A 144,179-nucleotide genomic window follows, 5' to 3' on the forward strand; every position below is an offset into this window, starting at 1 on the left:
TATCCTTCTGAAGCAGTATTGTTGTTTTCCTCAAACAGGTTTTTATAACCTCCATAGTAACCTAATGTATCGTATTTCAAAACAAAAGCTGCTTCTGCCTGGAATAGCCAAATGGTACCATCCAAACAGTGCCCTCCTCAGATCGGAATAAAATTGCAACTGAATGACAAAACAAGTATACGTTTGTTAAAACTGAATGTGTGTAGGGTTGAAAGTTATGTAATATCTGCATTGTGACTGCACTGTACTGAATAGCACAGCAGTGCAATTAAGACTCCATTCACATTCATTTAATCACCAGCATTTTGTTTAAGTATTTAAGAAAATATCCTGCCTCTCTGAGCTAATATATATATATATATATATATATATATATATATATATATATATATATATATATATATAACAGAAACATTTATAGATTAGCACTTAAGCACTAAAGACTATATTATCTTTATATGATATTATCCATGCAGTAATACATACTGATTTATATAATATGTAACTGGCAGATTGTTATCAACTAACCTGGTCTCACTGCGGAAACGTTAGCACAGTAGCAGTTTGCCGAAGCTCTGAAACGTTACTTAGTTAACGTTTTGCTCAATTTAGAACCATGCTTTGCGGCTACGTTTACCACAGAACCGCATACGGTCTGATTACACTGGCGCGGTAGCAGAAAGCGGTAAACAGTGCGTCAAAAACAAACAAACAAAAAAAAAAAAACAATCTGTTGTTTTTAATCGGTGCAATTACACTGAGAGCGGAACGGAAATGCCGCACATCGGAAAAACCAGAGCGATTTTTTTTATAATACCACGCGGCAAATTTCCATCTAGACCAATCAACTGAAGTGTTGTTGCGTGACGTTATCTACGCTATGTACAGTGAGAGATGGCGAACGAAAGACTGGTTTTCAGGGTGCAAAAACGCCCTCAACTGTATGATACGCCCAGTCCAGATTATAAGGATACGATAAAGAAGCAAGACACCTGGGACACCATAGCGGCCAAACTAGACATGTTAAGTAAGAATATTTGCATTTGAAGAGAAACAGAAAACATACACTATATAGCGTACTGTATGCCATAGACCAAGCAAAACACTTGAAAGTTGAAAAAAGAGGTCTCAATAATGAAGGGCTTCTTGCAGTATTTCATGGAGGTTTTTTGTACAGGTTTTTAAATTATATTGTCACAAAGCTCTTGGATTCGCCATGCCAGGTTGCCTGAAAGAACTGCTACTTACATGTAACAATTAAGCATTGTTAAAACAAAATCACCCCTTGTGGCAAGAATGAGAACATTAATTATATGCAGTTTTTACTGAGGGAATGTGAAAAGGAGGTCAAACTTGAAAACTGTGTCTCGCTCTGAACATATACTATTTTCTGCTGGACCCGAAGACCGATAGTGAATGTAATCAGTTACACAGTAAACATTTTGTGCCAGGATTGCGTGAAATGCTGGAGCTGTAGTTCCAGAGCTGACATGAGAATGCTTTGGAAAATTAACTTATAACTGTGAAATGGAAAAAAAAGCTTCGGCTTTGCCACGCATCACCATGTCTGCTGGTTTAGTGAAAAAAGACCGACTTAGACCGGCGGTGGTTTGAAACAGAAGAGCAGCTGTTTCTGGAAGCAATACTACAGAAAGGTGGGAGTTTTCTGTATATTGCTTGTTGGGCACGTATAGGGAAAGGGAAATAAGCATCAAAACTTGCACATAAATAAATACATACGACAAGACGTTACATTAACGTTTGCCCAGTGAGACCAGGTTGTATCAACAGAAAAAGCTTGCAACATTTTACATACACAAGGTCAATAATCGAGTTGGAATTTCCACTATCATGCATCCATAAAATGTTTATTTTTTTATGTAATACATTTTTAAATTTTTTTTTATGGGTTTATAATGATATACATCATTTATACTGCATTTTACACATGTACGTGCCTCTTACACATTAACTTTCAGTACTTTAAACACCCTGATCTGCACACTTACACAAAAATGACCAGTTATAAAGCTGAGGTATGTGGTATCTGGTGACTGTTTAACTGGCCCTGTGCAGGTGCTACACAGCAAGTGTTGCTTGTGAAGTGAGGACATGCCACACTGTTAAGCTGTGCCCAGTTTTTATTTTTGTAGCAGATACAGAGGTTTTTGGGGAAGCGATGACATAAATATATTGTAAAACTAAAACAGTTTTAATCATGAAATGCTTTATTTCATGTAAGGTTGGATGTATGTACATGTAATAAGAGTACTTGTATTTTAATTAGCATGGTGGACAGTAACCTGAAACATAGCCTGTGATTTGGTTCCTGAAAAAGTATTAAGCGGAGCCAACCCTGAGCGTGAATATGCAGTTAGACTGTAACACGTGTTGCTACAATGCCTGGCAAAGATGTTTATTTTTCTGCTCACATTCTCACAATATGCTTTCTTATTTGTATGAGTGCATACTGTTGCTATTAATGAAAGCCGCTTTTCTGCAGAATTAAATCAACCAGGCGGTTGTTTCGTTTTCCATGCGATTACCTGGACGACCCAATTCAGCCCCTGGCCGTGTTTTTCTTAAGTCTGGGTTCCCCGCTGCTTGCACACTTGGAACTAGAACACTCTTGACGAACAAAAACATCTCCTGCTTTTGCAGGTACAGATATCACTCCAGCTGGGAAAGCTGGCAAAGTATTAATGACGGTGAGAGATTCTGAAAAAAGGAAATCCTTTTAAATGTAACCTTTACCATGGCCCCATTGATTCTGCTCGATCATGCTACCTTAAGTGCCCTTTACTATGGGATGTATATGGCACACAGTATTTCAGTGTATACAGCTCAATATATGTGTGAGCTCAAATGAAATACTATAAAAGGACGTTGTTTTTTTATTTTTAATTAATGTTAACATCAAATGCCTTATTCATTATTAACAGGCACCTCTCTGTTTCGAGCTGTTGCCTGAACGAACTGCTACTTACCTGTAACAAGTAAGCATTGTTAAAACAAAATCGCCCCTTGTGGCAAGAATGAGAACATTAATTATATGCAGTTTTTACTGAGGGGATGTGTAAAGAAGTCGTCAAACTTGAAAACTGTGTCTCGCTCTGAACATACACTATTTACTTCTGGAGCCGAAGACCGATGGTGAATGTAATCAGTTACACAGTAAACATTTTGTGCCAGGATTGCGTGAAATGCCGGAGCTGTAGTGCCAGAGCTGACATGAGAATGCTTTGGAAAATTAACTTATAACTGTGAAATTGAAAAAAGCTTCGCCTTTGCTACGCATCACCATGTCTGCTGGTTTAGTGAAAAAAGATCGACTTAGACCGGCGGCGGTTTGAAACAGAGGAGCAGCTGTTTCTGGAAGTAATACTACAGAAAGGTGGGGGTTTTCTGTATATTGCTTGTTGGGCACGTATAGGGAAAGGGAAATAAGCACCAAAACTTGCACACACACACACACACACACACACATATATATATATATATATATATATATATATATATATATATATATATATATATATATATATATATATATAGTAATCGCATCATTACAAAAGTTGTAATATTGTATTATAATTGTTTCTGAAATTGCAATATGTTATTTAGGGTTCAATGGGTACATAGATCTGCTGCTGTGTGTGGTTAACGTTGCTGTATAAATCTGAGTGATTGTATTTATTCTAAGTTTTCCATAAAGTCAAAGTGTTCTGCTGTGTTTGCTTAGTTCTGTATCTTTATCTGTACAGTAGCGCAGAACGAATCCTAGAGTGTTTGACGTGTCTGCAAAGTGTCCGCATCCGGACTGAAATACTGTACAATGCCAAATGTCCCGTTCAGCAGGCTGACCACCACATAGATTTGCAAAATCTCTGGTTTATGTTTCTGTATATTTTCTCTGTCTGTTGCCAGAGCTTTCAAAGTGGTCGCAAGAATTTGCACAAGGATGAATCAGCATCAATCTCATGGCGAATCGTCATATCTAACTCCTACCAGGTATTCACTGCAATTGCTTGTTTATTAGAAATGATCGTTTAATACTTTAACACAACCTGACTAATAATAATAAAAAGAACAACAACAACAACAACAACAACAACAACAACAACCGGCAAATAGTTAACACAGAAGTGAGTCATGAATCAATTCAATTGTATATTGCTTTATATGAAGCTCTTAGCCACTCATAGAACAGAGCTACTGTTCATTCATGATAAACCCTCAGGTAATAAACAGGAAAGCTCTAATCACAGCATCTACAGAACATTACAAGTGTGCTTACAGATGGCTAACAATTCCATTTGTAGTACTTTATTGAACATAATTATCTTTATAATTACAGATTATTGGTACTATATTCTTAACATTTCAATGTATTATCATTTATGAGGGTGCTTTTTCAAATACACTGACCTTCTCTACAAATATTGAATCTAATACACCTTTTTAACCAATGAATAATAATAATAATAAAAAAAGAGTCTGCTTTACTAAAAGATTGATTTGACCGACCTATACTCCTGTGAGGATAAGCTTCAGTTTTTGCTTTTTTTTTTTAGAACATTTTAAAGGACTGGGTAACCACCCTAAATTGAATTCTCCAACTAGACATCCCATCTCAATAGAGTGAATAAAAAAGGGTGTTGACTTTCAGTGTAAATGCAGTGGGTTGGTACTTAAAGGACAAGCTACAACAGGATGATTTGCATTCACAGTTTAAAATGTTCTTATGAGTTTACACAGGGGGTGTTTAATGCAACACAGAGTAAACACTCTGTGTAAATTGTTTTCCTTTACATGAATGACTTGTTATGGAATTCCTGCAATGTATTATGTCAAGTCAGTTTCAGTCGTGATGGGCAAGACAGCATATCTGACAGACTTTGATTAAAAAGGTAAGAGTAAGTACTTGGTTCCATAAGTTCAGAAGTTTGAGCCATAGTTCTGCTGTAGTTACCTACAACAAAGAAATGTATTTGTACCACCACTGACCCTTTTCCCAGCATTGGCGTCAAATGTCAGAAATTAAATAAACACCTATACGTTCCATAACATCGTATTACAATATTCTTATTAAAATGCCTTCGATTTATAAGTTTCAATTATAAAGCTGGCTGTGTCTAATCTGTTGCTAGGAAACAGTATCAACTGACAGTCTTCCAAAAAGTTCTTAAGGATAAAATTCCAATCGTAGTATGAGCCTGTCAAACTGACGGCTCCCTGACCAGGCACTTATATTAACTGGTTTTATTGGCAAGGCTCTTATGTTGATAAACTATCCATATTGTACTTCTAAATGGCAACATGTTTAATTTGTTGTCATGCAAAGGCTTCAAGAATTTGCAATGTATGCAATAAAAGAAAAATAGATTAAACAAATGACATGACAGGAGTCACAAAAAGGAAGTTGTTAAGCTTAGTAAGAAATGCCTTAACTGGGAATGGGAAACCATGCATGCACCATACAGCATTATTGAAATGGGCTTAGTGTCATTTTTGTTTTTCAAAATGTTGCTGCTCTTTTAATATCAGAATGAAAATTACCAGTAGTTGTAGCAGTTCCAGTATCCAGTATCATATTTTGGTTTAATTACAGAAAACAAACCGCTTTGAGGTTTAGCAACAACTTCAAAAATACATGTTTTACACAGTGGATTCTTCTATCCAGGCAAATAAATATGTTTCTTGTTCATTTTAGTTTTTTTTAAATAGGGAAAATATTTGCAAAATTAAGCCTATAAGAATTTATCTTGGATGTAAATTCAGCACTGTTCAGGTGTTTTCTGGTATACAGTAAGCTTCGTTGTGGTTTTGTTCACTATTAGGTTGGACATCAGGTTTTAGGGCTTTCATCCATTCACACTTGGGTACGTAACACCTAACCTAACTTCTTATCATGCAATTAGTTTTCTTGCAAGAACAGGCAGGGATTCCCGAAGCATGACCTCATTGAAAAAGTCCTAACCTCTCCCTTGTTGTGTCGAGATTAATGTTATTCTACACGAAAGGGCAATCCCGGTTTACAGTATTTATATTTCATGAATGTGTTGATTTTGGTCTTCCTAATCTTTTTATGAATTGCTTTTGTAATTTAAAACTCACAGGGTCAGGTTTGACAAGATTGTATGGTTCAATGCGATAGACTCATATCTTTGCTTTTATTTTGGTTAATCGGATCAATGTGTTGATGCAGGTTATGCAATATTAGAGCACTTAAGGCCACTGTTGTGTTAACAGATAAAGAACATTTGTAGACATCTGTAACATGGGGTCCTGTTTACCAATCTCTACAGGGTAGTTTTTACAGACTATTTTTAATTAGTATAGGATAGCTGATTACAGTCTATTATAATACTTTAAGTGATGCAAGAGTTATTTCTGCTAAGAAATAAATAATTGAAGTTATTTCTGCTAAGAAATAAATAATAATAATAATAATAATAAAAAATAATAATAATAATAATAAGAGTAATGATGGAACAATTTGTATCAAGGAACATGAGAGGTATAAAGATTTTGATATTCATGAACCTGTTCTACTTGTTAAAAAAAGCCAACCATTTCATGAATATCAAACTATTTTATTCATAAATACAGACACTGAAAAAATTAACATGCTGCAGCCTTCAGTCTTTGATTGTTGTAGAACCAAGTGCCTGAGAAAATGACAGATAAAAATAAAACAGATTTGACAATAAATGCATTGGAATATTACAGAATACAATTTAAAGGCATGTTTCAGATAGTGGTTGTAAATAATGTTAATTCTTGCTCATTAAGATGTCAGTGTGGTTAGATACAATAATATGTACTGCAACACCAGGCTTGCTATAACTAGAGATTATTTTACATGTAAAAATAAAAATATTAGAAACTTTATGGCAGTTTCAGATAGTGGACGGTAGTGTTCATACATTTAAGTTTATTTAAAGACTACATAGTCCAGTCAGAATGACAGGTAGAAAAACTGACTAGCCAGTACTCAACTACCAAGACAGAAAACTACTGTTCTTGCATTCACTGAGTAAGTGTACACTGACTATTAAGCGTACACTGGCACCAGTGTTCTTTATTGAGGAAATAAATTGCTGGCCGTCCACACAAAAAAAGCTTATGTTAGCAAAAGAGAAGGCTAGCTAACCTGATTTTAATGTGATTGTCTGTAGTGTTCCTGTGCTCGTTTTAGAGGAAAAGAGTAGAGATATCTTAACTTTTCACCGACATCAAAGAATGCCTCATTCTCCCTGTAATCCATAATGGAACAAAACAATGAAACCAAATCCGTTTTAAAAGAAATAAAATATTGCTTATTCAAAACTCTGCCATTGTTTACAAAGCTGCATTTACAGTACGTTTGTTGTTTTGAACCACTACAAGGATCGGGTGGGTCCCTGACCTGGCAAAAGCATGGCCACGAGATGCACAGGGGGAGTCATACAGGGAAGCACAGGTTCATGTCCTGTCTGAAGTCGCTGGTCTTCGCTTGGCATTCTGGAGGGTTAGGGTTAGGGAAGCAAAACTGCCAGGGACTGTTTCTCTTCATCGTGCCATAACAGACCCTACCAGCCAGGCACCCTTGAGCTCAGGCAGATGCCTGCAGGGCTGGCCTTTGTCCTCCAGTGCCGGTAGCTTGCTGGCATCCACTCAAGTTTCTGGATGTAAAAGAAAAAATTGGCTTGGTTGTGCGATCGGAGGACCCCCACTGAACCTTCAGTTCCCCTGAGCTGTGTGGGGAATTGCTGCAGTGAAGGGAACAAATAACTGGCCATTCTAAATTGGGGAGAAAATCAGGGGTGAAATAATTGAGCACTCTAAATAAATCTAGTACCAAGGGTCAGCAACTTGTCCGTACTTGGACATGCATGTCCGTGGCAGGAGTCCATGGCAGTGAATACGTCTAACACACACACACGGAATTGTATATAACTTCCATGTTTGTCCGTGGCCAAGATTTTTTTTTTTTTTTTTTTTTTTTTTTAAATGTCCATCACCACTTGACATGGTGCCGACCCATGCCTAGTACTATTGCAAACCCTAACAACCAACTACAAAAAAAAATCAAGTAGCCTTTGAATGGATATGTAAACCTCTGTTAGTCAGTCACCTTCAAACATGGTGAAGCTTGTGTAGTAATTTGCAACTGCCAGGCTGTTAGCTGTTTTCTTTGTGATATGTACAGATTCTTAAGGCCTTTGAAAATAAAATGTGTATTGGTGTATTGCTAGCATAGGCTTTTAGGCATTAGGCTTTTGTCAGACAAGTTTTCAAGTGCTGAGGGGATTTGAAATTACGGTATGCCATCAAGTGTAGACTATCACAAAACCAAAAAGAAAAAAAGAAAAAATAAATAAAAAAGTGTTGTCAAGTCATATAAAATGTTTGAAGTTCTTAAGAAATTCTGCTGTTCAAAATGGTATTTAATAGCACATAGCATATGTAAAGAATCTAACTACTGAAACACATATTTCTTCAACTTTGTGTACAATTTACTACATTTCAAATAAAATGGTAAATGGCATTTGAGTCCATAAACCAGGGCAAGAAGAAAGCCTTGTCTTTGGAACAAAAATATCTTTTACAAATGCAGTTCATGCTTTAATTTTGCATAGCTGTTTTGTCTAGGGAATACTGAGCCTTTTATGTTTTATGGAAAGTATGCCTTATGCGCCCCAGAAGTGAAAAACAGTCATTGTGGACAACCTTCAGAACTATGTGAATAATAGTTATTCTGTGTTAGAATGTAAATATAACAAAATGACCTTAAATCTCTTAGATGCTAATCACTGTAGTAGTTTTAACCTCAGATCCAATATTTCTTACATAATTTAGTTGGCAGCTTTTCTGCATGGTTTAATCAAGCTGTACCGCAGAAAACATGTGAAACGAGAAACTGGTATTTAACAAATCTAGCCACGGTAACGTCATCACTGTGACATTACTTTGTGAAAGCTTTTGAAGTACCACATGTAACTCCATAAATAAGCACCATAGGTGCCTAGGATTGTTTATGATATGGCTGCTACCAAGCCTCTAATTCTGGCCAGCACTGTCTAGACAGGTTTATTTACTGTACTCTTACTACTACCATTTACACCAGCTGTTGAGTGTTTTTATTATAACGCTGGTGTTAAGAGATACAATTGCACTTGAGGTCAGTAGATGAACAGACACTGAGAAAGACATGTCTACCATATACGGTAAGTAGATTTGTTTTTTCCATCTGACATCAAGTGATTATAATGGTACAGTATATGCCCATCTCTTTCTAAAAGTGGATATTATTGGAGTTTGTTATACCATATATTTTGAAACTTAAGAACTGCTACTGTTTGCATTAAAGTGAATTACAAAATGAAAACAACAACAAAAAATCCCAAGTAGCCCTGTGTAACAGCAAAGTACAATGTAAATGTTTAGCATTATGAAGCACAAAGTATATTACTTTCAAATGTGTCTTAAGATCCCACTGGTAAACAAATTCCCCATACCTGCTTATCTTTACAGCAGCATAAACCGTTAGACCATTATACTGTATTGCATAAGATTCAATATCGGAGCAGATAGCAGTGTCAGTGATAGTTACATCAGGATACGATTAAATGCAAAAGTACTACAGATTGAATAACACTTGTGGCAGATTACAGTACAGTACTTTGTAAAGTACAGGATTAAATGCAGTGAAAAAGGGAGCAGATAAGTGCAAGTAAAGCACATTAAGGAAGAGTGATAGTGTCCAGAGGGAAAAGAGGAGTTCTACAGGTGCTGTCTGAAGACCTGTCTAAAGGTTTATAAACCTAATGCTACATATTTTATTTATCATATTTATTGTTATGGGAGATACATGAGCCTGTAAAGCTATTAACTCTAGCATGTACAGTAATGTACTCTTATTATTGGAAAAACAAGAAATGAAGGAACGTGTCAGAGGCTTTTCGTATTTTGTAAAATTAACAGTTGTTTTTCTCCTTTCAGAAAATAGACTAAATTAAGGTTTTAGAATATGCCTAACAAGATCATATTAGTTTGGTTTTAACCCATAATTACTACGGTATCCATGGGTTCTGTGGACCCAGAGCACTTTTAAAATGCCCACTTGTCTTCTGCTATAGCACGTGCAGCCGTTCACTGTATGGTGGCATTCTTGCTGGGCTGTCTACTTTGTTTCTGTACAGGTGGGCATTTCGGTCCAGGGGACCCGTGGATAGTACTTGTGTGACATTTCTTGATCAAACATTTAAATTAGAATTAATATTTTTTGGAGCTACTAAGAGTTAGTTCTAGGCATATTAAATTGGTATGTTGCAAAAAGAAAGAATTGGTGAATAGTTGCTATGAGTTAATTCTTTCTTTCCACTCAAATGGAAAAGAAGTTAGAATTGCAGCAGGTTTCCTATGGCAAACACCTGCAACATGTTGAGTTTTATTAGCAGTATAGTGAAACCAGCAGCAAAATAACAGCAAGCAATCTAATTTTATTCCCCCAAGGGGTCAACAAGAGTTGGTGTGATTGAGATAAGATCACTCACTGTCAGTTCAAACCTAATACAAACCAAAATCACCATGAAGGCATCTCACTATTGCAGTAAGACATGGTGTTATAGATGTTGACCTTTGTGCCCCTTTACATATCACAAAATAATAGCATTCCTAGCATTTCCTTATTGTTTGTATTAAGTTATTGTTTTTTTTATTTTCTTTCCCTGGGACATACTTGTATTTTTGATGGGAAGATTTACATTCATTTTATAAATGTAATGTGTCCAAAACAAACCCCAAAAAACTGACTGCTCTGTTGGTATGATAAGGGCTTTCTTCTGCCTTTATGTTTATTCTGCCTGAGGTCTGTGCTGTGTAAATGCAGTACTAGATATCTTTAATCTGGCCTGGTTGGTAGTGACGTTTTCAAGGTGAAGAATTCCAGTGGCTGAGCATGGATACTAAATGAGGTTCTCTCTACGCACTTTCTTTAACACTGAGAGTGTGGGGTAGAACAGTAAATACCTTATTGCATACAAAATCTGTTGCTTTTGATCCTTACTAAACATGTACAGAAAAAACTGAAGGGTACAGTAGATTAACAAAAATACTTAAATTATGGAGTCACAGATTGTGGTGTGTTTCCCTTTCTACTACTTTTTTTTTGCCAAGGTACCATGTTCTAAGCACCTCTGTACTATTATGTACAACATTAAGAGACATATGATATTACAAAATGAGGCCCTGTTTGCCTGTCTGTATGAACTTTAACTGTTGCCAGGGTTGGTATAAGCTACCCCTGCATGCTGCTGACCATTAGCTCAAGTTCAACAGGCACACGTGATACATAAAGGTAGTTTTTGTTTGTGAGCATCATATTTATGTTCTCCATGTTGGTAATGCATTTCATACATTTTTATTTTCAAGCAAAATTATGCATATTAATTAAACTGATGAGTGGCTACAAGAAGATGTTCTAATTTGCAAAGCCGGTCATATATTCAGAATTTTCAGGTTTCACTTTGCATATAAAAATATCAGCTGGGGGATTGGAATGGTTGTGCCTCTAATTACTATATAAATAGCTTCTATTAACAATACCAGTGCTGAAACAGCAGCAAGAGACACTCCTTGCAAAGCCATTATCCGTCTTCATTTGAAAACATTTGGAGTATACAGTGCGTAGAGGGAAATCCTTCTGCAGTGTACAAGAGGTATCCTCTGGGTAGTTAGCCAGCAGAGGCTTGGTTAAGTGCAACAATGTTGATTAAAAAATGACTATAACAAACAACTGCATATACATATATACTTTAGCTGTGTTTGTGGAAGTGTGAAAAATACAAAGCTACAGAAAATTATTCTGTTTTTATTGGGCAGTCACAGACAGTTATGAATTATTTTTAAATTGTTATCCTGTCTTTTACCGACCTTGCTTCAGGGCCAACATGGCTAGTCATTCTCCATCAAAACTGCATTTACACAAAAGGTATACCATTTACTCATTTCATACTGCTTTCACAGTATACATATGCAGATAACATAGGATTTAAATAAATAACAGTTGTATTTAAAAAAATATATAATAACAAAATGACAAGTAAAATAAACTTACAGTAGTTTGAAAACATTTACTGTGCCTCAAGGTTTTAATATGAAACTTAGAAAATTAACATTGCCTTCACCAACCTATGAAAACAAAAAAAATACTGGATCACACTTTTAACTTGTACATTAGCTTTAGATGTCTAAAGATATTGGAAGCTGTATTTTATACTAAGTAAGTTAGGCCAAAAAGCAGAAAGTAAATGGTAAATATAGCTTCTGTTTTATGTTGGCAGTAGATGCTGTATGCATAATGGGGCTTTGTCGGAAAAGAAAAGAAACAGTGTTTGAAATAGGGTAAACAGCTCATTTGCTCACTTATTTGAAGTAAATGTTTACTTCAGTTGTTAAAATAGGTATATATTATAAAGATTTTGTAAAACTGGCAGCCAATGCTTGATATTCTAAATTTTCCTGTGATAAATTGGTTTACATGGCACTTAATGCACCTCATTTTTTTTCTAGTCCAGCAAACATGCAGATGTTGCAGATAGACATCTGGTAAAACATTAGGTCCTTATATATATGAAATGCTCTGCTGATGCAGTTTGCTAGTCAGTGTGCGACTGAATTGTACTGATGGATTCAGATCTTAAACTAGGTATTGCAACTTGGTGCCTCTGAAGACTCATTAAGAGAATTCAGTGATTTCATGGACATGAAGACTGAACTGTTTTCTTAACCCACATCCTGGGAAATAAATACATACAGCATTTTTGTTTAATTATTTGAAGAGGTTATTAAAACTTAAACTTACAGCTGTTTGTGAAAGTCTGAGACAGTAAACCCGAAGTGATGCTGTGGGGAAAACAAATTATATATATATATATATATATATATATATATATATATATATATATATATATATATATATATGAGAAAGTGGGAAAGGAAATGACATATTCTATGTAAGCCTGTAATGACATTCTTTAATTTCCACCCATACCACATGCTCTTCAAGGAGTAACAGCCTTTCCAGACCATTCCTAACCATTTACTCTCATTGACCTCAGTTTCAAACATTCCCAGCTGCTGCTGTGACTTTGCATTTCATGTGCCACAGGGGACCAACTCCCCCTCTCTCTAAATCACGGACAAGCCTGAGCAGCATACTCCTGCATTCAGTATAACCCTGAAATGTGTACTATAACTGTAAGCAAATGAAACATGTAATGTAAATCTGTATGTCCATCTGTAGCGTTATACTACTGAACAACCTTTTCAGAAGTATTAATTATCCATTGTCATCTGTTCTGACTGTGCATATGTGAGTGAAGAACACATGTGTTGTACAGTATGAAGCAGTGCAGCTGAAGTACCAATGGTATTGCTGGCCACCAAAGTTGTTCAATATATATATATTTTTTGTAAGGTAATACAAGGATGAGAAGAGGATAAAACAAGAGTAATAGTGGGTCAAGTTCCAGTATGATAAACTATATACAATTGAGTTAGAAATTACATTTTTGAATTGTTTGAACATTCATATTTACAAGGAAATATCTGGTTGGTAACACATGGTTTCTAATTGAATTTGAAATTGGCTATAGAGCTGACTGTTCCCTGCTTTTGAAAATTCCTTGTTTTATTTGTGAACCGAGGATGCAGATACAAAAAATTGTTAATAACATGCTTAAGATGTTAGATACAGTACTATAGGTAACCAAGGGACATAGAGTGATAGTAAACCTAAAATTATATTCCAAAACAATAAGCAATGCTGTATTTTGTTTTACCGTTGTCACGGATTTCACGATTTCTGTGCATGTAACTGCAGAGAAAAATGTTATTTTTTTTTACTTTAGCAGACACCTTTATCCAAGGTGACTTACAGAGACGAGTGTGTGCTGCAGAGTCACTTATAACAACGTCTCACCCGAAAAGACAAAGCACAAGGAGGTTAAGTGACTTGCTTAGGGTCACACAATGAATCAGTGGCTAAGCCAGGATTTGAATCAGGGACCTCTGGTTCAGGCCCTTTTTGTTAACCACTGGACCACACAGCCTCCTAGAATGTAACAGCGGTATTTTCTGCTTTAATAAATATTAGGTTTAATCGTGAAAAATCTATTTTTAGACCATGATGTGCTGTGAAAAAAATACAGCCCGGACAATAAGCTTCCACATTGTATTGTGCACTAATTGTTTTCCAAGATGCTGACAGCATGTTTTTCTTTGCTCTGAAAACAACACCTTCTATTACAAATCATGGAACGCTCAAGAGATCTGATGGGCTGATCTTGTGTTTGTTTGCTCTGATTGTTCTTGCTGTGTAGGAAACTCCTGTGACTCATTGTGCATTGACACTCAAGGTCAAAACTTCCTGCATTCAAACCATTGGAATCTAGCAGTTCTTTTCAATAGAAATGGGACCTTATCATACTCTAAGACCACATTGTGAACCAAGGAAGAGGGCTAAAGGGCAAAATACATTATTTTGAAAGACAGCTTCGCACTATTTCACAAAATAATGTTTTGCATACAAATGCTGATTAGAACACAACATTTAGTTTCATCTACATCCAGCTCAACTGCAACATTACTATTTCATGGAGCTCAAGTAGTGTCACAATTTATCTTGGCAGTGCGTACTTAGTTTTGGGGATCCACATACTGTGTATATGATTCAACTTGCCAATTGCCTCACTTAATATTTTAAACAAAAATACAGAACTTTTATCATGATTTAAAAATATATGTACTTTGCCATGCTCAACCATAGTTATGTTTTCTTTTATTTGACTATATTACTATGTATGTGATTCTTTCACTGTGGTTTACTACACTTCACATTGATTTGTTACTGTTATTTGCAATACCGTAGCATTCATCATAAGGATGTAGAGCTGGATAAAAAAATAATAATAAAAAAAAAAAACATACCTTAACACTAAGCATAGGATAAGATTCAGAATATATAATTTCATATTCACGTGCACAAAAGGGCAACTACATATAGGCGGCAAAGTCAGAACAATAGTTCAGTTTTACCCTTAAATAGAATCTGATTGTGTGTTATACTTGTCCATTTAGTACACACCACTTTAAAACCATATGGAGAAGTACACCTTTAAATGCATACTCTGTGCTCAATTGAAGGTCTAGTGTCAAAGGGGTTATTCCTCATAAACAAGGGCAAGTGAAAGCAAACTTTTGATCACTGTGCTGTTGACACTAACAACAGGGAGTTTAAAAAATATATATATTTGTTTATTTAAAAAAGGTATGGAGAGAGCATTGAGCTGTAAAAAAAACAACAACATGTATAGGTACTTTTGTTTGATCATCCCTCTATATTGCAGTTAGAATATGTAGTCATTTATTAATTGATCCATTATTTCTGAAGTATGAGTTATATATATATTGTAACACTGCCACCACTCACAGTCATACGTTGCCCCTTTAAAAATGAACCCAGGACACAGAAATGGAGTTTGAGCGCTGCTGAGCTATTTTTAATAAACAAAACAAAACTAAACAAAACACCTAGCTCAGTTTTGGAGTGCTGACTACACACGCCAGGAACCTTTTCTAATACACAGGGCAGCTAAGCTGTTTACCTGTTAAAAATAAACACACAGTTACCTTTCTTCGTATGATTGAGCACCTCTTCAATCAGACTCCTTCACACAGCAGCCATGAAAAGACTGTGGCTGTTTTCTTTAAATACCCTGCACCTGGCTCTAATTTACAATAATAGTCAGGAGCGGGTGAAAATTAACAATAAAATAAATAAAAACAATTAACACACATTTTTAGGCAGGGAGGATATTAACCACCTCCCTGCTATATATATATATATATATATATATATATATATATATATATATATATATATATATATATATATATATATATATATACACACTTTTTTTAAACAATCAAATATCTGAACATTTTGCATATAGGGAAATTACATTAGTACATGTAAGTACTTGTATTTTGACAGATATGATATGATTGTTAGTTTAAACCCCATTATGTGCTAAAATATACCCATACCAATGTACCCAGAAATATACGCATAGATTGCACCAATGAAGTGCTGTTTAAACAGCCATAGGGAGACAGAAACACAGAAATATATTACAGAAATAAACAATGTCAAAATTTCAAAATGCCAATCACATATAGGTAAAGGAAATGACATGCAATTTCAAAACAGTATTTTGTATTGTATTATAACAGTAATATTGTGGCTGTTAGGTGCAGACTAGTACAAAGCTAGGCAGTGAATGCTACTGCCTGGCTCTGACAGGCTCTGTTTAATGTCATCACCTGCATCCTGGTGTTTAATGAAAAGCAGATTGCCAGGAAAAATATCAGAGTGGGTTATACTGTATGTTGTTGTGTCGTGTAGCTTGTCAACCTCAGCTTAGATTTGTCCGTTGAAAAGAGGTGATTTTGCCAGACAGCTGGCACTGATTGACAGTTTTCCTGGACAGGAAATGTGTGTTTACAAAAGTGAAGTGAAATGGGAAAGAAAACAGTGATAAAAATACATTTGTAAAGTGAAAATAGAAATCATGTAAACAGGGAAAAATCTTTTGGCTGAATGAAAATTCTCATTTGCTACAGTTTTCTTAACTATTTTCTTAACCTGAACTGTAACAGATACATTGAAGGCACTTTTCTGTCTGGAAACTCCTCAGTAGTGTCTTATGACAGTTAGTATTTTAAAGGAGTGCTATTGTGTTACCTCTTTTTAGCTGCATTACCATTACTTCTGGTCTCCCTTCTGTTGTGCTGAGAATATTGTTCTAATATCTATATATATATATATATATATATATATATATATATATATATATATATATATATATATACAGTTGTAGTCAAAGGTTTACATACCCCAATGGAAATTTGTCATTTCTAGAAATTTCTCAAAAACAGAGAAGTATAGGAAAAATCTTTTGTAGCAAAAGTTTTGCTTTTGTGGATGAGGAAAAAAAGTTACAATAAATAGATGTCTACAATTATTTATTTCAGCAATTGTTTTGCAAAACTCCAAAAACGCTAATTCAAAAGTATTCATACCCTGACAAGGAAAAAGAGCAGGTCAGAGCAGGTCATGAGGCCAGGTTACAGGGATATAAATACTATAGACAGATTTACTGACATCACATGCAAGGTGGAGCCTTGAGATGATTCAGTTTAGCACATGGGAAACTAGCACTTTGTCTCTATTGAAAGAAAATATCTAATGAAAAAGTACCCCAACTGAAAGGAATAGAAAGGTAAGAAAATATCAAATCACAAAGCAAAGGGTATTTACAATAAGAACTTGTATGGAATACAATCAGATTGCATTGGTTAGATCAGTTTGATCATTATTAACTACTCATGTGTTACAATGTGTTTTATTTTTTTAGACCTGGTGCCAGCTGCCCTTCTGGGTAAATACATACTGTGTTATCCTACATCCAGATCCTTCTTGTGTAGTTTTTTAAGACTTTAAAATATGCTGTTTTTCTAGTGTACCAAGTGATGACATGCTTTTAATAGCGGAAGTAGCCAAGCTACCCCATTCCACAACAGTGTAAGAAAGTAAAGCAATAGTCCTCCGTACAATCCTGTTTAAACTGTGAGTCAGACACACACACTATCTGAAGCAAATATGAAAGAACGCAACAACTGACATTTCGGAATGCATTGTTAATCTCAGTTCTTAAAATACACTGGGTGTTGTTCGGATTTGCGCAGGAAGCGTGTTTTGCATATTGTTTGGGACTTTGTATTGCGAGCCCACCTTTTCCCAGAGGACCTGTGGTTATACAGCAGCTGGTTGGGTATCAGAAGTTAATCAGTTCGATTTTGTGTATGGCTATATTTGGATATTTTTTGTTTTGTTAAAAATAGATTCATAAACTCACACGTGTAGTACATCGTTTCAACAAGGAGGAAAATACTGGAAGAGTGTTTGAATCTCGCCAAACCCGACCAGAGATCTATCATACCGTACACCTACCTGGCTGGGTAGTTCAGTTGTGGATGTCGAAGCGATTGTAGTAGGTACGTATATACTTAGATTGCGGCGAATACTGTGTAGCATTTTGACAATGGGAGCTGTTGATAAAGAAAATAGCAAGCGTAATGTTTATCAGTTTATATGCGCTCATACAATTATAATGAATTGGCAAAGGCAATTTCATAATGCTGTGCCTCCTTTTTCTGTTCGCATCGTTAGTTTTGTAATCACCAAAGACGTCAAGAAGACATTAAATAGAAAGCATTGACACTGTTTTTTTTTTTTTTAACAGAAAATACACTTGCATTCGGATCTGGAATTCCTCTACGTTTAATGTGAGGTGGCAGTTAATTGTAAACAATATATATATATATATATATATATATATATATATATATATATATATATATATATATTAGCATGTTGACAAAATTTCGTCTGAAATATAATAAAGAACGTGTGTTTCAAATGTACTATTACATAAAACTAAGTGTTTAGTGTACAGCTTCAGCGGAAAGAGGATACATAGTTAACAGCCCTTGTATGTGAAGTGTAAATTACCTATGAACCTATTTGATGGACTACTTAAAGCATTTGAAATATATTATTAGGTGGTTTATTGTCTACAGGAGAAATCAATGTGCAAGTAGGCACTTGTCATTTAACATCCGCTTGCTAATGTTACAGAAAAAGGGCGTTGCGGTGATTAGCCACTTCATTGGTGCGTGTTAGTACATGCATAGGATGTGTAAGGAAGAATGCTTGCTTGCTTTAGCTCACTTAAGGAAAGAAAATCTGCTGCAAAGGTGAGTACAGTACTTGTGTATTAGATAGGTTGTAGTTCCTACCCAGTTGTTTTTAACCACAATAATACATTTTAAAAGCGATCGAGTCTACTCGACAGATCAAAGGTGACCTCCTCGAGGAGTAATAAAAAAGAAAACCTGTTGACTACCTGCGGGCACTAATGTATTGTGTTCGTTTGTTTAGTTGAGAAAAATGTGTACTTGTGAATCTGGAAGTCGTGTTAAAATGTCAGACACTGAAGTACTTAATTGTTGTTACAAGATACAATGTATCCATCTAATAAGGTATTTCTACACTACGTTGTTACAATATACTGTAGACCCAGCATATGTTTGAAACGTCAGACGGTTATTTAAAATACCTTTTATATTTCCTTCTGTTCTTGTGAAATAGAACTTCAACTACTTTATGTTTTTTTTTTCTTTCTGGGACTACCTCCTAGTTTTAAAGGGTTGTGCTTGGGTTTCTGGCTAGAAAGTAAGTTTTAAATCCCAAGATCTTTCTAATGACCAGGAAACAAGTGGGATTTCAAGAAGTTTACAACAAATTACTTCAGATAACCTCGCAAATTAAAACAAACGCCAATGGGTCACAGTCACCAATAATTTACCCAAGTACATACAGTAATGCGAAACTTGATGTAAAAACAAACTGGTAGTGGATAATGACACAGAAATTATTCTATAAATATTTATTTAGGAACTTTATGATTACATTTTAAAAAACACTAAGTAACAAAACAAACAGTTTTTTTTATATAGCGGCATACAAACAGTACTATTCTAATGCTGTAATTTGCAGTCAATAGAAGTACTAGTTGTAGTAGTTTGCAATTAATAGAAGTACTAGTTGTATTCCAGGGAAAACAGGCTTGTAACTTCAGGATGAAAAGAACATAATACCATTTGGAAGAAGAGCTTTATATCTGTAAGTTGCTAGATAATATTCTGCAGGCACTACCTCTGTGACTGATGCTTGACTGATGTAGTCATGGCAGGGTGGGGAACTACTATGACAATATAACAACCAAAGTTTAATAGACGTGCGGGTTTCCTCATTGAAGCTGTCTGACCTGTTTCATTGAGGGGCGGGTTTCTAAGCTCTTTATGGCATCTTTTACACGCACAGAATAATTTACAAAGAAAAAGGTAACACAAGCAAACAATCATCACTTTGCTTACTATATAGTGTGAATTATGTCAAAATACATCAAAATGTCCTCCCAAGCAGGGTCTACGTGTATACTCGGTGCTGGGCCGTGGTGTTCTTTGCAGGCAAAACTCCCTGAGAGCAATGTAAAGTAACTGAATAAACCATTTTGTATTTACATTATATGCAAATATTACAAAATGCAACGCTCCCTCATTATTTCTCTCTTTGACATTATATATTGAAAGCAGTGAGCTGCCAAAGGGCTCTTATACAGTAAAATGTAGTCGTACTTAGACAATTTACCAAAAAAGAAAACACACACATGGCTCTGCTATATTATATTGTCATTTATTGGTATGGCTGAACTGCAGGGAAGTCAAGTTTTATTGATATGCATGGTCTGGTTTAGATTTTTGTTATATTTGGGAAATTAATTCATAGTGTCCAATTCACTTCTGTGTCTAAAGAGTAACACATTGAGATCTAAGTCTGTTTTTGAGTTTATGCACCTGGAGGTTTCAATACCAGATTAGATATGATGACCTATATAGTAGGGATGGGAATTTTGAGTAATTCAGTGCTCGAGTACTTGAGCGTTAAAAATTGAGCACTCAAACCTAATGCCAGTAGTGTTCAGCAGTATCTGATACCTAAGGTATATCATGATACCAAAATCTTACAATACCTAATATTGGGGTGAAATAAAAATATCGAAGTACATTATCACGGTTTTTCGATACCGTGTTTTATTTATTTAGTTATTTAATTTTTTTTTTTTTGAGCTTTTAAAACAAAACTCTGTAATTGTGTGCTTTAAAAACAATATGAACTAAGCTTACTCATTTCCACTTAACGGAAGTGACCAGCTACCCTGTGCGCTGGGAAAATTAAATTACTGCAGTAGTCATGGCAAATGCCGGAGAGAAGCTTGATGTGGAACTATTTAGAGTTCAACCAGATGACAACAGCAATCTGGTTGAAGGTGGACGTCAAAATATCGAACGTGTTTTAAAGAAGTGAAAAAGAAACAGAGGAAATGCCACCAATATATTGAAATATCTTTGAGATCGCCACCCCCGATCTCTTTGGCGATGTTCACTTTGCCGATGTTCTTTTAGTTTAAGTGAATTCCATTGCATATTACAGGTTCAGCATGAAAGCAATAAAAAGTACTTGCAGTTTATTATAGTAGCCAGAGTGGTTGTCTTTTGTCTAATTTACTTTCTTTACAAGATTATTAACAATCAAACCAGCATGATGTGCCGAATGGCCTCCTCTCGCTAATAAAATGTCTTAAGTTCTTATTTAATGTGCACTGGGGCGTTGTTTTGACAGAGACATTTGGCTTGAAACAGAATTCTGTTAGTTGCCTATTTGTTCTGTTTTGGAAATGTAGCATTTAAATGAACTTTTCAAAATATCTAACACTGTAAAATTGAAAAACAAACGCAGTGTTTAAAATTAAAGAATACAACGTTTGCGTGTATTCCCTAATGCAACACATCACTGTGTTCGTTTAAAAATAAATGTTTTACAGTGCACATGAATCAATCAAGCTAGTTTAGTTTAGTATTATACTGTGTTTACTCATGGAGGTGTTATGCTGTAGTGACTTTAAGAACATAAGAAATGTTACAAACAAGAGGAGGTCCATTTGACCCATCCTGCTCATTTGGTTGTTTATTGATCCAAGCAAGAACCTCATCAAGCCATTTCTTGAAATAACCCTGTAAATCAGCTTCCACAATTTTTTAAATTCCTTGCTCACATTTTAGGGCACTGTTAAGATACCTCTGTATGTAAAACATCTGGCCTTGTTATAAAAAGTCTGCTTCAAGGAAAGTATTTCTGTGTTATTTTGTTATCTATAACAATGGGAGTATTTCAAGCTGGCCAAAATGCCAGAGTTCTTTTTTTTTTTTTTACATGTGAAAAATAAAGAAAATGGTTTTGCTTACACTAAGTGTTGCTCATTCTTACCAGTTTCATTTGAATTTTATAGTCAGTGACAATGACCTTTGAATACACTGGAACTTGTTTTCAGCAGTGTGTGTGTATATGTAAATAATAATTTGAACAGCAAGCATTCCACCATGCTCTAGCATTATTAACTGTGTATTTGCCTCTTATGTACTTTGCACTTGCAAACAAAGGAATTTGGCAGCCATTTAACATGTAATGGACATAATATTCATAGTATCGCGATAGTATCCAATATTATGATACTGTGCATGGTATTGTATCTATACTCCATAAATGAGGTATCGCAGAACACTAAATGCCAGACAATATTATTCTACATATGCGCCACAAAAATTACCACAAGTTAACACTAGAACCGCTGTGGATACTCATACCTAAAACCTCCACCTGCAGTCATTACAACAGTACATTTTAAACAACATCAATATTAAAATGAAAGACAAGTATCTGATACAACTCAAAAGTTTTATTCAAGCACATCATATAAAACATCTGCACAGCCGAAATACCGTATTTAAATGAACATAAACATAAAAGGGTTTATTTTTTAACTTGCCACATATAAAGCACTACTTCAAGTAATGAAAAAGTATAAAAATAAACATTTAAAAAATAAACTAGTGTGTAAACAGGTGTGAACAGGTATATGTACATACAAAACTGTAAAAACGAAAGTAGCATGTGTTTATCTCTTTCATGTGTGTCATTCGCAGCACAGAATCCAGGTTGAGCTGCAGCAGCCTGCTGTGTTAAGGTGGTATACGTGAATAAAATATTGTAACGGCCGCTAGTCTTGAGGCTCAAAACAGGAGACGGAGATGGGATTCAGGGGCTAACAAAACTACTTTATTAATTAAAGAGGGTCTGTGTTTGAGTCAGGAACACACCACAAAAAACAATACATCCTTCTTTTTGTCTCTATCCTAAAAACACGCTCACTTCACACACAGAGAAGATAGCGGACCACTATTCTCAGATGACATGGTCCGCACTGAACAGTGGCTCACATACACACACCCACCCACACTCCACACTACCGAAACTAGTGGTATGGTCATGGCCCAGAACAATACAGATAACATGAAGGCACAGGACTAGACGAAACAAGACAAACAAACGAGACAAAACAAAAGTCTTGCAGATCTGAACAGTGATCGGGTCGCTACAATATATTGAACTTGCGTTCCTGAGGATATATTATTTACATTTTTTCGAGTACTCAAGTAATAAATTAGTGCTCGAGTAATTATAATTATTTAGAATACTCGAATCCACCCCTACTATATAGGCTGGTATTTTTCATATCCTTAATATTTCTGTTGTCAAAATAACTGTATAACTGTTGCCTGAGGTGAAATGTGAACAACAAAGCCCATTTTACTGTGTTTCTGCTTTTGTTTTGCAAGTCTTTAAATGAGCTTGAACTGTTTAAGGTTACCCTGATGTGTTCAGGTAAGTTAGCAGTAGGGAGTGGCCTGTTTGTGACTGAAGCTAAACCAGTTGTGAAAGCCAGTCTTAATGTATGTAAATCTGGCTGTGAACGGTAGCTTTATTGTGTATTCTCAGAAATTCCATCAAGAGCTTTTTTGTTTCACATTTAACACATGTGTACTTAAAGTGACAATTACACAGCTGTCATTTTTGAAGAAGAATAATATTGCTGACTTTTCAGAATACAGGTTTTGTTAAGTGCATTTACAATGGAGTGGGATTAAAAGACATGACTATTGTGAAAATCTTCAGACCATATGGTACAATGACAGTTTTTAGTAGTAACAGTTACTAGTTTTTGTAACTTGACATGAAAATGTCAAGTCTAACTCCAGCCCAGTCTAATATACTACCATAGGGGTCATGGTTTTCATATATCCCTAATTTTCTAACATGAATTTATATAATGAAAATGCAGCTTTTTAATAATAATAATAATTGCAACAAAAGCTACAAGATTTATTATAAAGGATTTAGCCTCAAAGACTTTATCCGAACTGCTAATTCCAAATTTGATCCTCAAGTATTTCAGGGATACAAAGTGTTCATTATTGTACAGATGAAATTGTTGGCATTTTATTTACTAAAGCTCGGCTTAATTCCATAATCAGACTCTGCTGGAAACCTATGCAAATGGTATTTCTAACAGGTTTAGTCGTGCCTAAACGTTATATATTTTTTTGCATGGTGTAAAAAAGTATAGGTTTTCAAAATTGTGATGTATTTATTTTTTTGGTCAATAGATAGCATTTACTGTGATGTTGTATTTGTTCTTGTGCTATTTCTTGGCACACTAAATAGATCATATGATAAAACATTAGGCTCAAGAGTACTGGGTTTGTGGAAGCATTTTCTTTCTTGTACTGATTCTACAGTGTTGAGGCTTTCTAGGCGACAAGTGCTAGATCTTCATGATTGTGAACATGTTCATTTCTTGCATGTTTTAATTTTACAGTCAAGTCTTGTTTTGTATTGAACACTAATCTCATGAACATGGTTGTCTGTGTTATTTTGTTATCTATAGCAATGGGAGTATTTCAAGCTGGCCAAAATGCCAGAGTTCTTTTTTTTTTTTTTACATGTGAAAAATAAAGAAAATGGTTTTGCTTACACTAAGTGTTGCTCATTCTTACCAGTTTCATTTGAATTTTATAGTCAGTGACAATGACCTTTGAATACACTGGAACTTGTTTTCAGCAGTGTGTGTGTATATGTAAATAATAATTTGAACAGCAAGCATTCCACCATGCTCTAGCATTATTAACTGTGTATTTGCCTCTTATGTACTTTGCACTTGCAAACAAAGGAATTTGGCAGCCATTTAACATGTAATGGACATAATATTCATAGTATCGCGATAGTATCCAATATTATGATACTGTGCATGGTATTGTATCTATACTCCATAAATGAGGTATCGCAGAACACTAAATGCCAGACAATATTATTCTACATATGCGCCACAAAAATTACCACAAGTTAACACTAGAACCGCTGTGGATACTCATACCTAAAACCTCCACCTGCAGTCATTACAACAGTACATTTTAAACAACATCAATATTAAAATGAAAGACAAGTATCTGATACAACTCAAAAGTTTTATTCAAGCACATCATATAAAACATCTGCACAGCCGAAATACCGTATTTAAATGAACATAAACATAAAAGGGTTTATTTTTTAACTTGCCACATATAAAGCACTACTTCAAGTAATGAAAAAGTATAAAAATAAACATTTAAAAAATAAACTAGTGTGTAAACAGGTGTGAACAGGTATATGTACATACAAAACTGTAAAAACGAAAGTAGCATGTGTTTATCTCTTTCATGTGTGTCATTCGCAGCACAGAATCCAGGTTGAGCTGCAGCAGCCTGCTGTGTTAAGGTGGTATACGTGAATAAAATATTGTAACGGCCGCTAGTCTTGAGGCTCAAAACAGGAGACGGAGATGGGATTCAGGGGCTAACAAAACTACTTTATTAATTAAAGAGGGTCTGTGTTTGAGTCAGGAACACACCACAAAAAACAATACATCCTTCTTTTTGTCTCTATCCTAAAAACACGCTCACTTCACACACAGAGAAGATAGCGGACCACTATTCTCAGATGACATGGTCCGCACTGAACAGTGGCTCACATACACACACCCACCCACACTCCACACTACCGAAACTAGTGGTATGGTCATGGCCCAGAACAATACAGATAACATGAAGGCACAGGACTAGACGAAACAAGACAAACAAACGAGACAAAACAAAAGTCTTGCAGATCTGAACAGTGATCGGGTCGCTACAATATATTGAACTTGCGTTCCTGAGGATATATTATTTACATTTTTTCGAGTACTCAAGTAATAAATTAGTGCTCGAGTAATTATAATTATTTAGAATACTCGAATCCACCCCTACTATATAGGCTGGTATTTTTCATATCCTTAATATTTCTGTTGTCAAAATAACTGTATAACTGTTGCCTGAGGTGAAATGTGAACAACAAAGCCCATTTTACTGTGTTTCTGCTTTTGTTTTGCAAGTCTTTAAATGAGCTTGAACTGTTTAAGGTTACCCTGATGTGTTCAGGTAAGTTAGCAGTAGGGAGTGGCCTGTTTGTGACTGAAGCTAAACCAGTTGTGAAAGCCAGTCTTAATGTATGTAAATCTGGCTGTGAACGGTAGCTTTATTGTGTATTCTCAGAAATTCCATCAAGAGCTTTTTTGTTTCACATTTAACACATGTGTACTTAAAGTGACAATTACACAGCTGTCATTTTTGAAGAAGAATAATATTGCTGACTTTTCAGAATACAGGTTTTGTTAAGTGCATTTACAATGGAGTGGGATTAAAAGACATGACTATTGTGAAAATCTTCAGACCATATGGTACAATGACAGTTTTTAGTAGTAACAGTTACTAGTTTTTGTAACTTTTCAAAACTGAATTGTTTGTCAGTTCTGTGATATGTCCCTCTTATTTTCAAAGAATGGAAGAGTATTGACTGAAGGAGGGGTGCACCTTGTGTTCACAAGGTTAGTTCAGCCATTTTAATCTCAAGGTCTAATCATCCTTGAATACTGTTTAAATATATTGCATTCCTTCTGTATATGTTTGTGACTCAGTACTTCATTCCTGTCTGCAAGTATGCTACAGTAATAACAATTCTACAAAAAAGTAACATAAACTGCACTCATTTAATATGTTTACTTGATGTATTCTAAATAACCAAGCAATAATCACAGGTACAGATACAGAAACATACTAACTTGCAGAATTTCAAACATACTTGACCCCAGGTCTGCTTCCTACTTGGGATTATACCTACAGAAATGTAATTCACACGAATTGGTGTAGTGGTAGTTGATTTTGAAAGACTATGGTAGCTGGAAGCTTTCATGTACTGCACAAGAATGAATGTCTCTGCTTCTGTAGATGGTCACACACCAGTGCACTTTAAAGAAGACCCTAGGAATAGATTTAACAACTTGAAATTGGGAGGGAAAATTTAGCAATTATTAGGAATGCCTTCATAGAGAAAGGTATCCTGATAGTTTTGTACAGGTTTAAAATGTATTTTATATTATTATTATTACATCAATATTAAACTGAAACAATCTAAGACCTCGAAGCTGAACTTTGTACTTGTGTACATAAAATGGTGTGTGTTTTTCTTTCTCTTTCCTGATTGTATTGCCCAGCTGCTAGCCTCGACATAGGGACTTACAAAATATGACATACCACATGCAAAGTGTGATGCAAATGGTTTGAATGGAAGTCCCTGTTGTGTGAAGGTATACTGTTGTGGTTAAACATGTAGCTTCAGAATATATCTTTTTAAACAAGATGTAATTTGATATTCTCATGTTCAACCAATAACACACCATACATATTCAGAGCTAACTTAAGATTTGGATAGAAAGACATTGGAGAAAGATGCCTATAAAGTGGACCCTCAGTTGCTGCTTCATGCAATATTTGCCTATTAAAATTCTCAAAGGCCAGCCCAACATGGTCATGTGAAATCTAGTCACACTTTAACATAGACAGCTTTGTTTTGTTCGATCCAGCCCTGCTCTTTTCTTTTAAACAGAACTGAGTTTCACCAACTGGCAGGCCTAAGAAATAAGGTAAAGTTAATATTGGAAAGGAAAAAAATAATAATAATGTGGTCTGTGTTCACTCTACTATTTGGGGTGGGGCAGGAGGTGTTTGAAACCATATCTGTATATCACAAAACAATAATAATAGAGTGCTGTGTAGGATGAAAACATTTCTGGAATTCCAGCTTTGTCTGGTGTCGGTGGAAGATATTTCACACTGGAATTTAGATTGCAGTTGGTCAAGTATGTGGGGTGGGTAGGGTGGGCTAATGGGAAGCTGCATACCCTCTTATCTGTTTTGGGCCAAAAGAAGTTCTTTGAAAGTTTATTAATCTTCTAGTTTTTAATAGGGACATTTCAACAATAATTTGGCGAAGGTAGTGAAGTTGGATTCTGTTTTTTTTATATTGTACAGGGTGTCTTGCAGATTGTTTGATTTTATACAAGATCTTGTGAGTTTACCCATTTGTCTGATTGTTAAATGATTCGCCTTCGTATTAAATATTAAGGAATTTGGCTTGCTATGGAATGCTGTGGTTGGTTAAGTAAGTGTGTGTATGTATGTGTGTGTGTGTGTGTGTGTGTGTGTGTGTGTGTGTGTGTGTGTGTATATATATATATATATATATATATATATATATATATATATATATATAATCTTTGACTGGTCTTTAGGGGAAAGTCCCTGGAGAAAGCTTTTTGTAAGAAGTAATACTCAAACTTCAGCCGCTGTACAGTATTTCATGAACCATCAGATGTAGAGAGAGAAGTGACTATATTTCTGTTTCTCTTGATTCCCACTTTTCATAGTTTTTTTTTTATGCCTTGCCAATTCCTGCTTCAGACATTCTTAGAATGTTACTTTGTTGTCTGTGTGATTAATATCCAAGTTTAAACCTGTGAAAAAAAAATAATAATACTGTGTGCATCATTGCAAATGTTCATGTCTGGTACTGTACTAGAAGTGATTAGTTGTGTGATGTCATTTAAAAAAAATGAACAGTGACTACAGAGAGAATAATCAGAAGCTACTGTTCTGCAATTATTACTTATTGAAAAGTATCATAATATAAAGTAACAGATGGGTATATAATACATGCTTTTAAATAAATAGTGTTACAATACAATTAAAAAAATTACGCGTGCATAGACTATTATTTTTGTTGCACTGAACTATAGATAAAATAATGAATATAACGCATGGGCCAAAGAATTCGTTAGCCAGTCATATTGGTTCAGGAGCTTGACTGCAAGCATATCCGTGCCTGGCAAGGGGCAGCACATCTGTGGATTTAACAAAATCATTCAAGAAGAATTACATGTTGTGCTACATGAGTAACTAGATACTGTCAAAGTGTGAAACTTTTGTGACAATAGTGCTGGAGCATAATCGAAACCCAAGTGTGAAGGGGCCATAAAGGACAGGGGAGAAACAAATAATGTGTGTTCTACAAGGTTCTGTATATACTGTGGATTTACAGTGTCAAGCTGTTTGTAGATAAAGGCACTTTTTATTACACTTCACCTACATCTATACAGGCTATTAAATAAGAATGACGATTTTTTAAATGATGTTGGACAGTGCACAAGCTGTTACACAACCCGGGGAACATGTTTCCTTGTTTATGGAAACATGGAAAAATCCAGCATACACGAGGAAACATGCTTCCTCGTGTATTCTGGGCATAAGACCGCAGATGCTAGTTGGCTTGAAATCTGCATACAGCACATGCTCTCGCGTCTGTGTACAGTACATACCGTTTTTAGTGTGGGGTACAACATCAGTCCTAGTTTTATTTTGTTCAAATAGGGTAGGATCTTGCTGAAAACTAATATCTTTTGTAGCATGTATTTCTTCAAGAGTTAATGCATTTTGCAACCCTGATTGGAAGATTCACAGTCTAACTTTCTGAAGAAGGCAGATTTAATTTATTGAAACTTTGGTTTGATCATTTTTCTTTTTATTATTTCAAATTGAAGCGTGTCAAACAGTATTGTGAAGATTCACACTCACTCACACTCACTTGCTGTTACTTCTCACCGTGCTATATTCTGATACTGTACATACGGTATTTACAGCGGGTAGATGAAGCTAGACAGAAGGGAAGATTTTTCTGTCTAGCCCCTTTTAAGTGTTGACAATATGGGGTATTTAGATTTGGAAAATGAGCTGTACAAAAGCTGGAAAGAGATTAAAAAGAGAGGACCTGTAGGGAAGAGCAACAGGGGAGTTGAGACAGGGATTTAGACCGAGCTAGGGCACAGACAAAGCAAAGAACAGAGGAAATGAGACAATGAAAAAAAGAGCAAATTGTGCTTGGAAACTGTCATAAGGAGAAGGGTTAAAACTAAACAAAAGCATGTGATGGTTAAATGGTGCCTATTTGTACATTTGTCCAAATTTTATAATGGTAAAAGTAAAAGACAGCAATAGACCTAGTTTAATGATTGACAGTGTAAGTAAACAACCCAGTTTGGCATAACAAAATATATTGGAGTGTTTTGAACTGTCAAGGACAATTTAGGCAAATGGGATTGCAGCACAGCTACTGTTGTAACCCTGTTTATCGTTTGTATCTGCATTGCGACATGGGGGTCGATAAACTTCTGTTGGGGATGGAAATCCTTCAGTCCTAAAACTGAGCTTAATGCATGTGGTTATAGCTGCTATTTGCATTTTCAATACGTTGACAACAGTGACTAAACTGGTAAAAAAGGAAGTGAATTAAGTGAAAGCTAAATGCTCTGTCCAGTACAGTGCAATACTGCATGACTTTTAGCCCCCCCCCCGCATTTTTCTTGTTTCTTATTTTGTTTAATAAAAATATTAGTGAAGCCACCATTTTGTCCAATCTCCATACACTATATTTAGTTTTTTGCATCATTTGAAATGACCTTTTATCTGCAGTTCCCAAATATAAATACTCCTACCAGCTTTCTTCTCATCACATTGCACTCCATCAATCACTTGATTGTTCTTTCTTTTTTTGGGGGGGAATGGAAAGACATAGTTAATTTCAAGCTACTAGGATTGGACTTGGATTGGAACTAGGATAAAACAGCATTAAAGTGGCGACAAAAACTAGTAATATAATCAGAAATGTCAGACTAACTGTGCTTTTTTAATGACAGGAGAACCGCTAAAGGGAAGGCTCCACCTCCTCCATCCACAGTAAAGTGCTTTGATGGTTCTTCAGTTTCTCAGAGTGTGGAATCTCCAAACATAGTCATGGATCAGAAGGAGAACTTCATTGATCAAGACATCACTCTCACAGTGGTGCTTCCAGGAGGTGTGGAGAAGTCTGCTACTGTACATGGAAGGTAAGAACATAACTGTCCAATTGTGAAAATACAAAACATATAAGATAATGGGTAGATCAAGAAAGAATTAGGAGCCCTATCTAGCAATTGAACTATTTAAAATGGTATACAAATGTCTAAAACTTGGTTGTAGCAAGGAGAAACGCCTTGCTAGGTTTAGATTTCCCTTTCACAAAATGTACCTTTTTCTTGCCCTTGTTGCTAAATGGTTCTTTTGCTCTTTTTTTTCTTCTATTTTTAAACTTTGATTATTGGAGGAACTCCCTAAGACTTTGCATTCAGGTTTTGGCTGGAGAATTCAGCTTTTATATATTAGATTTGTAGATTTAAGATTACCTAATGTAAGAGTACCTTTTGATGATGATTTAAAAACAACTTTAGGAACCTGTCTTTTGTTCCAGTTTCTGTAATGTATCTGAATTAATTAAAATTATGATCTGAACATTGAAAGATATGGCAGTAGTTGTATCTTTAGATCATTAAACAAATAGATCCCACACTCTCTTGTTGTAGTTTATGATAAAAGTATGGAATATGTCTGGCTCGTGTTCAAGATGCAAATGTTGAATTATTTGCATTCATTGCCATACAAGTAATAGGTACCATTTGAATGCTCTTGATGGCAGTCTCAAAGACGCCAATCAAGTGAATCCCAAAGAATGCATTGGGATAGATTGTGTGAATGAAAATGTCAAGTCTAACTCCAGCCCAGTCTAATATACTACCATAGGGGTCATGGTTTTCATATATCCCTAATTTTCTAACATGAATTTATATAATGAAAATGCAGCTTTTTAATAATAATAATAATTGCAACAAAAGCTACAAGATTTATTATAAAGGATTTAGCCTCAAAGACTTTATCCGAACTGCTAATTCCAAATTTGATCCTCAAGTATTTCAGGGATACAAAGTGTTCATTATTGTACAGATGAAATTGTTGGCATTTTATTTACTAAAGCTCGGCTTAATTCCATAATCAGACTCTGCTGGAAACCTATGCAAATGGTATTTCTAACAGGTTTAGTCGTGCCTAAACGTTATATATTTTTTTGCATGGTGTAAAAAAGTATAGGTTTTCAAAATTGTGATGTATTTATTTTTTTGGTCAATAGATAGCATTTACTGTGATGTTGTATTTGTTCTTGTGCTATTTCTTGGCACACTAAATAGATCATATGATAAAACATTAGGCTCAAGAGTACTGGGTTTGTGGAAGCATTTTCTTTCTTGTACTGATTCTACAGTGTTGAGGCTTTCTAGGCGACAAGTGCTAGATCTTCATGATTGTGAACATGTTCATTTCTTGCATGTTTTAATTTTACAGTCAAGTCTTGTTTTGTATTGAACACTAATCTCATGAACATGGTTGTGTACATCATGGTTTACAAAATACAAACAAAAGAAAGTAACCATTACAATTTCATGCCTAGATGCTAAGACAAATGTTATTCAGGGGGTGACAGAATTTCCAGTCGTACATTATACTAATGATGTAGTTTTTGTCATGTGGTAATTTTAAAAGGACGTTTTCTTGTATCTTTCAGTTGATACCAGGGATGATTTATGTGTATATATACAAGGTTGCTTTTTATTTTCCCTTCTACAATACACAAAATGATAGGTTACGGATGTAAACTCGGTTCCCTGAAAGAGAAGATGACCGCCAATGATACTTTTGGGATATGCCTGCTTGTCAGGTATCCGCTGAGCTTTTTATATCAAAGCTGCTGATAGGCCCCTCCGCGGAGTGACGTCTTCAGCCCCGCCTCACCGAGGTAATAAATAGTGACTGCACGGAGACGTCAGTCTCTTTTGCATTGAACCCGCGAATGCGAGTGTTGCGACCTTACAAGGTTTCCAGTCATCTTCTCTTTCAGGGAACCGGGGTTACATTTGTAACCTATCGTTCCCTTTCAATTCGAAGATGACCACCAATGATACTTTTGGGAAAGTATACCAAAGCCGTCGTGAGGGAGAATGAGCGGACATCATATGAGGGACAACTCGCTACCGCCATCTAGTTTTGGTGGTATATGCATACAACCTCAAGGACCCTAGTGCCTATTAAAGGCATAGAGGGATCTACGACATTAAGCCGGTAAAACCTGGTGAATGTATGGAGGGTAGTCCAGCTAGCCGCAGTACATATATCGGTCAACGAGGTACCTCTAAAGAGGGCCCATGATGTTGCCACACCTCTGGTTGAGTGCGCGGCCACCCTCCCAGGTGGGGGTAGGCCGGCCTTCGTGTTTGCAGTCGAAACCGTGTCCACAATCCAATGGGACAGTCGCTGCTTAGAGAGGGCTTGACCTCGGGTCTGTTCGCCATGACAAATAAAGAGCTGGTCAGACTGACGCAACGTTCTTGTTCTATTCCAGGCAGAGGGAATTTAATCTCCTATCCAACTCCTCCGCAAAGGGAGGGGGATGAAAAGCCTATACTTCCCCTGATGGATTCAAGTGAAAAGCTGTAATCACCTTAGGGAGGAAAGCAGGGTTCGTGCGCAATGATACCCTGTTTCCATTGTCCCAAACACGCATACAGGAACTGTGCCCGGACATGTGCCTGTAGCTTACTGACCCGCTTAGCGGAGGTGATAGCTAATAGAAAGGCTGACTTCATAGAGAGAGATTTCAGATTTCAGGGCTCAAACGGGGCCTTCGTGAGAGCCTCCAGTACCACGTCTAGACTCCATTCGGGGAGGACGTAACCACGAGCACCCTTTAGAAAACGGGTCACCAGTATATGAGCGCCTGGGGATACTGAGTCGATGGCAACGTGGCAAGCAGATATGGCTGCTAGGTACACTTTCAATGTAGAGGGGGATTTACCCGCCTCGTCAGATCTTGCAGAAACTGTAAAATAACTGTTATAGTGCAATATATGGGATCATGGCCTCCAGCCATGCACCAGTTTTGAAAATATTTCCACTTATAGGCATACAACACTCTTGTGGAAGAAGCCCGAGCGTTCTGCAGTGTACTCGCTACTGCGTCTGAGAGCCCTAGGGGACAGACGGTCCCGTTCAGGGGGCAGACCCACAGTTGGAGTCTGCCTGGTTCTGGGTGCCAGAGGGTGCCTTTTGCCTGACTGAGGAGATTCACTTGCGCAGCAGGATCTCCCAGGGCTGGCCTCGTGGCAGCTGGCAGAGGTTCGAAAACCAGGTTCTCCTGGGCCATCTGGGGGCCACCAGGAGAACTGTCGCTTCTTCTTTCATGACCTTCTCGAGGAAGGCAGGAAGCAGCAGTATAGGCGGGAAAGCGTATAAGGTGCTTTGGGCGATTCGTGCGCTAGGGCGTCAATGCCTAGTGGACCACCGAAGCTGCGGCGGGAGAACCACGGGGCAATGAGTCATCTCTGCCATGGCAAACAGATCGACTTGGGCTTCCCCGAAGTGTTCCCAAATGCGCTGCACTACCTGAGGGTGCAGTCACTATTGTGACGTGTGAGGACCCTCCCTCGAAAGGAGGTCCGCCACCCAGTTCACCACTCCTGGAAGATGTATAGCCTGGAGGGACAGGAGGTGCCTCTGTGCCCAGATCAGCAGCTGAAAAGCAATGCGGTGTAACCCCGGGGACTGAAGCCCTCCCTGGTGTTTCACGTACGCAACCACTGACATGATGTCCATGCGAACAAGGACATGTTTTTTGCAGAGCACAGGGAGAAAATGTTGCAGCGTGAGGTGGACTGCTCTCAGCTCTAGCGTGTTTATGTGCAGATGTCCAGCGACCCAACCAGGATTCGCGGACTCCTCTGCCTGCCCAGACCGCCCCCCAACCGGAGTTGGATGCGTATGTCATCACCACCTGATGGTTGCAAATGACTCCCATCCTTATGCCTTCGTTCTGGTGAGGGGCTTGCCTCCACCAGCGTAGCACTTTCCAGCACAGGCGAGACACTGTCAGCCAACGGTGTCTTGCAAAAAGTCAGTGCTTTTGAATGTGGTAGAGTACAGAGCCCTCTGCTGGAAATTGTGGTGTATTACTTCTCATGTTTCAGAAAGCTGTCTCATTTATAGTTTATTTGTATAAGGTGGTGGAAGTCAGTGTATTTTTAAATATATTGGCCATGAATGACATTAGAAAATATTAAAATAAGTAGAAGTCATGTACTGTATCTGAAGTCTCTTAAGCTGTTGTATTGAGTGCTTCTCTGAGCAAGTATTTACTGGACCTTTATTTGCAGTTTTAAGCTAAACTTGTTGAATTGAATTGAATGACCTAATAGAGACAAACAGTGTGAACTATATTGAGTGCCAGCTATAAGTCATTTTATGACCTTCGTAAAGACAAAAGGCCTAATAGGTATCAGAGTAGGAAACAGCTGACACAGCATGAAACTTGTTGTGCTCTGGGGTGCAGCTGCCAAGACTAAACAAAAATTATTACTGCCGTGTAAGATTTTAATCTACTGTGCACGTATGGAATAGTCCAGCAGGCTGTACTGTTGAAAAGTCAGGGCATTGTCTGCTGTTCCATTAGTACATGCTGATAAAAGTATAAAGAGGTTTGTTTAGTTTCCAAAATCTACATCTAGCACGTACACGTCTTAAATAAATGATATGCAACAACATTTAGGGATCAGGATAAAAATTTGCATGAGACAAGGGCAATAAAGACACTTATTCCCCTAAAATCAGCGGGGATATCACAAAAAACTCCATGTCCATAATTTTGTACAGGTATCTTGGAATACATGTGTTCCACTACCATATGTGGGCTCTCTGTAAGTGATGGATCATTGCTCAATTTATTTTTTTGAAAGATCAACGTCCCTCCGATTGCATTGTTTTTCTCTTTTGTGTGTTTTTTTTTCAGTAAGCCTATGATGGACTTGTTGGTTGTACTGTGTGGGAAGTATCGTTTAAACCCATCTAGCCATACCATAGAACTCCTCTCAACTAACGGAAACCAAATCAAGTTTAAACCAAATGCATTGATAGGAGAACTGGAAGCAGAAAAAGTGATATTGAAGCCAAAAGGCATGAACGAGAAGAAGAAGAAGTCTGCCCCTGTATTGCCTGAGGTAGGAATCTTTGAAACTTGTCTCTGTGCCTGACACCATGCTGTAAGGGGTTGATAAAGAGCAACTTGGTATATATAACTCTATTTCAGATTAAGTTTGTGCACATTAGTATTTAAACCCTGTCTTGGTTGCTTGTTACTTTTTTCCCATAGCCAGTCCTAAAATGCATGTTCTAACATCCCCTTACATCAACAATAGAGTTTTTTTTTTTGTTAACGGGTGTTTTCTTAGGTATAAAACAAAAATAGTCCCAAGTTCAAAAACGCCCAGCATCTACAGTTTCAGAGAGTGGTTTCATAAGAATTGGGCCCTTTTGTTGTCTGCCACTTAAATACAGCTCCATTTGATATACCCAAAACCAAAATCCCAGCTGGAAGGAAATTCTGCACACATAAAAACAGTGGATACAAATATCACATTGGAAAGGAAAGGGAGGTCAAAAGGGAGATTTTGACAGCGCATTATCTTGAGATAATTTTAAAAAGAATGTGCAGTCAATTTTTTTTGTATAAGAACGGAAGTATGTGTTATATGTACAGTAAATAACAAAGAAAGCAATACACATTTATTTTCTATGCATATGGGGAACCATTTCACTGCCTTTTTTATTTTTTGAATTATTTTATTTTTTAGTTTCACCAAACGACAAACTTTTTTTGTTTTGTTTCACATATTACAAATAACTTAAATACATCAATTTAAAGGTGTGTTTTTTTTATTTTTCTTTTTTTAATATAAAATGTCATTTCGTGTTTTGAACAACATCAACTAACAAGACGTTTGGTTTCTGCAGGCAACGGTCCGGCTGGTAATAAACTATAAAAAGACTCAAAAAACCATTTTAAGAGTTAGTCCACAAGTACCTCTTCAGCAACTGATCCCTGCAGTTAGTGAAAAATGTGAATTTGATCCAAAGCGCATTGTATTGCTTAAAGAGGGACAGTCCCGGGAGCCTCTGGACTTGACAAAATCCCTCAATGATCTGGGTTTAAGGGAAGTGTATGCACTGGACACTGGAGGTGAGTGACATTGCAGTAATCCACATTACACTTTGAGTGTTGAAGCATTTCAGTGGTGCTAATAGAATTTTATCAGTGGCTGAAATGTTAAAATACTGTGGTATATTTCAGAAAATAGAAAGAAACACATTTCCCAGTGTCATTCATTTGTCAGAAAAAGCTGTTTATTTAATAGAGTTGTAATACTAAGTTTCCTGTACCAGTATGTGTTTTCTTCGACTTTACAGTCTATGGGATCGTTCTTCTGTAATCTTTTGCTACCCCTGTACGCTTTTATTGTACTTTACAAAATGTGTTCTACAAGCATCAGCGGTTGTATTTCTCTTCCAGGCATTTCTTCTTCAGATTTGCACAGCTGTTCTGTCCATCAAGGTACAGTAATACATAACAATGTTTATCTAATTAATTTAATGAATATAAAAAAAAAAGAATATCTTAAGGAACTTGGTAATTCTCGTTTAGACTCTGAAAAAGAGTCCATTTTTTGAAAACACACTACAAAATAAAAAATGTATTTTGTTTCCTGAGTGCTGTGAATACAGACCTATGAAAACGTGGATTTATTTAAGTCTGAGTGGATAAAATACAGTAAAGGTTAGAAGTAAAACTTATTTTGTAGAAGTCAAAAGCAGTTTCTTCAGTTCCTGCTGCAGGTGGTTTCTGAACTGTATTTCTTTTGTTTTGTTTGTTTCAAATAGTTAACATGACCCAAACAAGCAGTGAGATTCTTAAGGAGCAAGAACACAAAGGATTTTTCAATATATTTAGAAGAAGCAAGAAAAAAAATGAACAGGTTGGTTATGTTTGATAACATGGTTTCCTGTCTCGGTATATAAAGGTTTTAGAGGTTACAGCTACGTTTTTACTCAATATCTGATGTACACTGTTCATGGCAGTGTATGCTCTGTTTTTAATGCAATTGACACTTCTAGTGTGTTTGCACTTACAACTTGGACCTAACCTGACTTCGGTGCAATCAGATTGATATATATATTTTAAACTTCCAGCTTGTTTTTCATTTGATATGTTGCATTTAACACAGCATTACCCAAATGCCTATGTGTTTTTGCACAGTATAGAATACAGTGAACCAGTCAAAACTGTATATTTTCACATCCACAGTGAGTAATTACATTTTATTTTGAAAATATAGGGACTGCTTCAAATGTGGGGGCTGGGGTTCTTGAAAGAACCGCTGTGTACACTTGCTATGTTTGATTTTGAATGACCTCTTACTTTATCTGTTAAAATATTATTTACTTTCTTTCGTTCTTTCTTTCTTTCTTTCTTTCTTTCTTTCGTTCTTTCTTTCCAGGCTGTGAGTGCTCCAGCGTCGCCGACTTTGATTCAGAGACCAGGTATGCGGACATCACAAAGTGTCCGTGCTCATACATACAGCTCCAGCACACTGCCTTCAGACATGCCGAAGAAGAGGCGAGCACCCCTGCCTCCAATGATTGTTTCGCAGAGCATGCCCCAGGACCTGAGCAACGTGCAGACGAACACACAGCCTGCATCTCGGCCAGAAAGGGAGAAGGTTAGTGGCCAGCTTAGCTGTGCACTATGTCACGTGCTTGTCGAGGTTATTGGTGTATAGCGTGATTTGGAATCCCAATGAAAGTGAATGAATGGCAGAGATGTTCCACTGTGGTTCTCCATTGCTTAACCTTATATATCACATTATTGAAATCCTGGGATAAAGACTTGAAATGTATGAGGTGTTGCAACGAGTTTAGTAAGCCAGAAGAGGGCACCTTTCAACAGCATTCACATTAAACTGAAATTAAGAAACTAACACAGACCAGGCTTCCTTTTAGTCAAGTGATTTGTACTACTACTTCTCATAGGACAGAGCCTATTGAGCTAATACATTGAATTGCAATTGAAACAGCATATTTAACGCTGATCAGGCATTATGAGTGGTGTGCTGGGTCTAACACCCTAGCTACCTCTGCCTCTTTACTATACCCCTACACCACTACATGTTTAAAGTTTCAGATGTCAGCTCACATGAGTAATATTACATTCTTTCTTTAGAGTGCACACAATTATTAGATGGAAGCAAAGCATGTAATTCATTGAAGGAAAACATCTGTTTGAAAGAGTTGAGCTTGATGACATATATAGGTAATCAGTCCAGATTTAGTGAGTAATCTTGAAGCGCTTCCTTTTATGTGCAGTGCACATTGTAGGACATTGTAGAACAGAAACCTGGTCTGTACAACATGTTTCAGACTTTATTCACCAGCTATAGAAAACTGGGCTGTAAATATGAATGATTTATGAACATTGGATGTAAATGTAATCTGTCCATATAAAGTTACTCAAATGTAGCACAATATTGAAGAAATTTGGGGTTGAGGAGTAGTTGAACATTCTCTTTAGAACTTGCAAGCCTAATTTTGTTTAGCATTATTTATCCAAGAAAAACGATATTTAGTTGGTTGTTTTTTTTCAGTTCTTAGACATTTTAAACTTCACTTACTGTTACAATTAAATTCAAACTTATTTCCTTCCTATTTGTTTTTTAATGCCTACATATGAAGCAAAAGCTATAGAAATTGTTATATTTTTCATTTTTCAGGATTTTACTGGAATAAGCAGACAAGCATCCTCTGAATCCTCACTGAGGAGTACCAAACGGAAAGCACCCCCTCCTCCAGCGCCACCCTGCAAAATGGCACAAGAACAGCCCCTGCAGGAGACTCATAATAAAGGTAGGGTTCATGAGGTGGCACAAGAACAGCCCCTGCAGGAGACTCATAATAAAGGTAGGGTTCATGAGGTGGCACAAGAACAGCCCCTGCAGGAGACTCATAATAAAGGTAGGGTTCATGAGGTGGCACAAGAGCAGCCCCTGCAGGAGACTCATAATAAAGGTAGGGTTCATGAGGATTTATTCCAAGACAAATGAAAGCAATAGTTGCATATTAATGAACACAAAATCTTAGCTTGATTTTTTTATCTTGTATTGTAAATGAATTTGGACTAACATGCGTAAATGGTATTTGTAAAAAATACAGATTTAGATAAAGTACGTGTGTTTTTTGTGAAGCAATAACTGTGTGCCAGTTCAAGAAATAAATAAGGTTCTGGTTTTAGATCAAAGCAGTAAATTTACCCTTGTTAAATATTGCTAGAAACATTTGGACAGATTTATGTACTGTAGTGTGCCAGGGAGTGAAAAATAAGATAACAATGGCCTTAGTGTTTCACATGATTCAATACGATTGAGTTGACATGTGAGAGGAAATGGGCTGATAACGAAGATTACGTTTCATATTTGGTTTTAAAAATACATACTTTCATACACCTCTGTGTAGCTTATTTTATAGCTTGTTTTTTCAAAAGTCTGCTTTATGTGAAAAATATAGTGATCCATTATGTTGAAATTAAATCTCTGAAAGTAAATCTGTTTGTGCAGTAGGTCAATGCACTGCACTGTGCCATGTGGGATGTTTTAATACTTATAATTTCAGTGGATTTTGTTGCTGGTGCTTCTGCTCTGTAACACCTTTAAAAAAAAAATAACTTGACATATGAACTGACACCTACTGTATTTGCATTACTGAAATTATTGTGCACTTATGCTATTGCTACAAGTGATTACATCAACGTTACCAGTACCCTACATAGTTAATTTGCATATTTTTAGAATACTTTTATAGCCTGTAGTAATTTTTTTAATTTGAATTTTTTCTAAAAACTTTAAACATGTTCTATAAAACACCTGCATGGCCTTTTTCCTGAAAGTTGTATTTCTGCAGACAAAAGAACAGCTTTATTATTATGATTATTTTCACTGCCTTATCTACATCTTTCATGCTGTGCCTCTCACAATCTGCCACCTGATGGTGAAGAGGGAAATATTACCAGCCTGTCAGCCAGCACTGATATACAGTACCAGCTGTAGACTGCTCAATGTTTAAGTTCAGAATTATTTTCAATGGTTTAATGGATCTCAGTGCACTGATACTGCTAGGCTGAATGAGAATCATTTTTTATGTTGTAAGAGCAGCTGCCATTCTTAAACACTACATGTAATGTAAACGATCGTACTCACACGGGTTCGTTGCCCCTTTAAAAATAGACCTAACACGTCAGAAATGGAGTTTAAGCGCGGTTGCGCTATATTTTAATAAACACAAAATAAACAAAATACAAAACAAAACTTAACTCCTCTTGGAGCACTAACTCAACTCTCAGGAACACCCTGTCTAACACGGGACAGCTAAGCTGTTTCCCCGTCCTTACATAAACACACGTTTGACACAGCACTTACTTTTCTGGCTACTCGGAAGCAGCGCACCTCTCTTCTGCTTCCTTCTACTCAGCAGCCCTGAGCATTCTGACGGCTCCTCTTTTATACCCTGCACCTGGTTCTAATTTAATAATTACTGCCCAGGTGCAATAATTAATAAAACAGTTAACTAAACAATAACACAATTAACAAATCAATTAGCAAATTAAATGAAACAATAAAGCAACACAATCAAACAAAAAGATGCATTCCGCACATGTTTCTCGCAGGGAGGTTTTAACCCCCTCCCTGCTGTCTCACACAACCCGCTGTCTTACATTACCTATAATTTGCAAATTTGAGTAATGTTTCTGTTCCCATCTACAGATAATGATGAATTTCAAGAAGGAAGTGAATGAATGTCTGAAATGTTCCAAGCTCCCTCTCCTCTCTACTTGCTCTGTGCTTCTGTTTTTCACCCCTGCAGCCGTCTTTTCCTCGTGTGGTGGCGTCTTTATTTATTCTGTTCTTCTTCTGTGCCTTGTCCATTCAAACCCATTCACTGTTAGCCTGAGATTGTATGCCATACTCCGACATGCTGTTTTTTCTTTACTTTTAGTTCTTTTGCTATCTGAAATGAATGTGTTTTTATTTTATAACTGGAGAGCTATCGGACACAAAAACATTGTTACAGGAAAGCTAATCATTTATTTCAGAAAATAGATTTTTTAAATCCCATATACTGTGTATGGGATTATTTTAGTAATTTATCTGTCACCAAATGATCCAATATAACCACCTTGTTTTATTAAAGGTTTTATGCAACTTCTGTATCTGTGTTTACTTTGTATCTTTTATATTCTCCCAGAAACTTTGCTGTTGTTTCAATTCGATAAACCCTTATTCTTTATCTGTACTTTGTGTTCGCTGATGTTTTGGTTCACTGTATGTCACCTTTTAAGTAACCGTAGAGTCCTGAAGAAATAATATTGCACAAAGGCATTTTTATAATAAACCCCTCCCTGCACACTTATTTCAATGGTGTGGATGTTGTGTGTGTGTTCCTTTTTTTATACTGCACGGAAAGTAATATTTGTTCTGTTATAATAACATTAATGTCCTCTACAGTGCTCATTACCTGTGAGATAATTGACCTTGTTATTCCTTTGTGCCTTACGCTTCAACTCAGGGCACCTAACTGTCTGAGGTCCATTATCTAGTGGGTAATAACCCCTTTGTCAACCATGCTTATCTGTGAAGTAGTGATTAGTTTTAAACTATTTGGGGTGGAGATTGTATTTTTCTTTAACCAAATGCATAGTGTGATACTTAAATTATCTAATCTATTTTTTTATTATTTTTTTTTTTTTATTTGTGGGTTCAGCTGGAGTTTTCTCACAACACTGCCTTGAGGAAATAAATGAAAAGGATGAAGCAACTGTATCAAACATGGAGGATTCAGGAACCACTATGCATGCACAACAGGGAGTGCATAGCCCCTATAAGTCTTCTGATTTACCATCAGACACTTGGGAAATTGAACCTACGTCAGTACCTGATAGTGCAGACAGGCAGAGCTCCCTGACTATATCTGAAAGCTGTGAGAGAGAGAAGCGGAATGACATGACCACAGATGGCAAGTACGAACTCTTGAGACAAGCACTTATTAGCCCTCATACAGGCAGTAGGAGAGGGGATGCATTTTTGCATTTGTACAGAATTTTAAAGAGCCTGCTTCAGTAAAATTCTGATTGTTTTATGTATACAAAAGTACAAAAAATGCACTTGTCATTCTATTAAACATTGTAGTACAAATAGATGTTGGAAATATCAATAAATGTTGGAAATATAATATAGCTGGCCTGTTAAAACTAGTATAGGTCTATGATGTAAAGCAACTTAGAAGTACAAGGCATCAGTATCTTAGTGGCCATTTTCAATAACAAGTTTGTTAAATGTTACATGTTTTAGACAGGTATGCTTTTAACTTTTATTTCAAACAAAATAATAACCTGTGTCTTGACAGACAAGCCAGTGTCATTGTAAACAGTCAAGCGCGTGACCACAGTGTTGAGGAAATTAATGGACATTCTGTAACTTCTGGCTTGCAAAACAATGGTAAGTTTTAAAAACATAGCATTTGACCCTGGGGTAATTTAGCATTTCAATTTTCACTTTTCTTTTTGTGGTTATTTTCATGTTGTTATTCAAGTCTAAGTGTAATGTTAAATATCTGTTAAATATATTAGTTATCTATAACTTGTTTACTGGTTCTGTAAAAAAAATGGTGCAAATTGCACAAAAGTAAAGCCTTTTGTTCTGTGGTTCATTTCAGAAGTGGGATCTGTGACATGCAAGAGTGAGGAGACATGCACTGCGACTGCAAGTGAGGAACCAGTAAAAGAGCAACAGGTTACAGCAAGTTGCATAGCCGTACCAGCCTATGAAAGCAGTAAAGAATGTGACACTGAAAAAACAAACAACTTTGAAAAGATTCAGGACCCTAAAATGAATTCTGCTGTTACAAAATCTGTGAAAATGATAGACACAGCCATTCAGGCATCGGCTGAAATGGACATTAAAGACCCAGCACACAAGGAGACCAACGAAGAGGTGCAGGGCCAAAGTGTCATTAAAACACACTTTATAACTTCAGAAGAACAAGTACATGCATCTACTGGAACTGATATCAATTTGACAACACAAGAGGGATGGACACAGGATATGTCAACTAAGAAATTAAATCCAACAGAGAATAAATGTAATTCACCTCAAACCTATGAAGAGACTGCTGACTGCCAAACAAAAAGCCCTGTGGTCTACAAGAGAGACACTGAGCCTAAACCAAAGCCTTCTAATGAGGCGACAAGGGACTACATACCAAAGATTGGAATGACTACATACAAAATCGTGCCTCAAAAGTCCTTGGAGAAGCTAAAGTTCTATGAGGTTGAAGTGACACTGGAGGTCCAAGACAAGACTCGGAATCTAGAAACATTAACTCCGTTAACCGACTCCAAGGCTGAGATACCACAGTACTCAAATGTACAGAGTGCCTCTGATTCAGATGAGACTTGGAGTCATAATACTGGTGGGACTGTTCAACCTAATGAGATGGCTGCCAAAAATGACTATGTTGTAAATAATAATGAAGCTGCAATATCGGTTCACAACACAGCCCAAGTAAACGTGAAAGAAGCTGCAGGAACTTCAAATGATGGCCAACCTTTATCTCCACCTGAGACGCATTACCAGCCACCACCTCTGTCAGGAGTGAAAGAAAAGAAAACTCCACCTGCTACTAGACCAAAACCTGGGTCTTTCCGCTTGCCACAGCAAAAAAGAACACCTGGGTATTATGTAACTTCAGCAGCTAGTAAACATGGAATAGGGTGTACCAGCCCTGGTCCTAATGAGACACCCCAGAGCCCTGCAAATGAGAAGGACACCACGCCTGACAAGACTATTGAAACTGTAGAGGAAACAAGTTTTCCTCCCCCACCACCAATTGATTTCTCTGAAATATCAGTAGAAAAAGTTAAAGAAGAAGGAGGAGCTGCTGTGGTTTCAAGGCCGCTAAGTTATCCTAATAAAGGGTCGGCAGGATTGAGTTTCCTTAAATATAGAAGTTTTGCTGCTCCTAAACCGTATCCCTCTACCTCCCCATCTCCCTTTGCTCTTGCTGTGTCTTCAGCGGTCAAGCGCTCTCAGTTTAGTAGAGGATCGTCTTTAAAGGCTCACACTTCTCAAGAATTGCCAAGTGCATCATTTCTTCAAAGTTCTACAACAAAAGAGATGAAAGAATCCTCCAAAGTCTTAAAAGAATCATCTATTGCTATTTGCAGTTCTGTACAGGTAAATATTTAACAGCACCTTTCTTGCTATTCAATGTAGGATATGAAGAAGTCTAGTAATAGACTATGAACTTGATTAACTCTTGAAAACAAGGTCAATATAAATAGATTTCTAAAAGTATTCATGTGAAGCAAGGTTTTACAGGTACTAGCATTATAATTGTTTTTTCTATTGAAAGATTCTTGGTTGTGTGCTTGTATTGTATACTTCAAATATACAAAGACAACATTATACAAGTAAGAGTTACTGCTACATCCATGTGCCAAATCCCTTCCTGTGCTGGTTAAATTTCACTCCAATCAGGTCATGTGATCAGCCACACAGGCAGTCCCTTTTGATTGAGCATCTCTGAAGAATACCCTCTATTGTGATCAGTTATCTTTATTTTAATATTACTGATTATTTTTATTGTAGGGAAATGACTGTCAGGAAAGACAGGAAGAAAATCAGGTGAAGCTGCAGGTCCAAGCCCAGTCGTGTACTTCACTGGGTAATGGGATTCCCGCCCCGGTATGTAACATTAGTGACCCTGAGGAGATCCACAACACTCTCCTAGGTGCTGTTCTGTCTGGAGACGGGGCTGCCAAATTGAAAAAAGTAAAGGGTTTTTAAATATTGCAACTGCTGAATTATTACTGTACATTTGAGTAAACCTAAGGGGTTTGGTCAATTTTAGACTTTCAGTTGAAACAATGATGATATTCGTCTTTCAAGGTTATGTTATAGTATGGTGTTTTAGTCTGCTACGCTAGCTGGTGTCCTGACCTACTTCTCTCTAGTCTTGCCATAAACCATGTTGTATAGCAATTTTTCCATATCGATACTTATCAGTACATGCTACCAGCACATACGAATCAAGAATTTTTTTCCCCACATATCTTTTACATTTATCATCTTTGACTTTTTGCTTATTTATGCTGTGAGTTGCGTAAATGTAATATAACATAAAAAAAATGCAAGTTTGCCAGTCCCAGTATTTGCAAGAATACATTATTTTTAGTAATGACATGTTTAGAGCCAGGCAGCTACATTGTATGTACATCTGTGTTGAATGACAGCTTTGCTCTTGGGTTGCTATTTGTGTGTATATACTTTAACAGTATGTTTATGTACATTCACAGTGCAACATTTAATTTGGCATCCACATGTACTGCATTACGTAATTCATTAATTGTAACACTATTTATTATAACGGCACATTTGATGTGTTCTTTTTCCAGGTTCCTGCTGCATTGAATACTATATCTGTTAATGGAGGATCCATACCAACTCAGCCTTGTTCTTTACTGACAGAGTAGCAACTTAAACTGCATTTGATGGCTTACATTTAACCACCTGCATTATAAACGCCAAATCAATAGGTACAAAACATGAAAGGTAGAGTGACTCAAGATTGCAGTGGAGTTGAAATACCGTACTTTTGAAATTGATTTTTATTTTGCTGAAGAAATAATTTTGAAATAATTGTTCATATTCTTGTTACTAAATAAGAGTATTCTAATATTTTTGCAAAAAAAATTTGCATATTCTTGAAGATATTATATGTATATATAAATTGGAAGAATATTCTATATTTTGCTTCAGTGGGTTTGCTGGTCATATAATTAAAAAATATACTTCTATCACTTGTTGCCTTGAAGTATTTGACATACTTATTATTATTATTATTATTATTATTATTATTATTATTATTATTTGGTTGCATTGATCTGTAAATGTTTTGATTTTGAAAGTGAATTGTATTTTTACAGTATCATATTTTCAGGTTCTAGGCCCAGGAATAGCAGTAATCAGAAACAAATTGCTTTATTTATTTCCTTGCCTTTGTCTTGAACCATCACATAATTGTATTTCTTTAAAAATTATAATAAAGTAAAGTCTAGTTATGGTGGTCAAATGGTTGTGGCTGTTACATGCAAGTATTAATGTTGAATATATCCAGCATACTGTCCAGTTCATGTATGTTATATCACTTAACAACTTTGAACTTGAATGAGTTTAATGATCTTACTTTTCTGGTGTTTTAAAATACATTGGGTCATTCAATAAATATAAGAATCTGTACGGTATATATATTGCCTTTTAAAACATGTACTTGGCATTATACTACATACAGTATGTGTAACTTGAAAGAAAGAAATATTGCTTTTGGTAAAACACCTCAGGAAAGGTATGCTACTTTTTTTAAATTAATTTTTTTTATCATTTTAATTAATCTATATATCCAAGAAAATAAGTGGTTTAATAATTTCTGATGGAACTGTACATTTATGTGAACCATCATTTCAAATGAGTTGATTCATTAATAGTGGAGTGCTTTAACCAAAATTGTTGGTCTTTCCAAAACTAACATCTAACATCCTGGTTTACTTTTCTTGTTTAAACATTTTCAGGATAGCAATTAGCTTCAGTAGACTCATTTTTGTTAGGAAGAACAAACAGTAATTTGTTGAACTGAGGCCACACATGTCTTGAAAAAACAAGAAGTATGCTGCTTATACTTAAAAAATGAGTTAGAGACATTGTTAATATTTAATCTTTAGCATGTGTTTCAACAGAACCAACACCAAAGAATTTGCAATCAATGAATGAAATGCAAAACATGTTACAAGTTATTGTTAATGTTAGTGAAACGATGCAGTATCATTCCAAAATCCTTTTTACAAAACAAAGTATGGGGGGGGGGGGGGGGGGTTGAAAGAAAGTATTTGTTGTTTGAGATGTTTGAAATAAAGTATTTGTTATGTCAAGTATTCAGCAAGCTGATTTAGTTTTATATAATGCAAATGTATACATTATTTATATCTCAAGAGCTTCTCTGAAACTTAATTGCACACATTTTGGTATATAAAAACAAGCAAATACATCAATCAGTTTCTGCAGATTTGGTGACAAAGTAAGACACAACATTCAGTTCAGAAACAGTGTCTACTTTTAGTTTTTAAACATTGAGTATGATTATATATGAAGTAGTTGCGTTGTTTCTGAAACTATTGGTGGTGTAATATTCAATATACAAATAACTTTAAATATCAGGTTTCTTGGGTTACTGTTAACTTCAAAAATAATTTATAAATAAATTATTTCTACCAATGTATTGCAGTGTCACTATATTTTGTTATATATATTTTTTTTATACACTGGCATGTTTACAGAAGCAAATCTTGGTGATAAGTGATTCATGCGTGCATAGAGCAGAAAATACACTTCACTGACCCTAACCTATTTCCGTTGACAGATTTTTGAGAAAATGTTAAATTGACAAAGCAGTGCCCCAAAAGCACTGCTTACTACAGAGGTGAAATTTCCACTTGGTAACTTCGTACAGTGTGTTATACCTTTTCAGTGACGGGATAATTGGTGTGCTGCCCATGATTGATTGGGCAGACCAGTTAAATGTGAATTAACCAACACAATGCTATTAAGGTAAGGCTGCTTATATGGTGTACTGTTATGTATGTATATCTAAGACACATCACACACATAAACAATTGTTCTAAGAACATTCCCCTATAACTGGCCTCAACTTTCTCAGCTTATGCTCACATGTTGACTGAGGTGGGTCAATAGAATATTTTATCAACTAACCATGGTACATTTCCTGCCAGACATTCTGGGTGAAAGGAACCCACAATTATTTTTAAATACTTAACATCCCTCTTTGAGCCTTGCACTAAGGCGTGCCTCTAGAATTGGGCGAGTCTGATTTTTGTCATCATTTTGGAATGAATCTTGAATGAGATAAAGAGTGAGTTACACTTTTAAGAAGTAAAATATCAGAATTCGTAATCCTTTTGCTTATGTTTAAAATTTATCTACATACAGCTATGGTAAAAAGTTTTGCATCACCTAGAATTTTAGGATTGCGACATAATGTAAAAAGAAAAAAAAAAAAAAAACTATATGAACATAGTTTAGATATTTTATTTAATAACATGTAATCAAAGAAACTACAAAATGACACCACAAAAGTCTACCAGAAGCCATAATACTACAGTATTTCATGTCAGATTTTGAAATGTCACATTTTTTAATTACCAGTTTTTCATTAAGTATATGGAAAACTATAAAATGGTATGTAATTCAGTATGTTAATGTAAAATTATTCAGCAGGTTTCATTCGACTTTATGAAGCAAAATCAGTTCATTCTATAGGGTGATACAAAACTTCTGGCCATAGCTGTGCATACTAAAAAATAAACAGAATTAATTGAGGGTAAGAGTAACTGAAAGTGTGGCGTTCCATGACCCAGAGGGAAATAAATTCAGCTTAAGTGAAGTTTTCAAGATTAGGTAGCACAGCATGATGGCCAACACAAGGGTGCTAGAGGGAGCTGTCTGGGAATCTTCCAGTGGTGAAGCCACAAACCACAGCGCAGGACCTGGACTTTGGATTTCAAGTTAAGCAGCTGGTAGAATGTCTTGTATTAGGCTATCTTAAGCATCTTCAAGACTTAAACTATCAACACCCCTTACCCACAAATAGGGGTTTCTTTTTTATTTTACTTGGTTAGGAATTAGAGGTACTGTATACTGGTCACTAAATAAATGTTTTTATAAACTATTGGGAGAAAGAGTCATGCGATCTGTGAAGTAGAGGAGTAAATAAAACATTTTGTCTTATTTGTTACACTGGAGCTACGGGTCATTATTTTAAATTTGTTAAAGTGAAGAGAGAAATCTGCTTCCTGACATGGTTTTAATTGAAAATGTAACTCTTTCCTACCAGTACTTTTTTAACTGTACTTTTTTATTGAACAAATGAGTCGTAAGTACCATCGGTTACAAGAGGCCATGAAATGGAAAAATATTTTTGTATTGCACTTAGGAGCTCTTTGATGTCTGCAGAATAGAGCATACTGTAAAGTAGTGCGTCATCCTTGTACCGAGAATTCTTTGCTAATGTAGAAGATGACAAAGAGAAGAACGTCCGATATTTATGTAAATTATTCTGATTGCACAACAGGCAGGCTTGTTCTGATCACAGAGTAAATCATTTATTCCTTATGCTGCTGTCTATGTACTTAAAAAATGCGAGTTTCCTTGGCAACAAATTTAGGTGAGCCTGTGTACATGCATATCTATACATCAAGCTCTTCAATTAAAAACATAGTGTAGCAGAGGCGTATCTAGTCCGCAGCGGAATAAAAAAAGACAATACATTATGTAGCTCAAAGCAGCAAAACTGCTATTTTTATTAAGCGTTAGAACAGCAGGTAAAGGGATGCTTCTCTCTCTCTCTAGATGCAGCTCAGCTCCAGGACACACTCACAACGCACATGCAGTGTGTAGGCTCCTGCTTATTGCTCATTGGCTGGTATTTACAGTGACTCATTTACATAACCTCCCACCATTCACATGCACAGTAAGCCCGCTGTGGGCAGAACACACAGAATCGGCAGCAGAGCCATTCACAAAAATACAGGCAGCATTTCACATATAACAGTAAAATAACAGACCTCACAGAAACCATGATCCCATTCTCCCCTCATGTTCAACACCAAACACACAAAGTCCCAGTATTTGGTGGCGTTTGACCTGACGCTACACTGCCCCCTGCTCAAACACTTCCCGGCCCGGGAAGAACCTGCTTTGGCCTGGTAGCGGAGGGGCAACCGTTGCAGTCTGACCGGGCGTCCGGTGGCGGTGGAGGGCTTGGTAAGCTCCCAGTAGTCGGGGACTGATTTGAGGGTGATGGAATGTGTCATCCACTGTAGGGTTTGGGGACCACTTTCGCAAGGTTCCAGGACGGCCACCAATCCCAGACCCCTGTGCCAGTCCTAGACAGTAGTTCCTCCTGGGTCTGGGCTTCCTTGGACCGCGGCAGAGGCTAGCTCGTACAGCTCCAACAGCAACCTCAGCACCTGGCTGTTTGGCGAGGGCTGGGTGCAGCAGCCACGGAGCGGAGTACTCTCTCTCAGGTAGTGGCGCTGGACTCTCTCCTTGGGGGTCGGGCAGTGCGGGGCTCTCTCTCATGGGCTCTGGCGACATGGGACTTTCACTCAAGAGTTCTGCCGATAAGGGGCTCTCCCTAGGGGGCTCTGGCGATGCGGTGCTCTCTCTCGGGAGTTCCATCGACACGGGGCTCTGTCCAGGGCTCTGGCGGAAAGGGGCTCTCTCTCAGGGTCTCTAGCAGCACTGGGCTTTCGCTTGGGGGCTCTGGCATTGCTGGGCTCTCTCTCGGGGGCTCTGGTGATGCAGGGCTCTCTCTCGGGGGCTCTGTCTCTGGGTCTCTGGCAATACTAGGCTCTCTCTCTGGGGCTCTGGCAGTACGGGGCTCTCTCTTGGGGTCTCTGGCAATACTGGGCTCTCTCTCGGGGGCTCTGGCAGTGAGGGGCTCTCTCTCTGGGGTCTCTGGCAATACTGGACTCTCTCAGGGGCTCTGGTGATGATGGGCTCTCTTGGATGTTCTGGCGATGCGATGCTCTCTTGAGGGGGCTCTGGCGATGCTGGGCTCTCTCAGGGGCTCTGGTGAAGCGACGCTGTCTCTCGGGGGCTCTGGCAACACTGGGCTCTCTCTCGGGGGCTCTGGCGATGCGGCGCTCTCTCTCGGGGGCTCTGGCGACGCTGCGCTCTCTCTCAGGGGCTCTGGCAATGCTGGGCTCTTTCAGGGGCCCTGGTGATGCAGGGTTCTCTCTCGGGAGCTCTTGCGATGCTGGGCTCTCTCTCTCTGAGGCTCTGGCAGTACTGGGCTCTCCCTCGGAGACTCTGGCAGTACTGGTCTCTCTCTCGGGGGCTCTGGCAGTACTGGGCTCTCTCTCTGAGGCCCTGGCAGTACTGGGTTCTCTCTCGGAGGCTCTGGCAGTACTGTGCTCTCTCTCGGAGGCTCTGGCAGTACTGTGCTCTCTCTCGGAGGCTCTGGCAGTACTGTGCTCTCTCTCGGGGGCTCTGACAACGCTGTGCTCTCTCTCACAGGCTCTGGCAGTACTGGGCTCTCGGAGGCTCTGGCAGTACTGGGCTCTGGTGACGCTGGGCTCTCTCTCGGGGGCTCTTGTAGCATGGGGCAGTCTCGCTGGTAGCGCGGTGCACTCTCGCTGGTTGAGAGGTGCACTCTCTCCCTTGGAGGCGTGGGTTTGAATCCAGTGTAGTGGAGGTGTATCTAGTCTGCAGCGGAATAAAAGAAGACAATACAGGATGCAGCTCAAAGCAGTAAAAACTGCTATTTTTATTAAGCGCTAGAACAGTAGGTAAAGGGACGCTTCTCTCTCTCTAGATGCAGCTCAGCTCCAGGACACACTCACAACGCACATGCAGGGTGCAGGCCGCGTTTATATAGGCTCATGCTTATTGCTCATTGGCTGGTATTTACATAACCTCCCACCATTCACACGCACATAGAATCAGGAGCAGAGCCATTCACAAAAATACAGGCAGTACAGCTCATTCACATATAACAGTAAAATAACAGACCTACTCACAGAAATGATGATCCCATTCCCCCCTCAAGTTCAACACCGAACACACAAAGTCCCAGTCTTTGGTGGCATTTGACCTGACGCTACAACAGTAACTATTTATTGGGGCCCTAATCCCTTTTTTGTCTGTGTCTGTATTGTATTGTTAGGCCTGCTCAAACCACAAACTTTGGTAGCATCTATTGTTTGATTTTTTTTTTGATTTTTTTTTTTTGCAGGATAGATAAGTGGACTTGTGAGGTACGAATATCCTTCTGTAGTTACCGGCAGGTCTAATATGTTTGTTACAGAAAAAAAGTCTAATATTGTTCTTTCCAGTCCATTATGATTTTGCTATAAATAATTCAATGTAATAGCTTCTGCACAGAAAGACAATCTATAGTTTGGTGGCAGCATACATGGACTTTGAAAATAATATTTAAAAGGAATTTGAGGGGGAACAAAAACTTGTATTAGTGAAATGCTGAAAAGAAAACCAGAATCATGGTGATGCATTGGTAATCTGTATTTTAAGAAATTCTTAAAAGATATCTAGAAATACTAAAATAAACTTAAATTGAGATACAACTTGCAAATTACATTCTATATAAGAATAGTGTATACGAATCTGAGGATATAGACCTGTCTGTATGACATATTTTTACTTATATCGAGAGCTGCATTTCGTACAGTGTATTGTGATAAAAGGTAAGGGTCTAAATGGTGGAAATGTTTGCTGCAAGTCATGGTTAAAAATTGAATATTTAATTAAATAAACTTGTCAGAATATCTGGGTGTTTTGAGGCTGTCTGTAAATATGTCACGCTTATATTTATACATACATCTAGTCAAACCACTTGTACAATTGTGATGAGCCTGTCCTTGTACAGCACACTCTTCAGCACAAGTTATTGAAAGTATCAGAATCTTGGGGTATATGGAGGTTGTCTGTCTGGAAGGCAGCATAAATGAGTCAAACGTGAACAAGTCTATAAAACTAAACGATAATGGAAATATATTTTTAAACTTGGTTATATACAGTATGACCCAGTTAATATTTTGCACCTACAACAAGAGAAGCCTCAACTGCTTTGTCTTCATCCAGTTTTGAGTGCCAGTGAGGTTGCAATGACGTAATACACGTGTCTCGCAGGGGACACCTGTTTAATACGAGCCGTAAGTGAGTCAGATACTCGAGCCGAGGAGAGAGAAGAAAAGATTCTTCTGCAAACAGAACAGAGAAAACTGCAAGAACCTTTGGAAGATGCACAAGGTATCTGTTTAATACCACACAATATACTGGTACTTGGCTTTAACATTTGTCTGTATTGTTTGTTTTACGTATCTGTTTTTTAAGCAGTTACAAACTATGTTTTACTCAGCAAGGACCTTTCGAGACGTATTGATTGTACAGTGTGAAATTCGACTTTTTTATTTGTTACGTTTTCTAGTTGCATGCAAAGTCTTTATATTAAGTGAATGCAGCTTGTGCTAAAAGGACAAGCATAATATAGACAACTTTAATTAATTACTGAATTTGCAACGCGCATTGAGAGTTAATTTGTGGATTGCTGAACATGTAGGTTATCTGGGTTTGGGTCCATTTCACTTCATGTATTTTACTAGCATAGGGTTAATGTATGTACACTACTTACAGTATCTAACCTCAGGGTTTGGAGCATTGTGAAATATATCTTAATGCAGCAATAAACGTGCGTGTGTTTCATAATGTTTAAATTGAGGAAGGCACCATAATTGTTTAATTGTATTTAATGACATGTTAAACCACTGCTAAGGGAAATGGGAAGGGTATAGCACCTTTTGAAAGTCAACAGCTGAGTTAACCGATGTCCCAAATCAAATGCAGATCACCATCATCTGCAGAAGCACTATATTGTGTATGCCATATTGAATACATTTCAGTATGTGTAAATAACTTCTGACTTGGCTGCCCTAGTCATACATAATCCTACTGACTGCAATCCTAACAAAAGCCTTTCTTGTGTCCTAAGTAACATGTAGTATTTTTGTAATGAAGCTTGGTGGGAATAACTTTATCAAACGTGTCATAATCTAGAGGTATATGGTCATCCGTCTGCCTCAAACTTACATTTTTAAATGTGCATACAGTGGATGTAGGTCATTGTGATTTACTTTTTTAAATTATACTTCATATACTGTACCTCAGGGTCTAATTATCTGTTTTTAACCAAGTGATTTCATAACGAATTAAACGTTTGAAAACATGACTTCTCTCCAGCTCCTTCAGGTTAAAAACTGGTAGAGCAATGCAGTGATAAGCAGAAGGTTCTTCCAAAGTGACATGTTATACTGGGTGATAAAACAATGATAAAAACACTCTCCGTATTTACTGTGTTGCAGCCAAGGCACTGTTCTTCCCATGGCTGTGAATAGCACAGTTGTCACATTACCAGGAATGTTAAGTAGAGAGTTCTCTTGTCATATTTTCAAGGCCTTTTATTGAAGGGCCACCAAATATTATAGCCTGTAAACATAACTTTCATGTTTGCATTAGGTTAATATAAAAGCTAGTTGGTTGAAATATGAGCCACAGTTAGATATTTCTCTTAGGGCTGGCTGAATGCCAGTCCTATTGCTGTCATATTGCCAGAGGAATGTTGCTGTCACAGTTGGGATTACACTGGGGCTTGCTGGGGCTAGGCCCCATAGCTCAATAATGAACAACGATAGCTTTATAAAAATGTCAGCACTCTTGGGGATCGGGTCAACTAGTTGGCAATTCTCTTGTCTGTAACACATTAAAGCTGGATCAGTAGACCGACTGCATCAATAAACATTTCCTACATCACAAAAATACAAGCTTTGGGAGATTTAGGGGGAATATATAGCATTTCCCTGCAATTGAGGTTTGTACAGGAAATGTTGCCCCTGGAAAAGAGGGCATGATTGATTATCCCCATACATTCATCAGTTTTGTTTTGCTCCAACTATGGTTTTATTGCTACTATTTTCTTGTAGTCCCAAAATTTTATAAGCAAGTGCAAGTATCAATTTTCAAACTGCAAAAATTCAAATCTCTCCTAGTCCCTGTGATAATGTAGGGCTGCCAACAGTTCCATCTGCAGCCTGGAAGTAGTGTGAGTAATAATCAGTTATTGTGATATTCTTGATTATTTTACTGAAATCTTATTGATAATTGTATTATTGGTGTTACTCTAACGCTAAAAAGCACCTGTGCAACTGCTACCTTTTGTTCCTCTCACTTCCTGTCGGCAACTGATTTGTCCATAAAAAGATGCCTGCTGAGGTGATTTAGTAGAACTAATTATGGTGCACATTTTGAGCAGTTAATCTGTAAAAAATGAAATTATCATTCTACTCTTTGCTATACAGGTTCACTGCTGTGTATCACCCGATTGTAATTTAAATAGCGCCCCTTTTAATGTAAACGCATGATTAATCCTACTAATTGTTTATTTGCTAATTCTGCCGTCTTGTTATTTGCTAAGTTTATTAAATAAATGGTGTATAGTGTAGTGTAGTGTAGTGACTACACCCTTTACACAGTAAAACGATTTCCTTACACAGTAAAACAATTTCCTTTAAGGAACATATAGCTAGAAAAATAGGTTTGAGCTTGTTTCTTCATTGTCAGATAAGATAATTTAATTAAGAAACGGTCATGATTTAACATGGTTAATTATAACTTTATTAAAGGTAGGTATGGAATGAAATAAACTAAACAATAATTAAATAGGCAATTAATTTAGCTTGCTTACTTTGGAAAAGCCCCACCTTGAGCACAGTACCTTAGTTTAGGTTTTTCAGCACAGAAGAATGCAGTGCTTTGCCAATTTATTGCTGTCTTTTTTGCTTTCTTGTTCTCTACGTGTTTACGACTGTGGCAATATGATCTTTAATGGTAATGACTTGTACATGATCAGTCGAATGACAGCAAAACTTGCAGAATACTATCCCACCATCCTCCTATAGACGATCAGGAAATGATTTTGCTCTGTCTTTTGCTGCAACATTACATTTTTTTTCTTCGTTGGTGAAGCTGCCATGTTGAGTTTCAGCATAAAAGCAAGTTGTCTGGGTGTAGTGCAAAAAGAGGAGAGGAGAACATTTATTTCCCAAAATGTCTAATTCTGGGGCCCTATGAAATCCGCGTTGCGGAGAACATGGACGGAATCACGGAATTCAGAGAAAAAAAACGGAATTAGGCACCTGAGGACATTACCACAAAATCAGTTTAAACAAACAACGATCGTGGAAAATAGTAGCTCTACCAGTAACATCAGCTCTAGGACAGCAATTATAATTGCTATAACATTGTGCATTTAGAACAATTACAGGGTTTTGCTGTGAAAATTCTGTTGATCACTGATGCCAGAAAACAAGTAATTGTGATTTAGAAGATACTACTGATAATACTTTATCAAAAACAGAAGGAAGCACTGTTCTATTTACCATAACCTTGTGTCACTTAATATATATTTTGAGGAGTTTCTTTTAGTTTTGCTCCGATTTATAGTTTAGTGTTTAAAAATATGCATGAATAAATACTACGATAAAGCCAAGTAAGGATACGAATTTGCAGAGGCCTGTTAAAATGAAATAGCTGTATGAACCAATCGCACAGCAATCACTAGAAATGTCATGGCGACCTGCAGATGAGTTTAACAAATGCTAGAGTGGATAGAAATGTATTAGCAGGGGTATCTTGGCAAAGCCTCTTGTTGATGAAACGGTAAAAGAACTGGGATTATATCCTTAACCTGAAAACTAAAAAGAATATTAGTAAACCTCCAAACATACTGTGTAGTGCCTTCTGTTTATATAAGTTTATTTTATTCTTGAGGAAAACAGAGAGGATTGATAACTGCAGGATACATGGAGAAAGGATGCTAAGAGATGTCTGGAAAGCAGCAAATGATGGCAGCAAGGTATAGTATGATGGAAGAAATGGGTAAGAAAGACATTTAGTGATTAGCATTGCCAACTTTAGATTATTAATTAAGAACTCCAGTTATAGTACACTAATCTTGTTGAGGCTGTTTAGGAATACTGTAGTTACTATAAAATACTTTGGTCTGAAATTCTTTGTACAATATGGATATTTATTTAACCAGGAACTAAGCCATGAGGTATTGTGGGAAGCCAAAAGGGGAGCTAAATCTTACCAGTACAAACTTTTTTTTTTTTTTATTGAAATAGTGACAGTATTTAGATATGCAACTAGTTGGGTCAGTTGAAATAGAATAGTTTCTATCAAATGCAATTAGTTACTTAGTCAGATTAAGCTTTCATTGAGAGAACAATACTTGCAGCATTTATTTTACAATGTCAGTTACTTATGTCAATGTATGCAATAATGAGCATAGTTATTTGCATTGAAGTGTAAATGATGTTGCTATTAATTAATACATGCATGTTGTGGAAAAGGTTTTAATAAATTCGGACTGAAAAGACAGTACATCTTCATTTCTAGTTAACATTGTTCATTTGAAATCACATTTTACTTTCTAATATTTTTGGTCATGAAAGAGATCACTTTCTGCCTTTTCTTTGTGCTCTCTCCTCCCTGTGAAAGTGGGTGTCGCCCCGGGACCCTTGAAAATACAGATTGCTTTATCATGATTGGCACGAGGGGCTCTGGAGGAGTTTAAGAGATACATAAAATAATTGTTAGGTGGTGCATGTAAAAAAAAAAAACCAAAAAAAAAAAACATACCACTTATTCCAAGTACTACATAAATAAAATGCAAACTGTTAAGATATAAGAGGCAACACAATGAATTCCAATCATTTCTGTAGCTTGCAGTACCACGTGATCATGGTTGATGCTCGCAGGTATTATTGTTAGTTTAGTGTCAAGCGGTATATTAAAAACTTACTGTATTGGAAATCTGAAACACGAAACAGATATACAATCACCAAAATAGCTTCAAGTGAGAACTCTCATTTGTATCATAACAAACCTATTATATCTGTTCATAACATTTTGACAAAGTTATTGCATCATACAAAGGGTTTTGTGGCTTTATGCTGTTGCATATGAATATGTTAACTGGAAATATGCTAGCTGTGGTTGTCTGTGACAGACACTTTGTCATAGGCTGAAGCATTAGGCTGTTGGATTGCATGTCAGATTTATCTCTACTTTAACTCTGTTGGTTGATGAATCACAGCATAACTGCCAAGTCACATAAATCCAGGAAGTGTCACAAGGGGATGTCTATTGTTATGTTATCAGCATGTGGTGTCTTAGCAGTTCAATCAAACTCACAATAGCTCCTACAGTAACTCTAACTATCCTGATGCACCACTTTCTTTTTTTTTGTAATAAACAAAGAAAGACATTTTTGTAATTAGAAAAAAAGAAAAAACATCCCAAGAAGCCTTTATTTTTATATACTGTATTCCTTCAAATGTAAGATGCCCTCAAATTTAAGACACAGCCCAAATGTCCCACCCTCAATTTGAGGAAAAAATAAAGAATCAAATAAATATGCATTTACAAAGATACAACCTCAATTACACATATGGAGGCAGTTTGTGGCCGCCTGCTATCGCACAGAGCATTACAGTTATGTGCTGCTTCTCATTTCCAGTCGTGATTACTCACACCTGTTTTTCACCCAGTTTGTGAACTGTGGTATTGCTTGGTATATCGAAAAATACGGGGGTCTGATCAGCATTTCCGATTTCTCCAAGCTGGTTCTTTTTGTTAGAAAAGCTGAAATTTTAAAAGCTTATCTTTAAATTCCTCAGGAAGCTCATGACTCTTCTTTGAAAATGGCTGCCTCTATGTCATGGATGATTCGAGATCGGGCAGTAACATTTTGATTAGTCTTTTCTCAGCAGTAAGTCACGTTGCTGTTCGTGTACTCGGGTAGTAACGTCTTTTGTTGGCGATTTTTAATACACGCATCACTACTGTACTCGAATTTAAGACACAGGCTATTTTTGAGAAGCAAAATATGGTTAAATAAATGCGTCTTAAATTCGAAGGAATACTTTATATATGGTACACTAAGAGTCAGGATTCGGTCAATCCCAGACAAAAATAACCATTTCACAATTTGATTTTATCTCTTTGCTCAAAGACCGAAGAAGCTGTCTGTTCTTTTCTGTTTTATTCTTGTTTGGTATTTGAAATAACCTTTCATTTTGTTTTTTGATTATTTGTAAATGCTCAAATCGTGAAATTGTTATTTTTGAAGAAGTTTAGATGCATTTTACAGTGTTCACAGTAATTGAGACCTGATTTAATGAAAGCTGAATGCAAAATAGACAGATCGTTTTTCAATGGGTTAGTGTCTGAATTGCAGTTACAGGAATATTAAAGAGAATAATTCCCTTTATGGGCAGGATTGTGGGATAAAAGCCTAGTGATATCTCATCTACCAACTTGATGAGGATACAAACCACCAGCACCAGCTATCATACAGGTAATCAGATTTGCTTAAACCTGTATCTTTTTTTTGCCAGCGGCTCTATAGTTCTTTTTTGTTGCTCATATTCAACAGATTTATTGACTTTATTTCAAAAGCAATGTGAAAAAAGTATTAGATGTCTTTTGCAAACATTTTTTAGTTAGCAAAGTAAAAACTAGTATTATGCCATCTAGAAATGCACTGATTCACTGATGTGCAATTAAGGGAAGAAACCCATGATACAATTATATTTGATTTGAATATAAGCACAAATAAAAGTTGATGTAAAATTTGAAGTTACATATACAGTATTTAGTGTATGCATTTCTTTTCATCAACCTATTGCAATACCAGGGTAAAGCATAGCAAGGTATGGTGATTTACAGATGCATATGTTAAATAAAATCCATTTATTCTGTCAATTCCAAAGCAATCTCAAAGTCACAGGCCTGCTGTCTCCAGTGATATTGCAATATAAGATTTCATACTGTGACATACGGTGTCAACAACCTTTTAAAAGGTCAGAACTTAGAGCAGTTTGGTGGAATGTGCACTTTTCAAGTCATTGTATAACAACTACAATTGACTTTTGAGGTTTTTATATACCTTTTTATTCCAGTTGAACACCAACGTTCCCCTATATTCATTTACAGCAGTGATGCACAACTCAGGTCATGGAGGGCCGGTGTCCCTCCTGGATTTTGTTCTAACCATACCCTAAATTAGTTAATTGGACCAATTAAGCTTCTAATAAGGTCCAATATAGTACTTTATGGTGCAGTTGGAATAAAAACCTGCAGGACAGCGGTCCTCCAGGACCGAGTTGTGCACCACTGCTTTACAGTGAATATACTCTGAATGCATTTTTTTGGCATTAGTACAAATCAGAGAAGGACTTTTGTCAGAGAGGAAAGATATGCATTGAAAGCTGACGGCTCTACCAAAATGGCTCCGAAGGGACAAGACCCAAATTCGTATTCAAATTTGTTGTGAAAGACACTATATAAATTGAATCTTTTATAAAGAGAGAACAAGGCCACCAAATTACAAACAAGTCTTCTTTACATTAAACGTAATAACAGCTGTTATAATACAGTGGCTTTTGTGATTGTTCATTGTGTATCCAATATTACCAGTATTTTCCTACAAAACAGAAAACATTCATGCATTTGTTTTATTATTCTTTCATTTACAGTGCTGCCACAAACTTTAGTAAATGTAGCCCATAAAACCATAACTCCCAGTAAAAATAGTTCACCATTAGGTGTCACTGTTGCTCCATCCACAGTTTGTTTTGTGGCTGCTGAAAAGTATAACTTTAAAGGTACTCAATCTGAAAAATAACTTGACCACGTGTGTATGTCATCAGTATAATTTGTGTGCAGGGCTTCACATGCGTTTCTTTACATGGTTTCCGTTTTTCACACTTTCATGCCTGAGTACATGCTGACATTTGAATTGAAAATCTCAATGATAGTCCTTCAGTATTTCGAGGCATTAACTTCTGGATCAGTGGTTAACAACTTGCTGTCCAGGGATCACATGTGGTCAGTGAGCAAATCCATGGATGTACCCATTTACCACACACCCAAACAGACCAATTCGCTGCCCTGCATAGCAGCTCAGCCAATAGGCTCTGTGCTTCCTAAAAACATCCTTGTTACCATTTATCTATCTATTCCGAAGAAAGTAAAACATGTATTGTAATCATTTTAATAATGTAATCACCTTTATGCAACCAAAATGCAATTTTGCCCAAAAGAAAACTTGCAGATTTAAACCACAAAAATGTCTAAAGCTACTGATATAGTGGTACAGTATAAATACATTTGTATTTCAGGCAAAATCTGTTGCCAAGGCATGAAAATGTTCAGCTTCTTTAACTTCTTAATCTTTTCCACACTTGTTATCCTACTTTTTATTCTATTTTATTCTCTCATAACATACTTTCTAATGCTATTACTGTGAAAACAAAACAGATAAAAAAAACAGACCCTCCCCTCCGTTTCAGACAGTTTAATATTTCATCCCCTACCTTATGGATTTCCCAGCTGCTTCAATAAACAAGTTAGGCATTTGGTAATAACCAGCCTGGCTGAACAGCTGCAAAACCAACTATATATGAAACGTTGCCTTCCGAAGCCTAGGCCGCACATACCGCTCACCGTTTATTTCAATTGGAGTGAACACACATCGACGAGAAAATGAGGTTGTGGAAAAGTGTTGCAGCGGCAAGCGATATTTTGCTTCTCAAACATTTTCCTGCAGTGGCAAATCTGGGTCTAGCCAGCCAGGTCCATGGTGTGGAATACGTCGTGTCCTGATGAACTCGAATATCCATCAACATGGAGGAGCTTCTGATAGCTGAAGTTTCTCAGCATCCCGAGCTATTTGATTATAAAAATAAGAATTTCAAGGACGTTGGTTATGGGTCTATTGAATGACCCCGCATGAATCCAGTTACTTGACATCCTGCATTATTTGTCAGATATACACGTTGTCAGCCGACTGTTTATTGTGTATACAATTGCGAAGAATGTGATCCCTTTTTTCCTTAATAATAGCTCCTATACAATGTATAACTACAGATACAGTACCACAGTCCAGTCTTAAGTGCAGTGCTGGATATACAATAGCTGTTTCTTTGTAGAAAAAGGCTTTCACATTGTATCCCAAAATAAATATCATATTTTACATACATATCCTTAGGTAAATAAAAGGCAAATATTTCTGAGTGGTGTTCTGATATGGAAATTTATAACATTAGATCCTGATAAAAATTTCTGGAGATGGACATGGTGGTTCACTCATTAAAAGTTCAAGAATGAGATACATTTTTTGGGTTGTTGTACAGTGCTGCAAAGGTGGTGCGCTGTCTTTCTTTTTTTTATCGGCGCTTCACAGCCGTTGATGTGTGTGCACCAAGCAAAGCGGTATTGCCGTGCGCCGCCCCGCTTCGCTCCCCACAAGCAGCGCGGCCCCGCTCATGTGTGTCCTAAGCTTAACTGAGGGACTCGTATACGTGACTTAAGTGCAGGAAGCGTGTTGTATTTTGACTTTGGGAGACTTTGTAATGAAGCCTGGTTTTGTTTCATTAATATTTAGTTACTTTTGGTACATCCTTTTTATTAGGATGTACCAAAGGATATCTTGGTAATATCCTTTTTTGAATTGGGAGAGAAGGTTAAACTGAATATAAAAAGTGATAATCTCAAAATAACTCCAGAAAGTTACATTTATAAAATATTTACATTGCATTGTGCAAGTCAGAAATACACAAGATACCATAGGGTACTACTCTGTGTGTGTGTGTGTGTGTGTGTGTGTGTGTGTGTGTGTGTATGTCTGTGTCTATATATATATATATATATATCTGACAAAAAACATTCTATATTTCTTCTTGCTGTGAGACATAGCATTTTGATTTGGCCACTGGTTTACTAGTCGTTATCTAACTTTATTGGTGATATTTTCATGAAGTATAGGATGAGTTCATACTGACACAGCTGTTATAAAAATAGATTTCGCTCTCTGCTTCTATGAATGTAATTAGAAAGAATTCACTTTGACTGATACCAGAAGAATGTGTTTTAAGCCACTCTATTTTTAGCTAAGTCATGCTGCTTTAGCAGTATTTTCCAGGAGGTCGAATTTTGTTGCTCAGTGGTTACACCACACAGACCCTGTGTAAGTTGAAGGAATGTTCAAAATTTTGCTTTAAAATACACATATGCATTAAATTACAGTAATGCTCACAAAGCGTTTCCTTTTTAAGTAAAGTGGATTGCAGGCAGTACAGCCAATGTCTAGCTATTTTCTTCTCACCACGTTCTCACATCATTTTCTTTGTCCACTCTACCATTCTCTGTGAGAAGTTTAACTAATTGCTAATGGTGTCTTCACATACAGTAAAGTAATTGTCAGACTGAATGGGTAATATGAGACCCATCTACAACTGGTTCATCAAGAAGTATCCACAGTTCAATGCCTTCAGCATTGCAAGTGCATTGCTGGAACAGACATCAACAGATAATGCGGATCAGACTGATTTCCATTTAATTAGCAAGTGCAACTTTAACAAACATGAATAGCGTGACAGAAAAGCAGTTTGTTTGAGTGGATTGAGAATGGCTTAGTTGCCTATTTCTCTACTTCCCAAGAAGGTCAAACACTGTCTTATGGATACAAGCTGCTAGTTTGTCACTTTTTTGTGACTGAAAACTTTGGAACTTTTGAAGCTGTAGCTTCTCAAAGACACTACATAAAGCAAGGCCTAGATCTTCAGCAAAGAAGCTGCATGCAAATTGTAAGAGTTAATATACAGCATTTACAGCACATTTACAGAGAAGTCTTTTAAAGAAGTTTTACAGAGCAGAAATGCAGTAAAAATAACATTATACAGCTTAGGGTTAAGTAACCGTGAAGAGTGGCTAGACCTTTAAATATACTGGAAATGAGAGTAAGTATGTACATTGGTATACCAGGTGGTTGGAGAGCTTTCAAAAAAGTACATCTGAGGCAATGTAATTTGTAAATTGTTAGTACAGTAAAATACAGATTACCGTGTACACCACTGCAATTTATTGGAATTTAATGGAACATTACATTGGCAGGTAATTGTAATATTTGACATGTATCTCAATTTAAAACAAAGATTCTGAGAAGCTATATTTTTTACAACATATTATTCAGTTATATACAGTTTTTACAGCTTGAAAGACAACAACAATTAAAATAGGTAGCTTTATCGGTGACAATAAATAAATGTCGAGTGTTCTGTCTTAATTCCAAAGGTCTGTCAGTCATTTCTTGTGCTGATTGATTTCATTGCACAATTAACAGTTGTGTGTTATTTAAACAATTAATTAGTCAGAGGTACGCATTTAAACATTGAAGGGAAATATAACTGGTATTTTGCACACACATATTAAAAAGCAGTAAGGTATTTTTTATTATTATTTTATTCATATATACTTTTGAAAAATGGTTTAGTTGCTACTATTTTTCCTCTGCCTTCTTCTAAAGTGCTATTTTTTGAGGTCCAGCCAGGTTGCTGTTTATTGTTAGCTGTAGGATGGGTACAAACACAATGCACCTATAAATGCTAAATCTCTGATTTTTTTTTTTTTTTTTTCTCAATTGTTTTAACTTATTATTTACAGTGATGTTGTTTATATTCGATCTAGTATCTCTTTTTTTATTTATTTTATCAAATATAACGTCCTTTGTGTTCACAATTTGTTTTTATTTATTCAGACTGAAGAAAATGAGGTTGGTATTTTATGTTTTCTTAAGTGAGAAACGCACATGATTATGGCAGTCCAGATAATTGCTTACTGAAGGAGTTATTTGCAAAAATCAGTGAGTATTATCAATTGGTGACACCTGATAGCAGTTAGCTTCTTAGAACGTCAAACCACTTCCAAATAAAGATTACGTGGCATTAACTTATGTTCATTATCGTCCAAGTATAAATACATTTTAAAACACTTGTAGCATTAGAAGTGCTTTACTTAAAAGTTTCAATATAGTTCTGAGTTTAAAGTACAATTAGTTACTCGGTGCAAAGTCCATGACAAAGAAACAGGTGGTTTACAGTCTGGAGGCTTTCCAGATCTCATTACAGCACGTTTCATATCAACAACGAAGAACCTTTTATATAAGTTGCACTGTGCAGCAGTACAGTACCTCCAGGTAGTGCCTAAAAAAAAGCAAGTGTGTTCTTTAGCGACAAAAGACATTTCTGGAGTTTAATGTCAACTGAGAAAGCAATGAGGGCTAATTTAAGAGACATCGCTTTAAAAATAACTTTATTGTGGTGGATCATGTTTTGGTAGGAGGGATCATTTATCCTGCGTTAGCAGACTAGCAACAAATTAAGTTCTAAGGTTAAGCTGCATGCAGAGGGCACAGGAGCCCAATGTGTTAACAACGTTCTCTGTAGTACTTCTGTTCTCTCTGATTTAGATGATGCCTTGGATATAGACAACCTGATGAATGATATGAGTAATACACTGAAAGACTTACACACTTCTGGGAGCCTGGGAGAAAAAGCAGCTATTTTTCGAAGCGGCAGGAATAATGCAAGCAGGTTTCTCAGTGCGCCGTTAATACCTCTGCGTGCACCCCTATTACCACCAAAACTACAAGACAAGGTAGCTCTTTTCAAGAGAAATAGGTATGACCAGTTTAATTACTATTAAGCATCTTATTAAACACTTTTGTAATAGGGTTTCTATGTGTGTATTTGAAATGTCCTTCATCAGATACTGGGGGAGAATATCTATCGGAGGGGATGTTTTATGTATTACTTTTATACTGTGAATTGATTGGGCTATTCTAGATTTTGGGATCAATAATTCTGTCTCTTTAAGTTACAGCCTAATATCTACTATTATCTCAATAACGTGGCAATCTGTAGTTCTGTGTACCTGTAAACCATATAGATCAAAGGTTGATCGATTTTAATATGTTTATCACTAAGTCAGCTATAGCTATGCACATTTTGTAATTTGATATTGCCATCTGTTTCTTTCCTGTAAATACTAAGTAAAATGTTCCATGGAGCTCTGATCTTTCACTGTAGAGCAGTTCAGCTACCTGTGGCACAACCAGCCTGGTTGTTAACGTGACTGTCACAGCCATACTGTCTTCTCTTACATAGTTTTTTTTTTCCTGCAGTCTAACAATACACACCTTTTTTTGTATTTATTCATTTTATAAAATATGCTGTAAGTAGTGTGTCCTGAAATGCTGGAGACCATGATTGATGTATTATTTATGAAAAGGCTGATGCTTGCCAAGCATGATAAATGAGATCTACGTGTACAATCCTGTTAATCCTGATAATTTGCAACCATTAAAAAAAAAAAAAAAAAATGCACAGATGATATGACAGATTGATGCTAAAATGCTGTTGTGGTTGCCAATACACACCTCTCCTTATGCGATGGTGTGTGTTGACCCCCTTTTTTTTTTTTTGCAAGCAGGGGAGGGTGGTGTTTGGGAAGATAGAGAAATGATTGCAGATCTCTCTCTGCTAACTGTACTGAGCCGCTTGCTGTCTCAGTGCGGACACTGATCATGCATGTATTTATTTATCTACCTATCCTATATTGGTGTGTCTGCCTGTGTGCCTTGTACAAGCATAAGCAAACTCTTTGGAATTTGTTTTTTAAATGTGTTCCTAGTTCTGCTTTTTTATTTTGATACATTTTACAGTATGTGTTAAATAATGGAGATGTGAGTTACAGTTTCTTGGAATAGATTTAATTCTGTTTTAAATCTGGGATAGACAGACCTGTGGTCATTTTTTTCTTTAAAACAAAGCTTTTTCTGTTTAAACTTTAGAGGTTATGCCAGAGAAAATAGCCACAATGCTGGAATGTTTTTGATTCAAATTGAAGCAGGTTAAAATCTGCTTTGATTAGTGTTTGTAACCCCAGGAACTGTCCATTTAAAACTTTGAAATAAACAATGTAAAGTTTTTTGTTTTTTTTTCTGAGTTTTTTGAGGTGTTAGTCTTAATTTTAGTTACACTAAAATAAACTTTTAAAGGCATTGAGAAAGGCTTCTAGTTGGATTTTTTGTCAAATAATTGCAGGGATGGAAATAAGACTTCTGTTGCATAGCAGTTTCACCCATTCCAGGTTTTATTACGAACTTGACTAGCCACCATGTAGTGGTAACAAGCTCAGATGTGTCTCATTAGACTCATAGTAAACCAGGAATGGCTTAAACTGCTATGCAATGGGAGTCTCATTTCCATCCCTGAATTGTATATGATTCTTATATACTAGGATTGAGTGTTTTTATATTTATGTGTCCTCTGTAGCTATAACATACACCACGGGTTGGGTTGCCTTATAGCCGATTTAATATGCCTGTTGTAATGATGTTTGAAATGGCTAAATTAATTTCATTTAAACATCAAAGAGTAATTACCTTTCATAACTCACTGTGACCTACATTTAAAGTATGTGGAATAAGGTCTTGCAACAAATGTCTAACAAACGTTTTAACAAATATTATTAAAGGCTTCGACATTAACCGTGGCCCGGCGGCCCAGGGCTGGTAGAGATCGCAGTTTGGCGGTACACCACACCACAGGCCCAACTGGGCCGGTAACATTTTTTAACTGTATACTGTGTGTGTAATATATATATATATATATATATATATATATATATATATATATATATATATATAATGTTCCACATTTTAGTTTTTTTATCATTAAAAACATTTCTCGAGTTTATTTTACAAATATTAAAATAGGGATAAAATCTGTAAAAAAAAATTGTTTTAAATTGAAATATCTGTAAAAATTGGGGGAAAAAAATTCTCAGTATACACACTTTACATGTGGAATATGATGTGTAGCAGTTCTGGTTTCTGATTAAGTTAATGTCCTGGGCATGTATGATGAGCAGAATCTGTGCAAGTCGAGGCCACATTTTCCCAAGTTAGCTGGTACTTTACGAACTTTTGGGCAATCACTGTGCTGACGGAAATAGTATCTATAGAAGGTATGAACATGACAAAAGCACAAAACAAGCCAGGTTTATTTGCCTTGAAATCATGAAAAGAAAAGAGCATTTACAGAACTGGACAGTCCAACCCATCTGGTGACGTGTCAAAAATCACACTGGACATTTCCATCAATGCGTTCCATAAGTTTACCAACTAAAGCATCATCATTTTCTGTCAAATATTTACGATTCAGATTGTCGGCGTTAGGCAGTGTTTTAGCTGATGGAGAGTACTGTCGAACGAAGTCATCAATACACACCTGTCTGCAATAAACAGTGTCCAGCAAAGCACAGCGCTCTGACAAACTCATTAACACAGTCATTATGTGCGCTGTCTTTTATTGAAGAGTGTGTAAAAGCCACAGAAATTGATTGTTTATCTCTCGGTTCACTTTCTTATTTTAGTTTAATATGTCGCTTACTTTCAGTATGTTCTTTTATTCTGTCAGCACGAACATGTACCTCGATGCAGCAGTATTTGCAACGCTATGCATCCTCTGCCTCATCTGACCCACTTCTGCTATTTGGCTTTTTGTATACTTCGAAACATTTGTTTTCTTTTGAATATTAATAAACTGATTTACATATATTGGGCCAGTTCAAATTGTATCCTGGCCAGTAAGAACACCATCTCGGTGGCCCGAGGGGCCAGTAGTTAAAAATCTACATGTAGAGCCCTGTTATTGAGAGAAAAAATGGGCAAGAGGTTCTGAAGATAGATGAGGATACAAGAGATTCTGAAGACAGATGAAGATACAAGAGGTTCTGAAGATAGATGAAGATAGTCATTTTTTTTTGTTTGTTCTTATATTAATTTATTCTGTACCACATTTTGCTACACAGATAGTTTCAAAATGTTTTTGTTCCCATTTTGTTAAGGATCTAAGTGGTAGAGATCTTTGCTCTTGGCATACGTTTTATTTCTAGTTACCACCCATTCTCCCAAATGAATTGCCATCCTTTTAAATTGTAGTTACCCTTTAGATGAGGTTTGTTGCCAAGATAAAATTATTGGAGGCTAAGTGGTTAAAGGATTATATCTCGGTGCATAATCTATGGCCAATTTTAATTTTTTGAGCATTTTTAAGCAAGTTATACATTATACAATAATTCTATTTGAATGTATTGTATTTTAGATAACCGTATTTGTGATACCAGTTGTTATGTACAGTAATTTAACAAAAGTCATTGTATAGTGATATTTTAAACATGTTTTTCATACAGGAAACATGAAGAGGGTGAGAAAATGCTGGAAGCCTCAATTCCAAATCCTTTTCCAGAGCTCTTCACCTCTACAGTTTCATCAATAGTCTCAGAATGCTTATTACCTTGGACCAAAAAGAGTAAAACTCAGGTTTGTAATATTAAAGTTGAAGTTTTATACAGACAAACTGTTTCATTTTGGCACACATGAATACAAAATAATCATATTTATAAGCTTATTTGAAAGTGTATATTAATAACACAAATTAGTAAACGTCATTTATAATAGTATACATCATGCCCAGGGCTGCAAAATATTTTGTATTGCAACTGTACTTTGGTAATGTTAGAAATGTTTGTCATATTATCACGTAGTATTGATTAGGTCAAGAAAACACACAAAAGGACAGAAGCTGTTTGCTTGTGTTATTATTAGTATTATTATTCATAATTATTATTCATTATTAATAAGAAAGATAAAATATTCAGTTAGTGTACAAATGTAGAGTAACATATTAAGTACAAATGTCAATTGTAGAGTTTTTTTTATATATACGGTATATTTACCATATTTTTTTCTTTTGTGGGGGGTGGGGGGTGGGGGGTCGCAACCTATTAAATCTCCACATTTTGTAAAATTACTTTTACACTTACTTCAAAGATGCAACGTGTTTCAGTACATTCAAACGCCCAATAAACTTTGCATCCCTTGCAGAGAGAGAACACAAACGTAACGTCATTAAGTGAGGTTAGCACTGCAGGGAAGGAAAGGGAGGATTCAGTTCTGAGTGACTGTTTTGTAAGCATTATGAATGCTTATTCACCATTTCCCTGTGAATGTGAGAGTACATCTGTACATTTGTTTTGTACTTGCCCAGAGGACTACAGAGACACAGACATCAACTAGTCCTCATCTGATTTAATTTGCCTCAGGCGAGCGTGAGTTTCTTGCCCTGTATATATTCATTTTAATAGATAGAAAGAGAGAGTGAGAGACATACATATTTACACATACATTGTTTGAGCATATATATTTTCATAAATCTTACTATATAGCCTAAATAATATATAATTATAGTGTTTACAATGATGTATGTCACGTTGTATTTAACTAATACATGAATGGTTTCCACACATTGATAAAGCAGTATAGCTTTCTCCTCCTCCAGTAGAAGCTGTTCAGTTTTTAGTGAATGAATCATTGACCTGTCCCTTTCCTCTTTCAGATATATACAAGTCTTTGTTTAAGGTCTGCTGAGAGCATGAATTGGTACAGTAGCTTCCTGCAGTTTGTGATAGATAAACCTCTCTTGGCAGAATAGGAATTGTACTCATTAGTAAATTATGTTTAATTAATAGCTGCTGTCTCATTTTAATGTGTTTGTCTTTGAGTATATCTTGTTCCGCGTTTTAGTTGTTGAACTTCAAATAATTTTTCAATAAATTTCAGTTCCCTCTTTTTTTATTTGTATGTGTAAAATATATGCATAATCATAGCTGTATTTACTTCCGTGCTGTATTCTAGCTATCCAGCTAAGCGATAAGAATAAACATAAGACAGAGCCCAGGCTGAGCACTGTGATTCCTGTCTGTACAGCAGTACGAGTCAGATGTAAAAACCAAGTGAAACCAGGTATTACTGATATAAAAAGAGTTTAATGATCAATCTCCCCTTTTAGTAAATAATAAAACAATAAACTCATTATGTATCTTTTTACAGGCAATAATAAAAATTACTTGACACTGTCTGCTACTGAAATTGTTTACTTATGGATAGAAACGCCATCACCTTAGATAACTCGGTGAAGTTCATTAGTTTGAGTTTAAACCTTTGCACCCTATTTTGCTGCAGCTGAATCGACTGTGATCGTCAAAGTGTCACTGTCTACTTTTATTCTCAGAAACAAGAGGGCACTGTTCTTCAAATAACTAACAATGAGTAGAGCCATTTCATCTACCCTAAAAAGAGGTTCTACAAGCCTTGACTGACATATATTTGTAATACAACAAACTTGGTTGTAATGGGGTAGGTCTTGGTTTTACAACAGCAGTTTAAAATTGCACATAGTTACTGGTACACCCCGGTGGTCGCTGTTAGAAACACTGGTACTTCAGATGAAAAGGTTGAAAACCACTGGTCTAAGCAAATGTAAATTCACACTATAGTAAGCATATCTCTCAGTGTAAGAGTGGACAATCCCATACAAAGCTAGCAACATAAATAGTGACTTCTTGTGAGAAAACATTACATCTCTGGTGTAAAGAGAATCCTAAAATATGCAGGACGGGTGTAGATTTAAGCCTGGGGAAAGTTAACATCTAGTTCAGTCTTGTTTATCTGTATGGTTACTGATGAGACAGTATTTCACATGTTTTAAACTAGTAATATGTAGTAACAAATTGGCAGATTTCTAATAAAATGTTATTTTCAAAACAAAATCAGAGAGGGTAATGCCACTTTTATACTTGGCTCATTCAATTAAAGATGGAATTATTATTATTATTATTATTATTATTATTATTATTATTGTTATTATTATTATTATTATTATTATTATTTAATATGCCCAAAAAAGGCAAATTGCATGGCCTGCAATTGAAATGCACAAAAGGGACCGATAAGATCCTGGTACATTTTTAGACACATTTATTTTTTATGGGTTAGCGGGGTCTAATTTGCTCAAATATATTGCCCTCGAGTTCAAGAGAGAACACTGTGTTCAAAATATTCAGTGTTCTCACAGTTCAAAGAAACTATGGAGTGTCATTTTCCTCTTGATATGAAGTTTGGCAAATACAGAAAACCCATGTCTCAAGGTAATAAACATGATAGTCGTTGGGAAAACGTTATCTAGTAATGTGTAGCTAGCTCTGTGTTCTTCCTTATCCGATGTGGTTTGCTATTTTTATCCACATGCTTAAAAAATCTTAGTCTAAGTATAGCATTTCATAATATGGCCTTGAGAGCTTATTTCTACAACATTCATACATAAAAAATAGACATTCAGAAATGTAACAATACAAAAAAAGCCTCAAATGTTTGATACTGTGCTCAGTGTCCTTGTTGCTTCTGCACCCTTGGTGCCTGAGTGCTTCAATACACAGGTTTACACCCTCCGGTGTTTAAACAACACCCTCTGGACCATAGAGACATCAGGCATGGCTAAATTCCACGCTTGCTGAGTTACCGTACACAGCGGTTGTGCGTCACATTCTCCAGTCTGTCCGGCCACATGACTGGTTTACTACTGTGGACTTATAGGACGCGTATTCACGTTCCTATTCGTCCCGCGCACAGGAAATATCTCCGCTTCCCTTTCAAGGAAGCATCTTCAAGTTTTCCGTGCTGCCATTTGGCCTCTCTTTAACCCCCCGTACATTTTCAAAGTGCGTAAATACCATCCTAGACCCTTGCGGCTGCAGGGGATCAAGTTATTGAATTACCTGGGTGACTGGTTGCGCTGTCCCCAGTCGCAGGAAGGGGCAGTGGCCCATACGGCAGTAGTGACGGAGCATCTGTCAAAAGCCATTTAATTCTGATTGTACCCTTACATGCGAGCCTATGAACATATGTTCTCCTGGTCTGGAATACTATTTACTTAAATATGTACTGTAAGTAGGTCACTGTAAAGCAAAGCTGTTTTTTTTTTTTTATTAACTTAAAGGTTTGTGCTTTACTTTTCACATGCATTGCATTATGGGATACTGCATACATTCCCTACTTTAAATTCCAGAACCCATGCAGGGTGGTTAAACAACATGATGTTTTATTTCATTTAACAGTATACTCAGGTTTACATATGCCTTTTATCCTATTTTTTATCTGTGCTATGTCAGACCTTATTGTCTGACTATGCCCTGAGTAAACTGGAACACTGTCATTAATCCCAACCTTTAGCAGTGTTTCATGATCATGTGGTTGTGTTGTAATAGTTTATTTAAAAAATAGAAGATAACTCATGGAAATTTAGCTACGTAAGTAGTATAAATGTTTATTAAGCACATCTCAGAAGTATGTACTTTATTAAGGATCGTGCAGTGGTAATCAAATTGTATGGTCTGGAGTTGTAACCAATTCTGTTTTCTTACTACAGTACTTGCACTTATCACTGGTCCCCTTTTCATGTTTTTGGTTGATTTTCTTTTAAAGAAAATCACCCTCTGTGAAATAATGTAAAGCAATATTAATGTGAATTTAAAGAAAATATATGTAAGTGTGATTTCCCTTTGGCCAGCTCCTGTATACTGATTCACTGCTACTTTTAAAAACAAAACTAGCATTCCTTAGTGCAAGGGGTCCCTGAATATTGAGTCTGAGGCAAAGCATATAAAGGATAATTTGTTTGAGATCAGACTTACAAATTTCTTCCAGACAAACTGGAATAAGTTGCAGGCTCATGGCTTTTTTTTATGTAAGCTGGGCATGTGCAATATGTGACTCAGGACTGATTTTAGTTTTGTGTTTCTTTCTTTTATAGGACAGATTGTGTGAATGCATTTTTGTTTTGAGACTTAAGGAGACTTTGTTATCAGTCTGTTTTTTTTTTTTTAAAGCTGCAGTATGATAATTTTAAGCGTCTGCTTGTCTGCACTGAATTTTCGGATATACAGTTAACAGTTCCTGATTTTGTAGACCACTCCAGTAAGTGATTCATATTAATGTGGTACGTGTTTGTTTTACTTTAACAGTGCACATGTGTATTTCATAGTGTCCAATATTTATAATATGTGAAAATAAGCCAGTACTTGTATAGGTCATCAGGTTTATTCATCAATAAGGCCCAAGACAGCATTATTTGTGTTTCGCCTTATAACCAATATTGGCATTTTTGTTCCTGAAATGATTTACAATGGCCACAAGCCAAATTAATATTGTAGCGTATGGTGGAAAATGAAGGAAGGAGACACACGCAATTTGCAGGTACTCGAATCCGTGGTTTATTGGGACGATTATTCCTGCTGTCTGCCGTGCTTCGTACTATATATCTGGAACGTTCACCCAATGTTTGCAAGTCAAATTGCATTATGGGGGGGGGGAATGGGAGCCATGACCTTACCGTGTTATAACCGATTTCGCACAATAACAGGTTGCGTTATAACAGGGTAGCACTGTACTTCCTTTTAAATCCTGGTCCTAAAGGGTTAAGCCCTGAAGTAATTGTTCTGCTTTGGCTAAATCTGTAGCCAAGTTCCCAGAGCCTTGTTGTGACGGTAATATTTAACACCATTCCTCCCTGCCATAGTTATTTAAAAAAGGGAATGCAGAAGGATTACAAGGTCAGTAGCTATTTTTAACGTACTGGATAGCTAAATTGTGTTGTTTGGTATTTTATCATATTTTAATTGACCCTATGGAGTTTTCCAAACTAATTAAAAATAGGGGGTGTTAGTGAAATCAATTTGTTCAGTAAACCTAAAGTAAAAATGTGTTATGCCATTCCCATCAATAAACATTCAAACTAAATGCAGTACATCTTTGCACCTTTTAAATATAAAACATAGTGTATTACTATACATAGTGTAATACTGTAATTTCTATGAAATCGGGGCAGAAGAACATTGCCCATGAGATGGCAGGTTTCCATGAGGCTGTTTGAATAATGGAGATGTTTGTAAAATCTAATTTTGGATTGTAGTTGCTTTATTAACATCAGGGCAAATGAATACAATCAAGAAGAGCAGTATGTTTAAAACACCAAAGTATAGTACTGCAAGTAAACAATACAAAGAAAATCAGTATAAATTACTGCAAAAAAAGGTCAGTACTTTTTCAGTCCATGTCAAAGGAATTTGACATTATATTATCCATTTTTCTTTTTATTTTTTTTTGCACAGCAAGTGTGTGTTAACCCGACACAGAAATGGAGTTTAAAAAACCAACACAAACTGCTTTTAAAGGTCGTTGATGTTGTGAAAAAAAACATATTGTTTTTAGCATTTTAGCGGTACATTAATTATATTAATTGTTTTTATCTGCAGCTGAATCCATTCTGTCATGCTAAGAGCTGCATTTATGCTTTTAGACACACAATAAAATGTGCATTGATCAGTTTCCATCTGTATCATTCAATTGGTACCAGCATGTGTAAATGACACATGCCAGAGGTCCATCACTCAATAGAGGTTTTTATATCTTACAGGATCGGATATGATGGGTTCTACTGTAAAGTGCTGAAAAAAAGACACTTTTTTGTTGAACTTTCTATTATTATTCCATCATTTTAATAAAGTTTATCTTTGTTGTCAAAGAAAGCATTTTGAATTTTCTTCCCAAGGACAAAGGAGGAGCTTCTGATCACTATGATTGGCTGCTCAGTGCTCCTCTGTCCCACACTCCCATCCTTTAACAGGTTTACCAGTGTGCTCGATCTATATAAGCTTCATTAAAGTGCTCAGAGAACAGAGATATAACATTCACTGCCAAGGATTGCTTCTTCAGTCTCATAACTTGGATATTTTTACTCTTACTGTAATGCTTTGAAGACCAATAATGAACTTCTATGCAAGAAGAGTGACATTGCCTACTATTACTCCACTGTTTTTTCAAAAGCGGGTAGGGGGTTTATTTTTCATAAATAAAAACATCTTAGTGAGCAAATATGTTTAATAAATAATAAAGTATAGAGAATAACTGAGAATTTCATATTGAAATACTGTATACACGGGTCGTAAGAAATGCACATTCACTGTGCAGCTGTGGAGAATTAATCCTTGCATAGCACACTCTAAAGCACTGTATGGACTGCTTCATTTCATTGTCTGGAATCTTATTTTTGGCAGCAGCAGTTCTGCAGCCTTGAAAACTAGATGCATTAAAACAGTGAAAGAAGAAAACCAGCTGCTGTGCTTTACATTGTTTGATAGAATTTGTCATTTTGATTGAAACCACACAGTGGATACATCTTTCTTTTTAAATAAAGGCACTTACAAATGTTGTAGTAATGGGTACTATCGATTTATTTTTTAATTATACAGTGCAATTTTAGAATTAACTTCCTGCATGTTAATCTTTATTATTGTTTTTTTTACACAAAATATATTTTAAACTTATTTAGCCGAGTAATACAGAATGTAATGGAGATGCATTGAATGTTTAAAAAATTGAACAATGAATTTCACCTGTTCCTCTTCTATAAAAGTCAAATATCATCACAATTGAACCAAATACATATCAGGAATAACTGAATTGCAAAATAACGAGGGAGCAGTGCATTGCATAGCTGTTTCTGGTTTCAAAACACTCTAGCTAATGTAGTTTCAATTAAAAGTGGAAAAGTCATCCCTTGTTCGTTAAACTTTTAAAAATACAGTTCAACAGCTAAGTCAGATGACCATGTTGTCTTTGTTAGAGTAAGCATTTTCACAGACTTATATTGCCACAACTTAACTGGGCAAGGCAATACGTTATTTGGATATTTGCTTGCAGATATTTCTGACTAAGTCCAGTTTTGAATACTCCGTTTTAACAATTCTAGTGTAGCTAATATTATTTTTTTTACGGCATATATTTTAAGAAAAGTGGCCACAATAGTTTGGAGAAGCGAGGTTTTACTGTACAAGAAAGAAATGAAATAAAAGTCTTGGCATATGAAAAGCTTTGGAAATAAACATGTCTATGTAACGTTGTTTACTATAGCTTTATTAGCAGAGAGTGCTTCATATAGGACTTATTCCATATAAAGCAGGAATTTATTTGAGATTTAGATCAATATCGGTTTACTGCATGTATATTATGGTATTGACTGATACCATGCATGTAAATAGAGTTTATACAACAAGTGTTGAGAATTCTACATTTTTTTAACCAATCTAATTTTGAAATACATCTGGCATTCATTCAAATCCAACGACAGAATTGCACCATATTGCTAGCAGATGCAGAGCTTGATTGAAGGAAAGTAAGGTTCCAAATTGAGCTGTCTATTTTAGATGAAATATTCCTTGTTTTCCATGCGTTGTACTTCAGGGGTGCGCTGATTATTTGGCCATCGTCATTGGTGGCTTAACTATAGTACTCCGTGAATATTCATGGAGTATCCTCTATGTATGTGTGTAATTGAGAGAGCTATAGAGTAAGATGCAAAATTATAGCAGGAAAAGAAAGTGAAATAAATAACATGATTTAGAATTGGTGGTACTTTTTGTATTATTAATTACAGTAAACTAATTTACTATATATCCATTGCCTTTTTTTTTAAAAAACTCTTTGCTCATGAATGCTTGATAATAGTGTAATTGTGTGCAAACAATATGTAAACACTAATATATGCAATGTAGATATCGGTGTATATGTGTGCTTATACAGTTGTAGTCAAAAGTTTACATACCCCAATGGAAATGTATGCTTCCTAGAAATTTCTCAAAAACAAAATAATTTTAAGAAAAATCTTTTGTAGCAAAAGTGTTGCGTTTGTGAATGAGGAAAAAAAGTTACAAGAAATAGATGTCTACGATAATTTATTTCATTTTATTTAGTCATTTTTTTTGCAAAACTCCAAAAATGCTAATTCAAAAGTATTCATACCCTTTGATACTATGACAGCATTGTCTACAAAGTCTACAAATAGAAGAATTGTGATGAAGGTTAATAACAATCCGAGATTGACTGCCAAATATTCAAAGTGAATTGGCTGCAAGTGGGACTGGGGTTTCCATTTCAACCATAGGTCAAGTATTGCATGGTGAAGGTCTCAATGGTCACAGGCCAAGGAAAAAGCCACTCTTAGGAAAACTTCACAAGGACAATCTCTTAAAGTTTGAAAAATGGTGTTTGAATGATGGATATGAGTTCTGATTAAAGGTTTTGTGGAGCGATGAAACAAAAGTCGAGCTATTTGGTCACACTGATAGTCGTTACGTTTTGGAGAAAGTCTTAAGGCGTACAAAGAAAAGAACACCATACTACTGTCAAGCACGGAGGTGATAATATCCTTCTATGGGGCTGTTGTTCCTCTAATGACACAGGAAATTTAGTTCCAATACATGGTAAAATAGATCCATAGCATACAAAAAGATATTGGCCAATCATATGAAACCTTCCGCTACAAAACTTGGTTTAAAGCGCACTGGATGTTCCAACATGACAACGATCCAAAGCACACATCGAAATCTACTTCAACATGGTAAAGAAGAATAAAATCATGGTTCTGGAATGGCCTAGTCAAAGACCCAATCTAAATCCGATTGAGAGTCTTTAGTATGAGTTGAAGAAGGCTGTGCACGAGAAGTCCTCGGAATTTGAATGAACTGGAACCATTTTGCGTTGGAAAAATTGTCAAAAATCACTGAAGTGTCATGCCAAAAGCTCATTAAGAAATATCCTAATCATTTAAAAGAGGTTATTCTTGCTAAAGGGGCCTTAACAAGCTATTAATTTCATTTTCGTTGTTGGGGTATGAATACTTTTGAATTAGCATTTTTGGAGTTTTGCAAAAAAAATTGCTAAAATAAATAATTGAAGACATCTGTTTCTGGTCACACTTTTTCCTCATCCACAAAAGCAAAACTTTTACTACAGAAGATTTTGAAGATTTTCTCTATAATTATTTGTTTTCGAGAAATTTCTAGAAATTATAAATTTCCATTGGGGTATGTAAAGATGTAAAGTTCTGACTACAAGTGTGTGTGTGTGTGTGTGTGTGTATATATATATATATATATATATATATATATATATTTTTTTTTTTTTAAACATCGTCCCTTTGACATTTCATTGTACAATAAATACAAAATAAATAGATTGCATGTTTGAGCTGTGGAAAAAGTACCTTAGCCTGGGGTAAAGCAGTCCAAAGCAGATCTATTGACAAATACGGGATGAGAATATTTTGTGAACAAACCGTTTCTTTCTAATGTTTGCGTCTCTTCAAAGGTGCTTTGTTCTGATTCCCTTTTAAAAGTGCTGAAAAGTGGTTAGCCTAAGGGTACTGTAGTGTAAAACACATGTGCAAAGTTTCAGGTTCCCTTTTGAGACTGAACAGAATGTCCTGTCTGACCAATCCAGTTATCCATCAATGTCACAATATACCGGTACTTTATACTGTTGGTATATTGTTTTCACTTTTCTTTTTTTTAATGCTTTGACTACTGCAGTAGAACCAGTCAACCAACATTTCTTGGTGTACTTTGATCTAAAAAATCTACTCAACTGTTTTTAAATAATGAAGCTTTTTCAACAATATTTATATAGCCCAATATTTAGCATTGTACGGAACTCAGTTAATAATACACAATTGCTGTGAGGGGAATATATATATATATATATAATTTGGCAAAGACTGCAGATACATTTGACATGGTTGTTATGTCCCTCACTTGAGGGAATTTGTTCAAATACAACATACAGTATTCAGAAATGCTTAAAGTATATGCAGGTATATACTGCAACTGAATATACCTGCTAAAAATGAATGAAAAAATAAGAGGAACACAACTAAGAATTATGTCATTCAGTATCCTGGACAGGGAAAAGTTGAGCCATGCTTTCTGTGAGGCTGGCTGTATAAATAGAATGTGTTTGTATACCTCTGTGAGCTCCTTAAGAGAAACTTGAAACCAACACGAGGTGTAGCCAGGCCATACCTTTGAAATGATGTGTGATTTTTAGAAACTGGGTTATTCCAAAGGACAGCCAGGAACACTTTAGAGGTTAGATAATATTTAGTTTCCCCTGACATCATACACTATATACTGCTGCTGTTGTGGAACATACAGTTAGGGGCATTTTGTGAATTTATCAAAACCTAAAAATACACAATTCAGAAATATTAATTGTAAAATTGTTGGGGGAACAAAATAAAAAAAATTAAAAAATAAATAAAACAATGGAAAACTGGTGCCGACAGACTGTAAAATAGAATTTGGGGTATCAACTGCATACGATGACATCAGATTAAACACACAACTGGAAAGGAAAGGTTTCCTCATCTTCTCGTTTTTGACTATGGTCCCAACACTACATTGGGTGTTCTGACTTAAGTGAGGCATTTACTGTACAGTTTCTCAATTGAAAAATAACAGTAGTCGACAGAAAGTACATATCAGAATTATAAGACTTGTTGTCATGGCTAAAAATACAGATATATTTATCTATCTATCTATCTCTCTGTTGGTACAAAACAGTATACAAATGTTTTTTTTTGTATCCACTTTAATACCATTTAAATTAAATCTCTGTGTCCTTAAGAAGTTATTGTATTTGCAAAATATATCACCCTAAAAGTTTATTGTTCTGTTCACCTAAACATTCTAGTATGATAGCATATCATAAAGCTATGTCAACATTTCCTTCAGTTCTCTATCATTGTAGTAGTCAGCAGTTTTTAAGTCATAATCACACCAAAACAGCTGCCAAACACTTGGAATAGGATACTTTAATAACAGGCAATTCTGTTCATTACAATAAAGCAGCAGAAAAACGTGACTTTGTGTGTGCTTCCAGAGTCCAAACAATTTGACAAATGGCAGTCAAAAGTATTGAATTCACATAAACCAGCATTCTATTTATTTTTGTTTATCTTTAAATTATGAGAAGTATATTTTTCTCCTTTTATAACTTTGGAACCTTTGCTGGTCACGTAGGACCCTATTTTTAAACAAGTACAAAGGCAAATATTTAGTAATAAGGCAAATCCTTTGTACCACTGAGAAATTTGCGATCCATTACCACCGTTTCCGTTGCTACAATAAGTGGTTTACATTTTATAGGTCAAATATACTGTCAAAAAACCAAACAAACCACTAGCTCACTAGTATTTTTTTTTATTCCTTTCAATAGATTTGCCTATGCACCTTGACTTACATTTTTGTAGACTCCAAGGGTTCCCCTCCTTCCATTACTCGACCACTGTGGGGAAATATTGTTCTTTTGAATAGCCTTCAGATGGACAGAAATGATGCTGAAACCCTGATAGGAAATTGTCTGAATACAAAGTGATAAAATAGAGAGACTGTGATTTGTGACAGAACCTAAACAGTGTATACTTAGAGTAGAGGGCCTCATTCCTCTCAGTGTCAAAGCGCCAACTACCTGCTAGTTAAAATGTTTGAACCTTAAACATATGTATAGTTTATAATAATGGGAAAAGTTAAATTGATGATAATTATCTTAAAGTTTATTGAGGTAAAGCTTTTTGCACAAGTAGATAAAAACCCACTCTGTACAGCTGTGGGAGTGAAGTTCAAGGTAAAACTATTTGTTTGTAATTACAAACTGTTCTCCAGTATGCTCTCCTTGGCATAGGCTGGCTTGAGGAAGTGTTTCTGTTTAAGGGTCTATATTTAAGTAAATTTAACTGAATCTTTCAGTGCTGCTTGGTATGAAGTTCAATTTCTTAGCTGTACAATTTCTTTACCTGAATTTGTCTGATATGTAAAGATGCTTTTTTAAATATTGCATATATGTATGTATAAGAATATGGGGGTGCCTGTCTGTACCTACATACAGTATGGTGCATATATCACACTTTTACATGTACTCTAATTTTGTATTTAAGTTTTGTATTTAAGTTTCTGGTGGTGGATAGATATACTGTAAGTTACTTTTATATCAAATTAAAAAAAACAACAACATACTGGCATAGAATCCAAGGATACATACGCCCACACACGTGATTTTCAGAGGCACTAAAATCTCATCCTAATCGCCCTCAGCCCAGCTACCAAAAAGAATTGATTCTTATTTGGATACTAGCTACAGCCAAATAAATGTTTGATTTGAAACACTTATACAAGTTAAATGTCTTGCTACAATATAAAGGTTATTTTTTGTGATTGTATTGTGGATTAGAAAAAGGCCAGAACAAAGTAGAAAGATCTTTAATGAGTTAAGTTTTTTACACAAGGAGGCCTGTAAAGTATGATATTTTATCAATTGTAGCACTGGAGTATACCACATTCTGACCATAGTCCAACTTCTCTTAACTCCCCAAACCCAGCCTAATTCATATGAACTGTTCCAGCCATTTGAGTCGGCCCTGTTATCACTCGTACTAGAAAAAACATTATTTTCTTGTTTTTGTACAGGCTTAATCTAACTCGGATTACATTCATGTTTTTTTTATTTCCTTTAATGGCACAATTTGGGGCTCCCGCTAGTGGAAATTTCTGGAGACTCAATGTAATGGATCGGTAACAGAAAGTGAAGGGTGCAGGTTACATTGTCATTGGGGTTTACTTATTTGATTTATTTTACTTCTGAACAGTATTCTTTTTTTCTCTTGTTCTTGTATTACTTTTAGCAACTGAAGCATGGAAGTTGGCCCTAATTGTCTTGTTTAGTTAGGCACTTTTTATGTTTGGCTTTATTTCCTTTTGCATTTGATTCTTTTATCAATTATAATAAAATCAGTTTTTTTTGTTTTTTTTCTGGAGGATTTGTGTGAGAAGGGTGTGTGTGGTGGAATTTTAAATATTGTTTCATATTAGAGTGGGCGAACAGAGCATGATCGGTTTCTGCCCCTATGGGAAGAACAGTGTGTGTGAATTGAGAATGCAGCAGTTTTTAAATTGATGTAAGATTATTCCAGTAATCATCAATTGCAAAACAAATATATTTTTGGATACAACATTTTGTCCTCAGAGCCTTGATGCTTCAGCGCCCCAGCACGTCCCTGGTTCCCTTGGTGCACGCGTCCTCAGTGCTCACTGCCCTCGGTGCCTCAGTGCTTTGGTGCCTCAGTGTTTCAGCACCCTCGGTGCTTAGACGCGCCGTGCCTCAGTGCTTCGGCGCCTGTGGCAATGCGCCCCGCCCCTGTGTGCATTTGAGTTATGGGTTGTATGGATGCGTGTGTATGTTAATGTTGGTGTATAGATTGGTACACGGGATATAAACGGGTCTGTGTTTCACGTGTGTTTAAAAAGTGTAGATTTGTATTTAGGCACGAGGAGAGCACAAATCACTTCACGTGCTGGTTAAATGTAATATGTGAGCACGGGGTTGCACAGAATTAATTCACGTGCTGGGATTCAAGTGAATAATTAATTAGTAATTGAATCCCAGCACAACAGTATATATAGAGACACGTAGCACTCAGTCGGGGTTAGGTGTTCAGAGAGTGGAGAACGGGTGAGAGAGAAGGAGTAAAATAAGATCGGAAATATAAGTGTTTTGTTTGTACTCACCGTGTTTGTTCGTCTGTCCTGCACCGTCTGTTTAGTGTTTAGTCCGTTTTGTTTATATGTTTCTTTTGGCTACCAGTGCCGTGTTTTGTATTCCGTTGTTTAAACCTTTTATTTTGTTATTAAACGCTGAGTGCCACCATTGCACTCAGCTCATCATCACCACCGTCTCTGTCTGTGTATTCCTGTCTGGTCTGACGCCACCCACTCCGGCCGTCTTTGTGACACGTGGTGTCATCGTGGGATAATAGCGCCTCCAAGTGTCAGACCAGGAGAGGGGGTTCTGTGAAAAAAAAAAAAAAAAAAAAAAAAAAAAAAATTGTAAAGCGAGGATGGGAAGAAAGAGCTACAGGAAGCAGCAGAAGCAGCAGCAGCAACAACAGCTGCAGCCCTCATCCTGCATGCCGGGCTGGGAGGAGGACAGCCACAACGGGGCAGTAGCCACCCCTCTACCCCCACTGCCACCAGGTTCCCCACCGTCCCGGGAAATATGGGACTGGCTGGTGCACCCCGAGGGGAACTTCGCCAGTGACCTCCCCATGGTTATTCACGCACTGCAGATGCGAGATGGGAGACGATGGGAGGACTGGGAGCAACAGCACAACCCGGCATCCGTTCGTGACCTCACCATGGTGGTGCTGGGTTACCTAGCTGCAGACATGGGAGGGATGCCTTCCAGTGAGCAAGAGGGAGAGGAGCAGTCGCTGCCCTCTCCAGTACCTGAGCGGGAGGAGCCTGAGCGTCCACAGCCCGAGTGGGAGGAGCCTGAGCGTCCACAGCCCGAGTGGGAGGAGCCTGAGCGTCCACAGCCCGAGTGGGAGGAGCCTGAGCGTCCACAGCCCGAGTGGGAGGAGCCTGAGCGTCCACAGCCCGAGTGGGAGGAGCCTGAGCGTCCACAGCCCGAGTGGGAGGAGCCTGAGCGTCCACAGCCCGAGTGGGAGGAGCCTGAGTGTCCACAGCCCGAGTGGGAGGAGCCTGAGAGTCCACAGCCCGAGTGGGAGGAGCCTGAGCGTCCTACGCCTGAGTGGGAGGAACCCGAACGTCCTACGCCTGAGTGGGGGGAACCCGAGTGTCCACAGCCCAAAAGGGAGGAGTCGGGGCGTCCACAGCCCAAAAGGGAGGAGGTCGAGGATGATGGCTGGGAGGTTTTTTTAAAGAACCTCGCAGCAGAGTTATGCCCTGGCTGTGGGGCTTATGGGCACACGTTAGCCATATGCCCCACCCAGTATGAAGAAGAGGAACTAGCGCCCAGACGGGGGGACCGCGAGCGTCCAGCGCCCAGACGGGGGGACCGCGAGCGTCCAGCGCCCAGACGGGGGGACCGCGGGAATCCGAAGCCTGAGAGGCAGCTGTTCCCACCTTCACCAGCAGAGGAAGAATGCCTGCTGGTTTCCCCAGCACAACCAGCAGAGGAAGAATGCCTGCTGGTTTCCCCAGCACAACCAGCAGAGGAAGAATGCCTGCTGGTTTCCCCAGCACAACCAGCAGAGGAAGAATGCCTGCTGGTTTCCCCTTCAGAAGCAGAGCCGCACCAGTCCGCTGCAAGAGAGGCAGAGCAGCACCAGTCCCCTGAAAAAGGGGGAGACTACACGCTGCTCCCACCTCCATCGGCAGGAGACTACACGCTGCTCCCACCTTCACCGGCAGGAGCAGAGCAGCCGGAGCTGCCTCTGCCTCCGCCACCTCCACCGGAAGGAGCAGAGCAGCAGGAGCTGCCTCTGCCACTTCCAGGAGCAGAGGAGCAGGAGCTGCCTCTGCCTCCGCCACCTACACCGGCAGGAGCAAAGGAGCAGGAGCTGCCTCTGCCACTTCCAGGAGCAGAGGAGCAGGAGCTGCCTCTGCCACTTCCAGGAGCAGAGGAGCTGCCTCTGCCTCTGCCACTGCCAGAAGCAGAACAGCAGGAGCTGTCTCTGCTTCCCATACCTCCACCACGGGGAGTACGGTGGCCGGAGCCCCAGAAAGGGGAGCTGTCGGCCACGAAGAAGGGGGAGGAGGTCTGGGGACCACCAACCCCAGCAGCAGTTTCGCTGCCGGAGATCGTGGGGGAGGTCAGGAGACCTGCTCCCACTGCAGCAGTTTCGCTGCCGGAGATCGTGGGGGAGGTCCGGAGACCTGCTCCCACTGCAGCTTCTTCGCTGCCGGCAGTACTGTGGTCGGAGCCCCACCAAAGGGAGCTACCGGCTACAAAGACAGGGGAAGAGGTCAGGAGACCACTTTCCCCAGCAGCAGTTTCGCTGCAGAAGTGGACCAACAGGCGGTCAGCCGTGCCACTACCGGCAGGGGTGCTGACAGCATGGCCAGCCATGGGCCCACTGAAGCCTCCCTTCCCAGCCCGAGACTTTGTCCTGGACTGCTGGGTTTTTAAGGGGGGAGGTGGCCGTTGAGGCCATGTGTGCTGCGCACAAGGGGGGGTATATGTGGCAATGCGCCCCGCCCCTGTGTGCATTTGAGTTATGGGTTGTATGGATGCGTGTGTATGTTAATGTTGGTGTATAGATTGGTACACGGGATATAAACGGGTCTGTGTTTCACGTGTGTTTAAAAAGTGTAGATTTGTATTTAGGCACGAGGAGAGCACAAATCACTTCACGTGCTGGTTAAATGTAATATGTGAGCACGGGGTTGCACAGAATTAATTCACGTGCTGGGATTCAAGTGAATAATTAATTAGTAATTGAATCCCAGCACAACAGTATATATAGAGACACGTAGCACTCAGTCGGGGTTAGGTGTTCAGAGAGTGGAGAACGGGTGAGAGAGAAGGAGTAAAATAAGATCGGAAATATAAGTGTTTTGTTTGTACTCACCGTGTTTGTTCGTCTGTCCTGCACCGTCTGTTTAGTGTTTAGTCCGTTTTGTTTATATGTTTCTTTTGGCTACCAGTGCCGTGTTTTGTATTCCGTTGTTTAAACCTTTTATTTTGTTATTAAACGCTGAGTGCCACCATTGCACTCAGCTCATCATCACCACCGTCTCTGTCTGTGTATTCCTGTCTGGTCTGACGCCACCCACTCCGGCCGTCTTTGTGACAGCGCCTCAGCACGTCCCTGGTGCCCATGGTGCACTTGCCCTCAGTGCTCGGTGCTCTCAGTGCCTCAGAGCCTCGGTGCTTAGACACTCCATGCCTCGGTGCCCTAGCACATCCTTGGTGCACATGCCCTAGGTGCTCGCTGCTCTGTCAATATCTGCAAGCATGGCTAATTTCCATGCTTCCTGCACAGGACAAGCACCTCCTCTGTGTCCGTTGCCTGGGCATGCAGCACGCCTCCTCTGCCCTTAGAGATGAGACGTTCTGCTCTATTTGTGCAGCATTCCCGCCTCAGTTGCTACACAGGAGGCTTGATAAGTTTACGGCTGCTAAGCCCCCTGCTAGCACAGCTGAGCCGAGCTGCGTATCACCCGAGGCCTTCCGCGGCGCTGGGAGCTCCTCCCTCTCCCCTCCTCAATCTGGCGACACGTTTTTCTCAAGGGTGCACAGCAGTTACTTCCTCCTAGAAAGGACACCCTCCCCGAGTGGAGTCTAGATGTGGTTTTGGAGGCTATCACTAAGGCCCCGTTTGAGCCTATCTCTCTATAAAGACAGCCTTTTTGTTCACCATCACCTCCGCTAAGAGGGTTAGTGAGCTACAGGCTTTGTCAGTACACAGCTCCTGTATGCGTGTTTGGGACAATGCAAACAGGGTGTCGTTACGAACAAACCCTGCTTTCCTCCCTAAGGTGGTTAAGGCTTTCCATTTGAATCAGTCAGTGGAACTAGAGGCTTTCTATCCCGCTCCGTTTTCTTCGGAGGAGGATCAGAGACTAAATTCCCTCTGCCCGGTTTGGGCATTGAGAAGCTATGTTAGCAGAACGAGAGCTCTGCATCAGTCAGACCAGCTCTTCGTCTGTTATAGTGTAAGGACCCTGGGTCAAGCCCTCTCGAAGCAGCGGCTGTCTCACTGGATTGTGGACACAGTTTTGACTGCGTATACTAATGCCGGCCTACCCCCACCTGGGCGGGTGGCCGTGCACTTTACCAGAGGAGTGGCAACATCATGGGCCCTCTTTAGAGGAGCCTCATTGGCTGATATATGTACTGCAGCTAGCTGGGCTCAACTGACTTAACCCTTTGTGGTCCATTTATTAAATGCGCGTCAGGCACGCCAGGTCTCATTTATTTTCACACGCGCAGTTAATTTTAGACGCTCTGTTTAAAAGTATTTTTTTTCACAGTCAAACGGGTTTAAATGGCCCTGCATATCAACAAAGCACTCACTAGGCATCTCCAGCCCCGCCCCACCCTTTCGTTCGCTATAGCTTTCACCTATGTAAGAAATAAATAATAATAATAATAGTCGTACATACCGATCAATCATCTCCTGATCACTCATTTTATCACCAAACTCCTCAATAATGCGATCCAAGTCATTATTTTATTACTATAACATCTCAAAAAAGCTCTGCAAATGTCCATATTCTCTGTGCAGGGACTCACTATCAGCCAGCTTGTTTACTTATGACCGCCCCGTTATCTGATACCAGGGCCATGTATGACTATTCATGAGATACGCCTTTTTTTTTTTTTTTTCGACTTGTCTCGGCTCCTGTCGTTCTCACTCGGCCATTGAATGGTTTACTCGACTTTTTCCGGAGAAAAAACGACTAAAACCTGTTTTTTGCGTTTCTATAATGATGTCGGACAGGGTCCGACAATGGACCTGATAGGAATAATTGCAATGTCGGACAAGGTCCGACAATGGACCGCAAAGGGTTAAGGTAGATCCCTCTATGCCTTCATTAGGCATAAGGGTCCTTGAGGTTGAACGCTCTCACCACAAACGCTAGTTTTTGCGGTAGCGAGACGTCCACTCACGCTCCCTCGCGACTGCTTTGGTATACTTTTCCCAAAAGTATTGGTTGGTGCTCATCTTCGAATTGAAAGGGAACGTTCGGTTACGGATGTAACCGTGGGTCCCTGGAAGAGAAGATGCCCACCAAACCTTGTGAGGTCGCTTTCACGGATTCGATGACATAAAATGCTCAGTAAGTACTTGACCTGCAGCAGGCATATCCCAAAAGTAATGGTTGGTGGTCATCTTCTCTTTCAGGGAACCAGGGTTACATCCGTAACTTAACATTAATGTGGAGAAAAGGCACGTTTTTACTTTGTCCCTTGCAGGCAGACGAATGATTGACAGCAGTAACATAGATGGTATGACTGGTCAAATGTCACAGGGCAGTTCAGATAGTGCAGACACAGGGCTAGTAGCATCGATACAGTTCAGGGTGGATTTGATTCTGCAAATATGCTAGACCATTTAAATACATGGATTTGTAATATAGAAAGGAAGTTTAAAACATGTGGAAGACATGACTTTGGAATGCACAGATTTAGTTTAAATTGGATTACATTTATAACATTTAAAAAAACAAAAATGCAAATGCATTAATCCAATGTTGTATAATAACATTTTTGACAAATTATGAATATGTAAAACATTGTTATTATGACTTTCCAACCCCTTGGAAATGCTACAAAAAAAATTCAAAATGGGTATAATTTGTAATTTTTTAACAGACAAATAAATGCCCTTTTAAAATGTGCTGTAATACGTTACCTGTCTGTACATTCTAAACAAAACCCATGCATTTTTTGCATTACAGAGTGTCTCGGTGCCACACCCTCCTGACGGTCTTGGCAGAGTGACAGATGTGTTTTTAGGGGTAGGCTGTAGCGTAATGATTTTTTTTAGAATCATAATCTAGCTTGGAGTGAATTTTTCCAATAAACAGTTTTAATATTTTAGTGACAAATCTTTTATTTATTTATTTAATTCTGAAAGCTAAAGTCAGTAGATTGCAAAACTTAAATCCAAGATGGCTATCGGGCAGGACGTAGTCAGATTTGGTGCATAAAAAAGCATTTTTAAATGTTTTAACACTTTAAAAAAAAAAAAATATATATATATATATATATATATATATATATATATATATATATATATATATATATATATCAGATATGTTTAAGTTAAGTAAAAACTGTTGATAATAACCTATTTGGGATTTTGTTTGTTGAAAACATTTGACCATCCTATTCATATTTAGAAATATATCCCCCGTGAATGCTTCTTATTAAAAATAACCTAATCATGATTAAAAATGTGCTGCCTTGTAATGCTCACTCCCTCTCACACACACACACACACACACACACACACACACACACACACACACACACACACACACACCAACCATGGTTATTAGATGAGCTCCTGACGTTAACATAAGAACATAAGAAAGTTTACAAACGAGAGGAGGCTATTCAGCCCATCTTGCTCGTTTTGTTGTTAGTAGCTTATTGATCCCAGAATCTCATCAAGCAGCTTCTTGAATGATCCCAGGGTGTCAGCTTCAACAACATTACTGGGGAGTTGGTTCCAGACCCTCACAATTCTCTGTGTAAAAAAGTGCCTCCTATTTTCTGTTCTGAATGCCCCTTTATCTAATCTCCATTTATGAGCCCTGGTCCTTTTTTCTTTTTTCAAGTCAACGAAGTCCCCTGGGTTGACATTGTCTATACCTTTTAGGATTTTGAATGTTTGAATCAGATCGCCGCGTAGTCTTCTTTGTTCAAGACTGAATAGATTCAATTCTTTTAGCCTGTCTGCATACGACATGCCTTTTAAACCTGGGATAATTGTGGTTGCTCTTCTTTGCACTCTCTCTAGAGCAGCAATATCCTTTTTGTAACGAGGTGACCAGAACTGAACACAATATTCTAGGTGAGGTCTTACTAATGCATTGTAAAGTTTTAACATTACTTCCCTTGATTTAAATTCAACACTTCTCACAGTATATCCGAGCATCTTGTTAGCCTTTTTTATAGCTTCCCCACATTGTCTAGATGAAGACATATCTGAGTCAACATAAACTCCTAGGTCTTTTTCATAGTTCCCTTCTTCAATTTCACTATCTCCCTTATGATATTTATAATGCACATTTTTATTGCCCGCATGCAATACTTTACACTTTTCTCTATTAAATTTCATTTGCCATGTGTCTGCCCAATTCTGAATGCTGTCTAGATCATTTTGAATGACCTTTGGTGCTTCAACAGTGTCTGCCACTCCTCCTATTTTTGTGTCGTCTGCAAATTTAACGAGTTTGCTTACTATACCAGAATCTAAATCATTAATGTAGATTAGGAATAGCAGAGGACCTAATACTGATCCCTGTGGTACACCACTGGTTACCTCACTCCATTTTGAGGTTTCTCCTCTAATCAGTACTTTCTGTTTTCTACCTGTTAACCACTCCCTAATCCATGTGCATGCATTTCCTTGAATCCCTACTGCATTCAGTTTGAGAATTCATCTTTTATGCAGGACTTTGTCAAAAGCTTTCTGGAAATCTAAATAGACCATGTCGTATGCTTTGCAGTTATCCATTTTCAATGTTGCATCCTCAAAAAAGTCAAGTAGGTTAGTTAGACATGATCTCCCTTTCCTAAAACCATGCTGGCTGTCTCCCAGGATATTGTTACCATATAGGTAATTTTCCATTTTGGGTCTTATTATAGTTTCCATAAGTTTACATATAATAGAAGTCAGGCTTTAAATGTCTCTGTAATGTCATATTCGGGAAATGAGATTATTTGTGACAAATATACATACTGTAAATATATTTTTAAATGATTATTTTTCATGAATGAAGCTGAAGCATCTGTACTGTATAGTCAGTTTGTGTCAGGGGGTTACTTCAGTTAATTAAAAGTCTTTCAGTATAAGACATTGGTACTGTGTTGTGTACCTTGTTACAAAAACGTCTGTGTTCTTCATGAAATATGAGAGCTCTGAGATTTAATTTTGGCAGATTCTCAGGAAATGAAATGTACACAGGGATACATTTGGAATTAGGCCTAGAGCCAATTCTCCACATTTTTAACTCATAGTTAAGTGTGTAAAATATTGCTATTATTATGGGAAATCAAAAGGTGGACAATATCACTGTTTTAACATGTTTTAATACAAATTAAGACAAATATTAGCATTTTCCTTCTCTCTCCCCCCCCCCCCCAAAGCAAGGATTCATAGATTGTGCAACAAAAATTGCCTCTGAAAGGTTTCTGTAAATCTGGGCTTTTGTTAAAGGTCTGCAAAGCGAGATCCTTAAGGGTTTTTTTTTTTCTTTTTGTCTTGTAAATCTGACAATGTGACTGATTAAAAAGCAGATTGTTTACCTCATTTGGGGATGATGTCATAGCTGAAGGTTCCTATTCGCTGCAGCTCTTGAAGAGTACAATTCCTGTCCCAGCTGGAGCACAGTGACCTCCTTTCTTCTACACAAGCAGGCAGGCTTGTCCAGCCCCTGCCGATCCGCCTTAAAAGAAGAGTAGAGCACAAAGCCTGTAGACGCAAGTTGTTCTTTACTGTGCGTAGATTCCCCTCCCCCTTTCCTTCCAACTTTAGATAGAGTTGACCCAACTGGCATTACAGTTAACTATTACCTTTGTAATTGCTTGAGGATTCAAGCAATGCTTTTTGCAATGAACTACGTGGAGTGAACCGGGTGACTTTTTTTTTTCTTGAGCTGGCTCATCCTGTGCTTTTTTTAATTTTATTTATTTATTTATTTATTTATTTTACTAGCAAAGGTGGCAGGTGATTGGGCAGAGCCTCTATGACATATAGCTGTGGAGTCAGGAAACTCTACTGCAAAGAGGCAACTCTACATAATCGCTTCATTTGAGTTTGCTGCACTAAAAGAGTAGAATGCTTCACAGCTGACACAGTGTTGTAATGCATGTTTTGATGCTCAAAGCCTTTTCCACAATGCTGTGCACTCAGACTTACATCAAATGCAGAGATAACCAAAATACACACGTCTGCTTAGCTCCATTTTCACTGGTAAGTACAATATATTTTAAAGATACTATCTATCAGAACCAAATGTAGAACCTATTTTTTTATTTTCATTGTTGTTGATATAATATTGCGTTTTGAATTCTCAAATTGAATGTTTAATTTAGGGCTGGCCAGGGGAGCTAGATTCACAGCACTGAAGTGAAAAAGCATAGTCTGTGTCAATGCATGTAATTCGATTCTACCTTTGTTAACGTGCCCTACCCAGTAAGGTGCCTGCTCTAAAGCTGTGAGAGGTCTTGTAATGGACTGTCTAAACTCAAACTCAATTTACAGGCCCCCAAAGGCCATCAGGTAGGAATGACATCTACGTATCAGCCAACCAGTGCTGTGACCACAGCAAAAAATATACTTTTGGTATGGCTGTACAAAAAAAAAAAAAAAATCCTTTTTAAAATTGGATTTTCTTTTCATTGCAGGTAATCAAAGTGTACAATGAAGATGACACAAGTCGAGCACTGGAAGTACCCAGCGATATTACAGCACGGGACGTCTGCCAGTTGTTCATACTAAAGAACCATTGCATCGATGACCATAGCTGGACACTTTTTGAGCATCGGGCCCTCATAGGCATTGGTAGGGCCATATATTCTTTTTTTGTTTTTCCCTTCCAAATATTGTATAGGCTAAAGTACAATAGTGATGTATCATACTGAATTAAAAACTGCTGATTATACAGTACATTTTGTTTTTTTATGTTATTTGATGTGCACATCGTTGATCTTATAGGTATGGTAAAGTATGTCCCTTAACCCTTTTGCGGCCCATTTTTTCAGCACGTCTCAGGCGCGTCAGGTCCAATTTATTTTCACACGCGCAGTTTATTTTAGACGCGCTGTTTAAAAGTATTTTTTCACAGTAAAACAGGTTTAAAAGGCACTGCATATCAACAGGACACTCAGTACTGCATCTCCAGCCCCGCCCCACCCCTTGTTCGCTGTATTTTTCACATACCTCTTCATAGTCGTGCATACCGATAAATCATCTCCTGATCACTCGTTTTATCACTAAACTCCTCAATAATGTAATCCAAGTCATTATTTTATTACTATAACATCTCCAAAAAGCTCTGCAAATGTCAGTGATATTCTTTTGTTTATGTCCGTGTTATCTCTGTGGTGCAGTGGCTATGTGTATTGCTCAGATACGCCCCTTTTTTTCAGCTTCTCTTGGCGCCTATCGGCCACTGAATGGTTTTGTCTGCTTTTTCCGGAGAAAAAACGACTAGAGACCTGTGTTTTACGTCTTTTTGATGATGTCGGACAGGAAAGGGAAAATTGTAATGTCGGATCTGGTCCGACATAGGACCACAAAGGGTTAACAAATAATTTGTGCATATATTATTTTTGATGGGCCAAGCACATGAACAGGGAAACCTAAAACATCTAATGGCCGAGGTTGTCATGCTCGTGTCAGACCACCCTTGCTGGTTTTTGGTGCATCTCTGTCTGGACAAATTGGTTGTCCATAGGATCCTAGTGCTGATCCTTCTTAGCTTTAGATGACTGTCAGAATCACGATTATCGACCGATTTTTAAGATGGTTATCAGAACAAAAAATAATCAAGACAAAATAAATTATACAGAATAACACAATAACTGATTACTGTTCCAATCCTCTCCCAGAATGGATAATCCTCTGCTCTTCATTTATGTGCAAGTTATTTTAATGAGGTATGCGTCTCACAAGAGCAGCAGTGATAACAGCTGGGGACATTTGTTGTCCGTTAACTAGCTGGTACCAATTTTTCAGAAGTAGACTACATGTTTATGGCTCTAGATCAGCAGAAATGAGAAGGGGTTGGTGGCCAAGGATAGTTTGCTGGTCAGAGCAATACATTGAAAACCCCTCGGGTTGAAAGCATGGAATGGATAGTGGTAGATTTTGGAAGCTCTTTGAAGTCCAAAGTCTGGTTCATGGGGGCTGAGTTCAACCTTTCAAAAGTATGACATTATTAAGTCTTCATGGCCTTTTTGACTAAGTACAACTGTTGTGATTTTAATAAATCTGCATTATTGGTATATTTTTCCATTCCGTTTGTCTGTCTAACTTTAGGAAAATATACATTTTATATAAACTGTACTTTTATATTTAACACACAGAAAGAACCATAGAAGACCATGAGTCGATTATTGAAGTGCAATCAAGCTGGGGAATGGAAACAGACGACCGTTTGTATTTTAGGAAAAATTATGCCAAATATGAATTCTTTAAAAAGCCACTGGTAAGAATGACATCCTCACTTTCTATAAAAAATGTATTTAATAATTGAGTCATATTTATTATTTTAGCTAAAACATTTTATTTTGCATTCCTATAAATGCTACTGCTAAAAATATAAGGATAAATGCATTTACAACAAAAGTTCCTGATTAGCCTGTTTTTAATGGCAAGTGAAATTTTATGCTACCACTACAGTAATACCCAATGTTGCTAAATATATTGGCAAACTGAGCTCATTTACAAAAAGCAGCAAGCTGTTCTATGCAACAATTAGTCCAAAATGCTTGTGAAAATGCATAGGACAGGATAGTCCATGTCCCATGTACTGTGCTGCAAATGAGGTTCATTTACTGTTTTAAGAAAAGTTTCCAAAGCTGTTCAGATTATGACAAACTCCAGTATCTTACTAAGGGCCTCATTTACGAAAGGGCACTAAACATTATGGTGCACCATAGTTGCAATTAGTGTGCATGTTCATGTTTTCTGTGTTTGCTATTGCGATTTTATTCATTGTCACATGAAATATTGGGCATATTATGGCGCATGCTGTTTTTTTTGTGCCATACTATGGTAATTGGAATGAATATGTGATTTGTATGGTAATGAATGATAATGTATTTACTAAAGAGCGCTAATCGTAGTGTGCACCTTAAAGTGAGCGATAATTATTTTGTTTGGAAACCAGGCTTTAACCACTGATAGGCAAACTATTTAAACCTAGTTTTCTCGGCTGAAATCTATTTGGCAACATAGAGGCATTATTTGCGTTAAAATTTTCATATAGAGCAGTGAATTACCTATAAATAACAGGTTATATTAAGCGTGAATAAACGTGAATGATTGTTATAATGTCTTCAGTTTTATGTTATAGTTTATTACATTTGAACATGTAATAGAGTGGTTAAATAAAACACTGGACCAAACAAGGTATTATAATTTAAAACAACCTCCTCCACTAGAAATTCTAACTCCTCTGCGTGCAGTTTTAGTTTGCGTTGCCTCTGCCTGTCCCCTGTGGAAGGCTGCGTCTGTTGAATGTTCATTTTCGGTCAATGTAAGCCACCTCCATCTTTCACAGTAAGCCACTGACCAAAAGATATGCTTGGACTGGTGGGGCTTTTTATATCATGGTGGTCATGGGTAAGTCTTGGACATTGTTATGCATATTAAATTATCGCTCACAATACATGTAGTGCACGCTATGGTATGTAAATTAGCCAAATAATGTGCACGTAAATTAATGCATTCTCTGTTCGTAAATGGGACAGTAAATTTAGATTTATGGTGCACATTAGGCTTACTACTTAATCCTTTAAGGACCAGGATTGTGTTAACACGATCATGCTGAAGTGGGCTTCTAGGACTGCTATCGTTTAAACACATTAAAAAAAGCACTTTTTTTTGATGACTTACAGGGCCACCGTTCTTTGTAGTACAGGCTTGAAACACATGTCAATGGATAGGGGAGGGACTGACGTTCACATCCTGATAATTTTTTTTTGTGTGATGTCACTGAGTGGGGCATTTAGTGTCTAAAGGGCGGAGACAGTTTACAGCAGCTCGGCAGAGACAAAAGCAGAAACAAAATCACAGGAACTTGTTTAGAGCTAATAAAAAAAATGGGGAAACACAACTCTAAATGTATCAGGTATGTGTTTTTTTTCCTTATTACTGATAATAAGGGAATGAATAACTATTATTTTATTTATAAATATTTATTTTGAGAAAGTAATCGAGAGTAGTGTCCATTATTGCTTATAAAAACCCTGAGAATAAACATGTATTATGTCATTGCAATCACTGGTGAAACAATGTCTTGTAATTTGCCCAGACATCAATATTTTTCAACAAAACTTTCAGGAAGTATTGTAAGGTCCCTCGGGTCATAGAATAATGCATTTTTATACATGTATCTCTAAGCACAATACATTTTAAAAAAACATAATTTTAAAAAATTAAATAAATAATAAATAAATATTGTGTTGAGGGGAAAAAAAGCGAAAAGTTTCTAAGGTTTATGAAGTCCCCAGAGTGTTCTGGAAAAAAAAGGACACCATTTCCAAGATGCTACTGTAAAACATAGATTTCTAGTGAATTTTTATAGGAAGTGAGTCAAATACAGCCAAAAAACTCCTGGTCCTGGGGGAGCATCGCACTGAAAAATGCTTGGTCCTGAAAGGGTTAATGTGCGCGTTACAGCTACATTTAATGCCCTTTCGTAAATGTGGCCCTAAATGTTATATGTTTTTCTTGGTGACCATTGACCATTTGACATGAAAACATTAACTGACCTGCTTGTTATGTTTGCTTCATCAGGATTTTTTTCCAGAGCATATGGTGTCTATATCAAGCGAAACCAATGGACTTCTGAACCATTCACAACTTGTACAGGTATAAAGTTTACAATTTACTAACCTTTTTTTTGCTAGGTTTCTTTATTTTTGACAAAAACTGTAGAAGAAAATTCTGGAAACCATAAATAAATGTTGTCCATCGTAGTTGTTTTTTTTTTTGTTTTTTTTTTTTGTTTTTTTGTAAGTAAAACAAATGATGTACATGCCATTTAAACAAGTTTTTATGATGCAACTGGCAGGCTGTTTTAACATGTCTACTCAAGCATCACAGTTTATGTAAATACTGTATGAAAAATGGTTTAATTCTAACTTCTGCTGTTATTTAAAAAAAAAAAAAAATTATAGTGCCCCTGTATTAAAAAAAAAAAAATTCTTTTTAAGACATTTCTAAATGCCAGCTCTTGTCCTGAAATCCATGGCTTTCTGCATGCTAAAGAGCAGGGAAAGAAGACATGGAAAAACATCTACTTTGTCTTGAGAAGATCTGGGCTTTATTTGTCTAATAAGGGAACTTCAAAGGTCAGTAAAGTTTGAAAAATGTATATTTTTATTAATTTCATCTTTTTCTATTGGTCATACTGACTGCCACTGCATCGTTACAATATAGTACAGACAACTCTAATCAATCAATGCTGTAAGCAATGAGAGAGGTAAACATCACCCTATGCTAAAGATAGGGACAGGATAGAATGACACTCATTTGAACTTTAATGAAGTGCTATACACTGCTGAATCATGTGAACAAGTAATCGAGAGTAGTACAATAATACACTTCACTTTTAGAAGGTGAAATGAACACATAAACCCTGATTGGCACCTTCAGTAGTGTTAGTCCGAGATTAGTGCTAATCAGGATCTTTGAAATCAGATGACGTGTTCAGCATGTTTGCGTATAATTCACCAGTACAGGCATATATTTTGTTGTTGTTGACTGGTGCTAAAAACTATAGTAGGATTTTATCAGCTCTTAAAATGATAAGTTAAAGAAAGATATTTCTGTTCTTTATGAAGACTAATTCCATTGCAGTGAAATATAGGATGCATTAAATAACATTGTTGTTAAAATGAGTTAATTTCAATTTTTATGTCCAGATTGTCATTGAAATAAACAATTATCTGAACCTCCCCAGAGGTTTCCTCCCTTTCTTCGGTGGTGGGGGTGTTCATCTTCTCATTCTAGCAAGAATTAGAGGGAAATGTTGGATAGCTATGAAGTCATTGGCCAAGTGCAGTTTGGAGAATTCATCTTCTACAGTTCTGCAGATAGCACACTCTAAAGCACTGTATGGATGGCTTAATTTCATTGTCTGGAATCTAATTGTTGACAGCAGCAGTTCTGCAGCCTTGAAAACCAAATGCATTAAAACAGTGCAAAAAGAAAACCAGCTGAAAAAAATTACATTGTTTTGATAGAATTTGTCATTTTGATTGAAACCACACAGTGGATAATCTTTGTGCTTGTTTCTTTTTATTTTGTATTTATTTTTTTATAAATGGGTCATTAGATTTTTGCATAATTAACCACCCAGCTGCCCCTTTTATTCTGGCAATTTCCTTGTTAAAAATGCTCTTTTTTTTTTTTTTTTTGCAAATTTTTCTTAGCCCTCAGATAAGCAATTTGGACAGTTTTCAAAACAATTTTTGCCTTATTTTTTAAATACACACTTCTTTATTGTTATTATGAAAAGTGGAAATATATTATTTCAATAGAACTTAAATAACAAACTAACAACAATGTGTTTACAATTGTAGCATTATAATATGGAGCACAACATAACATTTTTTTCCCAATGGCAGCATTATAGAAGTATAAATAACATTTTTTTTTTTTTACAATGACAGCATTATAATAACATTATAATACTTGTGCAAGCATATCACTTTTTAGAAATTATTTTTTGGTGATAGATTTCAAAGCAGACGCACTTCAAACCTTCATCAATGCTAACGTCAGAAACATTTTCAATCATAAAATATCTTCCCCAGTTTCAGGCACGGGTGTATAGCGCTCTTATGTGCATTATTATCTGTGAAGTGCAGTATTACAATAAATAAATAGGTCGTTCTGACCAGTACCAATCCTGACAAGGCTTCCTTACAACCTGTAACACCAACTAATAATAATAATAATAATAATAATAATAATAATAATAATAATAATAATAATAATAATAATAACTCCTCGTTTTATTCGCTGTAGATACACAGGCATCCATTTTTCACTCTCAGCTGTTTAGATGACCCGGTCTGTCAAGCACATTTCTTATGGACTTACACTTGTGGACTGTTGCCATCTGCCAGTGAAAGTCAAAACTGCAGACAACTTTACTCTAAAGTCAACTTAATTATTAAATGAAGCACATTAAAAAGACATGTTAAACTTTGCAGATGGACGTATAAGTGCATGCACACTATTCTCACAGGAGTGACAAATTTGGACTCGTTTGCACTCCATGTAATATTCAATTACTGTGAGTCTAGTTTTGTGTATACTGATATAATAATAATAATAATAATAATAATAATAATGGTTTGCACATACAATTAAGAGCGTATATGTTACTGTGTCTTTATTAGCTGAGAAATACAGAATGTGATGGAATTATATGGACAGCAGTGTGGAGTAGTGGTTAGGGCTCTGGACTCTTGACCGGAGGGTCGTGGGTTCAGTCCCAGATGGGGGACACTGCTGCTGTACCCTTGAGTATGGTACTTTACCTAGATTACTCCAGTAAAAACCCAACTGTATAAATGGGTAATTGTATGTAAAAATAATGTGTAAAAAAGAATGTAATTGTCTGTAAAAATAATGTGATATCTTGTAACAATTGTAAGTCGCCCTGGATAAGGGCGTCTGCTAAGAAATAAATAATATCATTTTACAGTATGGCACACAATTAATTACTGGTGTTAGTTCAAATTAATTACAATGCTCCCTTGTTATTTCACTATCTCACTAGAAAGTGTGGACGTCTATTTCAACAGCTTCATCTCAAAACAGATATTGGGATTGGCCTATTCAAATCAAAGAGAATTGCATGAAAGAGCAGAGTTGTACTATGAGCAAACGACTCGTGTGAAATTAATAGTTTTGCGAATAAAGGCCTTCGAATATCAAAAGCAGATTCTATAGGTTAGAATGTATTATTACACAATAAAATAGATGCATTCAGGGGGCTCCCGAGTGGCGCATCCGGTAAAGGCACTCCGCATGGAGTGCAGGATGCGCACTATAGCCTGGATGTCACTGGTTCGAGTACAGGATACATCGCCCTGTAGTCTGGCCGGGCACCTGCGGGCTTGCCTGTAAGCTGCCGGAGAGCTGTGTTGTCCTCCGACGCTGTAGCTCTTGGGTGGCTGCATGGTGAATCTGCAGTGTGAAAAAAAGCGGTCGGCTGACGGCACACGCTTCGGAGGACAGTGTGTGTTCGTCTTCGCCCTCCCGAGTCAGCGCAAGGTGTTAGCGGTGAGCTAAGCTTAAAATAATTGGCCATTCCAAATTGGGAGAAAATAATAAAAATAATTGGCAACGACCTGAATTTAAAAAATAAATAAATAGATGCGTTCATTGGTTTTGGACTGGTGAAGCACTTGTGCACACTTTGTGAATGTGGCCCTAAAAGTTTGAGAAGCTGTAGTCTGAACTTGTTATCTGGGCTGGCTGTATACAAACTCATATTATATTGTCATCCCATCTTCAGTTTTAGAGAATATTCTATATTAGGTTAAAAAGTATAGAACATTTTGCATAGTGCCACTGTTGGTATCCTAGAGACATAACTGTTCAACTTGTTGTAGACAGGTGAAGTATTGTTATGTACATCCAGTTCAATGTTATTTATATATATATATATATATATATATATATATATATATATATATATATATATATATATATATCATCTTTTTTTTTTTGTTACACCTAGGAACCCAGGCATCTTCAATTTGTTGCTGAATTCAGTGACAGTGATGTTTATACATTACTGGCAGGCAGGAAGAAGTACGGGGCACCAACAGACTACGGATTCTGTATTAAGGTATGTTTACCCTATTCTGTTTACCATGAGTTTGTGTGGCATGAAGATTAAAAATAGATTGGTTAAATATTTTCAGAAAAGAAAGAGACAATTTAAATTAAAACCAGTGTATTACAACAATTTGCAATTTTTAACTTTAAGAGTTATTTTAAGTTCCTTTTAAAGTAGGAGAATTTTAGTGGCGTTTATTCCAACAGGTGTTGTCCTCAAGATATACATTAATCCTAAACAATGTGCTGTGGCCTTCCAGCATAACCAATCAGGAGGAGCCAGAGGCCTGAAACTGCTCTGTGCAGACGAGGAGCAGATTAGGACCTGCTGGGTGACAGCCATTCGGCTTTTCAAGGTATTTATTTTGAACCTCAAAGCTCTGTTCGTTACTTCTAATTAATATTCCACCATGACGGATCTTTAAGTTCTGAACACAAAAAAAAAAAAAATCAGTCTTGACTATTGGAGGTAATAAATAATTCCTACCAGTGACGAATTTGAAACAACGCTTATGCATAATTAAATGTCTGTGCTGCCTCGTTATACAGCACATTGTATGGCTATTTGTTTTTATTTTTTTAAAGATTTGGAGTGATTTTTAAACATTGCTTCTTTTTTAATTTTTAGTATGGGATGCAGCTGTACCAAAATTACATTCAACCTTATCAGAAGCAGAAAGCATCACCAGTGGTATGTACCATATAATAATATGTATGTGTTTTTTATTATTACAATTTCTATCTTCTTGGGGCCATGCGAGTATGGTAATATTTTAAATATTGATTTGAATGTATGCCCTTACATTGTCATTTTTATATTTTATTCATAAGTTTATTAACATAATAATGTATACTAACATTAAATACAAAAAGAATGAATCTGCAGTCATATGCTGGCAATACTGCTCAACACCAGCATGACAAAACCAGACAATTGGAGGTTTAAATAAGCGACATGCTTTTCTGTTACAGTAACTATAACTAGATGCACACGTGCTGCAGTCTTCCCAAAATAGCTTCTTGATCAGCTGTTTTCTGACTTAACATCTCATCACATCAACTTCTTTAATAAAAAAAAACACACACAATACACATGGATAAGTGTCCAGCCAGCCTTGCTGTTAACTATATGGGCACCATGTTGTATTTGTTATTGTAAATAGAAAGCCTCTGGTACCATAGGACAACTAAATTGCTACTGAATATTAATCTAGGGCTTTGGAGTTAACCACACATAGACAAGTGTAACCTATTTTAAATCATAAAAAATATGATATGACATGTTACTGATACCAAAAAAAAATACTCCATACTAACCACCACAGACATTCAGTTTAAAGGACATTTCTCAAAGATAATTTGTAAGTCATTGGTTACTGGAGCAATCACCTGGAGACGACTGCATGCTTTTCCCTTATTTTACCACAAGATGGCAATATAATACAACAGAAGTAATTTTTTGAGCAAGCGAAGGGTAACTAAATACTGTTCGATTTATTTATTACTGCTATCATTTATCAGATTGAATTTTTTTATTATTATTATTATTATTATTATTTTTTAGAGGAGCATTTCAGAAAACTCACTAGTGGCAATGGACTTCTCAGGGCACAAGAGCAGGGTGATAGAAAACCCTACAGAAGCGCTTTCTGTTGCTGTTGAGGAAGGACTTTCCTGGCGGGTATGGCTGACTTTCTTTTAGGGTAGGGCATACTTACCCTTAAAAACATGTTTTGGTTATGTAACCTAACTTCCCTTTTAAATGCATTACAAAAATCCAACTTTAAAAACATGTTTGCAATCCATTGGCATGCTATGCAAGATGTTGTTGAACAATGTTGTTAAAAATGTACCCTGCTGCCTTTTTAAAAAGGCATATTGCAGTATACCATGTTAAAAGAATAACAAAGCATAGAAAAAATAGTGAAAGCATATTAAAGAATAGACAAACAAAGCAAGTCTCAGGCATAATAAAGCATTGCAAAGACAATAGTTAACATGCCAAAGCATAATAACTGCAATGTGTAAGCATGGGGAATGACATCAAAATGACCATGGTAATTTTTTATAAATAATTCACCTCCCCCAAGGTGCCAAAGAGGTCCACAAATACCCCATAGCCCTGTGGAATCAGTAAGCCAATCCCCTTTTTCAGGACTATTGCATTTCTCCGTTATTAATAAAATATATTTAATCTTTCAGTATTTAAAATGACTTCTTTACACAGAGGAAAAGCTGTCTACGACTCAATCCACATGGAGGTCCCTCTACTCAGAGTCCTACTTCAAATTTAGGTCAGTTAATAAAGCAATGTGAAGTATTGTATTTGCCTTAGTTTTAGACATGTTTTATACCAAACTTGAAATTGATTTTTTCTTTTTTTCCTAATAATAGTTATTCACAGAACTCACCCCTGGTTTCATCATAAAATTTCTAGAGATGAAGCTCACAAATTAATTGCACAGCAAGGTCTTATTGATGGGTAAGCAGTCTTTGTTTGATGTTTTAGATGGAAACTGTAACTGTATTAAACCATTGTTATGTCGTGCTTGTTGTTCCTGGGGTGAGCTCCTTCACAGTTTGAAGTCATTATCATGCCTCACAGATAGTCACTGGGGCTGTTCCCTTCCTTTTCTCTGAATAGCCTGCTTTCAGTGAACTTTTGTAAAAGGTGTGCTTCCTCTTAAATAGCGTGCTTCCACATATTTGATTCCAATTAAGTATGCATTTGCCATCACAACATCCACATAGCATTGCCCTATAATTATTATTCATTTTCTACAGTCTTTTACTTAATTATAAATATAACTGTGTGTGAATTTGGCCAAATAATTTGTTCTTCAAGTTCTTATTTAACCTTTAATGAATTGTAACAGGCAAGCGTGTGTGTGTGTGTGTGTGTGTGTGTGTGTGTGTGTGTGTGTGTGAGTTTAAAATACCTGACTGAATCTTTGTGTACTTTTATTGTATTTTAGGGTGTTTCTTTTAAGGGACAGCCAAAGTAATCCTAAAACGTTTGTTCTGTCATTGTGTCATGCCCAGAAAATAAAGCACTTTCAGATTGTACCTGTAAGTATACAATTAAGCACTATGTAGCACTTGGTGGTTAAACAGTTATTCAAATATACAGTATGTTGCTTATATAAAGACAATCAGAAGTCGCACACCATAGGAAAATCCTATCCATCCTGGAGAAGTTAGAATTAAGTGCCATTCTGTTAGTGGCATTTACAATTGGCTTAACGTAAAGGTCAAACCCTGGCTATGTGTGTGATTCCCATGCCTAGTAAAGCTGTTTTTTTTCTATATGCTGTACATTAGCCATTGATCTGAAATAGCTTGACATGGTAACATTCAAACAGAGAAAACGGTATCCTCATCTTGTGTCTCACTTCATGGCAACTAAGCTATTGTGTCATCGCTTTCCCATCCAGTGCAGAATACGTTTTTACAGATTTACTACAACTGTACATATAATCCACTGTTGGTGGCATCTCTGACACAAGTAAACCAACATAAGCCTAAATATGTCCATAATTGTATGACCTAATTTGATCAGTTGCTCAGTTTGTAAGATAGGACATGTTTGTCTCGTTGTATGATGGGCAGTGATTTTATAAACGTTGGTCACTTTTTTTGCTTTGTTTTGAATGCATGTTTAAAATTCTTTTTTTATTATTTTTGTTATAATTTGTGTAGCTGGAGGAAGATGGAGAGCTGTTCTTCACCCTGGATGATGGTCACACAAGATTTACTGATCTCATCCAGCTTGTGGAGTTTTACCAGCTTAATAAGGGAGTGTTGCCCTGCAAGCTAAAACATCATTGTGCTCGAATTGCTCTTTAATCAGGACATGACATTTCTTGCATTCATCAGATGTTCTGAAAAGAACCACAGAAAACTAGTGAAAAAACAACTTCATTGTAAGGTGGTTTTTAAAATAATTGTGAGTTCTGCACAAAAAAAATAAAATCAAAACCTCTGTTTATCCAGATGAGTCGGATTTGAGAACAAATTCTCATTTACAACGTGCCTTGGACTAAGAAAACATTAATTTTATTGCAGCCAAATTAGCAAGAAGCTGCTGATTCACTCTATCTGATTCATATTCATAGAAACATTGATTTATTTCTAATCTTCATAAAAGCATTTAAGCAAAAGTACAGTAAGTATGGCATTATAAAAAGCTGTTTGGGGAAAAAGTGTGCTCTCTTGTCATTAAGATATTTTGTAAACTTTTGTCTTATTTTTTGGTGGCACAGCAGGCAGCCTCAGGATTACTGATAATGGTTAAACATCATTACAAAGCCCATATCATAAACTTCTGTATTACTATTTTTAGTAAAGTTGTCTCCCCGTCAAGTAAAATGAGGCATACTTTTAGTTGTTTTAGATCTTTTTTTTTTTTTTTTTTTCAATGAATTACCCCACATTTAAACTGTCCATTTTATGTGTCTATATTTTCTACTCCATAGTAAATGTATTGCCTTCAGTGGGAATTCAGGCCCATAATATCTACTGCTCTGAAAAAAAAAAGTATAGTAAGTCTACCTAACAATTGTTGCCACCTATTTTCTACAGAAACATGCTGGAAAATGTTTATTCTAATGAACAGGTCAACCCAAAAAAGGAAGAACCAAATCTACATGTTAAAAATATCTAAACCTTTTTCTTTTAAATGCATTTATTTTCTTTTTTAAAGAGCAGCATGGTTTATATCTTTTTATTGAAAGCACAGTGATATGCTAACAGAGAATAGTTTGATGAAATGATTAATGAATGTCAAGGACTGCAATGTTTTTGTATAAATCAAAGTCAATTTGCACTGTATGTTTTCAGTTTGTTTTGATTTTTGTTTTTAAATCTATTCAGGATTGAGACGGTTACACAACTTTCTAAAATGTTCTACATTCAAGGATTACAGTATAATCATTGTAGAAGACATGTTTGATTTGTTAATTGCACTGTAGTTGGAACACTGGTATCGTTTATAACTAGTTATTCACGTTGACTGTCCAGACTGTCACAATATGCCAAGTAGTTCAATGCTGTTTCGTTCTTTAAATGTATGGTCATGCACCCAATTGCTTACATTTTCTATAAATGGACCTAAATGACCTAAAGTGTATTTATATGACAATGTAGTATAATAAATGTATATATAATTTAATGTGTTAAAGAACCTGTTATGACATTTTTTCTATGCCCCTCTTTTATATATTTTATCAGCTGAATTTACTCCAAAATATGACAATCCTTTTTTAAGGCATCACCTTTAAAAATAGTTCAAACACCTGCTACAAGTGATATTTTATAGAATATTCTGTTTTTTACATGGCCTACAAAATGTTTAAATTAGTTCCCCCCCAGTAGGGTAGAATGGTGTGCTAACAGGGGAAGAACCTTGATGGGCCAAATGGCCGTTTCTCATTCACAAGCTTTTCTTATGTTTACAGGATTGTAAAGAATTCCCAGATAAAAAATAAATAAATAAATTCTATTGTCTATTGAAAATTTATTTTTTTAGGTACAATTTTGGTTTTGTTATAATGTTCTGCTATTCTTCTTAAACTCCTGTGTATACCAATACACCACTTGTATTATGTATGTGTTGCATTAGTAAAATGTTCTGTAGAGACACAGTGTGCGTGTGTGTGTGTAGAGAGAGAGAGAGAGTTAGTTCACTCTTTAGTTCTAAACAATAGTATAATGTTTTATTACATTAAACAGATGTGTGTTATATACCAGCTGTTTTAAGAGACAATTGTACTAGAATACAGATTTTCAACACCATTAATGTTACAATATGAAAGTAAGAAGGGCACGAATGAACAAAATAACTTTCCTTTAATGGCAAATTACTAATGTCTGAAAACTGGTCATTTAAGTTTCAAGCACTGGGTGGCAGCAGTGTGCTATTAACAGACTCTTCTCTTTCCTTGAAGTCTCCCTATAATTATATGTATCGGCTTATAGTCTTGGTACACGTTCGGAACATGCCCTGCTATTTTGACAGATCTAAGTTATTAAAACGTTCTGTACCAATTAGTTCTATGAATTGCTGGGATTGTTATCATTAAGCTGCAAGATAAGACCCTGAGCTTGATAAATGATTAAAATGTTATCAGCATAAATCATTAAATACGTAAATGTATTTCTTTAACACTAGAACTGCCACGGCATTCATTTTGACAGTTTTCACTTTTAAAATTTAAATTGCTGTGCGTGTGTGAAAAATACGTGGTTGTCTGTTCTTGACTTTTCCTAAATACATGTATTAAATACCCTGATAGGCAGGATCACAAAAATTAAAAAGTTATAATTAACCCCCTCTATCTAATACCGCCAGAGCAGTCATTTTGACTGCCTTTTATAATGTTTTTATTTTGAATATAACCTACAATATTATATTTTATTTTTATATACAAGCCTGTTGTTATCTCTACTAGACCTGGTAGCCATCAATTATTTCGTTTTGTATAATGAATGCACCGGGGAAAATATTAGTAGGAGAGATTTCATTTTGAAGCTAGCCACAGCGCTGCAGCAGAAACAGTTCGATCAGAAAACTACAAAGCAGCAGCTCCACGTGGATTCTGTGCTGCACCAAGTGACACGCAAGAGAAAACGTTACTTCACTTTTAATTAAAAAACTACAGTACTTTCGTTGTTACAGTTTTATATGTACATATACCTGTTACACACTAGTTTCTTTTGGGGAAGCAGCGTGGAGTAGTGGTTAGAGCTCTGGACTCTTGACCAGACGGTCGTGGGTTCAATCCCAGGTTGGGGACACTGCTGCTGTACCCTTGAGCAAGGTACTTTACCTAGATTGCTCCAGTAAAAACCCAACTGTATAATGGGCAATTGTATGTAAAAATAATGTGTAAAAAATTATGTAATTGTATGTAAAAATAATGTGATATCTTGTAACAATTGTAAGTCGCCCTGGATAAGGATGTCTGCTAAGAAATAAATAAATAATCTTTTGAAATGTTTGTTTTATTATTTTTTTTAAGTTGTGCTTTATATGTGGCAAGTTAGGAAATAAACCCTTTTATGTTTAATTGTTCATTTAAATACAGCGTTTTGGCTGTGCAGATGTTTGATATGATGTGCTTTAATAAAACTTTTGAGTTGTAGCCAAGAGTGTGTCTCTCATTTTAATATTGATGTTGTTTAAAGTGTAACCGTCATAATGACTGCAGGTGGCGGTTTTAGGTATGCGTATAACGGCAGCAGTTCTAGTGTTAACATGAGCTGAAAAATAATATTCTTCAGTCGCAGGTAAAAAAAAAAAAAAAGAGAAAAACCATAAAAAAGTGATTTCTAGAATTTCTAATTGTTCTATTAAAAGATATAAATTAAAGTAGCTAGCTTTATAATAAAACAACAAGTTAAAATAGTAATTAAAAAGAACATGCAAAAAAATTATCATGATTGAAAACCAACCCCTGATAATTATAGAATAAATAAATACATAATCAAGTGCTAGAAAATAAATTGAAAATGTGTGATTAAAAAAAGTAACAAAAATGGTTAAAACCAAAGAGTACAGCAACGATCTCAAAATGGCAGTGATGCAACTAAGTGAAAAAGGAAAAGCTACCAGAAAAATAGCAGAAAGACTCGGTTTACCGAAAAGCACTGTGTGGGCTATTGTTGACAAACACAGGAGAACAGGAACTACTGCAACTAGCTCCAGGTGTGGAAGACCAAGAAAGATGTCTGCAAAATCTGGAAGAAGAATCGTTCGAGCAACCTGGCAAAATCCTCAGATTACTGCAAAAGATTTGACACAAGAATTGAGAGAGGATGGTAAAGAAATTCACAAGCGAATAATTCAACGATACCTTAACAAGATGAATGTCCATCGGCAAAAACCAAGATCCAAACCTTTGTTAAAAACAATATACAGAAGAAAGCGATTGGAGTTTTCCATTGAATACATGAACAAGCCTGATGATTTCTTCAACCAAATTTTATAGTTAGATGAATCCAAAATATAACTTTTTTCACCAAGAAAGCAACAATATGTTTGGAGGAAGAGAGGAGAAGAATTTAAGGAAAAGTTAATCATGCCCAGTGTAAAACATGGTGGAGGTTGTGTGATGGCCCTCCAGGACCAGGATTGGACACCCCTGCCCCAAGCATTCTGCGAAGTCTACAAAGAAATTTCTGAAAAAAAAGGAGGTTACAGTTATGGATTGGCCATCTCAGTCCCCAGACTTGAATCCCATCGAGATGTTGTGGATTGACTTGAAGGCTGCTGTTGCAAAAAGTAAACCAAAGTCGATTGCAGAACTCAAAGATGTATATTTTGAAGAATGGGCAAAAATATCTCCGGAAAGATGCCAGGAACTGGTTTCAAAATACAAAAAAACTAGAAGCTGCAAAGGAAGGAAAGGGTGGGCATACAAAATACTAATGTAAGGGTGCCCAAATACTTTAGTCAAAGTATGAAATTAGTTTTTGCATGTTATTTTTCATTTTATGCATGTTATATAATAATTTGTTGTTTATGGTCAACGGCTTATTTTTCCACCTGAGATTGCCACCACTAACCTTCGACCAGATATTGTCTTGTGGTCTGGATCAGCACGCCTTGTTCACCTGGTAGAGTTAACAGTGCCATGGGAGGATGCTGTAGATGAGGCGTATGAGAGGAAGAAACTGCGGTATGCTCAACTAGCCACTGAAGCGGAACAGCGAGGATGGAGAGTTCGGGTTTACCCAGCGGAAGTGGGTTGTCGAGGATTTGTGGCACACTCTACAACCCGGTTTCTCAGAGACGTCGGATTCAGTGGCCAAGAGTTGCGTCGCACAGTGAAGAACTTATCTGAAGCAGCAGAGAGGAGCAGCAACTGGCTGTGGTTGAGACGGAAAGATTCTGGCTAGGGATCTCAAGCACAACAGAAAGAAAGAAACGCTGATGTGCAGGTAAGTAAGCTGGGCTGAGTTGAGTGGGGGACGGAGGGGGGTGATGCTGGGACGCCAGAATCACCGTCGAGCCCTCTTGAGGTGTCGTGGGCTAGTCGACGAAACACTGAGGATGGAAGGTGCCCACTTGAAAACCCCAGAGATGTACCCTACTTAGCTCAATCCAGACGGTTGTCATGCTGATGCGCTGGGGAGGCCGCACTGTGGTTGATCCCCGGAGCCAGCATCGCAGCCGTTGTGTGTGCTGATGCGCCAGGGAGGCAAAATAAGCTGATCCCTGGAGCCAGCATTACACTTCAGCCATTAACACCAGACAGAAGGATATCTACATCATCATATGGAAGGAAACGTAAATGGATGGAGACACATATGGATCACATTAGTTTACTGTAAAGCTACATCTTAGTTGGTGCTTATCTTGGCGAGAGCCGAGTTCAAATCAGCATGAAGTTTTAACATCTACTCTCGTGTAATGGAAATCAAAATTATAAAGCTGAATCTCTAATTTACATCTTTCAATAGAACAATTAGAAATTATAGAAATCACTTTCTTTGTGTTTTTTTCTCATTTATTTTTACTGGCCTGTGGAAGGGTGGTGGGTAGTTCACTGAAATACAGGAGACACAAAAGTAATTTGGGAACATCGCACAGGTACACAGTATTATTATGGAAGCGTAATTTCTTTTCAGCCCGCAGAGGGCGCTGTCTATGGTCTGCCTTACCAGCGATGGTACAGAGCCACAACCATACCGGGAGCGGTACAGAGTACAGGTGCTCAAACACAAGAATAATCAAAAGGCGAAAGGACAAGGAAAAATAAAGCACAATAAACAAAACTACAAATAAAAGGTGCTGCGCTCGGCAGCTTCACCCCAACCGTCGCTACCCGCACGGCCCGGGTCTCCGTCCTACACTCACGGCTCCCTCAGCCTGCTATACAAATGTTTATCGGGGCTGCCCAAGGTTTTCCCCGCTACTGCTAATACTTTTTCTTTTTTTTTCTTCCTTTTCTTGTTGTTGGGATTTCCGTCCCCGCAGTTCTCGAACAAGCGCTTCCATACGCCTAGTACGTCTCAGAGGGCAGACCTGAGGGAACAGCAGAATGTTAACTTATAGGGCCAGCAATTCCCCCAAGACCCGCATTTCAGCCATTCAGAGAGAAGGAAAGCCCGCACACCAGGGAATCTGTGGCTGAGGGCAGCCCTTTCTCCAGGCTCTAAGCGGTCAACTCCCGTTTTGGTTTACCAGCGCTTCACTGAGCAGCCAAAACAAAAAGAAGCGACATGAAGAATAACACACAGAGCTTTTATGCGCTTGCTGATGACGTGTTGGTTAGGGGTAGATTCTCCTTTGTATAAAAGCAACCAAGTTTACAAATCTGCGACTGTATATTATATATAATGCACTTTAAAAGAAACAAAAATAGTTTATTTATTAGGTTAAAAAAAGGAATCTGTGCCGGGAGGAGGAACATGAACAAAAAGGGTTATATTTAGTTTGGAGTGCATTAATCCTTTCTTTCACACATGCATACTGTTTTCCAGTTATTATTTGTGTTGTATACATTAGGTCACATTACAGTACATGAGTGTTTGAAATAAAATTGGACATGGTGCGTTTTTGTGTTTATATGTAAAACCTCTCATTTCTCTTTGGAACGCCTACTTTTCCCCAAATGCTATGCAAATGAAGGAGACAGGGATGGTGGGGTCAGATTTAAATTACCATGCTCTTGGCCCATTTAGATTCTCGTGCTGTTAACCGTGAAAGTCCCCTAAATACTGTTTACATGAGCAGAGAACAGTTTCACGAGAAATAATCCACGTGTCATCGTGTTTGACGTAAACGGTTATTAAAGATCTGATTTGCTGATGGATAGTGCCTGTTTTTTAATACTTTGTTTTAGTGTTGTCGCCCACACTGCTTTTCACACACCATCTGTTGGGGAGGTACTTTATTAATAATAAACTGAGCCAAATCCGAGTGGTGGCTGAACAGGCGTTTGGGCTGTTCAAAGGGAGGGGGCAGATACTGCTGAAGCATACTGCCTGCTGTATCCTGCACAATCTGTGCCAGGACCGTAAGGAGGTGTTCAGGTGGCTGCTGACGGTGAGTGAAGTGGAGGAACAGGTAGCTCAGCCGCCAGCAAGAATTGTACAACAGCGATATGAAGAGGGTCCCGCTATTAGCGATGCACTAGGCTGTTGAATGACTTCAGGGAGCCATCAGTGTAGTCACACTGTAGCCGTGGAAAGTATTTTGAACATTTTTATAAACTGTTTTACCTATCCCGGTACGATGCAGTAGGGTTCAAATCAGGAGTCTTGGGTCAGCCAAGGAAGACATTGATACAATTGTTTTTCACAGTGTAACAAGCATCGTTAAAATGGCGAATAAATAATGTGAAATCAAAGGTGGGAATGAGTTAAATTTTCTCACAGCCACTATACCCCCCAATTTTTTATACACAATGACACAATACAACATGTCTATACTGTTGAAGCCTATGTGTGCTATGAAATCAATTAATATGAAATACAAAATGTAAAAAGAATAAACTGAAAGTGTCTGATAGATCAGTCACAATGTGTGCAATATAAGCCTTCGTCCTCCAGAAAAAAAGGAACATGATAGGCAGTGCAGCTGCACTGAGCATGTCTTCAGACATGTTTTCCATGTGGTAGCAAATAGTTGCCCTCATGTCCGCTAACTCAGTGGATCTTTGATTCGAGATAATCCAACCACCAGAAATGAACGCCGTTTTCTGCACAGTCAAAACCACGTAATAAAACATGGTAATGCATACCATTTACAGCCACTCTGTGGGATTTACTGTTCATTGGCTCTTTGAAAATACGAATTGTATAGTTAATTAACATGTGATATGCAAATGTGGGTTTCAGCAGTGCCCCCTATAAGGCATTTTTTTATTGCAGTGTTCCCATGGATTGTTCTGCGCCAGACCAAAACTATAGTACTCTACACTGGTTAGATATGCCACAGCATGTGTGGATATACCCTATGCGACTTTAAGCCGTCCTTGTACAATTGCCCTTAAATATTGAAAGTTGTATTATTCATGTACTGTAATTATCCCTTAAAAAGTTGAGTCTGTTTCACTATTTAATTAGTGACACAGAACTAAAAACTATAGTACTGAATATGATTTTGACATTTACTTTCCCATAAATATAATGTTGAAGAAATAAAAAAACGGAACATATTCCTTGTGCAGCATCATATATAGTAATAATGAAAATACTGTATATATTAAGTTTATACTGTAAGTATTGAGAGCTTATATCAGTCTTGATGATAAGTAGGAACACAGTACGCAAACAGCATGACCTATAGCAGGAGTCATTTATTAAAAGGCAAAGCTTTACAGGAGGGCTCATTAAACCAGAAAGTTATTATAAAATAATATATATGTTTTCATAACCCTACACATCAATTCTTAAATTTACAGCAAGAGGCATTTTAATTTCTACGACAAAGAAACAGCTGTTAATGCAAACATTCAAAATAAATCATGGTAAGTGTTTTAAGAGGTGACCAACTTTAGTCTCTTTATCATTCATTTTACTTACAATTGAAGTTTCTTTTTTTTCTTCTTTTTTCTTTTACATTTTCATTGCTGTATATAGCAATTCTTACTAGATTGCTTTGTTTTTCTTGTACAGCCTTCTTTAACAAAAAAAAAAGTTTAAGATAGCAGAAACTGTATAGACATGTACATGTTTTAATAGGTGTACTTGTGAAGCAAGCAAATAAAAAAAAATAACTTAGTCATAATAAAATCCTAATTACGATTCCATTGAATCAACGAATGTTATATTGATTCAGTAAAATAAAGCAATGAAATATGTCAAGCATTATTGTATTTCATTTCTGTTAAGAGTTCAGGACTTCTGACTGGACCGTTGACTGATGTTCTTCTGACTGGTGCACATGAACCCGCGTCTGTCTCGTCAACTGAAAACCATCCATTGCACTGGGATTCTGTGGTACTGCTGTTTAAAAATATAACACCCCTTTTCTGTGTCAAAGGACTTCCTTAACTCAAATGAGTATACGATAATTATGTCTTGCAGGGAGATTTTATTTATTTATTTATTGTGTATTTTATTTATTAAATCCTCACATTTTTGCAGACACAGATATAGATTTGCTGTTCTCAGGCACTTTATAATTATGCATGCATTGTGCACCTTGCATATGTTAGTTTTAGTTATTTTATTCTTTTATGAGAGATTCTATATCTAATGCTGCCAGTAAAGTGAATGTGAATGAGAATTTAAAATGTGTGGATGAGACTATAAAAATGGGCAAATAGCTATAGTGTATAATACAGCCTGGCTGGAGTGTATGCAAAAGTGGAGGGCTAATGATGGTAAAGAAAGGCAGCAACTCTTCCAAATTGTATTATTCTCTTCAATGATAAATTAAAATCCTTTTGAAAGGATCTAATACATAAAACTGTGAATACAGAGAATATTTTTCCTTTGCCAATAATGAATCGTATTTTGCCATACTTGTACTTGCTGGAGCCAAAGTCATTGTATTTATCTTGCTCTTAATTGTATTATTACTTGTACTGTGATCCTTGAAATGTATTTTTGTTTACGACTGTAAGTCGCCCTGGATAAGGGCGTCTGCTAAGAAATAAATAATAATAAGAGAAGTCTCATTTGTACTGTTACCAAAGGATTCAGACTGCAAAACAATGCATTCCAACGAAAACAAAGCAAAATGTTTTTTTTTTCTGACAGGATGGAAGCCTTGCACATGGGGAATTATGTATATTTGAGATTAATTGTTGTAAATATATGGATTTGTGTAAATAGATTAATTGAATTATTTAATTGTGATGGCGCTTCGTTTGGGACCGCTAACTGTCTGTGTGAAACAGTAGCTCAAAGGAATCAGCTGTTCCAGCAGGCAGGTGGGCGTGTCTCAGCGGAGCATCATTATAAAAACATGGCGATCTCTAGGATCGGGGCTGCTTTAAGGCCTGCCGTTTTCACGTCATCTTTGATTTATAGTTTATTGTATTGTGTTTTATTTTGAGTGTTTTTACAGTCGTGTACAGTCCTCTGTGCACTACCATTGCTGGTAGCGTCACATGACATTATTGTTTACCTTTTGTTTGTGTTTATTAGTTAAATGCCGTGTGCTTGTGTTGGCGTAACAACGTCAATCTCTCTACCTCAGTCTCTTGTATGTTCGCCTCGGCAGCCTGCGGCAAGTATACCAGGACACTAGCACAGTTTTCTAAAACCTATATATATATATATATATATATATATATATATATATATATATATAACAACAGGTTGTGTTCATCCGTCAGTCTGTCACTTGGTGAACATGGTAACTGCCTTGAATGTTCACAAATCTTCATTTACAAGACTCTTGGGCTCCTATAGACATTTAGGATATATGCATTTGGGTATAATCCAATAAGCAGTTGAATTTATTCAAATGTATTAGCTTCATATCCTACTGTTCAATCCTACTGTATATGTATTTACAAATATTACATCTATAGATTAATATAGTACAAGATCATGAGGACCCTTTAACCTACCAGTAAAGGAATACAGTTGAGTTGTTTTATGTTTGTTTTTGCATTTTCACACAGACTAACAATATGAGAAGTGTTCTATAATACTATGCCATAGTTTTACATTGTACACTTTCATACAGCTTTATAATAGTCAGAACAAAAAGAAATATAGCACAACCATGTTTACACGTACCCTGGAAACCAAGGGTTATTTACGATGTTGCTGGTTTACGTTAACACTTAAAACTAGCACAGAGTTCTCTCTTTAAAAAAGTATAAGGTACTTTGGTTTAATCCATCTGATATCATATGAAATTACATTGACTACTTGATAAGGAAGCTTTTGTTTATATGGCTGAAATATTCAGTTAATACTCTGTAAGTTCACTTACACGTTAAGTACATTGTAACTCTGCATAATAACTTTGTAATTGTTTGTAAGTACACATGTATTTACTAAGTAACTACTGTACTATGTAAATACACAGTAATTAGAAACACAATGTAAAGTGCTACCTCATTCCTTACCCCTACTGGACAAGTACGTGCTGCAGAATAAATACATTTGGTTTATATTACCCTTTTCACCTTGTCACATGGATTTTTAAAACTGTGGCACCAAGTGAACTACAGTACTTAGAGGATGCCACCAGCCAATAATATAACAATGACTTATAGACCATCATGCTTTGGTATTAGGAATGGGATGGCGAGACTCTTATTCTGTTGTATTATTCCACAATAAGCTCAAAGTCTAAAATGTCATCTCTGTTTTATTCACCAATCTCAGCTGGCCACAAAAGTTAATTGCTGTGAAAGACCCTGATTTCATATTACTATTAGCTGCTATCACTGGAAACACCAGTTTTACTCCAGAGACACTAATGATTTCTGCCAGGAAAATGAAATTTTAACCTTTAGTACTTGAAGAACAGCTATAGTTAAAAATACGTGCATAAAATGTATCTGTGAATATAAAAAAAGGGGATCAGGGGTACCACTATTTAACATGGGTCTTGCTGACATGAACAAATCAGTCAATAGTAAGATGATGTGCCTCAATTACATTCTGTCACACTTCACGTTAACCTGTGCTCAATAAGTTGATGTTTGGCTTCACTGTTCTGTATGTATACAGTGGTATATCTAAATACCACCATGTTTAGATCACTGAAATGGGACAATTTGAAAACACCAAGGTTATGCATAACAGTGCATGTCTGTCTTTGCCAAATTTAGATCCACTGCCTTTTGGATAAGTTTAATCCATCACAGACCACACCTAATCCATCACAATACAAACACTGCACATTTGCCTAAGAGTGGTGTTCAAAAACAGAAATAAGGAACAGAAAGGTAAATTGTTCTGGTAACAAATGTAAACCAATTGAAAAGCTACACGGTTTACAAGCCTCTTAGCTGATTTCCCCTGTTTGAAAAGAGCTACATCTCTCTATGTTCCACATGAGCAGACTTAAGAAGAACTACAAAGGAACACGCTCAGAAAGAGCATTCTAAATGGTTTGAGTTTAAAGCTTCAACAATTACTTTTTCTTGGAAAACTGAAATGCAATTCACTGTTCTTTTATTTCATATATATTGTATCTCTTCTTTTTGTGTTCATACCCTAAAGGTTATTTATATATATATATATATATATATATATATATATATATATATATATATATATATATATATATATATATATATAGATTCTCCTATTCAATAAATGACTATTGCTAGCCTTTACTTTAAGACTACTGCTCAATCTGACTACTGGAGGACAGTAAGTCCCAAGCTTTGTTAATTACACGGCTAACATATTCACTCATCTAATAATGGATATGGTTTGCAATTTCAAATTTTAATAATCAATTACTGGAAGTAATTCTCCATTAAGTCACAAGAGAGTCATTAAGTCTCAAAAGACGAAACATGCTGCATGTATAAGTGTCAAAATCTCTATTTTTACCAACCACGAGGGAACTGCTTCTGTTTAATTTCTATGCATTTATTCTACCTTATTCTTATGCAAACCATCTCATTTAGAGCAGGAAGACTGCACGTGAGATTATAAAACAGAATCTAAATACCTTACTTGAATGCAGGAACCAGTTGTGTGTATAAAATGACAGGAACATTTCTTATTGCAATAACAACATTCTGATATATCACTGAAAATACTGTAGGATATGAATAATCTTTATTATGTTATTAAATGCACTATTTACTAGTTTTTGGAACCGTTTTTTTCATGTTTTGTATTTATCAGAATCCTTTACATTATTTGATTCAAAGAAGACCCACAGATTGAAGACCTAGGGTCTCCAGTGGCTCACCTAGTAAGCACACAGCTGATTAGAGTGCAGGGTGAATCAAGTGAACAGGGTTTGAATCCTGCTCTCGCCAAGTTTCCGATCTTGGCAGGGGAACCACAGGGAGTGCTGCTTTTGCCTTTGCATTCCTGCTGGGTAAGAGCTGTTGAAGATCATCGGACAGATTTCCAGGGTTTAGGTTTGGAGGTTGAAAGAGGAATAAGCTTAAGAGCAGGAATTAATGTTACATTAATTTTCTGTGCTCTTGATTGGTAAATGATTGGCAGAGGTGTGGCAAGAAGCTGTACAGGTTCTTCATATAGAACTGCAAATGTGTATGTTCTGTCACTAAACTGTTACTGTTTATTTATTTATTTTCCTAGGAATTTAAGACAGGCTTAGTATAGCACAGCATACAGGTTTAAATGCATTGTCTTTTGGTTCTTTAGATATTGTCATTCCTTTAACAGCTCTGTTACATATAATTGAGCTGCAGACAACAAGTATAGATTTCATTGCATTTTCAATAGTAGACGTCAGCAATACAATCTTAATAGATATTCTGAGTACACAAGGACAAACATTGCTCCCCTTTTGAAATTGTCAGAATGCTGTATTTAGGCAGTTAGGTGAAAACATAGCTTGTTGGTGCAAACAAGTACAGATAAAAAGGGTTGAGGAAGCTGATCAAGGTTTTACAGATTGAATACCTTTGAAAAGACAATGACGTCACCATGATTTATTTATTTTTGCTTAGGAGGGGGAGTCAGATAATTGTTGTGTGTCACTGTGGTATTTTTGTATATTTCTGGGAGGTGTATCATTAAATGAAAAACAAGTATCAAATGTAATTCTAAAACACAGAGTTAATATTTATTTTAAAAGAATGAAAGAAAAGGAAAAAAAGGCACGAACAGTTGAATAAAATGCACTGGATATAGGTGGATCTAAGTGGTAAGAATAAAGTTGTTAATAGTATTGTAACATCAAACAGTGCTCTTCGGTATTTAAATGTAATGTAGATGTTAATGAATTTGCATGTCTATTATTGAGACTTGCATACTAATTATTTTGTATTTGCATAGCAATTACAATGGTATTATGCATAGTTGCAAGGTACTTATTGTGTAAATCATTTTGCATTTACCACATTAACTACATTGTAACTATGCATAATAACATTGTAATTATGTGTAGATGCACATGTGTTTACTAAGTAACTACTGTGTAAATTCACAGTAATTAGAGACACTTCATGTAATCAGTTTAAGAAAGCCTTCCATATCTATATTCCAGCTCCAGAAACTTTTAGTATCAATAAAAATAAAATGTATAGAAGAGGATATTTACTGTACTCCAAACCATTGTTAGCACTATGGAAAACAAACAATTCTTCATCGCATCAATAACCAGACTAGTGATAATATTGCTTATGCTAACAATAATTGATTTTAATGTTTTGATTATCACTTAAACCATAAATCATAGGATTACCAAAACAAAACAAAACAAAACCTGAAATAACATTTTCTGAAAAATTGCACACACTGCAATGTGTTCTACAAGCTCTGCAAAACATAACACACTTTCAGTGAAAATTCAGACATCCTTCCCATCTCCATCTGAATGAAACTTTTATCAAGGTCATAGTAACTCTCAGAGATTTCTTTCATTATAAAAATCTGAACATCCGTTTAAGAGAACTTTAGCAATTGCATTTACTAGCCAATGAAAAGTATGAACTTTGAAGTGGGGGAAAAAATCTATCTGTTCTTAATAAGAAGAATAAGATAATAAGATGAATTGCTTTCATCAGAAAATACATTAATTGGGAAATGGATGCAGCTTAAATTCTAACAGCTGCGTGTCTTTTTCTGATCACAAACTGAAACTCAGAGCAGCTGATTCAAATTCAGCACCGTTCTGAGACAAGGGGAAGGGGCAGAGCTACCAGCACAACAGAACACAACAAAGCGAGGCAGTCTTCCAGCGACATCGTGTGAGAAGGGTATCGTTTTGAAAGTGCAGAGCAGTTACTGTAGATGTAGTTTGAAAGCAGATTTACAGCTGCAGCAACTAAACTTAAACTTATAAAAAAAATAAAATAATAATAATTAATAATAATAACATGGCCTTCAAGCCAGTAGTCTGTGACACCTGCATGATGTGTGAAATCCGTGAAAACCCAGCAAAGTTAAACCAAGTGTGTGTAAAGTGCCACATGATCCAGGACTTGCTTAAACTAGTAAGTACTGTATGCTAGAAATGGAGCTGCAGGAAATCAGACAGCAACAGGAGCTTGAGGAGCTGGCACACCCACAATTCTTGGAAGTCTGCACTCCTAACAGACTGAAAGTCACCAGAGAGAGGGTCAAAACAGCTAGGTTCAGGTAGGCAGAAGTAGGGAAAAAAAAGAAACTTTGTCAAACACAACCACCAGAAATCAAAACATCCAACAAATTTATCCACTTCAAAATTTAGATGATCAAAACCAACATCAAGAGAACGAAAGGAACAACATCCAGGAGCCTATTAACAGTGGTGGCCAGACAGCAAAAAGAAGGGAGGGGACTCCATATTGAGAAACACAGCAAGTTCAGTTCACAGTCTGGACCCCCTTACTACAACAGTGTGCTGCCTTCCAGGAGCCTCTGTCAAGCACATCACTGAGAACGTGGACAGGCTCCTAGAACAAACAGGAGATGACCCGGTAGTAGTCGTCCACATCGGTACAAACAACATTGGAAGAGACAGGGGGAAGCTATAAGAAAGGCCAACAAGATGCTTGGATATATAGTGAAAAGTGTTGAATTTAAATGAAGGGAATTAATGTTAATACTTTACAATGCATTAGTAAGACCTCATCTAGAATATTGTGTTCAGTTCTGGTCACCTCACTACAAAAAGGCTATTGCTGCTCTAGAAAGAGTGCAAAGAAGAGCGACCAGAATTATTCCGGGTTTAAAAGGCATGTCATATGCAGACAGGCTTAATGAATTGAATCTATTCAGTCTTGAACAAAGAAGACTATGCGGCGATCTGATACAAGCATTCCAAATTCTAAAAGGTATTGACAATGTCGACCCAAGGCACTTTTTCGACCTGAAAAAAGAAACAAGGAGCAGGAGTCACAAATGGAGATAGATAAAGGGGCATTCAGAACAGAAAATAGGAGGCACTTTTTTACACAGAGAATTGTGAGGGTCTGGAACCAACTCCCCAGTAATGTTGAAGCTGACACCCTGGGATCCTTCAAGAAGCTGCTTGATGAGATTCTAGGAACAATAAGCTACTAACAACCAAATGAGCAAGATGGGCCAAATTGCCTCCTCTCGTTTGTAAACTTTCTTATGTTCTTATGTTCTTATTCCTGCAGACCAGCTATGTAAGTTATAACTCAGTTCATTTTACTGAGAGAGATGTTTTCTGTGGTCTAACATGCAAATCAAGCTCAGATTCATGTTCTACTACTGTTTTATATTTTGGAAACCATTAACATTTGTGAAGAAGATTCTAATATGAATATGCTATTGCACAGTTAGCAGACAGCAAGTGCTACTTGTGTGTTTTTTTGCTTGTTTGTATGTTTGGTTACAGCCCCAAGTCTTGGATCTAAATTGAATGATTCTGCCTCTTGTTTTGATACATATCCCATACGATTTGTGCCCAGAATTACTTTGGCATCGTAATGATTGAAAAGGTGTATCAGTGGCATTCAAAGAAAGCTTGATTAATTAAACTAACTCTTCAATTCAATGCCAAAATTTATTTCAAGAAAACATAATTAGAGTAATATGCCCCCAGTAGAAAAAAACAAACAAAACTTTACATTGCTGGTAAAATCTGTGTTTATTCTTTAAAAACAAATACATTAAATAACAATATATTTTCATAATTAGTATTTCAACACCATGTCAGTTACCAGATCGCTTATTTTACAAATGCTATTGTAATACGGATGATTTTTAATACAGGTTTTATCTCGGGTAATATGTGTAGTGTCATCACGTGAATGTCATGGTATGATCATGTCATGATATGAACAGGCGCTTAGAATTTTGTAAATATGATTCTCTGTTTGGTTTCATTTAAAAATACATTTTAAATCAGCTTATAAAATATTTAACTAGAAAAAAAATCAAAACAGTATAAAAGTAAAAAAAAAAAATCCAAAAAATATAAAAGAGGCAGCGTTCCTGTAAGCTGAAGGATGAATTTAATGAACTGATACTTATTTACAAATGTTGCCCTTTAAGTGCCTGAGCTGCACACTCTGGACATGGAGCAGATTTCTTGAAAGAGTTTGTTTCTGCTGTAGTACACAATGAACCATCCTGTATCATAACCACAACAGCCCTCAAATCTACAAGAATTCAACACAAGATTTAAATTCTCAATCGATGAATAACCTAGAGCTGTATATTTCTGGATTCAATACCAGTATGCTGGGATAGTTAGGCATCCCCACAGCGAGGATCAGTGGTCAAAAATCTTTCCAATGCCAGAAGGTATTATGAAAATTGTATAAAAATCCGATATAGCACTGACCTTCGCTGGTTATACAAAACCATTCGCATTTGGTGTCTCAAGCTTATTTATAGCATTGGGAATCATATGATCTTACATTTTAACTGTTCATATGATTAATATGAAAAGTTTCATGTCAGTTTTAAAAGTTTACAGATAACATTTTGGTCATTTTAAATGTAATCTGACCTCTGCTGGATAGGAACACGCTATAAAGGTACAAATGCCCTTATTGCAATTACTGTATGTAACTCTTTTTTGACAAACTAAACAGGGAGGTTCCTAATAAAATAAACTTTACTTAGTACAGAGAGACAATGAAGGTGTAAAAAATTATAGACACACTACAATGCATTGTATAATAAAAGTACATGTGTATGGCATGTCTTCATCATTATTAAGTAAAACTTTAGGCTAGTAACTACAAAAACATGGGTGAACCAACAGACCTCTCTATGGGTATGTTTACAATGACTTCTGACACCCAGAATGGAACGTTCTAGAGTTATGAACGTTCCAAATGTGAAATGTCTTGAGGGGGTAGGCCAGTGCCAGTTTGGTATGATTAGGATTTGGTATGATTTGGTATGACAGGATAGAATGCTTCAAATTCATGAGACAATTGAAGAAATCATCATCTGAGACAGAAATGCACATCCTTTGAACTACACAGAGCTGGTTGCTGACATTTCAGTGATTTATCAGGCACTGTCTATAGGAACTTGTATATTGCATTTAAAATGTAGTATAAAAAATTGCAGTATAACAGATGAACCTGTTTTGAGATTATTCAGAGAAATCTGTTGTGAAATTCCTAAGATTGTACTTTTGATGGTGAAGCAATGATGTAGCTCCGTGCTATTTTGCTGGTTGGCATTTTTTTATTTCTATACTTACAGAGTTTCATTGGCCCTTGTGTTATTTGTTCCGAAGTTGTCCTATAAGAATTTCTTAACACGAGACTTGGAACGTGATTACAGGAGATAAGGAACTGTTTTCCTGTCTCGGTAAGATTATGATTCTTCAGTTTTTCCCGTGAATTTGACGTATTTTGACTCATGGAATTAAGTTAATCGTACCAATTTGGCACAGCATATCCCGTCCAGGCACTCTGCTCTTGGAATGTGCCTTTCCAAAATCTACAAATGTATAGTATGAGGATGGTATGATGACATCAACATTCTAGAAAAAGAGTGTTCCATGCTGGGTGCCAAAATATTGTATCATATGTGATACACCAATGGAAATGACAGTAATAATAGCTGTTTTTATAAAATGTTTGTAATTGTTATTATTTATTTGTTTATTTATTTTTGAATTGCCACATAGGTTAGTGTTGTAAAACATGTTTCAAGCATGTATAGTATGCTGCTTTAATTCAATTATTTCTCAAGATACCTTAAAAAAAAAGAAAAAGACTTTTCTTAAAAAAACTAAAACTAAAAAAAAAATGTACTGTAGTTCCCACAACGTATGTTTTATAAACATTTCAACAAATATAAAAAAACAGTACTTCAAATCATATCTCCTTGTTTTAGCATTATAAAAGGCTTTGTGAAATGGAGCTGACACTGAACAGTCTCAGTGGGCATGTTATATATTTGGAATGGTGGTAATATGTTTAGTGTCACAAAATATTACATTAGAAATAAACACATACATTTTGATTGGTGAGCAAGCCTGTCATTGTATAAACTTGTATTCCTATAATCCATTTTGCTTTCTCATTTTTCATCATTTTTGTTCTGCTATCTTTTGTATTGTATTATTTTAACAGGTAACATTTATCAGCATTATACGTTGCACTGGATTTTTGTACATAGCCAATATCATACAGGTCATTTGATGTATGCATTTAAATAAAACTTAGATAAACAGTATCTTGTTTAATTGTTAAGTTTTTTTTTCCCCAAAAACAAAGTGGCACACTTTCATTAATAACTCACAGAACAGTAGAGTATGTATACATACCAGTATTGCATTTGATTGGCGGTAGTCAAAACCAAAGGTTATATTGTAATTAACTAATAATCTGAAACAATATCAAAATATCCAGCACTTCGCTGACCACTAGAGGGCACTAGTAACACTGAGATTTTTCTTCTTTTTTTTAAACAATTTGGATAAAAAGCTCAGTTTCACTTACAGCTAAAACTACACAGCTTAATAGTATTCGTTTTTATCGTTTCTCTGAAAAAAAGTTTGTAAATCAGACCTATAGTGTTGTTTTTTTTAAATTTTTTTAGTATTTCATGAATACTGGGGGTCTTAAAAAAGGGTATAGAAGAATGTTCACCACATGGCATGAACATTTAGGGACAATGAAATATCAAATTTGTGTTTCATGGTAACTCATTATCTCTCATGATTATCCCATATCACTCTCATTTTATTCCACGACTGTGGCTTTTTTTGTGATTTAAACTTCGAAGACAATACATGTAACGAGAAAATCAAACAAACAAATAAAATAAAGACAACATCTTAACATCTGCACTGCTCCTTGCAAAACATGGTGGCATTTACTTCAGTTCTACAGAGTTCCATGATAATCTATTATACCAAATGATATCTATATTAGATCAGTGGTTACACGTCTATCAAGGGAGTGTTGAAAATAGGGAACTGGTCAAGTATTCTGTGACATTTAACTGGTCAAAGGTTTCCCACAATCCTTGAACAGTGTGACCTAGTTTATATGTGTGATACTGACCACCATAACCAACTGTATAGTACTTTGTGAGAAACAAAGTATCAAGGATAGACAAACATAAAGAATCATTAATATATTGAGCTGTAGCTGCAAATAATAAACTAGATCAATCAAATAGCTACATTAAATACAGCACGATAGGTATTTATAAACCAGATACCAATATTATTTTACCTATATTTAAAACCACTTTGTTGTTACAAGCCCTCTGGTGTGCTTGTAGTCCCCATTAAAGTTAACAGCAAAGCTTGTTCTCAAAAGGCACAGCTGACAGTTCTCTGTCTTTGCTGAATGATCACTCTCAATAGCAATCGATTCCATGAGTAGTGAACACAAACCCCCGGGCAATTGAAGAAAATGGAATGATGAAGGGCAGCAAACTAATACGTTACACTTCTTCATTGATTAGCTATTATTTTGCCTAAATGACAAAAAGCTTGTGGAACAGCAACTGAAGCCTGTGATTTATTTACTTACCACCAAGATATAAGGGTGTTACAAGTGTCTTGATTCTGAAAGAACTACAGAGAAGTAAAGCGGCTGCATAAATAAAACCGTTTTTTTTTTAACTGTAAGGTTTTAATTATAAAATCTTTAAAACAGTTGTATAATGGGCAGTATAATTACTTGTTTTATTATGTGGGGCTCAAAGAAACATTTTTGACGCTTCATTTTTGTATTTGGATTGAAAACAAATGTAATCTACTGTAACAGTTTTTTTTCCCCCACCTGAGGAAAATCTTTATAAAATGGTTGCTCAGCTATCCATTTTTAATTAATAACTTTCAGCTGATTAGGCAGTTAAAACTTCTAATCTATTTAATACTGTATGTCTTCATTTAGACAGATATTAAGATTATTTTACATTCATTGCTAGACAAAGGCTGGTTTGACTTGGGGGTAACAAAGGTTAAAGTGAAACACTTCATTCAAATTACATCTGAAATGTAATTGTTGACAATAAAAAGTAACACATCCTAATTACTTTCTTTAATTAGAGGTTTTATACCTTTGTTCTTTAGGGACTGCAATAAAGCAAATCTTACACTTTGCATTCAGTCAGTCTTACCAATCAATTTGTATGTGCTTTAATGACACATAGGAAGGTGAGGGGAATTTCAATTTCATTTCGGTGGGATTCATAATGGGTTGGACAGGGGGTAAGTGTGGTTGATCCTAGTATGTGATTGTTCAGTAACAGAAAAAGCCATACAATCTCCAAACAACTGCAGTCTCCTCCCACCTCTAATTTACTTCCCAATTCTCAACACTGAGTGGAGCTTATCAGTAAAATGGGGCACATCCTTTTATATAGTAGGGCTGAGAGGACTGGAGTAGTTTAGGAGGTCCCCACAGGCCCTTATGAATGGCATGACATTCATTAATGTTGCATTCAATGGGTTGATAAGTCAGATTGGGTGCATTGGTACTGATTAACTACCTGTTCTGTTTGTGCAGCATAATTGTAACTAATGTAATCTGAACATGAAATATTGGGAATGGGCGAGCTATGTGTCTACAATATACAGGGTGATTAAGTAAGTTTACCACATCAACACATTACCCTGTACATGCAATTAGAAGAACAATACAACTATACATTATTTCAGGAGATTCTTCATGTATCACCTAGTCTTCCCCGCTTAACTCATATTTGCTGAAAGCTGTGCACATGGGTTACCCTTTGTCAATTAAACATGTTTCTTAATGAATAGTGCAGTCCAATACAGGGATACATTATAGACAATCATCAGCCTTTATACTGAAGATTTCCTGCAAAACAGACTGATTCCTGCAAGATACTGTATATAAAGTGTATATACCAATGTGTTGCTTTTCTTGAAGCCATTACCAGTACTAATCACACAGTTATTACCTTTATAAACCTGTGTTGAAAATATTAGATCTGTATGTATTGGTATCTTCTGTAAAATGTATTTGGGGCATGTCTCTGACCAATTATAATATTAGTTTATTGTTGTGTTTGCTGTTTCATATTTTCTTGTACTCCTCTATTTTTTTGGTGCAGTTACTTAATTCTTTATAAGATATTGATTGACAAATTTGTCATAACTTAGGTGCTCATTATATCCTTACATGAACATAGTAAAAGTAAAATAAGATTAAATATATGTTGCTTACCTTTCCAAAGGTTTTCCTAATCCTCTTCATCAATGTCCACCTCAAGCACTGAAGAATGCTCATTCTCTTCTCCTGAGAGAAGTACCCCCTGCTGTTTCATACAAGTGTAAACGCACCCTTCCGGAACACAATGTTTCGGAATCCTTTCGAAGTGATTCCGGAACGCAAGTGTAAACGCAGCATATAAGATGTTACCAGATATATATTTCTTCAATTAGCATACATGTTTCTTATAACATGATCTTCTTTTTATATAGTTAGTAAAAGCGTAAAGCAGATGTTTAGAATAATTTAATTAGCTAGAACCCCCTTTCAGTTTGTAAATGTTGCTAATTTAAAAAGGCTTCATATGCATGTTGACTCTGTCTTTCATGAATACAGTATTATAAATGTGTGCACCATTAAAACCCAGAGAAGTAACACAAATCATGTTGGTCTAATAGGCAGACTGGGAATTCCAACTTACATCCTTTGTGCAGACAGTTGACACAGCAGCCCGACAGCTGAAATACCATGCTGGCTTGAAAATCTGCCTTTATCTAAGATACAGCTGTCATTAGGATTGCCACAGACTGAGCACAACCTCAAAGTTGTGCTGGAAGCCATAGGTTAGCTTTGCAAAGCACTTACCTTGCTTAGATTTCAACAGACATTTAAGGGTCAGATCTTTGGCAGAGGTATTAAGGCTAAGACAATTGTCTCTTATAATATTGCCTTTTGCCTCTTCTCTTATCGATGCTTCCATTTAATTCAGCAGACAGAAGTTCAGGATGCCAGTAAAAATCTGAGAGCATGTTGAATATACTGACATGTTCTGTAAACTCACATGTCTGAGTTTTGCAAAATATCAAGGAACACATGTGCTCTTAAACAAGTCTACATGTTTGGATTAATAAGGTATTTATCTTCTAAAACGAATTTAACTGTTAATCCTAACTGCTGCACTAAGCAGTGTAATATACAGCTGTGGAGGACTGACTCAGACTGATAAGAATGCACTTGGGGTCTCTGGTGTAAGAGAACAATGAAGTCTTGAGCTACACTACCTTTGATTCATACAAGAAAGTAGAGAAATTACTTTGTAGAGAATGTTGTGGAGCAGCACTGGACTCTTCAGGATGCATTCCACAAAACATCGAGACAGTCCAAACACAGTTCATCCTATATCACTTTTGAGCGATCAGCTCCATTCCATAAACTATTTTAAAATGGATCTGTGTATCCATACCCCTTTCTTGCTTGATTTAACCAGTGTAACGGAACCTTTAGAAATGTGTTGTAGCATGCTGCTGTCACTGCCTACTGTACTGTTGCTGGGTATTGATAAATCACTATTGTCAACAGGTTTGTTTTATTTAGAAAAAAAACAACACTAGCCATTGCAATGCTTATTTCAAGATGAACATATTACAGTTCCTTGTTAAACATTTTTACAATACCTTTAACACTAAAGCTCATTTAGGATCTTATTCAGGTAAGTAGGTCTTTTTGTAAGGAACACCTCTCCTTACAATTAACCTAGCTTATATCATTTTTAAATGCACCTTGGAACGTATCTGTGAACCTTGATATGAATTACCTAGGGCATGTTTCTGCTAATCTCTTTTTGGTCTCTTGAGTCCTGTATCTCCTAGAAACTATTCCAGAAGAACTGCCATGAATGCCATTGCTCAAGCTGATCTAGTTCTTCAGTTGCACCTTTCACTTCTTTAATAGATGTGCTTCAGGTTTTACAGTGTGCATGTACTGTACAGTACGAGTGCAGTGGTAAATGGAACTTCAAATCACATGCTACAATTTTCGACCCTAGGTTTTAATAGCATGCAATCATCAGGGCTGTATTAATCATGGACACAATATTTTGTCATTTTTCTCTTTTCTTGTACAGCACAGGATATTGTTTATTCTTTAAGCTCCTCATTGGTCATTTACTTTCATCATCTTGCCAATTGAATGCTGTGGCAGTTCTTTTGTACACAGAATCAGCAGTAGTCTGAGTTACAAATGACTACAAATTGGACAAATAAGTTCAAATTATTTGCAAAAGCAATAGACATATAATGTAAATGCATTATTTTACAGAAAACTAGCATGTACCAATACTAAGAATTAGCTAACCTTTAGCTGAAAAAAGTTTAGGGAAATTGTTTGTGAATCAAACCCATACAATGTTTGATGTTCAGGTTCTTGAAGTCAATCAATCTCAAAACCAGACAAGTCATTTACAAATTTACAGATACACTGAATTTCAATATTGATTTTATTGCACTTTAATATAATTTACACAACACACCTAATAGGAAATAGACCTTTAAAATGGGCGTACATAAGTTTTTAGGCTTTAACAAAGATATCAAGTGAAAAGAATCCATACTCCAGCCCGAAATGGTCTAATTTCTACACAATTAGCACTAAAAGTATTGCAATTTTTTTTTACTTCCACCAAAAGCCAAGATTATTTTATTGACCAATCTTTGATCCAAGAGATTAAAGAAAGTACTGTGGTAGCTGCAGAATGGAAAATGCTCATGGGGTCAATAGGCTTACTGCTACTTGGGAATGAAAGTGAACCATTCCGCTGGGAAAACCACAGGCTTGACATTCTTACTTGGATTTTGGAGTTTATAGTTTGTAAAGAAGAAAGACTGTTCAGTTTACCTGCTATAGGACCCCAACACAGCCCTTCTACATTTGGTCATTTGAAGGAGTTTGTATAACAATGTCACAAGTAGTCATTTATAATTGAGCACCCATAACAGGATCTGAATTCCCAATTGGAACAGTCTTTTGTACCCTCCTAGTTCTAATCGCTTTTTTTTTTTTTGCAGGAAAACTAACAACAAAGTTGTGTATATATTTATACTAAAAATATTATGCAATGAAATAGGCCCATAACACCACTAGATTGCCATGTTTAACATATTTAAGTTAAAATAAAGTACAATTGTTTGTGTTAAATAAAATTTAACACAAACAATTTAGCATTATCCTTTCCAAGGACAACATTCTTTTTGCTTTTTTCTTTGAAAAAAAATTGAAGAGCCTTTTATTAGGAATACAATTCAAAACATTAATATCAGTTCTGCAGAATGTGCCACTCCTCTGAGAAGTGAAGCACTACTCCAGATAAGGATAGCATTTCAGTATTATTGACAGAAAACCATTAACTCTCCAAGTGCATAGGCACACTTCATTTGTCAATGACATACTATATTTAACTGGTAAATTGATTCAAAGCACTTCAGCAGCTTTTTACTTTGCTGATTTGTTTAAAGATTATTCATATTTGCTCAATGTTTAGGTAGATAATTGTGAGGCGTGTGATTAGAAATAATGGAATTTCCACACAGAAAGTAAGTGAAACAACATTTTTTTTTTTTTTTTTGTTACACGAAAAAAAAATTACTGGTGTGAGGGAGTGCTGGATAAAATAAGACAAAAAACAATATTCTTTTGTGTACGACTCCTTGTGCCTTCCACCTTCTCAGTCCTCTGTGGATCGGCTACATAGAAAAAGACAAACAAAAGTTAACAGAACACAAAAAAGCTATGGCACAGACTCTCCTTTCTTACCATCACTACTCCCTCCACCCTCATAACCCCACCTGTATTTCAAAGACTCCCCTGGAACACAGCAGCGTGTAACCTTATAGTCAGTGAAGCACCAATCCTGTTCTGACAAGTGTTACTATAATTCACTTGACTTGAGTGGCCAGCATCTACATACTCGCACTTCCGCCCCTCACCAAGGTGACGTCCTGCATAAAGGTGACTTCTGTCACAGTCACATGTTCTTGTTAAGGGAAGTCCATAGTTAGCTTGGTGCCTTCTATTGTTTGTTTATTTGTTTGTTTATTTAGCAGACGCCTTTATCCAAGGCGACTTACAGAGACTAGGGTGTGTGTACTATGCATCAGCTGCAGAGTCACTTACAATTACGTCTCACCCGAAAGACGGAGCACAAGGAGGTTAAGTGACTTGCTCAGGATCACACAATGAGTCAGTGGCTGAGGTGGGCTTTGAACCGGGGACCTCCTGATTTCATTGCTACAATCTGTGATGTAATGGATAGTGGTGTTATACACATATCACATGTTAAACTAAACAGTGCCACAACATTTTAGAGCGTGTTCACGGTGGGTCTGCAACATATTTGTTACAGTCAGTGCATGTGCTTGCTGTTGTTCTAATTTGTATGGTTAAGCATTTTCAAATACATTTAACTTTAGAAAAAGTGTTCTATGTAATATGTACCTAATAATGTACTTGTGGTTAGTTGATGTAATTACTAGGAATATAATCAAGCAATTTGGGTAAAACAGTATAGTAAATAAAGTATGAATTATATATAGTACCTTACCCTCCCCCAAACTTGAAAGCATTGTTATATGTTGAAAAATTGGTTTACATAAGTATAATGAAGACTGCATCACTGACAATGCCCAGTAGCAAGCCCATGTGAAGAACTGGTGCATAATGGATTCCTTAAAGGTTAATCCTTAAAATGTTTGCTAGTTATCATGTTCCAAAGCAGACAACCAGACAGGCACATTCAGTGTAATTGGAATGTATTATTTTTTTTTTAATCTACCAGCATTACTGTGCTTGTGACAGAAGATAATAAATGAATGTGGAAGTTATTGATTGTATGAATTCTTCAAAACATAACATACTTTATTTTTTAAATGTTCACATAAATTGCAGAAGCCCCTTGAATTGGCAGCCACCTGAATTAAGCAGTCACATGTACAGTTCATTTGGTGACCAGTTAATTCTGTTTGTACTGTATACAGTATGTACTGTACATGAAAATAGTTAGATATAAAATATTACATGTAATTGTTATTTTTTTTTTTATGTCAACAGCAAGTACATACTGTATAATTTAAACCAAATAAATACACTTCACATGTATACTGTAATGAAACCAAACAACATTTTACATGTTTATGATATGTCTATATGCAGTGTTATTTTATTAGGATGAATGCTATATTTCCTCTATATTTTGACCAGCAATGCTCTTGCAGTTACCATAAAAGATAGTATATATGTCTGCTTTCTCAAGACCATAAAAAATAAGTTAATTTCAGTGTGACTTTCATACTAATGCATTTAAATGCTGATGTAATCATGGGGCTTATATACATAAACTATGGACAGTATATTATCCCCCTTTGTACCTTGAACAAGCTTGTATTGTATTATACACAGTTAAGACTCGTACACTATTTTTTTTTTTTTTTTTTACGGGAAAAGGGATTTTATACAAATAAACAGCCCTGATGCTGTAAGTAGTGTGTGTGTGGGAATGTAAGGTTGGCAGGGATGGTGTTAAATCTGTCCTTGCCAACCTTACATTCCCACACACACACACTACTTAGAGCAGCAGGGCTTCTGCCCAGCCACAAATACCTTACAAGATGTACATTGATATATATGTCTAACAGTGGATTAGTGGGAAAACAGTATTCTACTTATCCCAAATAAAATGCTTTAAAAGTGTATTGTACATGGTGACCTTGAAATATTTTTCCTGCTTTATTCATTTGTTAGTGAAAAAAAGGTTTTATTTCTTTTAGAAAACACATCATACAAGATAAGAGATTTATAACTGAACAGCTTTGCATTGAAGTCAGCTGTAAAACAAAAGCTTATACATTTTTTTCTTATCTGTTTTAAGTAGGTGTCATTGCTTATTAAGCATTATGCAAATAAAACTTGAAAATAAGCCAACACATAAAAGATTTGTATTGTATTGAAAAAAAAAATAATAAAAAAATAATATATATTATTTATTTATTTAATTACAAGACAAATAGAACAAAACACATCGACCCCTCCCACCAAAACCAACCACTCCACAGGGACCTTGTTACAGAGTTTTTAATCATTTTAATCATATATATATATATATATATATATATATATATATATATATATATATATATATATATATATATATACTCCAACACACCCAAATGCATATATACATATGCATCGATGTATATACATATACACCAGTCCCTGCTATCACAGAGAAGTGTATTAATAATAATAATAATAAAGAGAGAGAAATATATAATACATAACTAGAAAGGTAGATACATTAATTTATATATATGTAAGAGAGAAAAGGGTCCCATACTTCATTAAATTCACTGTTTATCCTGTATCCTTGCTGTGAGTCTCTCCATAGATGCATGATCAGATTTAAGAGTGACATTATAAATGACCTTCTATTGGAAAGGAGTGCTCTATGAAGAATTTTATTGAATAAGGTTGATTTTTGCATTCCTAGAAACTAAGAGGATATTATTACATATTTGCCCCACGATTTAAGAAAGAAAAAAAACAGAAGTATTAGCAATTATTTTGTATTAGTTTCGTTTATTATATACAGCACAAAATAATAATCACCTTTTAAAAAAATCTATTGAATTACATTGTTTTTAATGTGTTGTTACAATAAATGCTGCAATACATGTTAACTTCAGTGGAGTTTAGAGGGCGTGAGTCAGGGCTTCGGCCCTTCCTAATTTCACCTGCCTTTCATCATTGACTCCCTTTTTAAACCCAGTCACAGCTCAGCTCTTTCTCTTGCGTTTTGCTTTTTTTTTTGCATACGTTGTGACCCGTTCTCCCTCCCTGCTGGATTTCCTCAAAATATCGCATTAATTTCTCTATCTCATCATTTCTCCAATGGAAGCTCAGTACCATCTACTTCTAATGCTGACCACTACCCAGCAACCAGACCTGCTGGCCCGTCACTACGGAGATGAAAACGCCCCCGCCAGCAGGCTCAACCTCCTGAGCAGCTATATTATAAGGATTGGCCACCCGCCAAACTCTTAAAAACCCAGCACAACAACAATATCAATGTCCTGGCTAGAAGCGAGCATATGGCGTTGTTCAATATGACGTGGTCCGACATAGGACCGAAAAGGGTTAATTCTTTGGATATCAGTTTCCCACAATTTCATCATCCAAGCTTGCCATTTTCCAAGCATCTACAATAATGCAGTCATCCCAGCAGTACGTCTGACATTCCGAGGAATCACCAAGAACCCCCCTTGCATCTTCTTCCAGACTTCCTATAATTGCTCCAAAAGCATCATTACCAGACTGGTTCTCTTCCCACCTGGTTCTCTTCCCACCTCTCTGCTCTCGTCACCAGAGCAGATCTTTCTCACCTATTCTACACCACACACTCCTTGAGGATTGGCGCAGCCTCTTCAGCAGCCAGAACCCACATCATCCATCGCCTGATCAAGACCATGGGGCGTTGGTCCTCTTCAGCAGTCAACTCCTACATCCAATTGCTGCCATCCGATATCTCTGAGCCCTCTCAGCCAGGACCACCAGAGGTTTTCCCCTAATAGAAGGTCTTTTTTCCTCTCCACCGAGCGGATGGCTGACACAAAGCTTGTTCCACTAACCATCTATTTGTATTATTCATTGTTTGTCTTTGTTTGTAATTTTTTTTCTCTTCTTGCTTTTATGTTATACATTGGCACGTGGTCTTTGTTTGTCTTCACAGGTGCGGGTTCAGCAGGGAGCCGATGGTCCATCTTTTGGGGGGATAGTGACTCTCACTTCCCCGACCTGGAGTTCCAGTAACTCTGCAGATTCTTTGTTTGGTCAGAGGGGACCACCGGCCACAGTATTCTTTCGCAGCTCATGCACTATATATCTTGCCTTACGAAAGAAGGCTCTGTCTTACTTCCTTCTTTACCCTCCTGGGACGTGGCCCTCTTACTCTTAGTGCTCAAGTCCCATAACTAATAATTATTTGTGTCTTTCAGATTCTCTTTTCTTCCTTATGTCAAGGCTTCGTATGAGCCATTCCGTCCTCTGAGGGTCGAACCCGGTCGCTAACTGGGACCCAGTCACGAAGCCAAGCCTATAACGACTCTCCGAGAAGTCAGAGGACTCTGTCTTTTCAGGGGCCCGGAGGCCATTAGGGCTAGCCTCGACTCCATAGGGAAGGCTCTCTCGGTTGGAGTCCAGCCCGTACTTTTCTAATCTTTTCTTTTCTAATCCTAAATTGCAAAAAACACTCCCTTCCTCTAGCTGCCCCGACTCCCGCCCCGTGAATTTCTAGTGTCTCTGAGGATAAGCAAATCTATTGGGTTTTTATGTCCTTTAGATACTGGGCAGTTCTCCAGATGGCAAGACTGATCAACTGTACCACCCGCTACTAAAGCTTTCCAATATTACTCTGTGGTATGGTTTCATTCTCATCTCACACCTCAGAGCTCTTGAGCTCAACTTTGAGCATCCCTTGTGTGTTTAAATCAGCTTAGCAGCTCATACAGAGTGCTGATTTCCTTGTAGGCCTCTACTTTCTCAAAAAGTGATCACCTTTTGCCAATGCCCTCAGGATTAAACAGGGCAGATTGGGTTTCCTTCTCTGCATTGCCTATACCTTTGTAGTCAATAAAAGACTAACTAGAAAAGAATCAGGCGATGAGAGAATCAATCTGCTGGAAGCCTCCCCACAGTTTTCTCATCATTCTTTGTGTCGTGTATCGTCTCAGATTGTAAAATGAAAACCACAACTCAGTATGTGGGCAAGCTTTTAGTACTGTATGTTAAGAAAAACAGAAAGGGAAAGGGGCTTGATCCTGTGGGACTGTGAATAAATACTAATTTAGATGGTATATATTTTCACAGGGTTTTTCTTTGTCTCTCTATATTTCCTATGTGGAGGAATCTGAGCCAGTGATATAAATCAATTAATTACACACATTGTTAAAGTAATTTTTTTAAAATGTAAAAAAAAATCTTGCCAACACAAACAACATGTATATAATATTTGCTCAGTGTTTTGAAAGCAAACATAAAGTTTACGGCAGATAATTAAAAATAACCTTTTAGATATAGATCTGATTATTTTCCTAAAGTTTGTTTGTGTTTCTATGGGAAGATATGCTCTTTTTAAGTGAATCTTTGGCATGTTGCTTTGTTGACCAGTAAGGAGTGAACTTCTGTCCTCTCTGGCAAGTTCTGTAATTCCCATTGCTGTTCCTACTGAACAATACATAATAAAATCCCTGTCGAAACAGTGTTTATGACAATAATTATCATATACAGTACATGTATGTATATAACACATTTACTGCAGGTATTCAACACTGTATCATTGGAAATATACAGTAATTGCTTTTGTATTCATGCTTAAACTCTTTTAGAATCCAATGGTCTATTTTAAAATTCAGCAAGTATCACAGAAAGTATACAGATTTTCAGCTTTGGTGTGGCTTCATTTGGAATCTGCTGATGGTTACAGAGAGCTGTAAGGACCAGTACACTCAGCACTATTGTATTGTAATCAATAATTACATTTAGTGCTGACACACAGTATATGCAGTGATCTCCAACAGTCACATTCTCCAAAATGAATCCCTTTCAATTTATCTCACAGTATATTAGAACAATAATAGAATTCAGTTGCGAACCCTGCTTAGGATTTATTTTTTCTTATATTACTTCATTATGGATTGGCTTCACATTCTCATCAGTATTGTAACTGTCAAAACTGAATAAAAACAACTTTCTGTTTAATGATAATTATAAACACTTTGGACAACAGCACATGTAACTATACTAGTTGTAGTAGGAGTGAAAGACAGTATTCAACCAGCACTGTGCGACATGTTTAGTTCTATACTGGAATGTGTTTCCATGGTGGCTTCTTCCATAGTTTGTTTGTCCATTAAAATCAGACCTTGTTCCACTTTGTTTACATTCCCCAAAGGTAGTTTCAGCTGCAGGCACACGAACGTCCTCATTCCTGTAGTCCATCTCATACTGGCTTGATCCTGGGGGCTATAGCATTCTTCTACAAACTCTGTAGCTCAGAAAAGCAAAACAAAAACGGAATCAATAGAAACCTGCTATTCACTCCTGCAATAGAAATCTGCTATTAAATTGGATCGGACATCATCCAAGCTCTCCAACACCACATAAACATGTTTTATTATTTTAATGGTTCAGACAAGTGAAGGACCAGGTTTGAAACCCTATAGGGGTGCTAAAGCAAATGATCAGTTATCAATATTGAGAACCCATAGACTACTGCTAGACAAGCACTATCCAAATGCATTTGGACAGTAAGGCTCTAATTTCCAAATACATAAAGTTAATTTTTTTCTGCCTATGCAATGGTGCACTAGGGCATAATTAATATAATCGTCAAGGCCACAAGTACAGTAATTAAGCAGAACACTGCAACATATACCAAAAAGGCCTTTAGAGAATGTGAACAGCGCATTTCCTCCAAATTCTGTTTTTTAAGAAGCAAATATACCTGACATTTAAGGAAGGACAACAATATGTTCTTAACAATTGCTTAATGTATTTTCTTATTAGATTGTTTTAGTTTCATTTAGTATTTCTTAATGCAGCACTATTGAGTGTTTATTAGTTATGAAAATAAACAGATAATCCCGATATCTAAGAGAAAGGGTCAGAATTGGCTTTGGTCCTGCAATGCCATTTAAGATCTTTCTTTTCATAGCTCATCTTTTAAAGTGCGTGCCTGTTCAATTATTAATATTTTTCTATATATCTCTGTACTTTCATAACACTTGCATACTGACAAGGTTTGGCCTTTCATAGCTTGGTAATTTATTGTAAAGTCTGGCTGCTGAAAGCCTGTCTAGACATAAAAGCCTGTGGATGGTGAACGTTTGTCAGTATGGTGACTAGGATTCAGATTAGAAGACACAACCCACAACTTCATCTTCCAATCTCACACCCTTACAAAACCCCCTGCAAGACTGCACTAAGATGTTGTAGTATTTTGGTATTCTTATACTGCTGTCAGTGTTTTCTTTTTTTTTGTACTATCAATGTTAATAATAGAACTTTCATTCAACGTGCATCCTTTAAGACTTAAAGAAAACAATGTCATCGGCCTACATACCTTCTGTGAGTTAACTCCATCTATGCTACCTGAAGATGACAAAAGCCAAAACGTTATAGCTTTTCAACATAGTTATTTTTTTCATACAGTATGTAATTCCTATTACAAAAACAGGATTCATAGCTTTTTAAGTACGAAAATTTAAAAAGTATGAAGGTATCTACAGTATTTGCTTGATCTACCATCACTACATCTCTCCGCCCCTCTTTTTTTAAAATGATGCAATAAAGAAACTGATGTGCTTAGAAATAAATGCATGTAAACTAAGCAATTGGTAAAACTACATATACATAGTCCTGCAAAACAGGCTCTACATTACTGATACATATCTACTGATTTCATAAGCAGAAGCCACAGTGTTCGTGCACTTTACACTTTATATAAGTTAGCTTAATTTAACCCTGTGGCAGTGTGACAGGGAAAGCCCTGTCGGTGCACGTGTGTATGTGTTAGGGTGAGGATAATGGGTTGGCAGGGTGGGGGTTAAATTTCTCCCTGTCAAAACACTTGGGAATATGGCTGGAGCTATGAATTGAATAAATGATTAAATGATTAATTAAAGCTCCAGCCACAGATGTATAAATATGGTGATCACAGGTGTTAAGAATTAGAGTTGATGTTGGAGAGCCGTGGAAGTTTTTCCGTGTTCCGTGCAGTCTCGTCCCGTCTTTTTGTTTACATTTACGTGAGTGTTTTGTAGACCTTTTATTTTGGCCCTTTTATACATGCACTTTACTGCAGCTTTTCTGTGTCTCCCTTCCTGGTCAAAACAGCACCTCCAGTGACACTGTCCTGTCACAGGTGGTGTCAGAGTGGGACAGCGTCCTGTCAGTGGTGGGGACACACCAGCAGAAGGAGGAGGTGAAGAGACCTCCACCACAGCCACGATCATCAACCCGTCCACAAAGATCCACATGAGGGGAGAGGGTTGGTGTTTTAGGGGGGAGGTAGCCGATGGTGGCCATGTGTGCTGCGAGGTATGTGGCAGTGTGGCAGGGAAACAAGAGCAATTTACATGGCATAATATAACCACAACTGACATATTGTAGAACAAATGTAAAACCACGCTGGTAAAATGTGCAGGTAGAACATTAAAAAAATATGTATTTTTTTTTGTTTGAAAACATTCTGCTTGCATAAGCAGTCGGCAAGCAAATGTGCTTTACAGTCTGGTTATTCATCAAAAGAATATATATATATATATATATATATATATATATATATATATATATATATATATATATATATACACACACATGAGGTATACTGTGATAATATAAGACTTTAATATACCTATTAAAAAATCCTTTGAAATAATTGTTAGCTTTTATTATATTGATATGATATGAATACAATGAATATTTGAGGTAATACCAGAATTAGAACATCTCAATTTTTTGAACGCTCAAGTACTATTCTAATGAAGCCCCTCTGGTTGATTTCTAATGTATTACTATATTATATCAGGGGATGAAGCTGTCTGTTCTGATGATTGACATGAGCCCACATTACGATGTGGTTTTGGAAATTAGTCCGCTGAGACTACTCTGAGAAGCAAGTGAGAATGAGAGCTGGCCTCCAAGACGAGAGGAACCTTTTTAACCCCACTCATTGGTATTCCAATCTGGAAGTGTACAGCAGCTTTTTAAATGGCTCAGGCATCCAGACTGATATCCCCTCGACACATTACTTAGCAGAAGGATTCCAGTGAGAATCTGGGAATATGCAGTGCAGAATACAGAAATTAAAATACATCCAATTAGTAATCACATAGTTAGTTCCTATTTTATAAAGTGTGCAGTATTGAACTTTCCATTACAAAGTTGTAGAAAAGGTACTTTCTCTTCCTATTATGCTACAGCCGTGCCTTAACATTTTGAACTTAGTCTCTGCATGTTTGAGTTCCGCGTACGCTAATGATGCACCTGTGCCTTTGTGTTATTCTTCATCTAGATAACTTGTTTAAAACATACATAAAAGAGACCACCAAAGGATAGCAGTCATAAATTTGTATGCTGTTAATTATTTATTCACATTACAATACAGCAGAAAGTACTGCAATATCAAAGGAATGACTTGATAAAGGAAAATTATAAAGCTGAAAAATAGTTTTTCATCTTTTTGTTGTGTTTGGAATGATTATTGAAATATTTTACAATGTGTATTCATTCATCAACCAATGAAATTAGAACTATTTATTTTATCAATTAAATATGTTTATGTAATAATCTTCACGTAAAACTGAACAAAACTACATATGATTTTTGGTGATGGAACATTCATTTTAAAATTAAAATATTTTTTAAATGTATATGAATTTTCCCCAAGAAAAATAAAACACTGCAACCATACTAAAGAAACCTGTTTATTGGTTATTCATACACATTCATTCATACACCCTCATGCAGCATACATATAGAGAATAATACAACATTATATCACATGTTCATGTAATACCCTGCAAAAAATATTGTATAAACAAGGCAATGGACAAAGGCTGTTATGTCAAGAAACAACAACGTATAATATATTCTTGTAGTATGTCCATGGTATGCCTATGTTAATGTTCTTCCACAGGTGAACAGCATGTATTAAGGCTTTGCATATGTTTTCACTAATGCTGGTCAGATTTGTTATATTTTTCTTTCTCAAAGCATTTTTATTGCTTCATATTCCACAAAGGCAATCTGGTAAAAGTTGCTGCACTTTTTCCCTCATCTGGGCTAGAAATGTAAATTAAACAGATTTTGACATGTTTATTTGAAGAAGATAATGAGATTTAAATATGCAAAGCAGGTTCCCATGGACTTTCTTTGAAATGCTAATAATGAATGGAAAAAAAAGTTGTATGGATACGTAAAATTAAATACCACCAGAATTTAGTTTGGTGATAATAATTAGTTATTGTACTTGATGCTAGTCTTCCTGTACCTTTTGAAGTTCTTCCTCAGCCACTCAGTTGTTTTGAATATAATTTTGGGATTAATCAAATACGTCAGTAGGTAATGTTCCTGTGCAACCCAGTTTTTTAGTCCAACTCCTTAAATTTACTATACCATCGACTTGCAGCTTAGCCTACAGATATTGGTAATGTTACAACACAGCAATAGGACTTGCATACGTGAGGATGGTATAATATATATATATATATATATATATATATATATATATATATATATATATATATATATATATATATATCAGTCATCTATGATTTCTTTGTATCAGATTGTTAATATCAGATTAAGGTCAGAGAAATGTACAGCACCCTATACAATATTACACACACACACACTGTATGTATATATAAGATTCCTTATTATCACAAAATACTACCGAACAAAAAAAGAGCATGGTCCACTAATTGTGCTGTCAAAGGGTTGATAGTGCACTTTCAACATAACACTAGAGGTGAAAACGTTGAACATTTTGCCACTATTTCTGTTTGTCCACGTTGGCTTTGCATGGGGACTTTAAGAACACCGTGCATTTGTCCCATTTCAAAGTCAGCATGACTCTCCCTGCACACCATTCAGTTATGCCGTTACTAGGTGAGTCACTTGGGCATTAGGTTATTGTGGTATTTAACCTTTTTGTATACCTGTTTCAGCAGATTGATTTTCTCCCTGAAGAGTATTTCTAAATAGGATAGTGTTACCACCAGCCTCACAGTACTGGGGCAGAAAACAATGTAGCAGAAGATTTGTGAACATGTTCCAATAACATCCAAGATAAGTAAACATACATACTGCTTGTTGCCCGATGTGCACAGAATAATTACCAGGCAATGTAAAATGTCAGAGGCTGCAAGTGCTATATTAGGTACACCGGAAAAGCAATGCAAATTCAAGTTGAATATTTAAGGTGAGAATGGAACAAAATCTAATATAAATGCTCGAACCACAAGAAGGAACAAGGTTGATTACCAAAGGCAGTGGTTATCACATAAAAAAAAATCTAAGCATTTTAAAATCAGTTATATCTAACAGGGACAAAATACCAGAAATATATACCAGGGATATCTACAGTAAATTTGTCATTTTCCGTTTGCTATTATTTATAGGGAAGATCAGGTGAATAAAAAATGAGTAGCTCATAAATTTATCATCGTAAAAGCCATTTAGATTAAATAAGCATAAAAGGTCAATCACTTCAGGTGACAAAAAGATTGAAAGAACATGAAGAAAATGTGCTCAGAAGCATTAAAATTGATGTAAATCAAACAGCTGGAGAATGCCGACTGTAAAACTTTTATAACTGAGCATGGTTAGGAAGCTCTTTTAAATTAAGATTACTTCACACATAGGCCTAAGCACTGAACAGAATTTTAGAGCCTGAATCGATCTCTAGAGAGCTTGATTTGGTGGTACATAGATGTCAGTGGTGTGGTGACTCGACATCTGCTGTGGAACCAGTACGGTCAGCACTTTCGAAGTAGCACACCAATGGCAATTTTTTTCCCATATAAAAATACAAAAACAATGTCCTTTTTCATTAAAATGAAATATATTATCTTGTCCATTTCCTTTATCTAGTATATTACGAAAGTGTGTGTGGTTCTTATTACATTACAAAAAAAAAAAAATGGCATCCCAGTTTATATGAATGTACCCCAAATATGTGTGTAATTCAAATAAATAAATATTAATAATCAGTAAAATAAGGATAGTTATAAATAATTGTTACTATCCCTGAAAAATAAGCCTCTGAATTTCTCTCTGTCTTGATAATGCGAAGCGGTTGTTAAAACCGTGTGGTGCTTCAATGGTATCAAAACCCTGTGGAAGAGTGTTTCTGCTCAGTGTGTATCACCGCTTAACCAGATACAGGGACTTGTAACCCTCTTATGACTTTGCTGCCAATCCATATGTGACATCCAGTGTACTGCCTATTAAAATTTTACAGGTCAAAAATCTTAAAGCCAGTTAATAAAAAAAAATGTACTTTTTCATTGTAAGTGACAAAAGAGAATAGGTTAGTCGATGGTATAATGGCACAGTAATTTAAACATTTGTACTTGATAATGTGTGACTGTTAATCAATGTTTGGCAAATTAATCAATATTTTAATCATTAGACCTTTTAATGAGCATTTCCTCTAATTCCCTTAGATCCTACTGCCATGACTGTTCCTCTACTATTATATTAGCTAGTAAAATAAGATTTCACCACTGTACAGAGGCATTATCAACAAAATCCAACTGTGGCTGTCTGAAACCTGGCTTATGGCTTATATCAGAAACATCAAAGCACTTGAATCAACAGTCTGTAACTTTTCTCTTCTTATCTATTTTATTGTATTCTTATTTAGATTGTTGTGCTCTCACAACTGCAATTTCTTCTTGTTCTTTTGTTTGACAAAAGCTAACACACATAGCAAACAATGTTACCAGTGCCACAGTATGCCCAGAGTAAAGAGCCCAAATTACTTAATGCGAATTCTATTTTTAGTACATTTTTGTACGCCATAGGTAACAGATGGGAAATTTCTATTTACTAAAATACTGAAAGATTGATTTTCTTATAAATTGAACCAGTGCTTCATAAAGTGAATATTTAACTCTTCTGATGTTTAAGTTTTGTTATCTTACAACAGAAGCATGTTACAAAGGCTGGCTGCACAAGGTTATCAGGTTTCAGAGTCTGTCTAGGTGTTGGCTTCAAAAAACAGTTAAGAAAACAGATGCAGAATCCTTCACATTTGGTTTTGTGCTTCATTGACAGTGCCCACTGGGATTATGCCCTTCATCTTTCTACTAAGATATATGTATTATTGAGACAAACTGCTCATTAAAAATTTCCAACAT

General features: G+C 36.7%; 3 protein-coding genes across 15 annotated transcripts; 2 read left to right on the forward strand and 1 right to left on the reverse strand.

Moving 5' to 3' along the window:
* The first annotated feature begins 3,079 nt into the window (after positions 1-3,079).
* On the forward strand, positions 3,080-46,956 carry LOC117408608 (cordon-bleu protein-like 1). 7 transcript variants are annotated; one of them, XM_059032293.1, is made up of 14 exons: positions 3,080-3,394; positions 3,928-4,011; positions 30,729-30,917; positions 35,738-35,945; positions 36,739-36,964; positions 37,295-37,336; positions 37,663-37,757; positions 38,280-38,501; positions 39,549-39,681; positions 42,589-42,844; positions 43,231-43,322; positions 43,540-45,059; positions 45,474-45,656; positions 46,280-46,956. In XM_059032293.1, the coding sequence occupies exons 2-14, from the start codon at positions 3,962-3,964 to the stop codon at positions 46,355-46,357; spliced, it is 3,294 nt and encodes a 1,097-aa protein (XP_058888276.1). In that variant the 5' UTR covers positions 3,080-3,394; positions 3,928-3,961; the 3' UTR covers positions 46,358-46,956. The 7 variants fall into 7 exon arrangements, with proteins under 7 accessions (XP_058888276.1, XP_058888279.1, XP_058888278.1 ...); XM_059032297.1 differs by lacking the exons at positions 3,080-3,394; positions 3,928-4,011 and adding exons at positions 18,030-18,105; positions 18,354-18,396; XM_059032296.1 differs by lacking the exons at positions 3,080-3,394; positions 3,928-4,011 and adding an exon at positions 17,209-17,330.
* Positions 46,957-51,301: 4,345 nt separating this feature from the next.
* On the reverse strand, positions 51,302-52,341 carry LOC117406706 (salivary glue protein Sgs-3-like). Its single transcript, XM_059031330.1, has 2 exons — positions 52,301-52,341; positions 51,302-52,163 (listed from the first exon to the last, which is right to left on the reverse strand). The coding sequence occupies exons 1-2, from the start codon at positions 52,339-52,341 to the stop codon at positions 51,302-51,304; spliced, it is 903 nt and encodes a 300-aa protein (XP_058887313.1).
* Positions 52,342-53,550: 1,209 nt separating this feature from the next.
* LOC117403720 (growth factor receptor-bound protein 14-like) lies at positions 53,551-108,383 on the forward strand. Of its 7 annotated transcripts, none has more exons than XM_059032299.1 (15): positions 53,551-53,726; positions 57,300-57,384; positions 69,633-69,762; positions 93,052-93,208; positions 94,735-94,856; positions 97,172-97,246; positions 97,591-97,728; positions 101,136-101,246; positions 101,497-101,592; positions 101,865-101,927; positions 102,801-102,917; positions 103,464-103,530; positions 103,631-103,718; positions 104,212-104,305; positions 104,936-108,383. In XM_059032299.1, the coding sequence occupies exons 2-15, from the start codon at positions 57,353-57,355 to the stop codon at positions 105,080-105,082; spliced, it is 1,437 nt and encodes a 478-aa protein (XP_058888282.1). In that variant the 5' UTR covers positions 53,551-53,726; positions 57,300-57,352; the 3' UTR covers positions 105,083-108,383. The 7 variants fall into 7 exon arrangements, 6 of the variants coding, with proteins under 6 accessions (XP_058888282.1, XP_058888283.1, XP_058888286.1 ...); XM_059032298.1 differs by lacking the exon at positions 53,551-53,726 and adding an exon at positions 65,845-66,055 and having other exon boundaries at positions 57,299-57,384; XM_059032300.1 differs by lacking the exon at positions 57,300-57,384.
* The last annotated feature ends 35,796 nt before the right edge of the window (positions 108,384-144,179 follow it).

Source organism: Acipenser ruthenus, chromosome 10, assembly GCF_902713425.1.
Source record: "Acipenser ruthenus chromosome 10, fAciRut3.2 maternal haplotype, whole genome shotgun sequence".
Taxonomy (NCBI): domain Eukaryota; kingdom Metazoa; phylum Chordata; class Actinopteri; order Acipenseriformes; family Acipenseridae; genus Acipenser; species Acipenser ruthenus.

Excerpts from the sequence above, each read along its gene's own strand:
- LOC117403720 (XM_059032298.1), top strand. The coding sequence starts at position 65,871 with ATGAATGATATGAGTAATACACTGAAAGACTTACACACTTCTGGGAGC. Across the intron at positions 66,056-69,632 it reads GCTCTTTTCAAGAGAAATAG|GAAACATGAAGAGGGTGAGA; the intron begins GTATGACCAGTT and ends TTTTTCATACAG. Across the intron at positions 102,918-103,463 it reads AGGAAGGACTTTCCTGGCGG|AGGAAAAGCTGTCTACGACT; the intron begins GTATGGCTGACT and ends TTCTTTACACAG.
- LOC117408608 (XM_059032291.1), top strand. The coding sequence starts at position 18,797 with ATGCATAGGATGTGTAAGGAAGAATGCTTGCTTGCTTTAGCTCACTTA. Across the intron at positions 35,946-36,738 it reads CTGCCCCTGTATTGCCTGAG|GCAACGGTCCGGCTGGTAAT; the intron begins GTAGGAATCTTT and ends TGGTTTCTGCAG. Across the intron at positions 45,657-46,279 it reads GGGCTGCCAAATTGAAAAAA|GTTCCTGCTGCATTGAATAC; the intron begins GTAAAGGGTTTT and ends TTCTTTTTCCAG.
- LOC117406706 (XM_059031330.1), bottom strand. The coding sequence starts at position 52,341 with ATGAGCCTATATAAACGCGGCCTGCACCCTGCATGTGCGTT. Across the intron at positions 52,164-52,300 it reads CTGCACCCTGCATGTGCGTT|ACTAGATACACCTCCACTAC; the intron begins GTGAGTGTGTCC and ends ATTCCGCTGCAG.